The sequence below is a fragment of the Equus quagga genome, chromosome 12 (assembly GCF_021613505.1).
Source record: "Equus quagga isolate Etosha38 chromosome 12, UCLA_HA_Equagga_1.0, whole genome shotgun sequence".
NCBI lineage: Eukaryota > Metazoa > Chordata > Mammalia > Perissodactyla > Equidae > Equus > Equus quagga.
In genome coordinates this window covers 9,528,383-9,672,561 of record NC_060278.1, presented here as the reverse complement: position 1 = coordinate 9,672,561, position 144,179 = coordinate 9,528,383, and the positions used below count along the sequence as shown (strand labels likewise).

General features: G+C 38.1%; 1 protein-coding gene across 11 annotated transcripts; it reads right to left on the bottom strand.

Moving 5' to 3' along the window:
• Positions 1-38,429: 38,429 nt before the first annotated feature.
• ANKRD26 (ankyrin repeat domain containing 26) lies at positions 38,430-126,228 on the bottom strand. Of its 11 annotated transcripts, none has more exons than XM_046679357.1 (36): positions 125,860-126,228; positions 122,397-122,511; positions 122,061-122,234; positions 117,325-117,431; positions 115,886-116,023; positions 113,476-113,546; positions 105,413-105,446; positions 102,623-102,695; positions 100,238-100,298; positions 99,944-100,146; positions 97,354-97,483; positions 96,991-97,052; positions 94,553-94,646; positions 94,229-94,327; positions 93,587-93,615; positions 93,421-93,493; positions 91,438-91,584; positions 88,816-88,898; positions 84,774-84,928; positions 78,067-78,237; positions 76,018-76,051; positions 75,592-75,733; positions 71,868-71,991; positions 69,905-70,088; positions 69,224-69,361; positions 66,645-67,598; positions 64,874-65,026; positions 61,911-61,981; positions 61,474-61,567; positions 58,249-58,361; positions 56,838-56,967; positions 49,911-50,201; positions 49,115-49,332; positions 47,702-47,930; positions 42,313-42,358; positions 38,430-41,114 (listed from the first exon to the last, which is right to left on the bottom strand). In XM_046679357.1, the coding sequence occupies exons 1-36, from the start codon at positions 126,132-126,134 to the stop codon at positions 40,978-40,980; spliced, it is 5,352 nt and encodes a 1,783-aa protein (XP_046535313.1). In that variant the 5' UTR covers positions 126,135-126,228; the 3' UTR covers positions 38,430-40,977. The 11 variants fall into 11 exon arrangements, with proteins under 11 accessions (XP_046535313.1, XP_046535317.1, XP_046535311.1 ...); XM_046679355.1 differs by having other exon boundaries at positions 38,431-41,114; positions 71,868-72,081; XM_046679356.1 differs by having other exon boundaries at positions 38,431-41,114; positions 71,868-72,081; positions 78,067-78,234.
• Between the last annotated feature and the right edge of the window lie 17,951 nt (positions 126,229-144,179).

The window sequence follows — 144,179 nt, the reverse complement described above, 5'->3', positions numbered from 1 at the left end:
AAGTTGAGAAGAGAATAGATCTTAAATGTTATCACCACACACACAAAAATGGTAACTATGTGAGGTGATGGATGTATTAACTCACTTTATTGTGGTGATCATTTCACAATATATACGTATATCAAATCATCAGGTTGTGCACCTTAAATTTATCAATTTTATTTGTCAATTATACCTCAATAAACCTGGGGGGGTGAAAAGAATACACATTAACAACTGTTTCCAACTCAAAATGTTTGAGAAAAATTAGAAAAGATATATTTAAGGAAAGCAAAAGGAAGGAATGGTGAGGACAACAGAAATTAAGGAATATGAAAAATTTATACATTGTTTCATTGAAAACAGTCATTAAATAGATTATTAGCTACATAGCGAAGAAAAGAGGGACAAAGTTTAATCATACAAATTAAATGAAAACAAAAAGATAACTACAGATACAGGAGAAATTAAGAGAAATATGAGACTGTTCTGTCAATATTATATAAATACATTTGAAAAACTAGATGTAATACATGAATTTTTCTTGAAATTATAAATTAATATTGACAGCAGAAAAGATGAAAAATCTTAAAGGAATAATTACCATAAAATAATAAGTGACACTTGTCAAAAATCCACTCAATCTTGACACCTTCAAAACCCTGATAGTGTCTTGGGAAATCCTATGATATCATTAATAAACACATAAACTTGGGGCCTGCCCAGTGGTGTAGTGGTTAAGTTTGTGTGGACCTAGCACTGCTCTTTAAGCCACATTGCAGTGGCATCCCACATAAAATAGAGGAAGATTGGCACAGATGTTAGCTTAGCAACAATCTTCCTCAAGCAAAAGGTGGAAGATTGGCAGTAGATGTCAGCTCAGGGCCAATCTTCCTCACACACAAAAAAAGAAACACATAAACTTGAATGTATTTATAATTTTCCAAAACATAGAAAAAGATTTCCAAATTCTTTTCTTGTGGAGAGGTTAATATTTGTATATATTTGAGCAAAAAAAGAAAATTCATAATCATCCTCACATATGAATATTGATGTAAAATTCCTAAACAGAATTCAGCAGTCTACTAAAAAAATGCACAATGTGAGCAAGTGAGCGAGTAGGGTTTATTTCAGAAATGCAAGGATAGTTCAACATTAGGAAATCTTTCATGTTAAATCCAATGTATTAATGGATCAATATGATTATTTCCATATATTTCAAAAAGACATTAAACATGATTGACCATCCATTCACAATAAAAACTCTTAATAAAAAAGAAATGGGTATATATGTCTTTAGCATGAGTTTGTGCATGCACACACACACACATCTCCCAGGACCGTATATAATGATGAAAACATCTACATCATAGTCAACAATACAAAGAAATCTACTATCATCACTGTTATTTATCATTATTCTGGTGGTACATGCTAATGTAATTATAAAAGGAGAAAATAAAAGAGGAATAAAAATTGAAAAGAGGATTAAAAGTGTCACTATGTGAAGATTACATTATTGTGCACCTAAAAATTCCCAAAAAAGGTCAACTTTAAGATGTTATAGACAATAAGAGAAATAAGCAAAGTTACTTCTTTGATATATAGAAGTCGAGTCTTCAGTATGTAAAAAAACCCCAATTAGAATAAATTACTGATTAAAAAAACACATGGACAAGAGTGCCTGTAGCTCTTCCCTCCAAGTAATGATAATCAAAAATGTCTCTAGATGTTGATAAATAGCCCCTGGGGAAATCCCTCAGGATTGAGAACCACCAACTTAAATATCATTTAATAAGGATGTTAAGTAAATGATGGTATATATATATATATACACCATGAAATAATACAACTTAAAAAGAATGAAGCAGCCCTACATGCACTGATACGAAAAGCATTCCAAGATCTATCATTAAATAAGAAAGTTTCAGAACAGTATGGAGATTTTTGTTGTGACTTTTTGTTTTGTATGAACAAAGATTAGGAATATTTATCCACACATGCTAACTGGGTCTGCATATAATATTTCTGGAAGGATAGAGAAAAAATCCTCTGGAGAGGGTGACTTGGTTGGCAGAGGCCATGAGGAGGAGGATGATAGACTGCATTGCTCCAGGCTCATTATCTTAACAAAACCCCAAACACAGCTGGAGAAAGCAGATAAGGAAATGGAAAAGTTAGAGTCCCAGTGGATACATGGCAATCCACTTAGCTGTTGTCTAAGTGGAATAAAACACAAATTGTTTCTCATGGACCTGCTATTGGCCTTGTCATGATGATCTCGTCACAGCAGCAAAGAAACCCACCATAACCACCCCAGTGAAGCAATCATTTCCAGCCACTTGGAAATAAATATAATCTCATGAGCATCAGCTACATATCTGGTTATGGGAAGTTTCTACGTGAGTTCTTTTGGTGACTCTGAAAATCTGGTTTGTTTTGGGATGTTTTTGGTGAGGAAGTTTGCCCTTCAGCTAACATCTCTTGCCAGCCTTCTTCTTTTTGCTTGAGGAATATTGTTCCTGAGCTAATAGGTGTGCCAATCTTCCTCTATTTTGTGTGTGGGACGCTGCCACAGCATGGCTGGATGAGCAGTGTGTAGGTCCGCGCCCAAGATCCAGTCCCCCAGGCCATGGAAGCAGAGCATGGGAACTTCACTATGCCAGCGGGCCAGCCCCCTTGTTTTGTTTCTTTACACAAAGCCTGAGAGACAGGAGAATGTTTCCCTCTAGAGAAAATAACTGAAGAGACTCAAATGCAGTAGCAAAATAGGGGAAATAAACAGATTTTCCAGAAGAGCAATAGGCAGTTAGTAAATATTGTAGGGGGGGGGGTGGAAATACCTTTTTCCTCTACCCTCTTAAATTCTTGCCTAGGACCCCTGTAACAAAAGACAGATTAACAAGAGAAAAGCATACGCATCTATCTAGAATAAGTTTTATGTGATACAGGGAGCCTTTGTAAGGAAATGAAGACTCACAGAAATGATTAAACCTGAGCGTTTTCATGTGAGGTTTGATGAAGAGTTGAAAGTCACGGAAAGATAAGAGAGGAGGAAGGGTGTGAGGTTCGTGTAGTAAACGAGGGGAAACCTAGCGAGGCTGTACTGATTCCTGTCTTCAGAGGTCAGGATGTGCCTTTCCTCGGGTAGAGAGAGGGCACATCTCACATAAGAGGTTTAGGACCTGCTTCAGGGGAAGACCCCGCACGTCATTTCTCAGATTCCTTCAGCTTGAAATGTTCAATATGCCAAGGTGCCATATTCTGGGGTAGCGTGTCCTGAACCCTGCCAACGGGAACCCTCTATGTTTGCAAAGATCATTAGATTTCTAGACCCCTATGGAAAGAATGTTTATTTCTAATGGTGATTATTATTATTGATTTCTGCTGAGTGGTCTGAAAATATCAAAATGTGTTAATTGTGTGGTTAAAATCCATAGTTTGAAACTGTAAGCATATATTGTCAACACCAATACCTAATGCCTATTACCTATTAATTAGTTCGCTTTTGGTCTCTTGAATGCAAAATTCTTATTTAATGCACAACTGTATTTGCTTAAGGAATTTTGGTTTTCTCAAGCTTTATTTATATGCTATGTTTAATAACTTTCCTGATTTACTCTTAATAATTGATTAATAAAATATCCAAATTCAGGTTTTCAAAAGCCAGATTATTCTTTATGATACACGTTTACCTCTAAAGATGGTAAATGTCATAGCAAAAAGTGTACTTGAAACAAAAAAAGTGGTCATAATATTTATCAAGAAACATGCATTGTATGTTTTATTGTAATATTATGCCACTATTTGAGTCCTAAGTGATCTATAAATTGTGCCAAAGATAGAGATGGTCGTGTGATGTGATGCACTGGAACTCTAATTTATAGTCCAGCTCTCAAAAAAAAGTCTCTGATCGCATTTGATTTGTTTCTCCTGCAGGTAACTCAATGTCTCAAGTAGTAACTAACTGCTACTGCCACTTTTCTTCAGATTAGCAGCAGGAAAATAATCTGTCAAAACATCTGCCAAATGAGAAGAGGGTTCCAGTCACTGACGTTTTGCTTAGAGCTAGAAATGTTCACAGGAGAAAGAGAGAGCCATGAAGAGTCACCAGCGAGATCCTAGCCCACGGGCCCCACTGACCCCAATCTGCCAGCAGGAGTAACACCCACTCCTCTTTGTCAATTCCGAAAAACCAAGGTTGCTGCTAACATGTCTGGGCCACCGCACAGCTGACAGAAACAATACAGGGGGCTCCCAAGAAATAGCGATGCTGCCTTAGGACAAGTGACGTTTGTGCTCAGCTAGGAAAGGGGTCTGACTCGTGAAAGTCCAGATACGGAGGGAGTGACAGAGGCTAGTGTCTGGGCTGCATTATTCGGTTAAAGAGATGAACAAGCATACTTTCATAAGTGAAAAAGTTCATTTGCCATTTAAAAGCTCTTTTTAAAAATCAGTTTCCTGTTACTAGTAGTTGATTCCCCACCCCCACCCACAACACTCCCATTGACTAAACAGAACACAGACCTTAACATATTTTAACTATTTTACTATTTTGTAAAACTACTACTTCTAATATTAATAATAGCTGACACTATGTAGCCTTCACTACGTTCTAGGTACTGTTTTAAATGCTTTATACATATTGACTCAGTTTCTCCTTATAATGACCCCATGAGGTAGGTACTATAACCATCCCCTTTTACAAATAAAGAAACTAAGGCAAAGAGGTCAAAGCGAGATGCCCAGGGTGACACAACTAGTGAAGGAGGGACCAAAATGCCAAGTGAAAAGCTTTAAAGCTTATGGGAGAAATGTAGAATAACATAATTTTAATATTGGAGTAAAATAAGATTTACTAAATAAGAGAAAAAAAGCAAAAATCACAAAGTCAAGCTTGATAAATCAATCTATGTTACAATCTACAACTTCTGTTGGACAGTGATGCCTAAAGAAAGTTTAAAAGACAAACAGTGAACGGGAGACGTTCTAGGTTAACACCCTTCAAGATAAAGAGTAGGTTTCTGGTCTTTGTGAAGAACTTCTGCCTATCAGCAAGAAAAGGACGCCGCTCCTCCCCATGCCCCCCTCCAAAGAAGGGCAAAACGTTTGACAAGGCAATTCACAAAAGAGGAAATCAGAACGGCCAACACACTTGACCCCACAGGTAATTACAGAAATGCTAATTAAAAATAGGAGATATAATTTTGCATAGGGGGGTAATATGTTTTTCAGTGCTTGGTGGGACTGTAAATTTGGAGAGCCATTCAGCTGTTCCTGGTTAAGGGGAAGCTCTGCCTACCTTGCAACTGGCAGTGTCACTCAGGGACACCCGCCCTAGCGCTCCAGTGGCACGTGCACAGAGTGGTCGTGCAGCCTGTGTGCAAGCAAGCCTGTTTTTTCCTAGAGGAATGGGAAATTAACCTGGGCTACTGCATAACAATTAACATGAACGATGAGGACGCCCAGTCACCCAGAGGTATCAATCTAATGTTAATGATGAAAAGGCAAGTTGCAAGAAGGTATTAGAATGTGATATCATTAGTCACAGGTTAAAAGCAGAAACTTCATATTTTTCCTTATATTATTAACAGATATATGCATATGCAAAAATGTATAAAAACACATGTGAAAATGATAGTCTCTTCTAGAGGATAAGGATAACCTCTAAAGAGGAAGAAATCTGTGAACTTATTGGGATTTGAGTGTAATGTTTTATTTGTTTAAATGAGGGATGTGAAAAAAAATACAGCAAAATGTTTACATTTGTTTAATCTAGGTGGAGGAGATTCATGAGTGCCTGTCATATGTATCATCTGTATATTTTTAATATTTCATAATTTAAAATAGAAAATAAACAAAATATTTATTATATACCAATTTAAAATTCCAATATTCTTAATAATTTCATCAGTTAATTTAAATAAACAATTCCTTAAAGAATACTACAAGTTTTACCATAAGCTTAAATCTGGTAAGGAATTAAGTCCAACTGAATCAACCAAATGACATTTTACTGTCTGGGACTCTGGAGAATTTCCTCTCCCTATAGACATTACCTAAAACATCTGAAAGGCATAGGATTTTCTACTGTTTCTTATTGAAGTGTACATTTTTTCAGCGGCTGCCCCCAATTCCAAATGAATAAAAGACAGCCTCTCATACAATCCTATTCTCATACAATCCTACAGTCACTTCCTCTACGACTTAATTCTCTAAAATTTTTAATGTTCAGGAGTTCTAATGTCCCAGTTTTTCTGAGATACAAGCATCTACCTTTTCACGTAGTTTTCAACATGTTCGTGTCCTGGTCCATTCGCTCTGGATTAACCTGAAGGTTCGTGCGACCTGGTTCATCCACATATTTTCATTACATGAAGGGAAAATATTGCTGTTGTATGTCATCAAAATGATCATAGCTGTGCAATGAAAGCATCCAACTCTTGTCGCCTATCCATATTCGTATATGTATGTGTCTATTACACACACGTGACAATCCACTGGGCCCTCAGTTGAGGAGGGAGTCTTGTCTTCCCCATTAGAACATATAACCCTAGAGGTAAATGACCCCGGGAAGAAACTCTAATGTGGCTCATGGATGCTTAAAGTACTGACACAGGCTTATTTTAGGAAAACTAAGTTTGGTCCATTGGAGAATGAGAGGCAGGCCTTTTGGCCCTGATAGATCTGGGAGTGCTAATGTGTTGTTGACTCTCATTTTCCAAGTCAACCGTGGATCATTCTATAATATTGGAATTGCAGTCTTCTTACAAACTGTTCTTCTGCTCGGCCTGTTCTTCCGCTCTGAACAGGAGTAAGTAGATAAACAAGTTCTAGATGTCTAGATACATGGGGTCTGTTTTACCATCTCATGCTTCCTGACCTCCAAATCTTTAAACAAAGAGAAAAATGATGTCAATGTTTCAGAGATGCCAATGGGCTAGGAACAACAAGTTTGTGGGCAGATTATGGACATACCACATGGCCCCATGGAATGCCCAGTTCCTCCTTATGGAAATGCATTATCATTTTCTCTGAGGTTGCATGCCACTGGAATAGTAGGATTACCTCACAAGGGAGACTGACAGCTCATGCCAAACTGATTAGGTTATTGATCCCCAAGCCATAATTTATTTTCCGAGGGTAACCCATCCTTTGTACTGCACTAAAATTCTTATTCTCCAAGCTAGTGAAATCACCCTCAGCTCAAATCCTAGAGAATGTTTCTCTGTGCAATGAACAAACATTTAAACCAGGCTGTTTGCCCAATAACAGATGCAGACAACAGCGCAATGGACTCTGGAAGCACAGACACACAGCACAGAAGGTAATGTGAATCCGGCCTGTTTGCAAGGCCCAGATTGTGTCATTTGTGTTTAAATGAGTTTGTGTGAGTGTGTCTAGCAGTCAGCCAATATACCGTGCAGTGAATTCTGAAGAGAAATCAGACTTGTGTCTGTGGTAGAGCGTAGAATACTGCTGCTGTTGGACTGAAGGACTCTCAAGGAGGCTTATTGTCTGTGTGCTTCCATTGGAGTTTTTTAGGAAGCTTGAGGTTGAATAGCTATGACAACAAAAAAATCACTGTTAAGACTCCATTTTAAGCCGAGTCATTATTTCTGCCAATCATTCACTCCTTTCTGAGTAAAATAAACATCCAGACATGGAATCATGGAATCCGGAGTTGGAAAGGACTTTAAATGTCATCTAGTGTGATCTCTCACTAATTGAAGGGATCACTTTTATAAATTCCCTCATAGAAAGTCTGAAAACAGGACTATCTTTCACAATCTTTCTCCTAGCTCTATTTTCATTTTCCTGTCTCCTCAGTTTCTTTGTCTCTTTCTCTCTCTATCTCTCTGTCTCTGTCTGTCTGTCTGTCTGTCTCTCTCTCACACACACACACACATGTGCATTTCTCTGCCTCTCTGTAATGTTGTTCACTTACTGACTGCTTTCACCAGGTTAAACAACAAACAGAAACATTTTTTTCTCTCTTCCTTTCCCATGATAGTTCTTCAAATATCATGGCATTTGGGCTGACTTTCTTCTAGCTAAATAAACATTCCTTTATAGCTTGGTTTCATGCCTTCATCATCTCCTTCTTCTCTGGATACGTTCCAGTGAGAGAAGGAAAACTTTCATTAGTTGATACTATTTCAAGATATTTAGAGGTTTATAATAAAATTTGTATTGGTACCAAAAGAGACTACCAATTATGAATATTCTATTAAATATAGGCTTAGACTCTGCATGTATTTGGCCATGTTTTAGCTATAGTTCACTTCCTCCTCCTGTATTTCATGAAGCATTAAGGACTCACCTATTTGTGGCACCAGGTGTTCTAGATAGAGATAGACCTTCTTGGTCTTAAACTTAGGATTTGTGTATAATGCCCAGGCTACTTGTCCCTTATCACTACTAATGTTGAGAATATTAATAGTGTTAGCCATTTCCTTTGGGTGCCGCACAGGACAGAAGATGAATTAGACATAGTCTGGTTTCAAATAACCTCCATCTAGTCTGGGAGGAAGATAAAGAAGTAAACAGAGTGCATATTTATAATAAGGCAAAATCGAAACCTGCACTATGTGATTATCTTAAATGTTTTGCACTTTTTCAGAGTTTGTTTTTAAGTACATATGGTGGTCCATGTCTACCATTTATCTCTCATAAGCGTGAACAAAATGTTCTTTAAAACCATTTGTACCTAAAAATGAATTTCAAGTATATTATCAGCTTGGAGCTAGTCTATTGACACAATAAATACCTCGGTTGATTTTTGCATGGGTAGGAAAAGAGCTAATTGACAAAAAGCAAATTACCAGGCAATGGCATTTTACTCCTTTAAGCACAAGATTCTCAAAATTATACCATTTGAGGGAAATTCCTCCTAAAGCATTTCATACTCATCTGGCTTCTTTAATAGATGGACTGAGCATAATTTAACCTTTCATTGATGACTCATTGTCAACATTGTGAACATCAGTCCTTGTACTGGGTGATAACAGCCATGCTGTCAGGGACCATTGAGGAGGTAAGACTGTTTTTGTTATAACTGGGGCTTATGCTCCTCAAGGGTTCAGCTTTTGGCTTTCTAAGGTGACCTTGAGTTTATCGATTTAGTGCAGTTTAATGTACAACATTCTCAGCCCCCTCTTCTGAAATAAGGTTGCTCCATGCCTCTTCTCAGAGCAAGATTCATGGATGTTGATGTAGCCAAGAACTCTCCTTAATCAGAAGAGCAATAGTATGAATAGCCCTCAGCAAATCACCCCAAATTTTACATCACATTCAAACTAACATCAAGGGACTCTAGCCTCAGGGGAAAATATTGGGTAAGGAAAAAATGTTTTGAAAGGGCGGCATTGTCCTTCCCTCCCTTCTTGGCTCCCATGCATCAAAAAAGATGGGATTTAATGTTGTTTTTAAACGATGCATGGGAGTGGAGAAGAGAGGGAAGGACAATTTTGACAAAAAGCAACATCAGAAGCAAAGCCCAGTGGAACCTCTACACCACAGCTGGGATGAGGGTGTAAGGCTTTCATGGTGGGATTTAGCGACTGAGTGGCTGAGACTGAGTTGGGGTTAAATCAAATGCCATGGTGAGGAATTTCATGGGGAGGGGGGACACTACGTATTTTAAATTAGGAGAATGACAAGGTAACTTTTAGTTTTTTAATTTAAAAGAAGTGAAAACACTGTGGAAAATGGCCTGGAATTGAAGAAACTGGAAATGGAGTGGCCTGTTAAGAGTTTGTTGGAATAATTTACAGAAGGCATGTACAGAGCCTGGCATGCAGTGGTGTCAGGCATGCAGAGGTGGGAACATACTCCAGAGAGTGAAGTGGAATTGACTGGGTTTGGTTTGGAAGTGAAGAAGATGGATTCTAGGATAACCTCTAGTTTTCTGATTTGTGAGACTTATAGACTCTAACACAAGTCTGAGAGGAAAAATGTTGAGTTCATTGTTCTGGATAAAATGCCTTTGAGACGCCCATGGGGCACGTAGGTTGCCAGTTTTAATTGGCAGTTGGAAAGATGTGTGCTCTCCGGAGTGAGGCTGAGTGACTGGCCGCATGGGCCAGGTAGGATAGGGAGAGAGAACGATGGGATGGCAGGGAGACAGCCTGTGTCTGAACACAGCATAGCTCTAGTGTATATTTAGTGATTAGAGTTCCCCAAGCCCAAATGGGGATGCTTGTTCTGACAAGCATATATGTACGTCCAAGTAGTGTAGCACAAATCACTTCAAGTCAACTGTCCCAGAAAATATAGGTCATATGGTTGCTTGAACAAATGGTCAAAACAACCGGAGAAGCAGTGTGGCTGAAATTGCCCTGGGTTGGGAATGAGACTATTGAATTGCTCGCCACTGCCTTCACGCATAAATGCATGGGTGGTAATATTCCTAGATATTTATTTCTATAGCGTCTTCATTCACTTCATTTCATCTTTATAAGTTGGCACTTCCGCACAGGAAGGGAGCATGGCGGACACAGCTTGTCTTGCCTGTAGCGGCTGCAGCAGCTCCCTGTCTGAGTCCTGGCTGATTGTTTTGGCTCCTGTCATTGGATTGCCCAGTGAATTGGCCACTTTGAAAGACGATGACCTACTTTCCCTGGTACAGCCAGTTCTTTCACATTTTTAAATCTTCACAAAAAAGAAAAACCAACTCATCTCTATTTATTGAAAGAAAAAAGTTCTGCTTTTTTACCGTTCTTCCTTTGACTTGGGCTTTTAATTTTTTGAAGTCTGATCTTGCTTTTACTGGATAGAAAAACAAGTAAAATAAAGTCAGTCACCCCCTTTCTCAAAAAGGACCAGGGCTTTCAGGTACCCAGGCTGTTGGAGCAAAATATTCACAGAATCTGCTCTCCAGTGCTATCGGTTTTACTATGTCATCAATATCTTCAAAGGAGGATGGTCGGAAATATAAAAATCTGAGGCATAGCTTGATAAAGCCACAGAAATCGAGCCCACACCTGCAGATGCCTCCACCAGCCCTTTCTGAGCACACTGCCGCCACAACAAGCTTTAACAGATGAAAGAGAATTCACAACTGGGGAAAAGGCAAACAGAGTTTTTTGTTTACATATAAAGTATCTCTGCATTCATCAGGCTTTCTAAGGCAAGGTATTCTTTTTCACAAAATAATAATGTCAGAACCGTGATAGCCAAGTACAAGATGTTTGAGAGAACCAGCTACAAATTTAAGGAGGAAATTAGCATTCTAGTCACGGACTGCAAGCAGTTTATTCCGGAGTTCATTCTGAGGAGGTAATGACTAGGAAAATGACAAAGAAAACTGTTACTGACCATTAGTGAGCAATCACTCCGTCATATTACTGAGATAATTTAGATAAATGGGGGGTTTCCGCTGTCTCCCACGGAGCGGGGCTGCTGAAGTCTTTTGATAAGGGCAGCCCCCTTAAAGGTTGCTCTTGACAAGCGTACTTTTTCATCAGGCAGATGTAAAATAGTCATGTCCGTGCCTGCCTGTTGGACGTAGTAACAGCTCATTTTAGAAGTTTGTTAAAAGAAAACGTCAATTCCCTGTGTTTGGTGCCGAGGGACGCATGCAGAAGCCCCCGAAGGCTTCTCAGCCACTGTGGAAAGCAGTGTTTGGAAACATAAGGTATTTAATAAATGAATGCTGAGCATGCCATATTTTTGTTCAATTGACTTCTATTATTTTAGCAGCTGCTAATTATGCATTGTTGATATTTGGAGGCCCGTTAACAGATTTCTGTGTTCCATCTGGGCAATCAGGCTTTTCAGGAATGGAATTTTCCCCACCCAAATGTTAGTCGGATTTTGGCTGCTACCTTTTGAGGGCAATGATCAAATCAATTCAAAATGAGTAGGCAGAACGCAGTTTTCAAGGGAGAAGATGAAATCTACCTAGTGTTGTTTGCAAAATATTTCATTTTATCTTTGATGTCATAGTGCACTCTCTGTTGCCATCGATGTTACTTAGTGCCAAGAGGAAAATAGGAGCAACTATGCCATTTTCAGAGTGAATAATAGACATGTAAATTCTGAGAATATTTTATCTTAAAAAAATATTGAACAAAAATGGCTGCAGCATATATTCTATTTAGTAAACTGTTACAGGAACTGAATTGGGTGTGGGATTCAATCTTTATTTGTAGAGGAATGGAGTAGGGCGGGAGAGGGGCGCTGAATGTGGGGCTCAAAGGCGGCCACTGCAATGCACTAGCTGTGCAAACCGGAAAGTTTCTCAGATTTTCTAAAATTTGCTTTCCTCAAATGTAAAGAAGGGGAAAAACAGCCCCTCATTTTTAGGACTCTTGTGAGAATGACATAAGATAATGCTGTATAGCCATGGTGATAATAATGGTGATTATAATGATTTAAAAAATGCCAAACGCACCTTGAAATAATCAAAAGTGGTTTTATAAACTATGAGGCAATATTTTGGGGGATAACAGGCAGGCTCCCCTTTATTTGCCAGTCCTACATTATACTGGCCAACTAATACGTTTGTTAAATCACTCAGCTCACTGGCTGTCAACTTGCTACCTCACATTGGACACCTTTAAATAGCTCTAAGTGACAAAAAAGACCTGAAGTACATCGGGCAGGGTTAAAAAAGAGCTACCTGGGAAGGAGTGCAGTAGAACATGAAACAGATCTCTGGGCCAAAGGGCATTCTGATAATCTAAAATTAAACTCGTGACTATCTTAGATTTCTAGAAAATTTCCCAGGACTATTTCCAGGAAATATACAACTGATACAGAGTAAGTAGGTGTTTTTTTAGTCTTGAAATGGGCTTTAAAGTTATTCTGATTAAATTATTAAAATTTACTAAAAATGTTTACAAAGTCAATGGTTAAAAGCAAAGCTTTGTCCACTCCCAGGCACAAGAGAAGTGTGTTCATATGCTCACCAAGAGATCTGTACAACAACATTCACAGCAGGACCATCTGAGCCAAACCTAGACACAACCACACGTCTACCTAACGTGGAATAAACACACAGTATCGTGGTTTTCGTGGAATAGAACACTATGCAATGAGGATGAATGAACTACCACTCCATATAACACCACGGACAGAGCTCACAAACATCATGTTGACGAAACAAGTCGTACATACTACATGTATCACATTTACGTAAAATTCAAAAACCGCCCAAACTAACCTACAGTATTAGACAGGGCAGTGCTCACCCTCGGGGCGGGGAGAGACGGTGACTGGAAACAGGCACTAGGCAGGCCCTGGCATTCTGTTTCCTGAGCTGGGTGCTGACAACATAGATGTGTTCAAAGCCGTGTGCGAAAATTTATTGAGGTGTACATTTACGATGTGTGCATTTTTGTGTGACTGTTAAGCTTCAATAAAATTTACGTGTAAAAAACTATGTGGCAGGATTATCAAAAGAGTTTTTTAAAATATACAGAGATCCATATATTAAAAGAAGACCAAGATACATTTGGTCAAGGTAATGGCTAACTTTAAATTGGAGGAAAAAAGGAACACAGTAAACATCATCTACTATTCAAAATACACTTTCTCTCCCCAACCTCTGTGGTAAGAGAATTCCTTGAGTAATATGAAATCTATGGAGGAAAATAGGGTTGGGGGATCAAGGCAGCGAATGAAGGTACGAAAGCCCTTATGAATGTTTTCCTTTATGTTCAGGAATTTTGGGCAAAGAAATGACATTCCTATACAAGCTCTTTAAGACCTGGTGAAATTGATCACAGCTACTTCTAGTGGCATACTATTATGCTAAATGCTACTGAAATACTTTGCTCCACATAAACGTAGATTTCACAGCAATTATAACATTTATTCATATTATCACGGGAAACTGTGAGGATCCACCTTGTGATGTCCCCCTTGCCTAATGTTTGGGTGTCAACACATCTTCTCACATTTTGCACTCCAAATGGCCTCATCCGAAAAGAAATGTGATGTACTGAGTAATGAAGTACATACACCGCAGGGAGAGAGTAAGGACGCCTCGCTGACCACGGCCTTAGTGCAAGCTCAACGTAAGCAGGCTCCCTGACTGCAGCCCTCACACAGAACGAGAAGGGCCCTCTGCACTGACGCGTCTAGCTTTCAAATAGTCACTGCACCAGCCTCTTCCTCTACTGCTCACTTTTCACAATCCCAGCAGGGTTCAGAGCTACTTCAACTGCAAAGGAACAAAAGGACCGCTTGGTGTAAAAACTACCGTAATGACTCCCAACGCCGTATTCCCCAACAGCCAAGGCTGAAAACAAATGTTCCCTCATCAACAGAAAACAGAGTGTGCAAAGAGGAGGGGCAGAAACAACCTAAACAGCCTTTTCAGAGTTGGAAGAGTCCTCAGAAGTCATGGCTTTCAAGCCTCTTCTGCGGAAGAGTTTCTTCCAAAACCTTCCTCAAAGACGATGCCCAGCCTCTGCTCGAAGACGTTCATTAGCGACACGTCTTTAAGTTATAAGACCATCTGTTCAAAGGGTAAAACACTATTATTACGCTTTCCTTCCTGCTTGTCAGACAGGAGAAGAAAACACTCGTGTTGACTGGTCTCAATATAAATTCAGGATCCCAAACTTCCAGCAGGCCCAGCAGTCCTATTTTATTTCCCTAACGCATTCCTTCTTTCATTCCTGCACGATTTCATACCTCCTCCATAAATCACTCATCCCTCTTCTTTCCATACATTCTCTCAGCCCATGACCTTGATTCTGACTTCACTGTCAGTGAACTTCCACGACCCGCCCCACCACATATACCCCACCGAGCAGTTGATCTGCTTTATTTCCTGTTATAACACATGAATTGTCTGTGATGGCCTTTTCAACAAAATTCGAGAATTACTTGTAATCACCTATTCCATTTCATCTCCTTCCATCTCTTGTAAACCCATTGCAATTAGGATTTAAACCCCTGCTACTCCAATAAAACTGCTCTTATCAAGCACACCAGTGCCCTCCCCACTGCTAAACTGAAGGATCAATTCTCGCCCGGCCCATCAATACCATTCCACACAGCTGATGGCTCCTCATGACGGACGTGTTTTCTCCCAGGACAACACCCTCACCCGCCTCACTGGCAGCTCCTCCTCAGTCTCCCTTCCCGATGCCTCTTCCCTGTCCTCTGAACCTGAGGGCTCCACAGCTCAGGACTTGGACCTCTTCTCTCTTCTAGTGACACTCACCCTGTCGGTGACCTCAGGCAAACACATGGACTTAGTACAGCTGAGCGTAATCTCGACTACAGTTGTCACCTGTTAGACCCCTCCTGCAAACTCCAAAATGGTACACCCGCGTGCTTCCTCGACACCTTCATTTGGACGTCTCACAGTTGACATGCCCCAAACTGAATTCCTGCTAATCGTCCCCAAAACCTGCTCTGCCCACAGCCCTTCTCTTCTCAGTATACGACAGCTCCATCCTCTAATTTTTGAAACTAAAAATCTTGTGCTCATTCTTGCCACCTCTTTCTCTTATAGCCTACCCTCCAATGCCTCAGGAAACCCTGTTGTTTTACCTTCAATTTATACTTTAAAAGCCTAACCCCTTCTCACCAACTCCCCTGCTACCGAGTTGGTCTGAGCCCCCACCATCTGCTGCCTGGCCTATCATAACAGACTGTTTTCTACTTGTGTCCCCTCAAGATTATTATCAACACAGCAGCCAGTGTTCCCATTAAATTTTAGGTCAAACCATATCATTCAAAATCCTCAGTGACTCTCACTTTCTCAATGTAAAAGCCAAAGTCTTTGTTATTTACAATAAAAATCTCTGCCCTCATGAAGTTTTAATTCTAACAGGAACTGGACAATGATGTGGTATATAAGGAAATTATATAATAGAGTGTGTTAAAAAGTTATAAACTGTTATGGTGGAAGATAGACCAGGGTAAAGAGGTTTGAGAGTTTGGGAGAAAGGTCACAATTTTAAATGGAATGTTCAGGGTATGACTGACCGAGAAGAGACATTTGAGTGAAGATTTGAGGAAGACAGAGCAGACCACGCATGTATCTGAGCAAAGAACGTTTCTGCAGAGAAAGTGAGAGAGCAAAGGCCCTGAGGCGTTAATGTGCTGGGCTTGTTTGCCGAGCAGTGAAAAGGCCACTTTCATATGGAATGGAGTGCGCAAGGTGAGTGAGCAAACCCAGCAGGAGATGAGAGCAGGGAGGGACACAGGACTGGACTGCACCTTCATTCCAGGACTTAGGCATCACCACAAACAATTTCCAGGTGCAATAAGCACCATAGTCAAAGCCAACCAAATACACAAGGAAACAATGCATCCGCAGTGAGAACAAGCAGAAACAACACAAAACCAAAACAGACCTATTCGATTAAGATTTCTATCATTATATATAACAAGGAGAAGAGGAAAATAATTTTTACTTTTAATTGGAAGTACGTGGCCAGCCCCAGTGGCCTAACGGTTAAGCTTAGCATGCTCTGCTTTGGTGGCCTAGGTTTGGTTTCTGGGCGTGGGCTTACATCATTCTGTTAGCAGCCATACTGTGCTGGCAGCCCACATACTAAAAAATAGAGGAAGATTGGCACAGATGTTAGCTCAGGGCGAATCTTCCTCAGCGCACACACACACATGAAAAGTACAAAGATGTGTTAATGTGAATCATTACTTCCTTGAACATTGTCTAGAAATCCAGAAGACCTAGTTTTTATCGCTCACTCGGATTGAATGCATGTGAACTTAGGTATTTAATTTTTGAGGTTTTTTCTTTGTTGCTTCTGAAAAATAAGGTGGTTGGAATTTTATGATTCTATCAAATATATGGTGGCCTGCATATAGAGCCTCATTATATATGTATATATACAGGTGGGATCCTGGACAGCTTCAGGATGCGGACTTGTCATCAGAAAGACCAAGACCAAGGTTAAAAGCTTGGAACTTTCAACTCCACTCCCCGTTCTCCAGCTTGCTTTCGTACTCCCTTCAGTTCTTAACTTAAAAGTCATCTTTTCATGAGTCTTTTCCCTAGCCAACCTATTTCATATTTTGACAATCTTCCCTAAAAAATATTCCTTGTCCCCTTTCTCTGCTCTATTTTTTCCTCTTGGCACTTTCACTATCTAACACACTTTATAAATTTACTTATTTATCTATATATTGCTTATTATCTGTCTCTCTCAACCAATTCTCTGACACCAACTGCGTGTCCAACAATTCAATTCAATTCTGACACTAATTACCAAGAGTTAGTGTAGACCCCTCGGGTTAAGGGCTCAGTTCCACAAGACTGCTCCCATTTCAGATGACAGACACAAGTCCTGGCCACTCACAATTATATCTACCAGATAGATATAAATCAGAGTTTCACATAGCCTCCTCCTAAGTTTCAATAATTTGCTAGAACAGTTAACAGAACTAAGGGAAATACTTAAGGGAACATACTCAACATAATGAAGGCTATATATGACAAGCCCACAGCTAATACCATACTCAACAGTGAAAAGCCAAAAGTCTTTCCTCTAAGATCAGGAACAAGAAAAGGATGCTCACTCTTAAGGCTTATATTCAACACAGCATTGGAAGTCCTAACCAGAGCGATTAGGCAAGAAAAAGAAATCAAAGGCATTCCAATTGGACAGGAAGAAGTAAAACTGTCACTATGTGCAGATGACATGATCTATATAAATCCCTAAAGAAGCTATCTAAAAAACTGTTAGAACTAATAAAAGAATTCAGTAAAATTGCAGGATAAAAAAATCAATACACAACAATCGGTTGCATTTCTATATACTAATAACAAACTATTGGAAAGAGAAGTAAAGAAAACAATCCAATTTACAATTGCATCAAAAAGAATAAAATACCTAGGAATAAAGTTAACCAAGGAGGTAAAAGACTGGTGTATTGAAAACTACAAGACATTAATGAAAGAAATTGAAGAAGACACAAATAAATGGAAAGATGTTTCATGCTCATGGGTTAGAAGAAGTAATGGTGTTAAAATGTCCACATTACCCTGAACAATCTATAGATTCAATACAATCCCTACCAATGCCAATGGCATTTTTCACAGAAACAGAAAAAACAATCCTAAATTATATATGGAACCACAAAAGATCCAGATAGCCAAAGAAATCTTGAGAAAGAAGATCAAAGCTGGAGGCATCACACCTTCTGATTTCAAACCATATCACAAAGCTGTAGTTATCAGAACAGTTTGGTATTGACATAAAAACAGACACATAGATCAATGGAACAGAACAGAAAGCCCAGAAATAAACCCACACAAATATGGTCAATTAATTTATGACAAAGGAGCCAAGAATACTCAATGGGGAAAAGATAGTCTCTTCAATAAACGATATTGGAAAAACTGGACAGTCACAGTCAAACGATTGAAACTGGAGCCCTATCTTACACCATACAATAAAATTAACTCAAAATGGCTTAAAGACTTGAAGGTAACACCTGAAACTATACAACTTCTAGAAGAAAACATAGCGGGTAAGCTCCTTGACATTGGTCTTGACAATGATTTTTTGGATTTGACACCAAAAGCAAAGGCAACAAAAGCAAAAGCAAACAAGTAGGACTATATCATACTAAAAAGCTTCTACCCAGCAAAGGAAACCATCTTCAAAATGGAAAGGCAACCTATTGAATAGGAGAAAATATTTGCAAATCATCTATCTGATAAAGGGCTAATATCCAAAATATATAAAGAATTCATATAACTCAACAGCAAAACCCCAAAAAATCTGATTTAAAAATGGGCAGAAATGGGGCCAGCCTGGTGGCATAGTGGTTAAGTTTGTGCATTGTGCTTCAGCAGCCCAGGGTTCGTGGGTTCAGATCCCTGGCACAGACATGCATACCACTCATCAAGCCGTGCTGTGGCGGCATCCTACATACAAAAAAAAAAATAGAGGAAGATTGGCACAGATGTTAGCTTAGTGACAATCTTCCTCAAGCAAAAGAGGAGGATTGGCAATAGATGTTATCTCAGGGCCAATCTTCCTCATCAAAAAAATAAAAAATGAAAAGCGAATGGGCAGAAGATCTGAATAGACATTTTTCCAAAGAAGACATATAGATGGCCAACAGGTACATGATAAAATGCTCTACATCACTAATCATCAGGGAAATGCAAATTAAAACCACAATGAGATATCACTTCACACCTGTATGAATGGCTATTATCAAAAAAATAAGAAATAAGTGTTGGCAAGGATGCAGAGAAAAGGGAACTCTTGTGCACTGTTGGTACGAATGTAAATTGGTGCAGACACTATGGAAAACATATGGAGGTTCCTCAAAAAATTAAAAATAGAGCTACCATCTGATTTAGCAATTCTACTTTTGGGTATTTATCTGAATAAAACAAAACATTAACTCAAAAAGATATATGCACCCCCATGTTCATTGCAGCATTATTACAATAGACAAGATATGGGAACAATGTAAGTGTCCATTGATGAATGAATGAATAAAGCAATTGTGGTATATAGTCACAGTGGAACATTATTCAGCCTCAAAAAAGAATGAAATCTTGCTATTTGCAACAATATGGATGGACCTTGAGGGCATTGTGGTAAGTGAAATAAGTCAGAAAGAGAAAGACAAATACCATTTGATCTCTCTTACATGTGGAGTCTAAAAAACAAAAAAAACCCCAAGTTTATAGACACAGAGAACAAATTGGTGGTTGCCAGAGGCAGGGGGTGGGGAGTGGGAGAAATGGGTAAAGAGGGTCAACAGGTAAAAAGAAAAAAATAATAATTAATTAAATTAAATTTAAAAATAAATAAATAACGTCAAATCGTGCATTAAAGTTTAATCACCCCTTTAAAAAACAAAAAAGAAAGGAAACTGTCATATAGTAGGTGCTAAAATATATATTATGAAACAATTATTTTTGAAATACAGTAGTACTGAAAAACCTGAACTAATTTTTGTCCCTGCCAATGTGAACAACTGGTGGACTAAGTACAGAAGAGGGATGAACCACGACTAGAAAAACATTGCTCTGCCTCTTCATCTTCTGGGGAGTTACTTGGGCCCAGGAAAGCCTCTATAGAAGCTCAAGGACTGTCCTTGCTCAGATAAAGACAATAGGTGAAAATTTCCCAGACATGCCACTGGACCTTTCTTGGGTAACAAACCAGGATAATATTGCTGTCAGACCCTGTTGTTTGATTCCATCGACGGCATCTTCAAACCTGTCACAGAGATTAAAAGTGAGTCTAGCACAGATGTTTTCCAAAAACCCAAATGTTTTGGATGGTTCACAGGCCATCCTTGTGCAGCTTGGGATGTCTCAGCCTCTCCCCTGATTAGACGGCCCACCGCCCCAAGCTGTATAAGGGTGGACCAAAAATCTGCACCAACTTGGCCAGGTGACAAAACCAAGCTTTACAGCTGCCCAAGCCAGACTGAGGGCCTCCTATGTCAGACATTTTGTAACTTGTTCTGCTCTTACAAACTGAAAGGAGTACCTGGAAAATGGAGCTGTCTGGGTCCTCACATTACTAGTAGCAGAGGTCACTGAATGCCGCCGATCTGGGCAGTTACAGGTTCAACTCCGACCTTATCTTTAAATCACACTGAATTTTTATCTTCTGTGGTGACAAGCTATATAAAGGGTTCCCACCTAAACACTCAGGACAATGTGGACCTGGATATCTGGCTCATTCTGTCACCAAATACTCCACCTTCAGTGCCAAATTACAAACTTGGGCTTCTTTGTTGAGAAAGTTGTGCCGCATAAACACTCAGGCGAGAAGTGATGGAAAACCTGCTTGTGTATCACGACTCTAAGTTCTTTTCAGTGTTGAGGACCTTATTTCAAGCTTTGGAACTTAGAAACAGACAGAGCCATCTTAAATCTTGCTGTGGTTAGAGAACAAGAGTTCAACACCACTAAGCAAACTTTGGAAATACTCCAGTCCGAAGTTAACAGCTAAGCCCCTGTTGTGCTCCAAAATTGTCCTGCCCTAGATACACTGACAACCCAGCAAGGAGGAGCTGGTGCAGTCATTGGTGAAAAGTGTTGCTTCTGTGTAAATCAAACAGGACAAGTAGCATGTAACTTACATCTGTTAAAAAAGACGATTAGCACTTTCCATCAGATAAATGAAGCAGAGCCTTCTCATTGGACTGATCTATTCCAGGGTTGGGAGACTGTTTAATGGGCTGTGGGGAAATGTGCTTCAATTTGTTCTTTTCTGTTTGTTCATCCTCCTTCCAGTCCACGTTCTTGTCTCCCTTTACAGATCTCTTACCACTCAGCTACTAACCCCATCTTTCTCTCCAAAGCCACCAGCTCAGCTTTTAATATGCAAAACTGCCAGGGAAGTTTCAGAAAAGGAAGCTGCTGGGGCTCAGGGCAGGCTGCCCAAAAATGCCAAAGTGGCATATTGGTTATTTTGAATTAAACTTACTGAAGAAACAGCCAGTGTGAAAAGGATACTCTGACCCTCCTCTCTGTCCCCCTGAGAGCAGAAAACAAATTTCACATGTGAAAGGTCCCCTCCCTGCACCAGGAGGTAGACAGACATCCTTAGTGCCTGAGATACAGAATTCAGGGGGGAGGAGCCTATGTAAACAAACTGCTTAGTTTCTTCACTAATTAGCACCCAAGCCTAAGTTTCTGTGTCTTGTCAGTTCTTCACAAATTTGTTGTTTCTTTCTTTTAAATTTAGGGGCTTTTTCCTCCTGTAAACCTGTCTTGTATCAATTTAATTATTAGACCAGCCAAGGGAACTAAGAGGGATAGGGGTAATGTTTTCCCTCCCCGACAAGGGCCAGCAGACCTGCTAGAAACTGCCTGACTTCAGTCGGTCCCGCTGAAAACAGAGACTGAACTGACCTCAATTATTCAGACAGAACTCTGGGGAAGGTGGCACTAAACCTTCCCAGTCAGTGGGAGGCCGTGCTGGGGCCCTGTCCACTGTGCTGCCTGACTGTGTCCAGCTCGTGGTCCCTAGCAACTGGAATCTCTTTCCTGGGGAGTTAAGTGTGTCCTCTGGGAATCCTGTGTTGTGGGTGGGAAAGGCAGGCAGTAACTTGCTCTCTAGTGGAAACACTGTGGTTTACACCTAGGGGCGGTTATCAGAAACATTCAAACGCTGAAGGAAACACCCCTTTAGTGCACATAGCCCCCGCACATGTACGCTGTGGGGGTTTTACCTACATGGGAGATGTTCCCTTAGAAAGCTGTATGAAATTCATCCCTGACTCCTGCTGAAGTGAGCCATGACCTCACCTCAGCCTGAAAGGCATTCGGGGGAGTTTCAACTCACTGGCTGGCGCTGTATGGATAACAGAGTTTGCCGAGCCTTCCTTCCTTGCAGGCCGAGGCCAAGTCTGTGCAAATTGTTAGCATAGCCAGCTGTCCTTGGGTATGTGCCTTGGACCAGGTAGAAAACGTTAATACAGAAACATGAGGAGGAAACCACCTGGCTTTCCAAGAGAGACCCTAACGGTTTTGGGGACTCATTTAGATGCCAGAACCCGACATCCCGTGGTGTTTGGCTGAGACCAATGCTGTAGGCTCATCTCTTCCTGTTGCTCAGCGTCCTGCTGATCAAAGTTCTGATTAAATGTTGTCTAAGACAAGCCAAAAGGATTTGGTGACCACCAATGCCAACCTCAGTTTGACAGGTTAGAGTGGCTGAAGTTGTGGCAAACACTTACGAAAATTCCCCAGGGGCTAAAACTCTTTCAGGAACAAGGGGTGGAATTGTGAGGAAATAAAACGTCCTGAGATTCTATAAAAAGCCCTAACCCTCTATGACTGTTAGTGCAGTATGAGATTTAGATCTGCAGCCATTTGTCTAGTTAATTGCTCTGATCTACAAGGATTGATAATGTCTCTTATCTCCCTAGGAGGACCAAATACTTACAGCCCAGAGTAGGTCCCTTAAGGTGCACTGTCTCCCTAGGTATTTACATTTCAAGGAGGAATGAGGCCCAGGAAGGTGGAGAGGCCTCCAGCTCTGGCTCCTGGAGAGGTTTTATTTACATACCAAAGGGCTGGAGTAAGGAGGAGAGCCTTCCCAGGAGGCGGAGTTGGAGGGCAGCTGACCCTGCCCCTTCACAAGCAGCAGGGAAAGTCAGTCTTCCTATCCTTCACCTACTGGTGCAGGAGGAGCAACCAGATGTCACCACGTCACCCCAGGGGTAAGACTGAGAAGGGGAGTAATGCACTGTGAGATATTTCATAAGAACTCTGTCTCTATCAGAATGCCTCGTGTGCACAATCAGGATAGAGTTAAAGAATATGAAAAGCCCAGCCCAGCCAAAAGGGCAGAGTGTGTCAAGGAGGTCAGTTATATTAACGCCAAGAGGAATGAGAAATGAATTTAGACAAGAACTGGAAGAGTGTCACTTTGACTTAGCAATGTGGAAGTCTTCAGTGACTTTCGAGTAGTTTCCGGGGGAATGAGGGAAGGAGAAGACGCACTGGACATGGTGGGGATAGATTGTTGATGAGGAAACAGGCAGATCTTTCAAGAAGTTTGGGAAGTTTGTCATGGAAAATGACATTGTCTGGTACAACTGAGGGGGAAGAAATAGGACAAGAAGTTTATAGAGGGAAGAGATTTGAAATCATCATTGTGAAGGAGGGAGATGCAAATTAACCAAATACAAGTAGTAGGACCACTGGGCACTGTGTGATCGTCAGCAGCATTTAGATGTCTGGGTAAAGGTAAACGGGAAGAATGATCATTAATCTCTTGTGTAATTGGGATTTTGCTAAGTAAGTACACTTAAAGAGCAGAAAGAAAGAGGAATAAATGATGCAAGTAAAGATATTGAAATTTTAGCTCTCAGAATTGTTGGAAAAGGAAACATTTCCTGTACCCTCTTATGTTCAGTGTTTGGGGATGTGCAAATTAAATTGACAAGAGCAGATTAGCATGAGGAAAAAACCGCTTACTCATGTATTACTACATGTAGGAGTTCATGTAGTAGTGCGATTAAAAGGGGTGATTAGAATTGAGGGCTTATATACCATTTAATAGGTGAAGGGGAGAAAGACAAAGGCACTTTTTGGAAAACAAATGACTTCTCAGTGGGGGGAGAAAGGGCACTTAGGGGGAAAAAAAAATGAAAGGAAAGACAAATGAGACCTTATGAGTGCAGATAGGAGATATGGTAGTTTTGTGATGGTGTCAGCTTGAGTCTGTTGCTGACTTCTCCTCTCCAGGAGGATTAGACTTGCTCCCAGCTAGGGACTTTATGACAATAAGTTCTTTGGAGGTCTTTTGGAGTCTCTGCTTTTAAGTTGATGTGAGATTTCAGAAACTCAAATGCCTTCAGCGCAAAATAATTTTTTTGCCGCAGGGGCATTCTGGACGGCTTCAGAATCTAAGTAGGATGAAGATGAACATGAAGTTGGAAGAGAATAGAACACAGACACCTTCCCTGGACCCTGAATTATCTCTGACTTTGAGAAAATAAATTGCTTCCATTTGTTAGGGCTCTGGAGGAAATGGTGTCTTAAAGTTTAAATCTAATTTCAGATAAGACAAGAGGTGAAAGGAATGTTCAGAAAGTGATATGGTTAAAGACATATAGGATATTCAAAAAGTCTGGAAACATAGAAAAATATGTTACTTTTTTTAACAAAGTAATCAGTAGATTATTAACTTTAAATTAAGGCTTACTGTTTTCAACTGGGAGTCAAAAGAAAACAATATTTAAAAATAAAACTCCGTGTTGTTTACATATAAAAGTTTCACTATGTTTCTAGACTTTTAGGACATGACACATGTGGAGGTCTGCGTTTTCTTAACATAGGCTATGACCTTTATATCTATTTGTTGTATCTTTGTTTCTGCTAATCATACAAATATTTTGTTTTAAATACGGCTAGCAAATTTTTTTTAATTGCTTTTTCTCCCCAAATCCCCCCGTTACGTAGTTGTATATTTTAGTTGTGGGTCCTTCTAGTTGTGGCATGTGGGATGCCGCAAATCTTGACTGAAGCTGGAGAATGTGTGCCTCTAATTGACAGCCTCAGTGGTTGTGGTGGGTGTGAAAGACAAAAACCAAAGAAGTAAGGAGAGTGATTTTATTCAGGCTGTTGCGATAGGAAAAACACCCAGATCCAAGGACCAGAGTGTCTGGAAGGATGGATTTACCTCGTATTTTTATAGGGAGGAGTAAAGAAGTTATAGATAGGGCAGTTTACGGTTGGGATTGTTTCTACAATCAGGAGAAGTCTCTGTCAATCAGCTGAACAGCACATGTTTATCTCTGTCTAGCCAATATCAGGGAACAAACAGTTCAGCTTCCCATTCATGAGACAGAAAAACAGAGAGTTGGAGGGTCTGTATCTGGCCTCATCAACAGGTTCAGGCAAAAGGGGAAAGGTCTATGTTTGGCCTTGCCACAGGTAAACAAGGGGTCATCCACGCCTCTTATGGCATCACGAGGAACAGAATCTTATTGAAGTCTCTCACATACTAGTGAGTCTTATTTAAGTCGGGTTCATTGCTGTAAGCCATTTCCTGAAACACTAAAGGTGGAAAGGATTTCTTAACCATCACTGTTTGCCAGGAACACAGAGCTAAGGGAAAGTTCAACATTGTCATGAGGAAAGGGAAGAGAGGATATTTCCTAAGACAAGATTCATTTATTCACTCGGATACTAGATTCCAACCAGTAGAACAAAATATTTTGCAACAACACTTCAGGCTGAGAAAGTTCTCAAAGGCCAAAAATGAAATAACCCCAGGACATCCTTCTAGAGAAATGGTAAGCTAGATTATTAGGATCAATACTTCCTTGAATATAGTTTAAAATGCTGAGTAAAAATATATTTTGGGGGCCAGCCTGGTGGCATAGTGGTTAAGTCTGCATGCTCCACTTCAGCAACCTGGGGTTCACAGGTTTGGATTGGTGACCTAGCAACGTTGGTGGACCTAGCAACGCTTGTCAAGCCACCCTGTGGCAGCATCCCATATAAAATAGAGGAAGATTGGCACAGATGCTAGCTCAGCAGCAATCTTCCTCAAGCAAAAAGAGAAGCATTGGCAACAGATGCCAGCTCAGGGCCAGTTTTCCTCTCTCTTTCTCCCTCTCTCTCTCTCTCTCACACACACACCCACACACATTTTCCAATCACCATAAAGGCAACAAGAGCAGATAAGATAGTGGGGAGTTGCCAATCAAAATTCCAGAGGAAAGTCAAAACCCAGAGAGAGAATGGGATGCAAGCACATCAAAGCCACTTTGTTTCTGAAGGCGTTTGCTGAATCTAACAAACGTGACCTTTGGTTTTGCAGGCCTGTCTAAGGAGGAGAATCTAAGTGAAGGCCCAGGGCCCAGTCACTGTGTAAAGTCTTATGGAAAACTCCCCACATGAAACTAGAACATCAGAGGGCTACATTCTCAGACGTTAACCAAAGCAACCCTTCCCTCACCTATCCCCAGGGTACTACAGAGAAAGTAGCCTTGGTACTGAGTTGAACAGAAGGAAAGAGGAAAGAAGAAGAAAAAGATTAGTCCTCATTTTGATGGAGGCTGGGAGGGGGCAGACTGAGAAGCGGGGCTGGTTTCCAAAGAAACTCAAGCTTTGGATTTGGTTTAAGGGATTTGGCACAAGTAAATGCAAATCCTCTCTAAAGGGAGTCAGCTTCATTCCAGGACTTGGGCGTCACCAGAAACAATTTTCAAGAGCAATAATCATCGTGGTCAAAGCTAACCAAATACACAAGGAGACAATGTCCCGGTAGTGAGAACTAGCAGAACCAATACAAAACCAAAACAGAGCCAAACATAGTTCAGATATTGGAACCATTAGACACAGGCTTTGAAATAACTATATTTACTATTAAAATAAGCTTCAACAATAAGCTTGAAAAATCTCCAAGTTTTACTTGAGGCCTAAGTAAGAGCTTAGAAGGAAAGCCCTATGTTTTCAGAGCCCTGTGGCCACCATAGTCTAGAAGGACAGAGGTGGTTAGTCTGGGGCATCTGTGATTAACTGAGCGAAGACCACAATGAAGCCCCAGAACACACGTGGAAACCACAGAAGTTAACTACAGGACTTCGGGTACGAACTGAGAAACCCCTGGGCTAACGCTAGATGTAAGGCTCATAATGCCCTTTGTTTAGCAAGCAGATTTAATTTGCTGCAGATTACCAGGAAAGGTCTCCTTCCCACCAATCACTATGTCCACCTCTTTCAAGCTTCTCTTAGAATGATGGGGAATCCTTTCAATCCCTGGAAAAGTGATATTTATAGCCTGATTAATATATAAGAATAAGCATATGGATTTACCTAACCACAGAAAGGAGATTTTCAGGAGAAATTTAGCACAGCTGTAATCAAAAGAATTTATGTCACAGGGATACTTAATGTCTTACTCTCAAACATCATGACCCGTTACAGATCTTCAATGTTATATTACCCTTTGATCTACTGAACAAATGCTATGACTTTATTTTCAAATTCATATTTGACCTCTTTTAAGTATTTATTTCTTCTCAAATGTATATTATCAGTTTTCCCTTTTAAATAGCCTATTTTTTGCCTTAAAAAAACCAACAGGTTCATTTAGTTATAATTTATAACAAAAGAGTCACCCACTGTAGGAGAACAGTTCAGTGATTTTTAGTAAATTTATAGAACTTACAACTATCACCACAATCCAGTTTTAGTACATTTCTTCCACCCCAAAGTTTCCTTGTGCCAGTTGTTGGTAAATCGCTGATCCCACCCCCACTCCTCGGCAACCACTGATCTTCTTTATGTCTGTATAGGGTTGCCTTTTTTTGAAAATTTCATGAAGGTGGAATCCTACAATCTGTAGTCTTAAGTCTGGCCTCTTTCAGTTAACATAACGTTTGTGAAAGTCATCCATGGCGTAGCCTGTGTTCATAGCTCTCTCCTTATGCTGTGTGTATTCATGGTGGATGTGGATGGGCCACACTGTGTTTATCCATCACCAGGTGATGCATAGTTGGAGTGTTCCACTCTTTTGCTGTTATGAATAATGCTCCTGAAATACTCATGCACAAGTTTTTCCCAATATCCTTCATTCCCTGTGGGTCACGTAGCTATTCCTGGAAGAGAAGAGGGTGGAATCTTTCACTGCATTCACATACAAAGCAGAGCCTATAAAAATTCCCATGTTAAGAACTGAGGTGTTGACATCACCAAGATGGTGGCATAGGAGGCTTCTGAATTTCCCTCCTCCCAGAGACACACCAAATATACAGCTATACATAGATCAGTTCACTCTGACAGAAATCCATAAACTATTTGAGTGATGCCTACATGAAACGAGCTCAACACAAGGTTGACATAAGGGAAGGCATATTGTAGAAAGGAGACCATGTCGTAACTCTGAATGACCTCTGACTAACTAACCCGGCTGGATTTTCGCCCCCCAGGAGATCCACCTATTCTGTAGATTTTGTGACCCCTGCTTGTGCATATACCTCCCAGCTGCTGTAAGATGATAACTTGATTCTTTCGAGTTCCTTAGGAATGTGATGAACCTCCAAACAGAGAGTCTATCCTTATAGCCATCATCAGCGAAAACTGACAGAGCTGGTGTGGCAACTCCCAGTCTGTAACACCAGAGGGTCAACATTCCTAACCCCCTCCCCTATGACTCACTGGCCTATATAACTGCTTCAAGATTCTGTGCCCCACTTAAGATGGTTCTTTTGGACATTATGAGCCATCTTCCCTCTTGCTAGCAATCTGCAATAAAATGCCCTTTCTCTGCCACTGTCTTGCCTCTTGACAATTGGCTTTTGTCTCGCGGCGAGCAGATCGTGCCCTTTGTGCAGTAACATACACATTGGCGACTGAGAAAATACCACATTGAAATGGGTAGGAAAGGCTGAGACACTCTGCTGTAAATCCACAACCAGTGCAGCACCTTACAATCAGGAGGGAACCCCCAATTCCCAGCTTCACCCTGAAGAGGCAAAGTGTATGGGCCACACGTATAGCACCCCAACTTTTAAGGCTGTCACCCAAGGAATGGGCCCCAAATTATCTAGCTCTGAGAGTCAACGAGCTTGCATTCATGAGTCCCACAGGACTATAGCAAACAAAGAAGCAGTTTTTAAATGAGCACATGAGCACTCCTCACAGCTAACCTCTACAGGCTCAGTGCAGAGGGAGCAGGTGAAAACAGCCAGCTCCCAGTTTCTCCCAGGAAGTGATCTGACTGCATGTTTTCCCAGCTGCTGCCTGAGGGCCCACCTTCTCATTAGCCTGTATCAAGGTGCTGGCTAGGATCCTCCTGGGAGTCTGATGGAGCTAGTATGCCCCAGCTCACTCCAATAGTATGCCCCAACTCACTCCAAGTTTCCAGCTTCTCCCTGGAAGGAGCTTGTCCACACATCTATCACCCCAACTGTTATGGTTGCCACCTGAGGGACTAGCTCCCAAATCATCCAGCTCTGGGAGCTGAAAGGGCTTAGCATTCATGAGTCCCCCAGAAAAACACAAAGCAAAGAGGCAGCTCTATGTGTTTGCACAAGCACTCCCAGTGACTGTTCCCTCTGGCTCAGCACAGAGTGAGTAGACAAAAACACAAAGCTCCTGGAAGTCCTAGCCAAAGCAATGTGGCAAGAAAAATAAATAAAAAGCATCTAAATCAGAAAGGAAGAAGTAAAAATCTCTCTGTAGATGACACGATTTTATATAGAAAACCTAAAGATGCCATCAAAACACTGTTAGAACATATAAACAAATTCGGTAAAGTTGTAGGATACAAAAACAATATACAAAAATAAGTTGTGTTTCTGTACACTAACAACAAACTATCAGAAAGAGAAATGAAGAAAACAATCCCATTTATAATAGCATCCAAAAGAATAGAATACTCAGGAATAAATTTAACCAAGGAGATAAAACATCTGTATACTGAAAAGTATAAAACATGATGAAAGAAATTGAAGGAGATACAAATAAATGGAAGGATATTGGTATTCAGGGATTGGAGGAATTAATATTGCTAAAATGCCCATATTACCCAAAGTGATCTCACATATTCAGTGCAATCTCTATTAAAATTCCAATAGCATTTTTCACAGAAATAGAAAAACAATCCTAAAATTCATGTGGAACCATATAATTCAAATAGCCAAAGCAATCTTGAGAAAGAAGAACAAAGCTGGATGCATCACTCTTCCTGATTTAAAACTATATTACAAAGCTATAGTCACCAAAACAGTATGGTATTGTCATAAAAACAGACGCATAAATCAATGGGACAGAATAGAGAGCCATATAATAAAGCCATACACATAAGTCAACTAATTTTTGACAAAGGCACCAAGAATATACAATGGGAAAGCATAGTCTCTTCAATAAATGGTGCTGGGCAAATTGGACAGCCCCACGCAAGAGCATGAAACTGGATCCCTATGTTTCACCATACACAAAAGTCAATTCAAAATGGATTAAAGACTTGAAGCTGAGAGCTGAAACAATAAAACTCCTAGAAGAAAACACAGGCAGTGTGGGGGACATATCTCTTGAGCATGAGGAATATTTTGGGCTGGTTACTTTTAAAAAAGTGCAGACAAGAAAGAAACTCTGAAAAGCAGAATTTACTTACCCTTTGTTAAGAGACATTTACATTTGTAAGGGAAGTCTCCATCTGTAAAAGTGTCTCCCTCTCTGTACCAGGAAGAAGGGGAAATGACCTTATTTCTAGAAACTCTTATCAATGCCTCTTATCAACGCTGAAGGCAAGGACTTAAATCTGCTTAATAACCTTATTCTTGTTTACTGTACTTGTCTGGTAACCTCCCTAACTGACTCCCCCCACCCCCAACATCCTCCTTTGTCTTTAGCTGAAGATGATATTTAAGGTGGTGGCTTCGGCCATTTTGGCAAGTTGCTCAGGTTGCCTGATCCTGTCCCATGTATACATGTTATAAAGCTTTGTTTAATTTTCTCCTGTTACTCTGTCTCATGTGAATTTAATTCATTCTCCAGCCAGAAGAACCCAGAGCAGGTAGAGGAAATGTCTTCCTCCCCTACAGTGATAAGCTCCCTGACGTGAGTCTCAATGATGATTTTTTTTAGATTTGACACCAAAAGCAACAAAAGCAAAAATAAACAAGTTGGACTACAGCAAACTAAAAAGCTTCTGCACAGCAAAGGAAACCATCAACAAAATGAAAAGGAGACCTATTGAATGAAAGAAAATATTTCCAAACCACATCTGATAAGGGGTTAATATCTAAAATATATGAGGAATTCATACAACTCAATAGCAAAAAAAAAAAAAAAACCCCAATAACCCAGTTAAAATATGGGCAAAGAACTTGAATAGACATTTTTCCAAAGAAGACACACAAATGGCCAACAGGTACATTAAAAGGTGCTCAACGTCACTAATTATCAGGGAAACGGAAATCAAAACCACAATGAGATATTACCTCACATCTGTTAGAATGGCTACTATCAAAAAGACAGCAGACAAGTGCTGGCGACATGTGGAGAAAAGAGAACCCTTGTACACTGTTAGTGAGAATGTAAACTGCTACAGTCACTACTTAAAACAGTATGGGGACTCCTCAAGAAAGTAGAAATAGAACTACTGTATGATCCAGCAGTCCCACTTCTGTGTATATAAATCCAAAGGAAATGAAATCAATTATCTTGAAGAGATATCCATGCAGAGTACATCCATGTTCAGCATTATTCACAATAGCTAACATATGGAAAAAACCTAAGAGCCCATCAATGGGTAATGGACAAAGAAAATGTGGTGTATAAATCAATAGAATATCACTCCATCTTTAAAAAGAAGAAAATCCTACCAATTGCAACAATATGAATACACCTTGAAGGCATTACGCTAAGTGAAATAAGCCAGAGAAAGACAAATACTGCATGGTATCACTTCTACGTGGGATCTAAAATTTTTTTAATTCAAACCCATAGAAATCAAGAGTAGAATGGCAGTTGCTAAGGGCTGGGAAGTGGGAAAAATGGGGAGAGGTTGGTAGAAGCATATAAGCTTTCAGCTATAAGATGAATAAAGGCTGAGGATCTAATATATAACATGGTGACTATAGTTGTCATGCTGTATCATATAATTGAAATTTGCTAAGAAACTAAAACTTAAGTATTCGCACCAAAAAAAAAAGTAAATATGTGAGGAGATGGATGTGTTAATTAATCAGATTGTGGGAATCCTTTCACATGGTACAAGTATATCAACTCATCATATTGTACACTTTAAAGCTAAAAATAAAAAAAAAACCCTGAAGTGTAGCAGTTCCCATTTTCTGATTAGTGGTCCCTACTCTTATCCTTTATTTCTTGTTACAAGCAGGTCCTCAATAAATGACAAGATGTATATATATATATACACACACACACACACACACTCTTCAAAGAATAGAAAATGAAATATTATTTTAGTAGATTTTTTAAAGAGCCAAAGAAAACTTCTTTAAATAAAAAACACAACAACCAAAATTTAAAACTCTATGGATGTGTCAGATAGCAGATTGGAAACAGTAGAAGAGACAATTAATGAACTAGAAAATAAAAGAAGTAATTCAGAATATAGGAAAGAGCACAAAAAACAAACATGGCAAATGAGAGGTAAGAAATGTGGAGTCTAGATCAGGAAGGTCTAGATACGTTCATTAACCCACAGATTCAAGAAGCCAAATGAACCCTAATTACAAACCTTAATTATTTATCAAGATAAATAAGACATCTAAATCCAGACATATAATAGTATAACTGCAGTAAACCAAAACCAAAGAGTAAAATCTAAATAGTAACCAAAGATTGTCGGGGACAGGGGCAGGGTGGGAATAGATTATATTCAAAGGAAGGAAAGTTAGAAAGCCAATTTCTCAACAGCAATTATGGAAGCCAAGAGGCAGTGGAATGACATCTTCCATAAGATGGAAGACAATAACTGCCAATCTAGAATTCTCTATGCAGTGAAAACATGTGCCAAGAGTAAGAGGAAATAAAAACATTTTATTTTATTTTATTGAGGTCAAATAGTTTATAACATTGTGAAATTTCAGTTGTACGTTATAATTTGTCAGTCACTATATAAACGTGTCCCTTTACCTCTTATGCCCACTCCTCAACCCCCTTCCCTCTAGTAATCACTAATCTGTTCTCTTTGTCCATGTGTTAGTTTATCTTCCACATATGAGTGAAATCATACGGTGTTTGTCTTTCTCTGTCTGGCTTATTTCACTTAACAAAATACCCTCAAGGTCCATCCATGTTGTTGTTTTTGTGAATGGGATGATCTTTTTTTTTTATGGCTGAGTAGTATTCCATTGTATATATATATATACACACCTTGCTCAAGGCTTTGTAAACCTTTTTTTTCCCTCAGGTATGAGGGCCTTTTTGATAATTTCTCACAGGGAGGGTCTTGTGGCAATGAACTCCCTCAACTTTTGTTTACGTGGGGAAGTTTTTATTTCTCAATCATATCTAAAGGATATTTTCACTGGATAGAGTATTCTTGGCTTAAAATTTTTGTCTTTCATTATTTTGAATATATCACTCCACTCTCTCCTAGCCTGTAAGGTTTCTGCTGAGAAATATGCTGAAAGCTTGATAGGAGTTCCTTTGTAGGTTATTTTCTTCTGTCTTGCTGCTCTTAATATTTTTTCTTTGTCATTGACTTTTGCCAGTTTTACTACTATATGCCTTGGAGAAAGTCTTTTTACATTGACATAATTAGAAGTTCTATTAGCTTCTTTTACATGTAATTTTAGCTTTTTTCTTCAGGTTTAGGAAGTTCTCAGCTATCATTTCTTTGAACAAGCTCTCTGCTCCTTTCTCCCTTGCTATTCCCTCTGGAATACCTATAATCCTTATGTTGCATTTCCTAATTGAGTTGGATATTTCTTGGAGAACTTCCTCATTTCTTTTTAGTCTTACTTCTCTCTCCTCCTCCATTTGAAGCATTTCTATATTTCTGTCCTCCAAATTGCTAATTGTGTCCTCCATAATATCAGCTCTGTTATTCAAAAACTCCAGATTTTTCTTTATCTCCTTCATTATGTTTTTCATCTCCAACATTTCTGATTGTTTTTTCTTTACGGTTTCAATCTCTTTTGTGAAGACTTCTCCCATTCATTAATTTTATTCCTGATTTCATTGAACTTTCTGAGGTCTCTTGTAACTCATTGAGTTTTTTATGATAGCTATTTTGAATTCTTTGTCATTTAGATTGTAAATTTCTGTGGCTTTGGGATTGATTTCTCAGTGCTTGTCATTTTCCTTCTTGGTCTGGAGTATTAGTTTCCCTCCTCATCTTATATGATGCGGCAGATTTGTGCCTTCCCATACTGGTAGCATCTGGTTGCAGATTCCACCTGCTACCACTAGGGAGGGGAGCAGGACCTGTGTATTCTGAGCCTTCAGTGATCTCTGGCATCTCTGCCTGTCCTTTGGAATCTATACTGACAGGTCCCACCTGCAATTGCCTGCTCACAGCTGCCGCTTTACTATCATACGTGCAGGCACTATCATACATGCAGGGGTTTGTTTGCTCTGACAGATTAGCTGAGCTGGTGTGCCAGGCAGGGGGAGGGGTGCTTTCTTTCACATGTGTGATCTGGTGGGGGCCTTCTCACTCCACTCTATCTGCCCTCCTGGGGTGCTGGCTTGATGAAGACACCCCTGCAATAGCTTAGCCTCCTCTGTGTAGAGTTTACCCATGTTGGCAGGCAATTCAGAGAGTGAAGGTGTTCCCTCAGAGAGCCATGCTCAGTCCTGCACCCTAGGCCACTGCTGGGGAGGGAGAGGAGATCCCCTTACCTCCTTCCACTGCCTCCTGGAGGGTCCAGCACATCCACCTTCAGATGTATGGTTGCATGGGCCTCTCAGATGTCTGTTGTGTTGTGTGAATGTCCTCTGTTGGTTTATGAGTGTTCTTTTCATTGTTTCTTAGGGGGGAAAGTCTAAGGGAAGAGCTCAGTCTGCCATGATGCTGACGTCTGTCTTCAATAAAAACATTTTTTTTTTTTTTTTTTAAAGATTTTATTTTTTTCTTTTTCTCCCCAAAGCCCCCCAGTACATAGTTGCATATTCTTCGTTGTGGGTCCTTCTAGTTGTGGCATGTGGGACGCTGCCTCAGCGTGGCTTGATGAGCAGCGCCATGTCCGCGCCCAGGATTCGAACCAACGAAACACTGGGCCGCCTGCAGCAGAGCGCACGAACTTAACCACTCGGCCACGGGGCCAGCCCCTTCAATAAAAACATTTTTAAACAGAGATTCATTACCACACAGTTCCTGCTGATGAAAATTCTAAAGGATGTACACTACCAACAGAAGAAAAATGATCCCCAATGGAAGTTATGAGATGCAAAAAGAAAATACAAGAAAGAGTTAAATATGTAGATAAATTTAAATGAACATTGACAGGATCATATAAAAGTTATAAAAACATCTAGTGTTTTAAAAAGATACAAGGCAGAATTAAAATACAAAGCAACAATTCACATAAGTTTGGAGAGGTGTAAATGGAGTTAAAGTATTCAAAATTACTTGTATTAGCACTATACATGAACAGAGATGGAAAAGTCCTCACCAAATATTAGCACACCAAGAGCAGCAATGTATAAAACAAACAAATAACCATAGTTCAATCTACCTGAGAAATGCAAGGTTGGTTTAACATGAGTGAATAATATAATGTAATTCACCATATTAACAAATTTTTTAAAAATTATCTCTGGGGCCAGCCCTGTGGCATAGTGGTTAAGTCCAGAGAGCTCTGCTTTGGCAGCCCAGGTTTGTGGGTTCAGATCCCAGACATGGACCTACACCACTCATCAAGCCATGTTGTGGCAGCAACCCACAGACAAAATAGAGGAAGACTGGTACATATGTTAGCTCAGGGCTAATCTTCCTCAAGCAAAAAGAGGATGATGGCTATGGATGTTAGCTCAGAGCAAATCTTCCTCACCAAAAAAAAAAAAAATTATCTCAATAGATGCAAAATAAGCATCTAGTAATATTCAACATCCATTCAGGGTAAAACTCAGAAAATTAGTATTGTAAGGGAACTTCCTTAACAAAATTGTAGCAGAGAGACCCTAGGGTTACCCCATCATATCTGCCATTTGGTGTTCTCACCTTTTATAATCCCTTTCCCTTGAGTGTGGGCAGGATCTGTGACTTCAGAATATGCCAAATGTAAAGGAACTTTGCAGATATAATTAATTCAGTTAATTTTGAGTTAACAAAAGGGCAACTGTTCTGGGTTAGCCTGATTTAATCAGGTGAAACCCCTTAAAAGAGTACTGAGCCCTCCCGGAATTGAGAGATTCTCCTGGCTGGCCTTATGAAGTAAGGAACCACACTGAGGAAGCCAACGTGGCCAAGAACCATGAACAGCCTTGCTACAGACTGAACATTTGTGATGCCCCCGCCAAATTCATGTTAAATCCTAATGCCCAATGTCATGGTATTCGGAGGTGGAGCCTTTGGGAGTTGATTAGGTCATGAAGGTGGAGCTCTCATGAACGGGATTCATGCCATTATGAAAGAGGCCTGACAGAGATCCCTTGTCCCTCTGTCATGTGAGGACATGGCAAAAACACCAGTGTCTACAAACCAGAAAGCACTGAGTGTGCCATTGCCTCGATCTTGGACTTCCCAGCCTCCTGAACTGTGAGAAATAAATTTCTGCTGTTAATAAGTCTAAGGTATTTTTTTATGGCATCCTGGACAGACTGAGACAAGACTCTAGGAACCGTAGGCAACCACTAGGTCCTGAGGGCAGCCTCCAAGTGAGAGCCAGCAAATAGCTGGGAAGATAAATACAGAGTCATACAAGGAAATAAATTCTGCCAAGCAACTGAATGAGTGTGAAAGCAGATTCTTTTCCAGTCTAGCCTCCAAATGAAAATACAGCCCAGCTGACACTTTGATTGCAGACTTGTGAGACCCAGAGCAGAGGATTCACAAACCATCCCAGACTCCTGACCCATGAAAATGTGCAATGTGTTTGTTTTTAAGATGCCAAGTTAGTGATGATCTGTTATACAGCAATAGAAAACTAATACAGCAATAAATGATATCTACTTTTTAAAATCCACTATCTACATAGTTATGGAAAGATATTCTGTTTCTCCTTTGGAATTCTAACAAGGCACGGATACCGACTATGCCCAGTTTTATTCCACATCATTCCTGCAGTAGGAAAGAAAAAGAAATTAAAACTCTAGGAATTAGAAAGGAAAAAACAAAACTGTCACAATTCATATGTCTGTATGTGTAGAAAATACAAAAGAATCTGCAGGTAAAATATTCAAATAAGAAAAAATTAGAGAGTTTAGCAAGATAGCTGAATCCAAGCTCAATATGCAAAATATCAATTTTATTTCTATAACCTAGCAGCAAACAGAAAATGAAATTGATTTTTTAAAATAATATTTATAATAGGATCAAAAGTGTCAAGTAACCATGAATAAACCTAAAAAATATATTCAAGGCCTCTATGGGAAATTCTTAAACATTGAGAGTTAATCAGACTTTTAAAATATTAATAGTTTGGAAAACTCAGTATTATGTCTTTTCTCCACAAATTACCTACAGAGTCGATGCAATTCAATCAAAATCCTTGCTTTGTAGAGCTTGACAAGTCAATTACACAAGGTATAGCTCTTCCCAAATATTTCCGTTCAGAAGCATGGGGACAAAACCAGGGAGTGGTGGTGGCCCAGATGAGCTGTTGGGACCTGGATGGAATGAAGAAGGCATCAGTGAGGGAAGGCCACACTGTACAGTTCTGGAGCTCCAGTGAGAGCATCCCTGAAAGGTGGGCAATGTAGGACGAGGTATCAAGGACTGAACAGGGTCAGGAGGCATCCACACAGGGGCAGGACAGCCCAGAATGGGTTTTCAGCGCCCGAAGGAGGAAAACCATCTGCAGAAGAGGTGACCTTGCACAGGGTATCTGAGAAAGGATGGGGTGAAGAGGGCAGGCACTTGGGAGGAACAGGAGTGGACACAATCTGACGTGGGGTATTGGAATCCAAGTAGGAGTGAGGAGGACATGTACATAGTGGCAGGGCCAAGAGTCTGGTTACATAAGAGAGGACTGAACAAATAGCATACTGATGATGGGAGCCAGCTTACTGTCAGAAAAGGGAGTAATAAGAATTGAAAGGGAAAAACTAGAATGAACCATGTGGGATTGGATTGGAATTGGAAATATCAGTAAGAATTCATGGTTTCCAATATATTTTGAGATAGAACTATAGATTAATGTATGCAGGCATGTATGTGAACTTAAGTACACACACTTAATTCCCTGCTGTTCACCGATGGGGCCTATGAGCAATGACAATCCCTATAGCAATATGCACTCCTACCACAATTAGTGCCCAGATCTTGGTTTCTAAATATCACTCTCCCCTAAAAGGAATCATGGCTTCTATGAAAAGTGGCTGATTTCAGGGCTGGGGCAGAAAAAATACACAATGAGCTTGGAACACCTTGCTGTACCAGAGAGCAAGGAAGTGCTCAAAGAACAATGGGGACAGGTCAAAAAGACAAGAAGTCAGCCTGAAATGGCTACCACTGGCCAAATCTGGGCCAATTTAAGAACCAAAATCACAAGCTTTCCCTTCTCCTTTGTTTTTCATTTTATTTATGAATGTAGAAGCAATGACACATAAGAAAAACCATCATTGGCAAACATCATAATAATAATTGATTCAAGCGAGAAGCATCAATGGATGTGAAATCTAGTGGGTGGAATTTTGAGGAGTAACCAAATATTTCCAAAGTCTGATAGTATCTCGACACAAGATATTTATGAAATAAAAGGGTAAATAGTAATTTTACCATGGACAAACCTGGCAGACACTTCTTAACCAAATGATTGAAGTCAACATCACCAGTAATGGAACCAAGCACGTGCCTCCAGATTTGATGCACTGGGAAGAACTCAGCATCACTTATGTGACATTCCTGCCCAAAAGTCATAAACTGGATCTACTTAGGAAACATCACACAAACTCAACCTGAGAGAAAGTCTACAAAATAACTGACCTGTAGTCTTCAAAATGTAAATGTCATGAAAATCAAAGACTAAAGAACTGTCCTGGATTAAAGGAGACTGAAGAAAAGGAAAATTGGACACAATGCAGCATCTTGGATTTTCTTTGCCTATAAAGGATATTGCAGTCATGCGTCACTTAAAGAAGCAGATGTGTTCTGAGAAATGCATTGCCAGGCGATTTTGTTGTTGTGCAAACATCACAGAGCATCTTTACACAAACCTAGATGGTATGGCGCACTACGCACCTAGGCTACATGGTACTAATCCTATGGGATTTAGTACCCACTGTCATACATGCAGTCCGTCATTGACTGAAATGTCCTTATGCAGTGCATGACTCTATTGAGACAACTGGCAAAATGTGAATAAGGTCCACAGATTACATATTAATATCAAAGCAGTTTTAGCCAATTTCCTGGTTTTGATAACTACATTACAGTTATGTTAGATAATTCCTTTTCTCAGGAAATATACACTAAAGTATTTAGGAGTAGAGGCATGATGTCTGAAACTTACAAACAGTTCAGGAAAAAAAAATCTATACTATATACCAACATTTATATTTATCTGGAAAGAGAGGAGAAGGGAGAAAGGATAAAACAGCTAGAGTAAATGTTAACATTTTGGGAACGGTATCCAGAAATTCTGTTATTCTTACAACTTTTCAATAAGCCTGAAATTCTCAAAACAGAACGTCTAAAAGAATAATAAATTTTTAGAAATGATATTAACAAATTATAACTCATTGAATAAATCAAGAATCCATATTGATAATAGTAAATGAATACATCAAAAGTTTGATGAGGAACAGAGGTATTTACATAGTCTCAAAGTTTTTCCCCCTCAAAATACTAAATTATAAAGTGGAAAACTAGCATTACCCGGCAGATACTACCCTCAGTGGTCAGCATTCACACCAGCAGTACTGGGACAAATCAGAATTGTGGGTCACATGATCGGACGCGATGTGAAGAGTTCAGGACCACTTCTGTGATACTCTTGTGAAAAGGTGTGGTCGGAACCGGTCATGAGGAAACATCAGAACAATCCCCACTGAGGGATGGTCTACGTTACTGGAACAGACCCGTCAAAAGATTCAAGGCCATGAAAGTCAGAAAAGTCTGAGGAAGTGTTCCAGACTGAGGGAGACTAAGAGACATGGCAACTAAATGCAATCATGGATCTGAACAGGATCTTTTTGCTGTTGACGCCACAGACAAGTGGTAAAACTTGAAAAGATGAGGATTAAATGACAGAATACCTTAGTGTCAATTTTCTGATTGTGAAGGTTGTGCGGTAGTTACGTAGAATGTTATGGTTTGTAGGAAATAAATACTAAAGGAATCAGGGATGATGGCATAATGTCAGCAATTTATTCTCAAATGGTTCAGGAGAAAAAAGTTCTTTACTAAAACTTGGAACTTCTCTCTAATTTTAACAGTTTCCAAAAAGTAAATCAAAAATAAATAAATAGAAAAGGCAAACAGCCTTAGGCAAATTTTATTTCTCCACAAGCAAAGATCTATGAATCAGTATTTAAAATTAAAATTATATATAAAAAATTTTATGGACTGTAACAACTGTGACACATCCAGACAACGACAATAGCCACAGCAGCAGCATTTCAAATGATGTTTGTCTAAATCTTTAGGTCCATATATAGTGATAAAAATTGGAAAATACAAATAAGCTATCAATTAACACCATTAAAGTGTGAATGACAACTTGGTTGTTTGGGTGCTCTTTAAACAGCTGGTATGTGGGCAGTTTAAGTATGTAAAACTCAATAGTGCTGGTTTTCATTCACAAAATCTGCTTAAAAGTTAGTTCGATGCCAAGAAACAATTTAAAATACTATATAAATAATCATCATACATGTAAGATATAAAAATATTTTAAGATTTTCATATGTCGTATGTATAATGGGAAACAATTAAAATGTTATGTAAATGGCCCAGTATATAAATTTTTACTATTTGTTCTTCAGATCATGTAATTTTTCTTCAAAATCTGGACGTATTCTTGTGACGTTTTCAAAACTAGATCTTGATTTAGATTTGACTCATCAGCAGATCCCAGAGGAGAAGCTCTGCAGGGTCCAGATTCAAATTCAGCAGCAGCTGGAAAGAAGAAGAAAGAATTATAGTCTTTATTTAAAATACTTCATAGTTAACTAAGCATAAGTTAGTAAAAAATAGTTGAGGCCTTTGTAAGTGTTAAGAAAAATGGAAAATATCTATATACGGCTATAATACAAAATACAAGATGACTATGAAGTATAATTTGCCCAGTGCTGCACACTGAATTAATTGCTATTGTGGTTAAGTTTCAGAGCTTCTGGTTTTCTCATTCTCCACTTCTTTATTCAACAACCATGTGCTAAGGTACTGTAACAAGCACTGGAGCTACAAGACGAAGATGACACAGTCCATCCCTCAGCAGGCATGTGCTATCAACTGAAAACACAGACGAACAGGCAGTTTCCACACAGACTCATATATCCTGTGACAGGGATAAAACGGGGCACTAGTGGAGCACACAGCAGGGACTCTCAGTTTTGTGTCACTGTTTTCAGCTTTTTGGCGGAGGTGAAATGTAAGTTGATACCTGAAGGACAAGGAGAAAGGGTGTCAGACAGACAGAGGGAAGAAGCACATGCAGAGACTGGAGGGGAAGAACATTGTGGAGTGACAAATAGCCCAGTCTGGGGAGATGCCAGAGCAAAGAGGCAGAGGAGGGTAAGGAGCAAGAGATAAGGCTGAATAATTTGGCAAGAACCAAAGTGATTTGGGTGTTTTTATTCCATGCTGAGGAATTTGGAATTTTTCCTGTGGGCAAAAGGTAAGCAAAATGACATCATCAGTGATTGGAGATTTAAATGTCACCCATCAAGTGACAGTTGTATGAACTGTCATTGCTTGACTAAGTATGACTTAATGAGTCTGGTTTTTTGGCCTTATATCACTACCAGAAACATGGGAAGTAGATGAAGCCCATGTATTCTGAGAATAGTTTCAGGGTGCAGGTTGACAGTTCCATAGGGACGGCAGAAGTGAAGGGAGGGGATAGCCAGAAATACAAAGGATACATCGACTTTTGAGATTTTTAAAAAGCTAGGGAACAAGATGACTAAATGAGGAAAAAGTATATTCTTCATTATGAATGTTTATGTTTTCACATTTTTCATTAGTTATGTATAAGAAAAAACATTTAACACAGTATCTATTATCCAAACAATGGAAAGGGATGCCATTTACTATTTACAGTTTATTTCAGAAATCACTGATGTCTAAATTTAATTGATAAATGGCAACATACCTTCTTCTAGTTCTCTAGTTATATTTTTTTCCAACTCCTCCTGCATCTGAAATAAGTCAAATATTATTTATAATGTTTAAGTTAAACAAGAGATATTATTGTAGGAATGATGTATAGCTTATGAAATAACACTTTGAGAGACTAGACCTAATTTGGGGATTGCTTAGATAGAAAAATAATCACATTAACAAAATAAAATAAATTTCTATATATTTTAATTTTAAATAATAGAGAACATATATAAGTAATGCTATTTAGATGAATCTGATGACAAGTACGATTAGTATTGGTCCACTGAAAATACATAACTTTAAAAGGGTGATGTTTGATCTTATTGGTACAAAGAAGTTTAAACAATTCAAGTCACAGTTCACACTGAATTCACGACTTTTCAATTCTTAGAAAAACTGCACTTTATAAAAAAGTTTAATCAGTTTATTTTTTACTATGGATTTTTCCTTAAAATAAACTTTCCATTTTGCACTTTTAGAAAGTTAAAATCTTAAGGTCTGATCTATGTTACTAATTTTTCAGCAAAGAATCTTAAATACACAAAATGAAGAAAGTTGCACTATCATAACGTCATGTGAAAATTTTATTGGCAAAAAAATTAAGTAAAGATATTTTGCTGTCTGTACTATAACTGAAACATTTCTTTATTTATATAGACACAATGATTTCAGAAAATCTGCCTGAAGAAAGGAAAAAATAAAGACTAGAGCCAGTCTTTAAACTTAGTTTCTGATTCATGACTTTCTAGAATTAGAAACAAGGAAAACAATATATAACCCTTTAACGTAACATGTTTCCTTTCTAGAAATCAGGGCTGATTTTTTTAAACATTTGACTAGTTATAGTTATCTACTTAATTATGAAATGTGTGGGGCAATTTCAAACTATATTACAAGTGTCCCCACCTAGAGTGTTTTTATTTAAATCTTGCTTATAAAAGGTATCCTCTCACTAAATGCCCCAAACAGCGTCACGGTGATAATGATAATGTGACATCCAATATCTTTCCAAATTTTAGATGTAAAGAGAAATTTTTTGGCTAAATGCTTCCCAAAATTTCCATAAAACTTTTTGATCATAGCATTACAGATAGGCCTTATAAAATGAATAATGTGACAACATTATTACAGGCCTTGTAAAATTAATAACTCAGTACCAAATGAAGGGAGAAGACCTTATTGAAACAATTTATATCACCCTTAATAAACACTATGTAAACCACGGTTTTACACGAATTTAATTAGGAACTACTAATGTAATGTTACCATATTTCCCCTAGAAGCTCTTTTCATTTACTTCCATGACCTTTCTGTTTATTTCTAGGTGAGGACTGTGTTCCAGATGGTAGAAGTAGCCTGAAAGTCCAACATGAATAAAGAGGACACATCTGCAATTTTATTTATACTTTTCCATTTATCAAAAATATAAAAATGTGAGGAAATTATATGCAGGAAAACAACGTATCAGTGAATTTTAATTCAAAGGATTTTTAATTAGAAGGATTCTCTCCTAACTGGTAGTTTTCAAGCCCCGCCCCATGGAAGGTTCCACTGAGGACGCTGCAGGATTGAGGGATAAAGAAGTCAGCCTCCGAGTCTCCAGCCCTCCTCTAGCTCGTCAGCGCTACTGCTCTCAGTTTTATATGACACAGTTTGATGCAATGTTTTTTAAAAGAAAGGTTCTATTCTTTGAAAAAAAATTTTTTAAGGCATGAAAATCACTGATTTAGTCAAAATCCCTAATTTTACATAAGCGGGAAGAAAGACTTGGCGAAGGTGTAGCTTGCCCGAGGTCTGCAGGCCAGGAATGGGCAGTAGGTCTTCTTACTGAGCCTAGGGTTCCATCCCAGCTACTTCCTCATACTCAGGAAAAACAGAGTTTTAACTCTAACTCAGAGAAAATGAATATATAAAACTGTCATGTAGCTCAATAATGTTTAGACATGAGACATGAAATAGTAACTTTCTAACTAAATTATATGTTTCAAAGACATGAATAAAAATAAAGGAGCCAAAATTAATATAATTCCTATTAGTAGCAGTCAATATTCTCAATTTATAAAGCTCAAATTCTTTTTAACCACAGGAGGAAAGTTGAAGGAGAAAATCCTTAGCGAACCCAGCAAGCTGAAATTGAGGAAATTCTTCCTTAAAAGAACTACTCATTTCTTCCAAATAAAACTTAATTTACCAAAATCAACCAACAAATGAATTATCCATGTTGTGGGTTATTTAGAGCAAAATTTCAAACACAAAACAAGTTTCTCTTTACCGTCTAGCATACTTCTGTCCAATCATCATTAGCTGGTGTGTACAAAAGACACGAGCTTAAACAGAGTTATAATTTAAATCCAGTCAAAACTTTCAGGAGAACCTTCATTTCCCTGGCCTCAAGTTTCCATGTGAGGACTTGGACTCTCTCTACCTTCCTCTTGAGAGGGGGGTACCTAGTGGGTAAATTTGGGAGAAGGAACTAAGAAGTGCTTGCTTGGTTCCGAGTCTCTTTTTCACAAACTCTGTGGGCCCACAGTGAAGTGCACTCGGGTCTGCTCTCCTCTCTGCAGTGAGCAGCCTGCCCCTGGGGCAGTGGAGGGGGAGGGGGAGAGGTGGAGCATTTGGTTCCTCGTCTTACAACTGTGAGGGGAAGGATCTAATTGAGGATGAAGTGTTTGGAAGCCCCTTGTGGCTGCGCACTTCAACCACATCCTCCACTTCCTTAGCAGGTGTGAGTAACAGAGCCGCTAAGTTACTCTCCAGATGCCTGACTCCCATGTTCTGAACTCAGAAGGGGAGAGGAGGGTCATTTGCCACCTACCCCTCCACAGCTCCAGGAAGGATGATTGAAAACACTAATAGAAATGTTTTCTTCCTTGACCTTATAACTAATGTACATTCTTCAAAACAACCCCCACTTTAATGAGGGGGAAGGTTGAAAGGAACACTTTAGGGGGAGGAATACAGTGGAGCCAATAACAACAGCAAAGCACAGCAAATGCAAATATATGTTCATTCATTCAATGATACTTTGTTGATAGGCTATCATTAAATTATATTTGAGGTTACAGGTTGGAAAATAATGTTGCGTTCTCTTTTTTGAGACCAATTTGATAAACATGAACACACCACACACACACACATTTCCAAAGTTAATATATTTTCAGAAACTAATGATACTTCTAAATTAAAATTTGGTATCATTCTTTTTTAGGGAGTATTCAAATGTTATAAAAATAAATACGAGAAATATAAAAATGTAATAAAATCAAGTAAGTTTGCCCACTGAAACCACTGCAATTCACTTCCCAACTGTAAATAGCTTAATGTATGAAGGAAATTACACTTGTGAGTTTGTAAACATTAAATACATGTATTTTGCTGCAGAGAAAAGAACTGAGAGAGAATTTGTTGATCAAGGAGCTGAAGAATTAAGTACAGAGAAAAAAATGAATGAAAGAAAAAGAATTGGAAGAAGTTGAGAGATTACTGAATCTTTCAAAGGATAAAATGACTACTGGGCATTTGTCTAAGTGGGCAACACAAGGTAGAGACATGAGGGATTACAGAGAGCATATAACTGATAAAATAAACAAGTTTATTAAACTCTGTCTCTGCCTTATGAGAAACTAGTGTAACTACTGTGATAGCTTGATAAGAGTTGGAATTCAGAGCAGACAGGCACTGCCTTGGTGGTATACACAGGAGGCCAAGTTTTAGTTGGGAAGAAATGACTCATCTGTTGAGACAATGTTCTATCATGTAAAAGTTGAAGTCCTGGGAATATTAATTGTTTTAGCTTTGATGTATTTGTATAACCATAGAAAAAGAGTTGCTAAACTGAATGGCCATTTGAGAAATTTAAAAATTACTTAAATAAATTATTAGAAAATTTTTTAAAGTGTCAATAATGCACCAAAAATCCAAAATCAATCAACATAAAATTTCTAGAATCATAGCTAAAAATCTTTAGAAATCTGTTGTTTTGTAATGCCTCATCCAAACCCGCACTCCTCTCTGTCATTTTAGGCCGTGTGTCACCACCTCTCCTAGCAGTATTTTATGTTTTCCTAGTGGAAATTATTAAATTCCTAGCAAGTGAGAGGTGCTTCTTTGGGCAAGTGCGATGAGGGATTCTGCGGGCAGCAGCTGTGGGAGCAGCAGCTGTATGAGAACCCTGGCAGGGCTCCCTGCAGTGGTCAGGACGCCTGTCTTTGTCTCCATAGGGGAGGGCTTAGAGCTTTTCAACCTCTCGTATCAAGTCTGGCATGGTTTGGCAAACCAATGCTTCAGAGGGAACTATGTATACCTTGGAACCACAACATTAAGTTTAAAATAAAGTATTTTTCAATTCATCTAGAAATACTAAAAAATAAACACCTCTTTCTTCCAAAAAAATTAAAGAAAAGATATCCTCAAAAATCTTCTCTTCCATTGCTTCTGCAATTACACTTTCATCTTCATCTTGCAAAATGATATGTTATCTGATTTTTTCTGGTGAGAACTAACATGAACATCTTTCAGGGAGATGAGACAAATTTGAGGGCTCACTCTCATCTCCTGGCTGACATCACCCTAAATAAAAACCCTTTCCTTGCCATAAGCCTGGTATCCAGTTTTTATTTGGCCCCTCTTGTGTGGCAGGTAAAGAACCTATGTTTGTAGCTGGTAACAAAGGCAAGATATAGAGACATAAGTGAATTTCATTTTAAAAATTAAAATATTCGCTTGATCTAACTACTTAAAAAATGTTCTACAATTGCTCAGTCACAGACATTGTTTTATAAAAATGCTATAAATAAAGTAGTAATTAAGGATGTACTCTCATCTAAGAAAATGACAAAAATTTTAACTTAAAAACAGAAATTAATCTTTTTAGTGCTCCAAGCTTATTTGATGAATAAAAAGGATTTACCTTGCATTTCTTTAAATAATAAACATCCATATGTGGTTAACTGTTTGGATGCCAATCATTCACATATGCTTAGGGATGGGATGGAAAAAGTGGGGTGCGCCAAACTTTAAAATTCTTATGAACCACCGCCAAAGTGAAATCAAGAAGAAAGTCAGCCAAAGCATCTCAAAGCATAACTTTGGTCATTAGGCAATAATATTTCATTTCTAAAACTGAATTTAAATTCAAGCTTTTCAAGAAATTTAAATTGTGTTAGTTACATTTACTGAATAAAGGTAATGATAGGTATCTCCTGAAAATGAGGGATCCAGGGACTTAAAAAAACCTGTAAAATTTCTGTCTCCTAAAAATTATTATGACTTTTACTTAGAGTGCATTAGTCAATCAAACAACTCAGAATTTCACCAAATTCAAAACAAGAATTCTATCAGAATCTGAAACCCAAAGGAACAAAGATAGTATGACTCACCTTGGTCAAGTAAGTCTCCATGCTGTTATTTGAGGGCCGTGGCCGTGAGGTAGGAATCACTAAATCTTCTCTTGGAGTAAGATTTCTATTGAGCACTAAACTACTATTATGATTTCCAGCACAAGGCGGCTCCAGGACCGGCCTCGCAGTCAGAGCACTGAGTAAAGACCTGTTCTGCTCTTTCTTCAGCAGAAGTTCTGTGCTGGTTTCTGCCAGCCTCTCATTAGTCCTGGGAAGGTTGCAAAAGACCAATGCTTAGTATTTCATGTTCCCTAAAATGATTTCTGCATGACTTTTTTTTTTTTTGTTAAGTTGCCATAATAGTAAATGGAATTTTCCATTAAACAGTGTGTTAACACTGAAAATGTCTCAGAGCAGACCTACTACCTACAATTATAGGTTTAAAATCATTCTAAAGAAGTACATATGTTTCTAGGGGGTTCTCAACTAACAAATAATTCAAAGTAGGGAGGGGAGAGAAATGGCCATCAGTGCTGGAGATGCCTGAACAGCTGCCATCCGCAATGGCCCTCCTTCCAGGATCCTGGGGGATGCCATTTTATTTAGTAAACCAGTTCAGAGATTTAAAAATAAAATCCCTCAAAGACATCTTCAAGCATTTGCATTCACCACCCTTGTACCTTTCACTCATTACCTCAGAGAAATGAAGCATTTGGCACTGAGGAGTACTTTAGAGCAACAACCTCTAAAGGAGGAGACAGCCAAGCTGGGCAACTAGCTCCAACCTTGTCACCAAGGCACCAGAGGTGCCATCTGCCCTTTCTGTCCTCCACACCCGCCTCAGGAGACCGTGGAATTGTTTTCAGCCACTCTGTGACTTACAGTGCCCTTCATCCCTAGGACAATCTGTCCCTATTCACATGGATCCCTTTATAGAATAGAAAAACATGAAGAGAGTTTGTCTCAAGGGACCCTCTAGGAATGACACTGAAGAGCCCAATCAAGACAGTTAATTCACCAGGCATCAGAATGTGCCCAGAGTGGTGGTACTTGACTCTTTGGGTTTAAGTTGTAATCTTCCAAAAAACAGTTAAATTCATTAATATTTCCATTTAGGGGAATTCTGACAAGCAATTTTCTTACAATATTTCTGTCTAAATTATAAAGCTTCAAAAACATTGAGCTAAAAGACTAGTAGATCAGGTTAACTATATGAAAATATTAAGGGGAAAAAATAAAGTCATGTAAAACCAAAAAAAGGGGGAGAGATGCAAACTGTCCTGGACTAACATGTTAAAGCTAAGTTCATTTACTAACGTCATTATCCATAATTATACCATCTAGTTAGCTTTCACTTCCTGGTAACCTCATGACCCTGGCTTGATAAAAATTATGCTTTAGAGGAAATTACTGAGCTAAATTTACTTTCTATGATTCTATGTTTTGACTTACTTGTTTAGTTTATTTTCCAATGATTTTCTAACTTTTAATTCTTCTAGATAGAGTTGCTTATATTTTTCCAATTCTGTTTTATTAAAATCTTCTTGAGAAATTTTCATTTTGGAGAGTTCGGATTCCAGATCTCTAATTCTGAGTTCCATCTGACTTCTTATTGAAGCATTATTATTCTCTCTTAACTGCTCTAAGTTTTCTTGAGCTGCTGCTTGTGTCTAAAACAAATTAAAAGGATACATTTTTAAAATAATTATAACTTCAATAATTATAGTATATTTGTTTCCTTTAGTTTTGAGCCAATGATTCAGAGATCAATTTTAAATGTGAAAAAAGATGAAGTTTAAAACATTTATCATCAATGTCAACTGAATTAAATCTGAATTAGAAAATATAGTTGAATCAGTCATATTAGTATTCATGTAATTTGATAATTCAAAGAATAAGAAAGTCCACTTAAAATTTTAAAAATTGAACAATATAACTTAAGAATAATTTGAGAATATGGTACAATTTTAAAATCACAATTTTTTCCTTTCCTCTCAATAGTCTTGTTTTATACCAACTGGTCTTGAAAATAGAATGATTCTCAGTAGAGAATCATTCTGAAAGGCTAATTTAGTGATGATACTGATGGGAGCAAATATTTACAGGGAGAAACAAACGCCACCTTCCTCCTAGAAATCTACTAAATAAACTGCTGTAAGGGAAGTAGAGAAAACACATACAAGGTATACATCTAAAATGCATTTTGCAATAAAATGAATTAAAGCATATTACAGATCAATAAACTAACCTGTAAAAATAAATTGACTTCTTTTAATTTTTCTACTATATCCTGTCTTGCTCTTTCTTCAATCTCCCGTCTATACTGTTCTACTTGACCGTGTTCCACCATGTTCATTTCTATATGACTTCTGAGGTTTACGACTTCTTGTTCCAACTTCTTTTTATTCTTGTCTAGTTTTTCACATTTCTTTTGTAGCGCTTTCATAGATAATAACTTCTGTTGGAGAACTTGATTTTCTGCATCCAGATGTACACATTTTGAAGATGCAGTTTCCAATTTTGCTGTAAGGTCATCAATCTGCATGAATAAAATAATGTAGTTTGGTGTGAAGGAAGTGGACTGAGAATAGTCTAACTCAAAATTGGTATCAAACTGTGAAATAAATTCAGTTGCAATAAAATGTTATCTATATTGTAGTAGAGTCTTAGAACATGGAAACTTAAACTACTCACAAAATCAAGAAACAAGTTAAAACCACCAAGAGTGCACAAAAATATATCCTTTACTGTCATCATCTTTGCCATATAACAGTTGGACTTGATTTTGTACTCCTTTATTTTTCTATGATTGTTTCACATCTTTCTTCCATAAAGGGACTAGAAGTCACCTCTTAGTAGAAAGTCTTTCACCCTTTCCTCATCTTAACTCTGTCTTTTAAAGAAATTTCCGGGATATGATATTGAGTTATTTAGGCCTGAGTCACTAAATGCCTCCCAAAATAAGACTCTAATTAATGAATCTTGCAAATATGGATTCTAATGCCATAAGCCTTTTTCTGAACTATAAATGTTTTATGCTAAATTGAATTGTATTCGAAAGAGAAATGATTCTCAGGGTTAAGGAGAAATCACATCTCCCAGTATAAAAGCTTAGCGAGGGGCCAGCCCCATGGCGTAGTGGTTAATGTTTAGCACGCTCCACTTGGGTGGTCTGGGTTTGCAGGTTTGGATCCTGGGTGCGGACCTACACCATTTGTCAGCCACGCTGTGGCAGTGACCCATATATAAAGTGGAGGAAGACTGGAATAGATTTTAGCTCAGGTCTAATCTTCCTCAAGCAAAAAAAAGAAGATTGGCAACAGATATTAGCTCAGAGCTAATCTTCCTCAGAGGGAAAAAAAAATTGATGAGACGATCCATACTTTTTTTGAACAAAACATATCTTAATTTAATAGTGCTCTCTTGTAATCCTTTGTTACTTTCCACAAAATAAGAGAATACACTAAACAATAAAAACAACACAAAAACTTGCTGGAACTTCAGTGATACTGAGTTGGGAAGAACTACTTTTCCTTTAGATACAATGATTATTTGGTTAAGACAGGCGAGTGGCTCTGGTGGTTTTAAAACACGTATACACATTCTCTGATGCTTCTCCCATGAAATTCACTCCCCCTAAATACGTGCTGGTCTCAGTAACTGGTTTCTAGAGAATAGGATATGGTGGAACTGCTGTGACTTCCAAGGCTAGGTTAGAATACGTGATACAGCTTCCGCCTGACTCTCTCCCTCGGGAAGTTCACCCTTAGAACGCAGCCAACACGTGGTGAAGAAGCCCAGGCCCCATGATGAGTCGTCACACAGGTGTTCCAGCTGGGACTGCCCCAGCTAACATCCCAGCCAAAAGCCAGCTTCAACGGCCAGACGTGTGCATGAACTAGCCTTTAGATGATTCTAGTCCCCAGCTTCATGTCATCCCAGCCGATGTCAAGTGGAGAAGAAATGACCTGGCCTCACTGAGCCTTGCCTAAACTGCAGATTTGTGAATAAAATAAAAGTTATTTTTGGCTGGCCTGGTGGCACAGTGGTTAAGTTTGAGTGCTCCGCTTTGGCGGCCTGGGGTTCACAGGTTTGGATCCCAGGCGTGGACTCAGCACCGCTCATCAAGCCATGCTGTGGTGGCGTCCCACATAAAATAGAGGAAGATAGGCACAGATGTTAGCTCAGTGGCAATCTTCCTCACAAAAGAGAAAATAATAAAATAAATGCTACTTTGAGCCACTAGGTTTTGAGGTGGGTTACTATGCAGCAATAAACAACTGGCACAGATACCGATATTAAAAATGGGGTGCTGTCACTAAAAAAAAATCACTAAAACAGTAGAAGTGCCTTTGAACCAGGAGGCAGGTGGACTCTGAAAGGACGCAGAGAAGAGTAAGAATGAAACCAAAAGGGCCCCCAAGAGACTCTGAGTGGAAGCCTGCTACCTCTTGAAGAGGCCGACAGCAAGGGCTTCCAGGCAAGTGAAGAAAATGACACCGAACCCTGGAGGAAAGGGACTCTTGTTATGAAGCAGCTGAAAGCAAAATTCATGAGACAGCTGAGCTAAAGAAAGACTATTAAATATAAATGAACCAGGACTTACAGGTTCAAACATCTGTTCCCCATTTACGGCCTCCCCACATGCCCAATTGTCAAATAGTGCTAAAGTAGAGAAACGGCTTTGGGGCTGAGATCAAATCCAGGGTGCTGCCAGGAAAACAGGGTCTAAGGAGGAAGCCAGGCCTGTAAGACCCTTTGTTAAGACCTTGGAAAGATGGAAGGTGGTGCCTCAAATTCCTTTAAGGATCATAAGAGTGTAAGAATTTTACATTTTAAAGGCATTTCCCTATAACAGATGTACAGGAAGCCCAAGGTGAAACACTTATCTCAGAAAGATGCGTGAGTGTGGTTTTTCTAATGCATTAACTCCAATAAAATTCACAGGAAATGCAAAGTTTTTAAGAGAATTGTAGTAGCAGAAACACTGCTTGCGAGTTGTGACCAGACAAGACCAAGGGAGTACACGGTGAGACCTTTGTGTCTGAGAAGTTCTGCAGGGAGGAAGCAGGCTGAGAAAACCACTTAGCTGCAAACACAGGTGAATTCCTATGAAAAGGACAGAACAAAGAGCCCGGAGGGCACAGCAAAAGGCCCTGGAGAAGCCTTCCTGGGGCTAGGGCTAAGTCCGAATCAAAGAACTGGCAGCACGGATCAGGCTGTCCTTCAGAATTGCTGTGGCCAGTGTGCTCCCATTTTCCGTTTCTGAAGGGAAGAGTCTTCAGCAGTTTGGCAGAAAGCTGGGTGTGTGGGTGGCAGATAACTTGTCTCTTCAGTTCTCAAGTCTTCATATTGCGAGGAATTGTACTCAAGGGGCTATACTCCAGAAACCACAGCCCCGGCACCTCATCCCTATCTGTATCCGATTAAGACGGTAAGACCTTGGACTCGAGCCTGATGCCATATAATCGAGTCTCGTGGGGGATACTGGGTAGAGATGAGTGTATTATTCATATGAGAGGAATATAAAGAATTGTGGTCAGTGGGTAAATGCTCGCTTTTAAATGTGTCTGCAAGTTTTTAAATATTCCTTCTGTTAAAAAGGTAGAATATGGGCCAACCTTAATGAGTTGCTCCTACTGAGCAGAATACAGTGAAAGTGATGCTGTGTGAATTCCAGGGCTAGGTTAGCAAATGAAATACAACTTCTGCCTGCCTCTGTCTCTCAGGCTGCTTATCCTGGGAACCCAGCCCCCATGTTCTGAGGAAGCTCAGGCCACAAAGAGAGCCTAGCTGTTCCAGTGTAGGTGTTCTGGCTGCCTGCCTCAGCGAAAGCTCCAGCCGATGGCCAGCATCAACAAGCAGACACGTGAGTGAGCAAACCTTCAACTGATTCCAGCCCCCAGCCCTCCAGTTGCCCCAGCTGAAGCTGAGGCAAACAGACACAAGCTGTCCTGGCCACTCTTTCCCTAACTATAGATTTACGAACAAAATAAATTGTTGTTTATTTAAGCCACTAAACTTTGGGGAGTTTGTTAGCAGAAAAGAGATCAACAGAAAAGTGGATAAAAAAAGAAATTAAGAAACCTAACTTATACAGTAGAAATTAGTCTCCTGTGAAGTGGGATCTAATAAATGTTGAGATTAATTTATTAATGACAAACACTGCTAATGAGAAGAAGCAGACAACTAGAAGAAAGACCAAAGAACCATCAAGGAGGAGGTTTTTCTGGGTTCCCTCTTTAGAAAGAGGTATGCCTCTTTAGAACTTTCCCTTAAGTCTGGGGATGAGGAGGACTGGTAAGCAAGAAGACATACGATATGAAGCAGAATAGTTGAAAAACAACTGGAAATAGTTAAATAACCAAAATCAGATCTTTCACCTGTTTTTAAGTAACTGGAATTCTATAAGAGATAGGCAGCTTTGAGTATTTATTAATCAATCTAGTACTCAATCTTCATTTTCTTTTCCTCAGTGAGGAAATAAAGAAAACATGGAATCATTTTTAATCTTTTCAGTAGTAAAACAAATGTAGCGTCCTTTGGCACTATGTACTTTAAATACAATTTCTCCTTTACCTTCCTTCAAGCTTGTTTGTATGGGAAGGTAAGACTATCTCATCTTTATGTCGTACAATGCTTTTCCATATCATACAAACTGACTTTGACATTCAAATTACTAATCTGCCTATTATTTGTCTCTGATAAATCAACCGAATACTGCCTGATTTTCAATAGCTTGTACTCTTGAAAATTTTTCTTTGGATGGGATGAAATATTTACTCCATTAGTCATGCATCGAGCTATAAAGTACAGTCATGCATCTCTTTCTACATAAGTAAAAGAAGACAAATACAGGGAACTGGTTTCTGAGGATGTAGGATCTGTGCCAAGAACAGGTTCAGCACCAGTGCTATACACAAGGACCAGGTCAAAAGACGATCTATTGTGAATTGCAAGATGATGGATTAGCGAGATTTCCCAAGAGGAAAGCTGACAGCCCCAACTTAATTTTCTCCTTCCTAGATGGTGAAATTTATGGATGAGTCTATGAATTATAGTAAGTTAAACATAATGAAGTAGATAATAGACTGAGTCAGCAGATCTTGTGATCAAGAGATGACAGAAATGGGGATAAAGTGGGAGGCACTGGGTGAGAGACTGAAAGTTTGAATGCAGAAAATAAAAGGAATGGACTTTATTTTTGTAAGCCTACTTCCTATCATGTTATGGAGTCAATAACACATAAGCTGGCCACAGCCTCCTTCAAGAAGCAAAAAATCTCCACAGGAGTAGAGTTAAAGCCATTCTACTACTGACTTTTTAAAAATTTGATTTGATACTGGCATGAGAATAGACATTTAGACAATGAATTAAAACTGAGAATTCAAAAATAAACCCTCACATTTAGGCCAACTGGTTTTCAACAAGGGTGCCAAACAATTACATGGAACAAGAATAGTCTTTTTAACAAATGGAAGTGGCACAACTGGATATTCACATGCAAAAGAATAAAATTAGACCTCTACCTCATACCATGCATAAAAATTAACTCAAAGTATAACAGCTAAAACTCTAAGAGGAAAACATAGGTGTATTATCTTCATGACTGGATTTGGCAATTGTTTCTTAGATATGACACCAAAAGGCAAAAATAGATTAACTTGTACTTCATCAAAATTAAGAACTTCTGTGTCAAAGGACACCACCAAGAAAGTAAAAGGCAAGCTACTGAATAAAAGAAAATATATTTGAAAATCCTATATCCTATACAAATCCCAACAAAGGATTTGTGTCTAGGATATCTAAAGAATTTTTACAATCCAATTTAAAAATGGGCAAAGGAATTGAATAGACAGCTCTTCAAAGAATGGATAATAAGCACATGAAAAGACGTTCAACATCATTAGTTATCAGAAAAATGCAAATCAAAACCACAATGAGATGTCACTTCACACCCACTAGAATGGCTATAATCAAAAAGACAGGTAATGACAGGTAGTGACAAATGTTAGCAAGAATGTGCAGAAATTGGAACCCTTACACACTGTGGATGAAAATGTAAAATGGTACAGCCACTTTGGAAAACAGTCTGGCAGTTCCTCCAAAGGTTAAATTCAGAGTTACCATACCAGCCAGCAATTTCATTCATAAGTGTAATCCCAAGAGAAATGAAAACATATGTTCACACAAAAACTTGGACATTAATAGTAGCATTATTAACAATAGCCAAAAAGTTGATACAACCCAAAGGTCCAACAACTGATGAATGGATAAATAAAATATGGTATATCCATACAATGGAGTTTTTTTTCTTTTTCACTCTTATTTTTGCAAGATTCAACATGAGCCAACACTGGCTGCCAATCTTCCTCTTTTTATAGATGAGCCACCACCACAGCATGGCCACTGACAGACAAGCGGTGTAGGTCTTCCCCTGGGAACTAAACCCAGGCTGCCGAAGGGGAGACTGCAAACTTAACCACTAGGCCACTGGGGCTGGCCCACAGAATGGAATATTATTCAGCAATAAAAAGAAATGAAGTACTGATACATGTTATAAAATAGATGTCCTTCTAAAACATTATGCTAAATGAAAGAAGGCAGACATGAAGGATCAAATGTTGTGTGATTTCACTGATATGAAATATCCAGAATAGGCAAATCTACAGAGACAGAGAGTAGAGTGGTCGTTCCCTAGGGCTGAGTGGTGAAGGGGAAACTGGCACAGGTGATGGCTGAAGGGTACAGGGTCTCTTTTTAGGGTGATGACAGCGTTCTACACTGGATTGGGGTGACGACTGCATAACTCTTGAATATTCTAAAAACCACTAAATTGTACACTTTAAATGAGTGAACTGCATGATATGCTCATTATATTCAATAAAGCTGTTACCAAAAAAAACCCTGATTTGGTGCTAGTGCTTTCACGTTGTGTAATGGTGTGCTGCTTGGCTTTGGATGACTAGCCAGGTTCAAGATGCAGGGAGTCAACAGCATGCCCTTTTTATAGAAAAATGGTACAGAAAAAAATTGTTCATTGGTGTCAAGTCTATAAAATTAATAGAAAAATGTGTACTTCACTGTTCAAAGCATTGTGATATACTTCCCCAAATTAAGTGATTTTAAATTAATTCCCCAAATTAAGTAATCCCCAAGATTGATTAAAAATTACCTTATGTTTTAGCATATTCATCTGAATATCCATTTCAATTTGGTTGGTTTTTAAATCTCCCTGGAAACTAAGCTCTCCATTTTCATAGTCATTTAACTTCCTTCTTGTCACTTTTAAGAGTTTCTTAACTCTGCAGAAATGTACAGAATGAGTAAGTCAAGTTCCTTAAGAGTAAATATTTAATAATTATTTGAACAGATATTATGCTTTATCATATAAAATAAACAAATGTAAAAATTATGATCCTCTCACATTCATTCCAATCTAATATTGTTTAAAAGCATACTAAATGATAATCTTAGGTAAATAATATTAATAAAATTTTTATGACATATATGATAAAAGACTGATATTGTAACTATATAGAGTTTGCTAAATAAGTTATTTAACCAGTTTTAGTATGTTAATATTACTATTAACATATTACTAAATATTAGTTATAAACCAGAGATGAGTATTCAAGGTGAAGAAGAAAAGCATATTTATACATGAATGTTGTGAAGACTCAAAAATACATTTTGGTACCTACTGACCACAGTCTACAAGAAGAAAAGAAAGTACACACAAAAAAACATCAAGGAGATCATTCAAAACAGAAAAGGAAAAAAAAAATCTTTGAAGTCTGAGTTGAGGGAAAAAGGAAACAGGCAGAGCTTCCAGAAGAAAGGAAACTAGCAGAGAGAGAATGTGTCACAGTCTCCTCAAGATGTTTTAGGAAGAGATCTAGAGATCTTGGCTTGCACAATATTAACAAAATAAAAGGGGTGCAAACAATGTAGAGAAAGACAGAGGAACATTTTGATTAGAATCACAGAGCAAACATAGATACTCAGCAAATAAACAGAAAGGAAGCCATGTAGGGGCTTCACAGACATTGGAAAATATTTCACTTCTTATCTGAGTGATAAAAACATGGTTACTCTTTTTATTCTTCAAGTCATATACTTATTTTTGTATGTATGACATTTTATAACTAAAAAAAGCAGAAAGAAAATATAAGCGAAATCAAGATAATTTTTGCTGCTATTAAACAATGGTACAGATTTTTTGATATTAAAATATTTGAATGCTGTGGGAAGAACACTACTAAAAAAAGGAAAGATTATCAAAGAAAGCAATGATATCCTGCAGAAATAAAAATTCAAGGTAGACAATGAAGAGTGCGGCTGACATTACATGCAAAAGGTATTGACGTTCTTGTTTAGGAATCATTAAAGGGTAAGTACAATATTCTGGCATTCAAAAGTTTCAGATTGTGCTGCAAGTTTCTGAAGTAAATTTTTAAATAGACATTTGTTTAACTATGAAAATGTAGATATAAAATGAATTTGTATTTAGGTTTTAATAAAGTAAAATTACAGTTACATCAATTAATTAATGGTTGAAATGATCTGAAATATTAAAATCTTACCCAGTAATCTCTTTTTCTAATTCACTATTTTTCTTCATTTCTTGATCCAAACTATATTCCAGAGATTGTTTTAACTCCATAAATTTCTTTAGTTGTTCCTTTTCATCCTCAGACTTTGAAAAGAATTTTTAAAGAAAATTATTTTTAAAAATCTAGAGACTCATTCTTATTTCTTAAAAATATTTCTCATGATTTCATGAGTAATATGTGTTTAGATAGGTTTACCTGATGTCAATAAGGACAGATTTCAAAAATAATGACTTTTTTTTTTGAGGAAGATTAGACCTGAGCTAACTACTGCCAATCCTCCTCTTTTTGCTGAGGAAGACTGGCCCTGCGCTAATATCCGTGCCCATCTTCCTCTACCTTATATGTGGGACGCCTATCACAGCATGGAGTCCAAGCAGTGCTGTGTCCCCACCCGGGATCCGAACCAGCAAACCCTGGGCCGCCGAGAAGCAGAACGTGCGAACTTAACCGCTGTGCCACCGGGCCGGCCCCAATAATGACTTTTCCTAAAACAGCTTAAATCGATTTTACATTTTCATCAATTATTTTTTCTGAAATTTAAATTGCCATAATTTATTTGTTAAAAACAGAAGCTTTTATACATAAAATACTAAGTGTTAGTGAATTTTTTTTAAAGAGTGGCTATATTTACATTTTAGTTTCTAAAATGTCCTAGAAACATTTTCATCAATAGTTCAAGATATTCCAGGTTTCACTAAATCACATCTTACTAAGATAATCTTTGAAAAATTCCTATGCAGTCCCCATTACATTTTTGATGATCATGTGACATTCTCTGTAAGCATTCTTCCATAGGTTTCAATTTCTTTTTTTCTATTAACCACTTTTCTCTTTAAACAACGCTTAAGTCTTCTCTATATTAGATAAAAACGTTAACTGTTGCTTGAGTCTTGTATGTAGCTTTTTCTATCATCCTGTTTTTTTCCCTTCCAGGGGACTCTAACATTCTTTAATGCATGGTCTCATCCACAGGATTCATCTTTTCATCATTTATTCTCTTCTTTTACACTAAAATCTGACTTTCAATCCTATAATTCCACTAAAACTTTTTTGTGGATCATCAAGGACCTTTTCTTTAGTTCTCATCCTGCTTTACTTCTCAGCAGCAACTACTAACAATGACCACACCCTCCCTCTGCTCCTCTAGCCCCACTGCATTTCTAAGTGACAGCGCCCCCCAATGCTCCGACCTGGACCCTCTCTAGTCCTCTTTTCAAATCCTCTGAGTTCCTTAAATTTCAAGGCTTCAAATCAGATTCCCTAATCTACAGTTCCAGGCTTGACCCCTTTACTGAGGTCATCTGCACTTGTCTTTCTTCCTTCTATCCCTCATAGACAATATCCTCAGCCTCACACTCTTAAACCATTACTTGGTGTGGATTACCTTCATAGACAGCTAATCTTGTACATTTGATATTGATGCTTATCCGTGTTACTTTGAGTGTAGTGTTATTTCCTAATCTTGAGGGGGCACCCTTACCCTTAGGACGTTGACCAGCATACTTTGTCGTGTTTTTCTTTTATAATGCAAAAGTTCTTCACAAGGGTCAGATTATCGATTGTTTGCTTTGTTTTCTTTTGAATAATTTCCTATTCTATAGAGACTTGACTTCATGGAAGTCTCCTTCTAAGTTCGTTTCAGATGCACACTCAACTGTACTGTTTGGAGGCTGGAGTCAGCTAGTGCTGTCTCTCCTTCCCAATCCGGATTCTTCACCTCAAACTTGTGTTGATGAGATACCTTAACCCAGGTAGTCTCTGGCCTGGGGTTTCACGAGATGAGAACCTTCTAGAGAAGTTAGAGCTATTGATTGAGATGACTGAAAGCTGTCTCATTACATTTTTGATTCACAGGATAGACCTTAAAGTGGCTAATAATTCTACGTTGCAATCCTAACTCATTTCTATAGAAATCTACATAACATTCCTCATTATTTTTGAATAAGCTTAGTCAGTTTTGGGTATTCTTATAAATTTTTCAAGTTTTGATACCTTAATAAATTTCTGCATGACACTGTAAGGGGACAACTCCTGGCACTCTCATTCACGGAAGACTTTACCAATATATTGTCATGTCACTTATATGAAAAGTATGCTAATACACTGTGACTACTTTATATGAAGTCTAAAAAAAAATAATTTTCAATGTTTCTTCAGCACAAAGAAGACCAGTCAACAGAATGTTCGAGTTCCCTCGATAGGTATATCTGTATAATGAAATCTCAAGAATCTAGCTATTGTAACTGAGAGAAACTGAGGTAGGTGCAGCTACCTCATCGTTCCAACTTAGGGTCCACCATGCAATCTTCCGATCTTAAATCACAGGCAGCCTCTCCTGCAAAGGAGAGTAGGAATGGCAGGAGAATACGGTTCTGCTTGAGAAATAGCTATATAATTTTCACTATATTTCAAAAAATTGGAATCCTGCATTATACGTCAATCTTTTCTGAGACTGGATTTTCTCCAATCCAATCTTTGTCCAACCCAAGTAAATCTTTGATTAACTGAAGTGAGTGGGAAAAAACTAGTTTCTGAGCTTGCAATGCCAGAAGTACTATGTTACTATGCAAGGCCCTAATTGAGTAGCCATTTCTATTTTTTCATTGGTATCTCTTCTTTTTTAAAATCCAACAAAGAGAAAAATACATTCCTTTCAGAAAAATGCTTGCATAATGACCTAGTATTCATTCTTGATGAAGAGAACAAATTACAACATTAAAAGTAATTCATTCTCAAAATCTCACTGAAGGGTTTAGATTATGAGAGAAATTCAGAGTTCCAGAATTTCAAAATTTCTGGGAATTTTTAAACATATTAAAAAATCGCAGCCAGGACTCAGTTATTTGTACACCAATGTTCATACCAGCATTATTAACAATGGCCAAAAGGTGGAAAAACCCAAATATTCACCTACAGATGAATGGATAAACAAAATGTGGTATATACAGAATACTGCATTTAGACTATCACAATCTTTTCAATTAAAATCTTACTGAAAAATCACTAATTTTATGAATTCAGTCAACTTCCTCTATAAAGAGGAATTATACTACTAGTAGCAAGAAGTATCAATATAAATGCAATAAATATTTTTATCAATGATATTTTTCATATTGTCCAAAATATTCTTATATATTACTACCAGTGAAATAAAAATTCCTTTTCAGTATGATAGAAATTAAGAGATCGACTTACCGTACTTGTACCTAACAGGTTTTTCTGAAGCTGTTCAATTTTGCCCATTTGCTTTTTGATTGTAACTTTTAACTTGGCATTTTCAATTTCAAGCCTAAAACGTATATTTTTATATAATTATTCTCACACATAGATTTTAAAAAATACCACATAATTTCTGAACAAACATTATGAAGATACAATTACATAAATTCTTAAAGATTTGGAAAGTAGATGATTTGGCAATTGTGCCATTGTTCTAGTTGTGTTTGTGGATAATGTGCAAAATTTAGAGATAATGTGCAAACACTATGCATTTCAAAGTAGTTTGAAGCTGAAATTTTTATCCAGCTTAACACTGATGCATTTTATTATCCTAACAGGTATAACTCTCATACAACACTGCTTATCTGCTCTAGAAATACTCAAGTTATTTTCTGTGCTGCTTTCAGTTGTACTTTTGCACGTGATCTTGTGTCTTCTCAGCGCATCTTACAGCCTCTATATGTCGATCCTGTGCTTCTTGCAACTAAAATAAAGAAAAAAATAAAGAAAAAAACTACTGATAATCTAGTACAAATCTGCCATCACCTATGTGTATAAAGTTTTATTGGAACCCAGCAACCCCCTTTCATCTGCATGTTATTTATGGCTGCTTTTGTGCCATACAGGAGAGACCTTATGGCCACAAAGCCTAAAATATGTACTCTCTGGCCCTTTACAGAAAAGCTTACCGACCTCTCCTCTAGTACTAAAACACATTATTCATGATTTTAAATTATATTTTATCAGATAAATACACAAATTTATATGTTGGTCAAATGAGGAAAGAAGAAATTACCTTATGATAAACAGTTATATATGTATTCCAAGCACATCAACTATAATTTTAAATATTCACATATGTGAATGGGCATGGCTAGTCCTGTGACTGTAAAAGTTAACACGCTGCTTTCAGTGACAACCAGGTGTTTCCTGGAATAGTTTGAGGGGTAGTATTTATATAGGAGCCAGGATGCCTGGGTCTGAATCCCAGCTCCACCAGTTGTTAGCTGTGTGAACTTCAGCAAATTACTTACATTTTCTGTCTCAGTCTCTTCATCTGTAAAATGGAGATAATAATAATATCTACCTCACTGGGATGTTGGGAAGATTAAATTAGGGAATCTATGTACTTAGAAGAGTACGTAGCACATAGTCAGCTCTAAGTGTTCGCAATTAGCATTATTATTCTTGCTGCATTTTATGTTCTAATAAAACTTGACATTTTTGCAGATGGCAGGCCAATGGAAGTGGTCTTCTATTGAAGATACATGAAATCATTCTTCCCATCACTGAAAGTGGCAGCAAATGGGGAGCATGAGGCCCACAGCATACCCTCAGGACTTCCAAAAACTTTCACCAATTCCACTGGCCAACAGTACCTTTTCCGCTTATAATAACTTATAACTAACTTCCTCTTTGTGTCACCCAGTGGGCAGTGATGAGGGGCTCCAGGGCAGATAGCACCTCCTGGATTGAGTAGGACACAACGACACGACCGTCAGAGTCAGGGCACAGCCACTGACGTGGAAAGAACGGATTCTATTGCTAAATCAAAGTTTCCGAGTCAATTCACCCCCACCGACTGTTTATGCTGGGCTGCCTCAGCAAGTACGCTGACGAGCAGATCAAGGCTATGTGGTCTGGTGTATCAGAGAAGCTGTCCCCAGAGCTTTACAGTTGGCAAAGTGCTATAAGCGTGTAAATCCCAGGTCTGGCTGCATCATGAAGGAAGGCAAATCTAGACTTTTTTTCATAGCGAGGGGAAAAAAAATGATTGAACAATTCTCCTCTACTAGATTAAGTACTTTCAATTTTATATTAAACTGCTTAAAATTCATTTAGAATAAAAGCTTTATTTTATATCAATGTTTCTAAGAAGAAATTATTGGTATGGTATGAAATACTTAATTTTATCCTAACAACTATAAGCTAAAATATTTTCAATTTATACAAGGACAAGTGTCACGCATATCAAATCTTATTTCCCCTTAGAGAAATTTATACTTAGAAAGACAAGATTCTCTCTCATGAACAAAATAAAACAATGTAAAATTAAGGGCTAAATTGTTCTGCACAGACTAGAGGACAAGTGCTGAAGAGAGTAAGGTCAGCGAGAGTTAGAACAGTCAGAGAAGGCTTCACAGAGAATCAAAGACTGTGAGCCAGGTCTGAACATTGTACGATTAGACAAGAAGAATAGAAACTGCAAAGACAGAAAGGACAGCACAAGCAAAGGCTGAGAGACAGTGAAATCAGCCCAAGTAACTCAGAGGATAAAATCCAGTGTCAGGGAAATAAAACATATATCCACACAATAACTTGTAAACGAATGTTCACAGCAGCATTAACAGCCAAAAAGTAGAAACAACCCAAAGGGCCATCATCTAACGAATGGATAATAAGTTTAGCCACACAATGGAGTATTGTTTGACAACAAAAAGAAATGGAAGTACTGATTCATCATATAACACAAACTTTGAAAATGTTATGTTAAGTGAAAGAAGCTAGTCACAAAGGACCACATAGTGTGTGATTCCACTGATATGAAATATCCAGCAGAGGTAGATCTATAAAGACAGAGAGTAGTTGCGTGGGGCTGGGAGAGATGGGGAACTGAGGGTGACAGCTAAGGGATGTGGGGTTTCTTTTTGGAGTGATGAAAATGTTCTAAAATTAACTGCAGTAACAGTTGTACAACTCTCCGAATATACTAACAGATACTGAATTATACATTTTAAATGGGTGAATTATATACGAATTATATCTCAAAGTTTTAGAAAAAATCCAATGGCAGGATCTAGATAATTTTCTTAATTCTCTATTTTGAGTGTACATACTATACATGACTTGAATATTTTCATGCTTTTACAATATATCTAAAATGAAAAGAAAATGAAGGAAAAGCCTAACTTCAACTGGCTTGTTAATGACCTTTCTGCACAAGTTATCTGAAATCCATGAAATAAATACACACAGATTCATATTCATTCACAAAAGTGAAGATGAAAAATAAGGCAATTTTCTGGAACATTTCATTAAACATCTGATTTTATCTGGCTTGCCTCATCACGATGATAGATAACAGTAAAAAAATACTGTTTAGTAGGAAAAAAAAGTCTCTCAACTTCTATGAAGAATGATGCATAATTCTCACATTTTCCTAAGGTTAAATATTGTAATAAAAAATATATAATACAAATGGCAGAATGAAAGTCAGAGTTTAAGAAACAAGTGCATTATAAAGATAATAAAATTATAATAAATTAATTATAATGAAAATACAAAAGAAAGCTGCCCACGAAAATTAGTACCCTAAAACACTATGCTATTTAACCAGCTCTAGGTGAATTGCTGACATGTTAAATTTCATACATACTTGACTTCTTATTTGACCTAATTTCTTCTTTAAATCCTGTGTCTCATCTTCTAAACTAATACGATATCGTGATGTAACCTCCAGAGAAGCCTCCGACATAGACTGCTTTTTCAGGGTGTCAGCCAGTTCTTGTTGAAGTTGTCTCACAACTACCTAAGAAGACATTCCTGTTACTGATTTTATAAATCATCTTATTAGGAAATTATGTTATACCATATAACACTAACATATATACTCTGAAAAGTATCACATATGTCAACTCACCTTCTTTTCCTCATATGTACACTTCCTGTTCACTGAAATCAGTCAAAGACACAGAAGGTGTTATCCTCCTGCCTCATAAGCATTGTTACTTAGGCAATGGATTCAGCCCCACTATCCATTCCCCGGGGGCATTTGCAAAGATTTACTACCTACTGAAAATCTCAAAAAGACATGAAGATATAGTGGGACTAGGGGTGGTCAATTCTACACTGTGGAACAGTTTCCCTCTTCTTTATCAGAGGCCTACATGAACTTCAGAGTTCCTCACATACTCCATCCTCTGCGCAAACTCTTCCCACGATTCCCATCTCAGAATAAAAGGGAAGTCCTTCCGATGGGCTTCGAGGCTCTAGGTAACCTGGCCTCCCCCTCCCTCCCTGACCTCAGTGCCTACAACTCTCTCCCTACTCAACCCCACTCCCGCCACACGTGAATCCTGCCGCCCCTTGCCAGTCTGGAAATGGAGATCCAATGCCAGATTAATAAATGATGGAGAGCTGCAACTCTCTGTGTTGGACAAACTGAGGTCCAAATGATAGTAACTGAGCCGTGAAATGACAATTATGAGCCAATTATTTGTGAAAACGTTCAAAGTAAATTATAACTAGCAGTGGGAAGATTAAATCAAATATAGTTTTGCTAAAACTCACCACATTTGTCCCAAATTATGATTTAATTAAAAGCAGATGCCTTTAAAGAGTACAGAGGCCATAGGATATTTGATTTGAGACTGAAATATTTCCAAATTTAATTCAAATTGACATCAGTAAAAATAAAATTCTACTGGGGGCCAGCCCAGTGGCACAGCAGTTAAGTTTGCACATTCTGCTTTGATGGCCAGGGGCTTGCTGGTTTGGATCCCAGGTGTGGACATGGCACTGCTTGGCAAGCCATGCTGTGGCAGGCATCCCACATATAAAGTAGAGGAAGATGGGCACAGATGTTAGCTCAGGGCCAGTCTTCCTCAGCAAAAAGAGGAGGATTGGTGGCAGATGTTAGCTCAGGGCTAATCTTCCTCAAAAAATAATAAAATTCTACCAACTAAAAATGTATAAAAAGCTACTGAGCTACAGCACCTACACTTCAATTCACCTGGGAAATCTGGAATTAACTGTCAAGGTAATCCACTTAATGGAATCAATTTCGAAATACTCATTTTAGTTATGAGCATTTCATTCATCTGCTTCATCATGGTATTAAAATGTGGTGACAAAGATTAAAATTATTGTTTTAGCAGTATGAGACTAAATTATTAATATCAGTCTGTACCTATTAACAATTCATAATTTAACCTCTTAAAATTTCATAGGTGACACAATGTCTTTACTCAAAGTAAAGTAAGTCTCTAGTCTAATTTTTGTTTGCTGGATACAAGGTATGCTTTTAAGCTCATTTATAGTCTATATATTTTTAGATTCAACTAGATTCCACATTTAGCTATAATCAAATATTACTTCGAATTTTCTTTCAGAAACCTTGAAAAATATTGATCTTTCTGGATACTTACTTCTCTTTCTGCTTTCTCATTTTCATACTGATACATTCTTTCTTTTAAATGATTACATTCATCCATTAACTCCTTATTTCTTTCTTCCAGCATAAGACCTTGTTTTTCACTTTTGGCTTGAAGTTTTGTTACAATATCCTGAAACCGGTCTTGGATATTAATTACTGTCTTTTCTTTACTATCAGCTTTGTTGTGAGCATCATCCAGTTGCTGTCGAAGCAACATATTTTCACTCTGTAGTTGAGCCAATCTCTCCTCTAAGGATTCCTGCTTCCCGATGTATTTATTCACTCTACCTTGTTCACTCTGATACATGTGTTCAATTTCCTTCTTTTGACACTGTGTTTGGCTGAGGTCTCTTTGTACACCTTCTAAAACCAAAGTCTTCTCTCTGAGAACATCTCTTGTTTGATGGAGCTCAATTTCTAGGTTATTGACTTTACTTTCAGCTTTAGAAAGTTGTTGAGAAAGAATCTCATTACTATCTTTCAGATTAGATATATCAAAATTCATTTTGTCCTGTAAGCGAAACCACTCATCTCTTGCTCTCTGGAAAGCAATCTCTAGGTCTCTTTTTGATGTCTGACTTTGATCATGATCGTGGACAGCAGTAGCCAGTCTAGAACGGTATGATTCAACTTCTGTTTCCAGTCTTTCTTTGTTTTGTCTTTCATTCTCCAGTTTAGAGTTTAGCACTGTATTCTCAGCTGTTAGAACATTAAGCTGTCCATTATATTGAAATATTGTTTTCGCTAATGTTTCCTCATTCAGTTTTATTGTCTTTTGAAGATCATCATTCTTTTCTTTTACTCTTTCAATGTCCTCAAAATATTTCTTTTCCTTTTCCTTGTTCTGATTTTTTACTGTGTCTATTTCCAGTCTTAGAATGGCAATTTCATCCTGCAACATGTGGTTTTTATGTGACAGATCTTCTTTGTCATGACTATCAGAAACCTAAGTAAAACAAAGGAGACCTGTAGCTTAGTGTTCAATAAAATGACAAATCATGATTTCCTCTGAAATTAAAGAATCATCTATAAGTTTATACAATAAAAAGGTTGCCAGAAGTGGATATCCAACTGGAAAAAGATAAAGTTGGATCCAAACCTCAAACATTATACAAGCATAAATTCCCCAAAGTTCCAAAATTTAATTGAAGACAATGAGTCCACGAAAGTAAAAAAGAAACCATGAGAGAATTTTTAAGAATCTCAGAATGGGAAAGGCCTTTCTCTGAACTACAACAAACTCAGAGGCATAAATAAAAGACTGATAAATCTGACTACATTAAAACTTGAGTTTGCAGTCTGACATCTAACCTATCCACCTGCCCCAGAGTAGGAGCCTCAGCTCTGCATACATTTGGACAGATGAAATCTCCTAAAGTCCTTTTCCTTGAGAATATTCCACAGATAATCTACTTTTCTAACATTTTTATAGTCAGTCATAAAAATTCCATCTACTGACAAGTCATACATCTAGGTGTTATACTAAGCATCTCTATATCCATCACCGAACTTGTTGAGTTGTCACAGTTCTGGAATACGAGCAAGCTGATTTCCCCAGGGCTTCTGACTCTACTACTAGTGCTCTTGTGACAAACCACAGCTACTTCTTTACTGGAAACAGATACATACGAAAGAAGCCTTATATTTCAAAACAGTAACGGTAAATAAAGTCAAACTTATAGAGTTCTTCTCAGAAAATCATGAGACTATTTGCTGCTGCAATAACTTTTATTTCCTCTTCATAATGTTTAAAATAGCAATAACTGCAAAATAGGGGGAAAATACACTGAACTGTTTCACTAGGAATAAAATATTCATCCATAAATTATCACTAATTTAGCATATTATTGTTTTCAAAAGTTCCTTGTCCTGAAATAGGATACAATTTGGAGCAAATTGTTACTTTTCTCAAAAATAGAAGAATAACATCCAAAACATGGTCTCTAAACTGGCTACACTGTTTCTCTTTACCATCAGTGGAAGTGATAAACCTCTCTATTAATATATCAAGGCGGTGAAATCACTGCCCAAAACTGGAACATCTGTTAATAGCAATAGTTGTTAATACCAATAGTTTTGAGATTATGGAAAGCTCATTAATTCCTATGAAAAATATTAAAAGCCTCTCCTTTGGATGAGGCCATTGGAAATATCACTACTTGACTATTACAGACAAACGGATTTGAATTAAGAATATTACTTTTTCCAATGGACAAAAAATGCCACCCCCCCCCCCCCAAAATATATATAGTCATGCACCACATAACAACATTTGTTCAACAATGTACTGCTTATACAATGGTGGTTCCAGAAGATTAGTACCATATAGCCTAGGTGTGTAGCAGGCTACAGCATCTAGGTTTGTATACGTACACTCTATGATGTTTGCACAACAACGAAATTGCCTAACAATGCATTTCTCAGAACATACCCCCATCATTAAGTGATGCATGACTGTATCTATGCTTTAAAAGTCCTCTATACTTTCCATGATGTATAGCGTTGGTTTTTTAAATATATACACACAAAAAAGGATAAATACACATATGTGAAAACGACTAAAGAAAATACCTCAGTGTTCAATTTCTTATGAGCCATTTCTATCTCCTTTTGTTTGCAAAGGTGGTTGGTCAGAATTCCATCTTGTAATATTCTGGCATTCTGTTCTCGAGAAAGTTGCCTCTGAGTGTCATTTCGCTCTTCCACAACCTAGAGACACATTTCATTAGGCTTTTGGTTTCCTACTACTAAAAAGAATCAAAGGTTAAGAGTAGAAACTCAAAAAAAAAATGTTAAAAGGAAGTAGCTCTTTTAATATGAAAGGACTTTATCCCTCATGAATAACTCAAATTTTAATTTAAATGATAGCTCAATTCATCATAGAGCAAAATTACAGGTAGACATAGTATCGTGAAATAAAATTTCTTTACAAACATTTACTAGTTTCATCACAGTCTTAAGGCAATTTAGCCTGTATTTTAACATAAAAAAGCTAAAATTAACATTTATGTTAATGATTAGGCTCAATTTACCTTCCATTCCTTCATACAGAAAACACATACAGAGCATCTCTTAGGTGCCAAGAATTGCAATAAGTTAATAATGTTAGCTATAAATGTCACAGCTCATATTTAGGATGCGATAACATTTTTGGTTTGTTTTAAACCCATATATACATGAAACCAGAGCTATTACAAGTAATAGTAATGAAACAATGTTAGAAATATGCATTTCTTACCTAGATTAACTTACCTGATTCAGATTATTTCTCACAGTCCTCAATTCCATGTCTAGTGTTCTAAGAGTGAGTTCAAGCTGTTGTTTCATTTCAACTTCTTGACTATATTGTTCTTCTTTTCTTCTTAATTGCTCCCTAATTTTTTCATATAACTTATCAGCAGTTCTTCTCTTCTCTTCTTCTTGTTTTAAGGTAAATCTGCAGTTAAATATGCTTATCTTAAAATTCATTTTGTTTGGAAAAAGAAAAATTCATTTTATGATCGGGTTCTACATATGTTGGTTTATTATCCTAATGAAATTTCTATCTTCTCAAATTTTTTTCCTTTCTAAACCTCATGTTTTTAATTTCTTACTTAAATCTCTTTCAAAAGATATATATACTTGAAAGGTGGCAATGAAAAAACATTCTGCTGCTTAGTTTTAGTCAACAGTCACTCTGGTAAATATTGTAGGAAAGGAATTTTGAAATTATTCAGTAAAGTTAGAGTTGAAAATTACTTTTTTCCACAGTCATAATTAGCACTCTATTAGGACAGATTAGTTACTAATTGAAAAGAGAACTCATTGTTTATAAACAAGTTCATAAATTCACTAGAATGAAAATTCCAAGTTCACAAAATATCACAGTGAAGTAATACTGACTAAAAGTGACTTACAGTGTAAGACACAACAGCAGATGTCTAGACAACAACCATCTGCAGGATCCTGTCACCCAGGACTAGGCAAGGGAGGCTGCTATCTGGGGCCCCTCACTTTCTACGTTTCTTCTCTTGCAACACTTTCAACTTATCTTGTAGATTATTATCTACTTTATAAATCATTTTAAAATCCCTTTTGGAACAAGACAGGCTCCATATTAAGTAAACAATTAAGAGTAATATGTGCTTTCACCACAGACCTCTGAATTAATTTTATCTACGTATGAGAGAGATTTTGAATAAACTAATTGGTAATCACCTTCCATCTTACTTTTTATTCCATGCATATGTGAAGAATAAAACTGCATACATTTTGTAATTTTTTAGTCTTGAGAAAAATGCTCATTTCATACTCTGGTGGGAATGAAAATTATTATAAACTTTCTTGAGACTGATGTAAGAAATATGGATCAAAGACCTATTTAAAAGTTCTTATGCTTTAACCAAATAATACTATATTGAAGAATTTATTAAAAGTAAATAGTAAAGGGGCTGGCCCCATGGCCGAGTGGTTAAGTTCGCACGCTCTGCTGCAGGCGGCCCAGTGTTTCATTGGTTCGAATCCTGGGCGCGGACATGGCACTGCTCATCAAACCACAGTGAGGCAGTGTCCCACATGCCACAACTAGAAGGACCCACAACGAAGAATATACAACTATGTACCGGTGGGCTTTGGGGAGAAAAAGGAAAAAAAAATAAAATCAAAAAGTAAATAGTAAGAAACGTAGAAATAGATTTATATAAAAGATTTATATTCCTGGGGCCGGCCCCATGGCCTAGTGGTTAAGTTCACGCGCTCCACTTCGGTGGCCCAGGGTTTTGCCAGTTCGGATCCTGGGAGAGGACACGGCACCGCTCATCAGGCCATGTTGAGGCGGTGTCCCACATAGCACAGCCAGAGGCACTCACGACTAGAATCTACAACTATGTACTGGAGGATTTTAGGGAGAAGAAGAAGAAAAAAAGAAGATTGGCTTTGAAAAAAAGAAAAAAAGACATTCCTTGCAGCATTAATTGTAATACAGAAAAATGAAAAACTGAAAATTAATTTCCTAAATAAATAATGAGGTTTCCATATAGTGGTCTCCCATTTGGTCTTAAAGTATCACTGTTAAGAACTTCCTATATCATTTCTAAGAATTTCATACTCCACAATACTAAAGACATTTGTTCCCCTGTAAAATCCCAGGTCAGTTAGCAATTACAAAACTTCTACATTTACTGTAGTATAAAAGTAAATAGTTCAAATATTTCTTTAAAATGAAGATGTTCAATACCTCAAACTGCAGACTTCTCGTTCCCATTCCACTTTTTGATGCTCTAACTGTGACTTCATTTCTTTCGTTTCTGATAGCTCCTTTTGTAGTCCACTAACCTTATTTTCCATTTTTTTAATTTTTCCTGTAAGTAATTCACAGTGATTTTTTTTAAGTTCTATTAATCTTTCATATGAAAGAACTGCATTCTGGATTTTCAATAGGCTAACAGAATCTGCATCAGGGAGAAAACAAAAATAGAAATAAAATATGGGTATTTTTTTTGTGCATAAAGGACTGTGCAGTTTCACGTTTTCTTATTCATATGTCGAACAAATGTATATTGAGCACCTGCAACATGGAAGACATTACTCTAAGCTCTGCAGATCAAACAGACAAGACCCCTGGCTCTTGTTTAGCTTAAAGTCTAGCAGAGGAGAAAGACAAATGTTAATTATAAATTCAGGTAGATATTATAAGAAAACAGAGTTCTATGATCACATAACAGAAGTTGATCTAGACTGGGCCCAGGGAAGACCTCCCTGAGGAAGAGAGGGCTACACTGAGAAATGAAGGATGAGCAGGAAGCAATGAATCAAAGGAGGAAGAAGCGCATTCTAGACGGTCTACAGCACGCGCCGAAGGCTACTGCAATCTGCTTCTAGCCAACATGGAGTAACAGGTAGTGATTTACCTTCCTACCCGAAACAAGCAAAAGCCAAACAGACAAAATACATAAAAATGATTTTCAAGACAAAGGACTTCAGGCAATGAAGGGCAGTGATCCCCCAAAACAACTGAAGTTAGCCTAACAAATGCCCACCTCACTGCCTTGAGAGAATGTCCAGGCCACAATACAGGGAGAAGGAACTGAGGTAGAGCCCACCAGACTCCCTGAGTGGAGGTGGTGAAGCTGAGAGTCTGGTGAAACCAAGGCAGGTGGAGATCACAGGTCAGAACACTGGAGAGTATATAGTGGAACAGAGGAAGAACCCTGGAGATGTGCAGAGGGGCCCCTGGGTGTTCAGCAGAGTAGTGCACAGTACACACAGGTGAGGAAACCCCTGGGACCAGGGGAACAATCCACCTGAAAAGGCATGAAACAGTGCCTGGTGCTCACACGGCACCAGGAATAGTGTCTATTCACATTAGCCAGGCTGGAAAAACTCATAATTCACACGCCAATGACTTGAATAGTCAGAAACCTCGTGCTTCAGTAGTGGGGAATAATCAGGTACAGGCTGAGCGCTGCTCTGGATGAACCTAACACATCATAACAGCAACATCAGAAAGGATCAAACTGTTTATAAGTAACTTAACTGTATCCCCAAACAAAGCTCAAAGAGCTATGTAGAGGCATGGAAGCCTCTTTTAAAAACCAAACAGCACTTACAGAGATGCAGATTATGATGTCAATGATGAAAAATACACTGGAGGGGAATAAATACATATTAGTTATTACAAAATAAAAGGTTAGTAAGTTTGACATCCATGAACTGTGAGAAAACTTCAAATGGCTAATATACAATTCCCCAAAAAGCTGGGGGAAAGGGACAGAAAAAAATATTTGAAGAAAAAGTGGCCCAAAACTTCTAAACTTAATGAAAACTATAATCCCATAGATCCAGGAAGGATCTGGTTAGAAGAGAAGAAATGAAAGTAAACTACTGCAATTTTCTTATACTACATATGATGTGGTAGAGTATTACTTGAAGGTGAACTGTGAGAACTTAAAGTCATAAACACTAAAGTAATCACTAAAATAGCAAAACAGAAGACACATAGCCAATAAGCCAAAAAAAGAGTTAAGTCATACAAAGTATGTTCCCTGACCTCAAAGCAACCAAATTGGAAATCAAGAATAAAAATATCTCTGGAAAATACTCAAATATTTGGAAACTAAATAACACAAATCTAAATAAATCCTGGGTCAAAGAGGCAGTGAAAAGAGAAATTAAAAAGTATTTTGAACTGAATGAAAATGAAAACAAAGATATCAGAATTTGTGGAATGCTGCTACAGTAGTGCTGACATAGACATTTATAGCACTGAATGTCTGCATTAGAAAAGAAGAAAGGTTTTCACCTTAAGAAACTAGAAAAAGAAGAGTACATTAAACCAAAGTAAGGAGAAAAAGAAAGTAATAAACATCAAAAGCAAAATCAACGACACAAAAAACTGAAAATAGAGAAAAGTCAATGAAACCAAATGCTTTCAGGAGATCAATAAAAGTGACAAATCTCTAGCCAGCCTGATAAGGAAAAAAAGAGAGAAGGCAGAGATTAACAATATCAGACATGAGGAATGCGACATTACTACACATTCTACAGACATTAAAAGAGTAACAGAGTACCATTAGGAATTTTATGTAAATAAATTTGACAACTCAGATGAAGTGGGTAAATTCCCTGAAAGACAGAAATTACCAAAGGTCACTCAAGAAAGAACAGAGAAGCTAAGTAGCCCTATATCTATAACAGAAACTAACGTTCTGGTTAAAGACCTTCCCATAAAGAAAATTCCAGGCCCAAATGGCTACACTAGTGAATTCTACCAAACATTTTAGAAAGAAATAACACCAGTTCTATACAAACTCTCCCAAAAAAGTGAAGAGGAGAAATACATCCCAACTCATTCTATAAGGCTGGCATTACCCTGAAACTAAAACCAGACAAAGATATTACAAGAACGAAAACTACATCATGAGCATGGAGGTAAAAATTCTAAATAAAACATTAGCAAATCAATTCCAACGATACATTAAAAGGATAATTTGTCATGACCAAATGGTGTTTATCCCAGGAAAGCAGGGTTAATTTAACGTTCAAAAATCAAGTAATGTTATTCACTATATTAACAAACTAAAAAAGAAAGCAGAGAAGAAAATCTTTGTGACCTTGTGGTAGGCAACGATTTCTTAGATATGAACACCAAAAGCAAAATCCATAGAAGAACAAATGGATAAATTAAACTTCATCAAAAGGGAAAACTTCCGCTCTTCAAAAGACACTGTTAAGAGAATGAAAAGACAAGCAACAGACTAGGAAAAAAATTTTTGCAAAAAAATATAGCTGAAAAAGGAATTGTATCTAGAATATATAAAGAATTCTCAAAACTCAACAAATAAGAACACAAACAACCTAACGTTTTAAAAGGCAAAAGATTTAAACAGTTAGTTCAAAGAAGATAAACAGATGGCAAATAAGCATGTGAAAAGATGCTCATTATTAGGGAAATGCATATTGAAACCATAATGACATATATACTACACACTCATCACAATGGTCTAAGATTTAAGAAGCTGACAATACTAAGTGTGAAAATATGGAAGAATTGAAACTCTCATCTGTTGCTGATGGGAATGGAAAATGGGTACAATGACTTAGAAAACAATTTGGCAGTTTTCAATAAGGGAATATAAAGGGGCATGAGGAGACTTTTAGGGATGATGGACATGTTAACCTTCTGAATTGTGGTGATGGTGTCATATGTGTATACATATGTCAAAACTATTAAATCATACACTTGATACATGTGCAGTTATTGCTGTTCATCTCTTACTATGCGTAATTTATAAAGCAAATTTTATCATAGGTATGTATGTGTAGGAAAAATCATAGCATATCTAGGGGTCAGTACTATCCGTGGTTTCAGGCATCTAATGGGGGTCTTGAAATGTATCCCTCACAGATAAAGGGGAGACTACTGGACATAAAAAGGCTTTATTTTCATACAATGGTCCTACCTTTACAATCCACGCCAAGTTGTTCAATTAGCAACATGGAATTCATATAATTGGAGTATGGCAACTCGCAATCCTCTGAGGCTGTTTCAGATGACTGAGTTAAGTCAGCAAGGTCATCCAGAGAATTAATTTGCTTTTTGACCTACAAATAAATAATACTATTTCAAAATGTCCCAAAAATATTTATAAAATATACTAAGTGTACAGAGGTGATAAATATCTTTTTATAAAAGCAAATACAGATTCTTCTTAAAACAACTGATTTTTATCAAAGACACCTTTTATCAATAATTCATGTCTCTAAATTACCTTTTCAAAGTAAATGTATTACAACAAAGGAAGATTTTCTATTTTTTCCACTATACCTTTTATAATGTATTTTTTTACTACAGAATAATATTTTTGATAATTTATTTGTTACAATACCTTGTTCTTTTCATTAGATGTTTTCTTCGCAGGCCTAAGAAAACAAACAATTCTTCTCAGGCAAATATTAAATACTTAAAATACAAAGAATATCTAAACCTGTTTTTTTAAATATAAAATCTCCGCAATTGTAACTAACTTTCCATAGTGGGATTACATAATAAATAGAAAGAGTAACATTAAGGGACAAAGAAAATATACTAATAATATTAACAAAGTATTAAATTTAGATTAAGCTGACGGTCAAAGCAAAAATATAATGTTACTTGTATTATTTGATAGGAAAAAAAAATATACCAGGGTCTTTGGTTGTCACTTTCAATAAAAGCAAGCTTTTACTGGCACTAAAACCTATTTGGAAAGTATTATCTAAGTCCCTATATGAAGGAAATCCTTTTTTAATAATCCTGAAAGGCTAGGTAACTTGCCCAGCCCTCATACAGCTGGTCAATAGGAGACCCACAATTCAAACTCAGGAAATCCGGCTTCAAAACATGTGTTTCACAATATGCTGGGAAAGTAATATTTATTTTTTGGTGTTTCTAAGTATATAATAGCAAATGAATCTATATTATTACTCCATTTTTAGCTATAATTATAAATCATAATTTCTGAATCTTACACATATTTTTGAAATAAAAAGACTTTACACCTAGGCAATATTGGAAACCTACTTACAATAAACTAAAGATTTGTTTTTTCTAAAGAAATTCATCAACAGGCATTCATTCATCCATTTAACTGCTTACTCAAGCATTCAACACATGCTTACTGAGCACACAATATGTATCCATAACACTGTTGGTACAGGAAGCACAGCTTTTGTAATTTAGAACTATATAATCCAAAAGTAATCATCTGTGATAGATTAACAGTTTATTTTTCTAGTGTACACAAACATTTCGAAATCTTCCCCTTTTCCCCAGAACGTAACGACTATTAAGTTCATAAACCTGATACTTTAGAGTACCTTACAAAACCCAGCTATTCATGATGATACCGTCAAAGGCATTATAATACCTAGAAACATCAAGGAATGATTAAATTCTATTCAATGTGGCCTAAGTGTTTACATTACTTATGACTATATAATTTTTAAAAATCTATGTATAATAGTATAACTTTTAAGTAATCATGTGCATATTCAATTACAGGCACACCTCGAAGATATTGCAGGTTTGGTTCCAGACCACCGCAATAAAGCGAACATCACAATAAAGCAAGTCACACAAATTTTTTGGTTTCCTAGTGCATATGAAAGCTGTGTTTACATTATACTGTAGTCTAGTAAGTGTACAATAGCACTGTATCTAAAAAAACAATGACTATACCTTAATTAAAAAATACTTTATTGCTAAAATATGCTATCATCTGAGCCTTCAGAGAATCATAATCTTTTTGCTGGTGGAGGGTCTTGTGAAAAATGCAATGTTTGTGAAGCACAATAAAGTGAAGCCCAATAAAACGGGGTGTGCCTGTATATGAGAATATTCCACGTCAGAACGAATTCTGAACGGACAAGTTCTTACCGTAAAGCTATACGTGAATAGAAGTACTATGGACAATTAGTTTACTATCATCTTTCAAAGATAATGTAATACAATCAATAAGCTTTCTAATATTGGAAATGCAGGCAAAATTAAATTAATAAACATGTCATTCTCCACTGGATCATTTCCAACGGCATACAAACATACTCTAAAAGCTCCCATCTTCACAGAAAGAAAGAAAGAAAGAAAGAAAACTTGATTGAACTCCACATTCTTCTTCAGTTATCACCCATGTCCCCTATTGTCTTTCACAGTAAATATTCTCTAAGGAGTTGTTTACACTTATTCACTATAGTCTGGCTTCAAGGGCAACTGTTTATTGAAACTGCTCCTTGTCAAACTCGCTTGTCCTCATCTTAACCTTTCAGCAGTGTTTGTTAGATGTAGTTGAGAATTCTCTTACCTTGGCCTGTACACTGCACTAAGCTATTTTGTTTCCAGAAAAAGTAATCAGTGGTAATATGCTTTCTGCTAGAAATAAAGAGTTTATAGATTTTACCTCCCATCATCCTGATCTGTTTCACTTAAACTGCTGTCATCATTCACTTGTAGTAGACCTCCAGGTAGCGAGTCGGCCTTCTCAAACATTGGGGTAATCACAGATTCTTTTGGTGTCCATTTTTCATCCTTAGTTTTCTTTACTTCCTTCATATGCAAGCCAGGAGCACTACTTGAAAAAATCCATAAAAAAGCCAATGTTTTCTAATAATTCTACTGATAAACAATAAAAAACAATTTTCATAAATTCTAATTCTCATCATCTTAATTTATTCATTAATTCAGAAAACAATCATGAAGTACATAGGGAAGGAAATACACATTCCTGCTTCAAAGTTGGATGTACAATTATGATACAGTTATTAATAGTTGACATGTGAAAAATTGTAAGTGAGCACAAGGAAAGCTTTACAAAAGAGATAAAACACACGAGGTCGCCAGGAAAAGAAATGGGAAAAAAATCATTCTTCTCAGAGATTAGAACGTGAGCACAAAGATTAGGTACATGTACGGCATCTAGGTGTTTCCTAGGACTTTGAAAGGAAAAGTATAAAATACATGGAAGCAAGTAGTGAGAGATGAGTCAGGAAAGAAATTCTGAAGAACCCTGAATGCTACACTAAAAATCAAGTCTACTGTCTAAAAGCAAGGACTCAAACGTGGGAGTAAATCATTAGATTTGTGCTATAGTTTTGGTCTTGCTTTTAAATATAATAATGCTTAATTGAAATGATTTTTAAAATAGCATGAAGCACACACAACATGAAAGAAGAAATCAGGGAAATATCTTGGGGGGGATTTTACTTTTAAAATATCCATATGTCAGAGCGACGTCAGCATCATGCTGAATAAGATGTACCTCATCGTGCCCCCCAATCACCACCACTAATCTGGCATTCATCCATGGACAAAGGTGCCTGTGTGGGGGCTGTGGGATCTAGCACCATAGGCCAAGTGACCTGGGAGGTATCTCACCCAACCACGCATCAGGTAACAATTGTACAGACCCAGGCCCCAACTGTGGACCCTCTATGGCCCACGAATTGGTTCCAGCCACTCTCAGCAGCATCCAGGAGCCCCTGGAAAGCAGTCTTGGATAATCATTGTCAGATGAGAGAGCCTTTGTGGAAACCCAGGGTTCCAGCAGAGAAGTTCCATCCAGCACTCCACTGGAGCAAAACAATACAAGTCTGGATGCATTGGAGAGGGCAGTTATTAAAGACTGAAAGAGGTAACTGCTACTTCAAATGCAAAGACTGCAATGCAAAACCTCAAGGAACATGAAAAATCAAGGAAACGACACTACCGAAGGACCACAATACTCTTCCAGTAACCAATCCCAAAGATGTGGAAATTTGCAATTTACCCAACACAGAATTCAAAACAGCAGTTTTAAGGAAACTCAATGAGCTACAAGAAAACACAGAAAGACTATTCAACAAAACCAGGAAAACAATACACAAACAAATGAGAAGTTTACAAAGAGATACAAACAATAAAACAGAACCAAACAGAAATTCTGGAGCTAAAGAATACAATGAATGAAATAAAGAATGCAATAGAGGGGGCCGGCCTGGTGGCCTAGAGGTTAAGTTCGCATACCCCGCTTCAGCAGCCCAGGTTGGCAGGTTCCGATCCCAGGTATGGACCTAGCACCACTTGTCAAGCCATGCTAGGGTGACATCCCACATAAAATAGAGAAAGATTGGCATAGATGCTAGCTCAGTGACAATCTCCCTCAAGCAAAAAGAGAAAAATTGGCAAGAGATGTTAGCTCAGGGCCAGTCTTCTTCACACACACATAAAAATGCAATAGAGAATACTGACAGCAAAATAGATCAAGCAGAAGAAAGAATCTGCAAATTAAAAAATAAGAACTTTGAAATTATCCAATCAGAGGAGAACAAAGAAAAAAAAATGAAGAAGAGGGAAGAAAGCCTATGTGAATTACTGGATACCATCAAAGGAAACAATTTGCAAATTATCACAGTTGCAGAAGAAGAGAGAGAGAAAGAGGCAGGAGGCTTATTTAGAGACATAACGGCTGAGAACTTGCCAAACCAGTGGAAGGCTTTGGATATCCAAGTTCCTGAAGCTCGTAGGTCACCAAACAAACTCAACTGAAAGAGAGCCACTCCAACACGCATTACAATAAAATTGTCAAAAATCAAAGACAAAGAGAGAATCTAAAAAGCAGCAAGAGAAAAAAAAGAGGCTTGTAACTCATAACAGAACCTCCATAAGTCTATCAGTGGATTTCTAGCAGAGACCTTGCAGGCCAGGAGAGAGGAGGATGACATATTCAAAGTGCTGAAAGGAAAAATGGCCAACCAAGAATATTCATACAGCAAAGTTAAACTTCAGAAGAGAAAGGGAAAGAGAGCTTCCCAGGCAAACCGAAGTCTGATTATAAGTCTGTAATTATAGAATATGACATGGTTTTCATTTTGAACATAGTTAATAGAAAGCAACTTTTTTTTTTTAAAGATTGGCCCCAAACTAACATCTGTTGCCAATCTTCGTTTGTTTTTTTTTCTCCCCAAAGCCCCCCAGTACATAGCTGTATATCCTAGTTGTAGGTCCTTCTAGTTCTGCTGTGTGGGATGCTGCCTCAGCATGGCTTGATGAGCAGTGCTAGGCCCAGGCCCAAGATCCAAACCAGGGAAACTCTGGGCCCTGGAAGCACAGTGTGCAAACCTAACCACTCCGCCATGGGGGCTAGCCCCTGGATGGCAACTTTTAACCAGAAAATATCTTGTTCAAGTGGCCTCAAACTTAGGAAAAGACTAACATGTGGCCATGGTAACAAGACGCTACCAGAACCAGCTGTAAATGTGTTTGATCAATCAATGACCACTGGCCTCACTCACCAGCCAGTCAACATCAGCCCCTTCCTTCTGAAAGAAAGCCAATCAGAGACAAACTCACTCCACGAAACACGGCTTGGAGTGCCCACCAATCAAGAGCAGTCTCACCCAAGAGCCACGCTGCTTCAGATGCCATCAAACCACTTGGCCTCTGAAAGTCCACCAGTCCTTAAACTCCACTCTTCCCAAAACTCAAAGAAGAACAGCGAGCTGCTCTGCTTGTTAGAAAAGTCTGTGCCTGACCAGCAGAGCGCTGTCTTACTATAGAGAGCAGTAAATCCCAACTTCATCTTTTTACTTCAGATATTCAAGGCTGATTTTCCTTTGGCAAGAATTTTTTAAAGTCCTATAATAATTTAACACCATTATATTTTATTTTTCTTAATAAAATAGCAAGGAAGTTTGCTATTCCTTTGATCCATTTTACCATAATTAAAATGATCATAAATACCACACAAAGAATAAAGAGTGAGTTAACTACAATATTGGACTTTCCTCCCTAAATGGAAAAACTTTCATAGAGAGAAGATAGCTTATTAGAAAGAGCCAGAAAGAATGAAAAAAATGCAGATAGTTGACAGGTAAAATTGTTAGAATGGGCCCACACCAAGACTACTTTTTTGTTTAAGGGAGAACCATGACAATGTTTAGAACCATACACAGGTTAAACTCCGTTCACTGAGTAGTACTGTGTGATAGGTAGGCCCTTTTCTAGGCACTGAGGATGCAGCAGTGAACACACAAATACCCTACTCATGAGAGTGAAGTAAACACACAGTAACACCAAACCAGATAGGCAAAATTTGCAGCATAGCAGAGAAATGAAATTTTGATGTGTTGTAGAGGGAAGGTTGGTTGAAATATCAGTCAGGATGGCCAAGAAAGATCTTGATGAGAAAGTGGGTTTTAAGTAACCAAGGAATGTTAGGAGCAGGCCCTGAGGATATCTGGGGGAAAAGCATTCCAGACAGAATCAGAAGCAAGTGCAGAGGTATGCCTGGAGTGTTTCAGGAATAGTGAGAAATTCAGTGTGGCTGGAACAGAGGGAAGGGGATAGAAAACAGAACCTCAAGTCAGAGACAGAGACAGAGATCTGAGATGAACAGATTATGTAAGGCCTTGCAGGTATTAGGAAGAACTCTGCCATGTTCTCTGAGTGAAATGGGAGGCAATTAGAAGGTTTTGAGCAGAGGAATGACATAATCTGACATGTTTTAATAGTTCCCTTGTGTTTAGAATTGATGGAGTTAATGAAAAAAAAGAAAGAAAAGATCAATTAGCTGACTATTACACTATTCTAGATGGCAGATGATAGTGGTTTGGGCATGGAAAGTGTGACTGGCTTCTGAATATATTTTGAAGGTAGCCTGACAAGATTTGCTGACAGATTAGATATGAGGTATAAGAGAAAGAGGAAGACAGCAGTCAAAGATGACATCAAATTTTTTTGGCAGAGCAACTGGAAGAGTTGTCATTAACTCAAACAGGAAAGACTACACGAGGGGCAGGCAGGAGAAAGAATATCAGGAGCTCAATTTTGGACATGTTAAGGTTACCCAACAGCTCTCCAAATGACATATCAAGTAGGCCGTTTGATATATAGGTCTGGAATTAAGGAGAGAGATCTGGGCTGGAGATACAAATTGGGGAATCATTAGCATATACAGGGTAGTAAAAATCATGAGAAAGATGATCAGAGATTGAATTCTGTGACACTTCAAGGTGTCAAATGTGGGGATGAGGAGAAACAAGCAAAACAGACTGAGATGGACGGATTAGAAAGGTGGGGAGAAACCAGGTGAGTGAGTTATATCCTGAAGGCCAAATGAAGAAAGGACCTTGCAGGAGAGAATTTCCATTTCTATCAAATATTTCTGACGGGTTAAGTCAAATGAAGTCTAAGAAATTATAACTAGATTTATTAAAGTGGAAATCAGTGGGAACCTTGAAAAAACAATTTTGGAGGAGTGGTGGGAGTGAAAAATGCTAGATAAAGCTCAAGAGTGAATGGAAGGGAAATGAGAATCAGGGAGTAAAGACAGTCTTTTTAAGGACCTCTTAGCTTAGTGGCATGACCGTGGATGATCTAATTTTCTTCTTGTTTAGCAGGAGTTTTCAAATCTTACATTATGATATGTAGTATTTTTGTAATACTTTAAAGTTTTAAAAATTTCATACATGTGTCGCACTAAATGGTTTAAAAAATGCCAGACCAAAGCATTAAATAATAAATTCACAAAATTCTACAACTAAAAGACCCCTTGAAAATTTCCTTGATATATAATGATACTGTATAACCTGAGCACCATTTTCCTCACGCTTATAAAGACTACAGAAAGACTAACAGTTTCAAGGCAGTATTTCTTGCTTGATGAAAGTCATCTAACTCTAGAACATTTTATACTACTCAAATATGCAAAGTAGTCGTATTAAAATTCTGACAGAAATAAAGCAGAGAAAAGATTCTTGTTTATAAACTGAATTTCTGTAAATTGTATAATGTGAAATCACTGTTGAGACATCTGGTGTGGGGCATACTTCCACAGTCTCTTTAGAAAGGAAGGGTCATGGCAGGCAGGCAGGGCCCCCATAGAAAGAAGATGCACTGCATCAGTAGCACCTTGGTTTACAGCGCAGGGGCCAGCAAGCTACCACCCACAGGCCAAAGCCAGCCCATCACCTGTTTTTGTAAGCAAAGGTTTACTGGAACACAGTCACACCCATTCATTTACCTATTGTCTAGGAGAGATTTCAGACTACAGTTAAAGAGACCTTAGGGTTTTCAAAGCCTAAAATACTTACTAGCTGGCCTTTTACAGAAAAGGTCTGCCAACCCCTGATTTGGTAGATGGATCTGTTGCTGTGTTTTATTTTAACAGGTTGTACTCAATATACTGAAATGTTTATATAGGCTAGGGAACAAATTGCCACGTGAAATCCCACGGCAATATCCAGATTAATTTGAGGGTCCAATATCTGAGCACTCATACATTGGGAACAAAACACAAAAATCTAGTAACGCAATTTTGTTGGTAACAAGGTGGAATGCCAGTGTAGCATGAAACTTTGTTTTACCACTCAGCAGACATTAGAAGTACTCTAACAAAATTTGCTTAAGATACATCAAAACAAATGCTTCAAATATACTTTAATTTTAAAACAATCAGTACACTGTAGATTAACTTCATTTTTTTAAATGGTTGCATACTACATTATTTTATGAGTATGACTTAATTTCCTTGTTGATGGGTATTTAGACCATCTCCAACCTTTTGATATGACAATGTATAATAAACATCCTTAACATATATGTATATATGGAACATAGTTACATGAATATCCTTGACATATTTATGGTTTTACATACCCTTAACATATGTCATATTTATATATATAATAGTCTATAAGAAACATACTTCGAATGTGTATGGGTACGTGTAAATGTGTTGGGAGTGTCTGTGTGTGTTTACATAAGTCATGGTTCCTGTAGGATCTAGTCCTGGAAGTGAAGCTGTTGGGATAAAGGGATGACACATTCAAAATTTTGAAACATGCTGCTAAATAACCCTTCAAACAAGATTTATCAATTTCATTTACCAATAGGGTAGGAGAATGCCTTTTTCCTCCCATTTGCCAACATTGGTTATTTTTTTAATAAAATATTTATCATTATGACTGCACAAAATATCTCATTGTTAAGATGCATTTTCCTGATTGCCAAGCAAGGGTGAATATCCCTAGTAAAAACATAAAATGTATTAATCACGAATATTAGCTCAAATTAGGATCTGCTTTATTGAAAAATAGCATTACCTACTTTGTAATCTTGCTGAAGGCTTACCTGACAGAATCCTCATTCTCCATAACAGGAAAGCGCTGCTTATCAGCTCTTCCACTCGTTTGTTGAATTAATCCATTCTCAGCAGCAGCAGCAGCATCTATGTTTTCTGATATTTCCATTTCACTGCTTTTGTGCTTCTTCTTTTCTTCTTCAACCTTTAATGAAAGTTGGATACTAAGGATAATTGTTATTACTTTATTCATTAAAAAGAACTTTTTTGTCTTCATTAATTTTATCATTACAGGTCATTGACATTTTTGTAAATTCGGCTTCATTTCTGTTTGAGGAAATGAAGCAGAATTTTCCAAAATTTCAAAGTGCTGTCTTAATTTTGTGCTCTTATTCACAACTGCTCTTCGCTACCTAACACTTTCACCCCGTCTGACTGGCAGACAGAGAGAAAGAAGACTACATAGACACAAAATTTGCCTTCTTCTCTTTACCTTAATCTGGATTTTGCATTAAACCACCAGATTTGGAAGATGTGACATTGTGGTGCTTCAGTGACAAACAGGAAGCCTTCCTCTCTCTGCACTGAGCTAGTCCTTCCTCCACTGCCTCTTACAATTCTTTTTCATTTGGATCCTGGGGATATCCAAAAAGTGATGGTGTTCACTAAAATAAATGACTCAAAACTCACTACCAGACAAGGAGCAGAGTGAAACCGATGAATTGTTAGTGTAGAATTCTAGAAAATGAGGAATGTTCTGAAGTTTCACATTCACTAACCATAAAATCTTACAGCTGGAGGGTATAGAAGCAATTGACTACTTTAGCCCCATTCTTTACCAATAATGGGAGTAAAACCAAGAAAGAATAAATCACTTGTCCAAAGCTCCTAAAGTGCCGTTACCTACCACTTTATCAGAGCAAAAGAGATGATATAATTCTATAATGCTCAGATAAATTACCAGATAAATTCATCAAATTAATCAGATAAATTAAAAGTGTGACAGTAATTAAATGCCTTAGTTGGGGGTCGGCTTCATCTACTTTTTCTTTAATATCTCTAGATTTTTATCTATCTTTAAAACTCAATGTACCTCTTATACAAAATGCAAACAAACAAGTTAAAAAATCTATTATTGGGGGGAAAAAAACCTCAATATACCTCAGAACTCAAGTTTCTCCTTCAGAGTTAAATACTGAATTTTTTGCTGAGGGTTTACGCACCTATATGATAATATCATACACATCAAAACGTAACATACTTTATTAAGCAACATAATATAAAGGTCTGACTCAACTGAAAAATCTGAGACTGGTGATAAAAAATATGTGGGAGTGTATGTATTTATTATTAAAAATATCTCAAAGTGGTCATTTGGAATTCTAATTCCAAGGGTTTGAGTAAAGCAGATAAGATTGGACACACTAAAGCATAATAAATAGATTAGTTTAGCTGGGAATATTTTCTTATATCCTAATTTATCTTTAAGCCAATAGAATAAAAAAAGTCCTAGAGCTTGTTATATTTTTAAAGCAGTTTCCTTTATGCTTATTTTAGTTCAGAAGGTCACATGGTACTCAACTGAACTAGTTTCCCAGTTCAGAAGGAAGATGGACAAGAGAGACTCACGTTGATTAAGGAACAAAAATTGTGAGAATGTCTTCCTGAACGCCTATTATTTAGATGGCAGAAATAATCTATTTCTAGACACAATCACACCTTTAGACAACGTCATGCTATACATGAGCTTCGTTCATAGGCGGAAAGTCAGAATGGGCCCGAGAGCTGAGAAAGAGAGAAGACACAGAGCAGCAGCACATGAACCTCTACCTCTTTGTGAAGTTGCACTTTCTCTTTTTCCAAAGCCAGGAATTCTACTTGTAATATGCCTATCTCATTCTTAAACCTTTGCATATCTTGCTGTAATTCTTCATTTAGACATACTCTGGATGTTCTGTCCCTATATGGTGAAGAGCTCACATTTTCTAATTTGGGTTCCTCGCTGTTATAGTTATTAGCACTGCAATGATCTGCATATAGTGGCTTCTGGAACAATTCTTGGGTTGGTTTTATTTTCTTATCAGTATTTGTAAGAGAAGAAACATTGTGCCTTTTTATTTGAATCATGTGTTTCATCCCAGTGGAGCGGGCAAGCCACAAATCAAGAAGGCTCTGTGGATCACTACACTGAGGTGTATGGCCGACGTCTAAATTCCAATTAGTGGTATTTTGGGTCACACTTTTTGTCATTTGCACATCAAACTCTTGGTCTTCTTTCACTTCAAATGTAACTACTGGGTTCCTTACTTTTTTATTTTCTGGATCATTATAAAAACTCTCCTCATTTTTGTTAAAAACATGTTCAGTGTCTGATTTATCATTTTCACAGTCTAATGTATTTTCATTTAAATAAAGCTTTGAAGATGACTGGCAAGCGTATTCCGGGGACCCAGAGTCTGAATGAGATGGAAAGACATTTTTGAGACTGGGTTCTTTTTGTCCAGGAAATGCCTGGAATAGTACAGAGACAGACACTCCAAGTGCATCTTTTTCCTCACAATCAAGTGTATAATTTGTCAAATTAGAAGAAACTTCCTTTAAGTTTGCTCCTTCTTTTGAGTTATCATGTAGTGGCTCTTCCTCAGGATAAGCAGTAATTTTGTATTTTTCACAAATTTCACCAAATTTCTGCTTTAACTCATTTGTGACGAGTTTTAAATTATTTTTCCACTCTAATTTGCCTTGTTTGATCCACATTTCCTTATACTTTTGCACACAAGGAAGTCCTGAATATACAGGTATATCCTCTCTATCACATTCCTTATTCATTACTGGTTCTTGAGGCATTTTTGGCAGACGCAAAAGTGGAAGATTAATTTGCTTGCTTTGATTTTCAGATGTCTTTTCTGTTAGGGTGTATGTTTGTAAAATAGCTTTATCCTTAAGTAAGCAAGTAATGACAAAGAAAAATTAGAAAATAATTAAAATTTAACTGTTAAACTTATTAATCTATGTTTACTTCCAAATCATTGCACTGTAACTAAGAAGTGAAAAATAAGTTGACTTAGCCTGAAATAGGAGAAAAACATGAACCTGCAAGCCTAATTTTCTCACTGTTTGAACTAAACAATTCATTATATGTTATATCTACCAAAAACAAATTAGGAAATGATCTGTAATGCTACAAAGGCTTCCTCACTTAAAGATATTTGACCTCACCATACCTTAAACAGCGAGCCCCAACAGTGCATTTAAGGATCTTATTTTATAGATTAATACTGGGGAACAGGTAAACATTAACTTACTAGAAACCAAAATCAATTAACATCAATCAGAAAGAAAAGCAAATTCCTAAATTTTAATTCCAATTATATACTATGATGGTATCATACATCAATATAGATTATCCGCTTGTATCTAGTTCTAAGATAGTCTAATATCCACTAGTGAAAGTGGATAAAAATTTTTTTAAAAACATTTACTGATTTTCTACACTGAAATGAAATACATTAGAAAGTTATTATTTGTACCCTAATAACAAAGCTCCTATCCTGGAAGGTGTGATTCCCTTAATAGGCAGCTGTCTTAATCTTACGACTCCATTCTCTCCTAAATGTAGACTCTGAAGTCCATTCCACAGAGATAGATCACAAGGCAGAATAAATCTTTCATCTTGGCATTAGTGACTGGCAGTATCAAAGTGCAAATTTTGACCCACTGGGAATGATTACACTTTTTATAGGACTTCAACTCAGTGGCCATCATTGTTATATTGTTCATAATTTTAACTGCCTACTCATAAGATTCAATATTTGATGTTACTTTCTTCATCATCTAGGGAAGTTATACAAACAGAAGTAAACAATATTCAGGAAATTTTTTGCCTCAATTCCAGCAATAAATTTTAGCTATAAGTTCCTATAGATTCTGACTATTTTAAGTGTTGTAACTAGTTAAATTGTTATAAAATCTAATATTAAATGATCTATTAATTCTAAAAGGCTAGTTTGAAAGGTAATTTCATTTAGACTATGTTACTAAAGCATAGAAAACAAGATTAAATCAGAAATTTAAATTTATATTTTTACGTACCTGCAGGTGGTTATTTTCACTTCCGTCAAGCCTTTCTTGCTCTTCCTCTGATGTGATTTCCAAGTCTACTTCTGCTGACAAAGCTATATATATAGTTAAAATGAGCTACTTATAAAAATGGTTAGATAAAAAGTATAATCTTTCTAAAAATAGATTAAAAATAACATTTTATCAACTGAGAGTTTAAATTAAACTTAATCTTTACCTGAATATTTACTTCTTTAAGAAATAGTGTATCTAAAACTTCAAGAAACCATTTGGAAAATACTAGATGTCACCAGCTTCAAGGCACACAAACATCTCAAGGATTCATTCACGAATTCATCCACCCAATATCAATGAACACAACAATCAGAAACAAAACAAAATTTAGCAATACAGTACACACATATCGAGTCACACAATATCCTCTATCTTATAATAATACCTTTTTAACACACTAAGCTTCAACTACAACAATATTCGTGGTTTCCAACATTACTGTTACTTTTTATGCCTTTCTCAGTGTACCTCCTTCTATATATCTGAAATGTTTTCCTCTACCATTCTGACAAATGTCTTTTCATCTTTTAAGACTCAGCTTACTTTGTGAAGTCTCCTTGATTACAGCTATCTTTCTCCAGCTAAACAGGTGTCTCCTCCCTTGGCGCTACCTTAGTACTTTATAGATTTTTCTGGTGTATCTTCACTACCTGAACTGTGAATTATTTCTTTACACATATATCCTCTTTGCTCCTAGGTTGTAGGGGACAATCCCTTCAATCATCTTTGCAAAAACAGTCTTTATTTATTTTACTCAACAATTATTTGAGTTCCTGCTAAGTAGTAGGCACTGAGATTTAAAGAAGAACGTAGGTTAAAGGTGTCAGGGATGGCTTTTGTAGAGTTCATGCCTGAGCTGAGACAAACAGTGGGGTTAGCCAGATTCAAGGGGGTAGAAGGCAGGAAAGGGGGAGAGCAGGCAGGGCTGTAGCAAGACAGGAGAGAAGCACACAGTAGGGGAACTGTTGTCTAAAGTACAGAGATTGTGAGGAAGGCACCATCAGCAGTTCAGTAATGCCAGGGGAAAGGGCAGGCAGGAGAAAGGGCCAAGGATGGAGAGAGAGGCACAAGTCAGATTATGAAAGCCTTACATGTAATTTTAAGATGCCTGGACGTGAATGTGTCTTACAGAGTGGTTCAGGGTCATATTTGCGTTTGAGAGAGATCACTCTAAATGCTGTGGGAGGGATTAATTACAGAGGCACATGAATAAACGGAGGGAGACGAACTGGAAGGCAGTAAGTCAAAATAAAGATGATGCAGGCCTGAACTGAGGGAACGTTTCCAGAAATACTTAGGCTATAAAATGACCAGGACCCAGGTTAGAATAAATCTTTAGGAAATGAATAAATGCACAAATCCTGGGTCCCTGGAGAACTAGACTCTGCTCATTACTTTACAAAAGACATCAACTGAGAAGAGAAATGACCTGCGTGAACTGTCTGAAGTTGCTTGTAGTTATTCGGTAGTGTTTCTGTTTCACATCTCCCTGTGTGGAGGGAGCTTGTGTAGGTGTTTTAAAGTCCTGCTTCTTGGTTCTACCAAGCTCATAAAGAAATACGAGCAAACAAGTCACTTGCACAGGTAAACAGCTTTGGACCAATAGCTTGTAGACACTACTCTGGGAGATAATTGAAAATCTTTTGTAAATACAATGTTAAACTCCAGAGGTAAGGAAAAAAAAGAAGATAAAACTATAGGGGGGAATACTGTATGATTTATTACTACAGATCTTATCATAAGACTGATTAAGGGCACTGAATTAACTGGTACATAAAGTGGAACACGTATTAGTTAATCAACAGAATGGGTACCCTAGTAGAATTAAAATTGACTTTTCAGGTATTATTTCTAAATGAAACAGCACTCCTTAAAACCAATATTCTTTGTGAACTATTTATTCATTAAAAAAAATAATAAACAAGGTGATAGACTTTGTGGACACAGCTGAGAAGGAGGTACCATGTAGCAAATTCTCAATGATTCCCATTACTGTTAGGAAAGCCAATTCCAAAATATATAAGAGGACAGAAATACAAGAAATATTTTAATATTTGGTTTTGGAAAGTGTTTTTTTACTTATAGTGAATATAGTTCTAAACAATACTTGTGAATTCAGAGCTATAAAACAGAGCAAGAAACCACGTTACGTTTGAGAAGGTAATCTTCAGGGAAAAACTAAAGTTCTAAATATAATCCCAAAATTCTAAAGATAATCCTTCTCCCCACTCTCAAGTGTATGCTAAATATTAGTCTAAACAAAATTACTCTTTCTCTTAATTCTCTTTGTTATTTATATGTTGCTTTGGTTACAGAAGAATGCAAATATCTTGCTAAAACATCTTTTGTTTGGTTGTAGGTTACATAAACAGAGTAAACATAAAGTAAATTTTGCCAAAAACTGATTTTTGAAGTCAGAACTATGGCGAGGCCGTGCAGATGGGATCTAGGGTCGAACTCTCTATGCTTCTTTATTACCTTCTTTTCTCTCTCTGCTTTCTGGTAGCTGTGATTCACACAGGTCATGGAGTGTATAATTCCCTACTAGAAACACAGCTCCAATATTCATCTCTTCTTTACCTACTAATGCCATCTGTCCAAATTCTGTGGATGCTGTCTGATTTTTGGTCATTGACTGGGATACAAATGGATATTTATCACCAACTTTCAAATTCCCGGATCTCTGACAAGTCTGGTTATTGAGGGTCAGACTAGTAGAATCCCAATCTGAAAATAAAGTTTTCATTCATTAGAATGTAAACAGTACAAATTTGACTAACTTGTACAAATTCTTCAGAGAAGCAGTCCCATGTCCTCCTCTCTCCCCTAGAACACGCTATTCCTTATGGTATACTTTATTTTACACGTCCTATACTTGTCATTCACATAGATAAGTTCAATTAACTACTGTCTCTCATTTTTGTACCTTTTTATTTTCTAGTATTACTTTCTTTGATTCACTCAGAAGTTTCTATTACATATTCTGTTTTCCATAAGAGCTTTGTTTATTAATAATTTTAAGATTCTTCAGGGTATGAATTTTTTTGTTATTAACAAAATTTATGTCTAGTCATTATTTTACGTTTAAATATGCATGGCAGTATTGTGTATGTTCTAGAAATACGGGTTTTAAAAAAACTTTTAATGAATAGTACTACTTGAAATAAAAAACTACTTTAACTACAATGAGATATTCTTTCCTTAATGTACCAATATCTTCAGAATTCACTTTTTAAGCCTTAGATAAACATCATAAATTTATATGAGAAATGATAGCCTTGAGTGACTTCACTGTTTCCATGGAAAAAGAGGGTAAGCCTTGGCCCACACTAGATCCAGAGTGCCATCAGACAGGAAATGAACATACAACAAAAATATTTTCTTTTTTATTAACAAATATGTCAGATTAAACTATTCAAGACAAGTCAGAGAAAAAAGCAACAAACATAGAAGTGAAACGTTAAAGCGCATTTCATCAAAACAGTCCCTCTTCACATCCATGAACCCTGTACGATCATGCGTCACTTAACGACGGGGATACATTCTGAGAAACGCGTCATTAGGGGATTTCGTCATTGTGCCAACATCAGAGCACAGTACAGGGTTTAAAATGGCGGTTCTCAAGTGTCAACTGAGACTTCCTGGAGTCCCAAGATCCTTCCATTCAGGGAGTCCAAGAGGTCAAAACTATTTTTACAATAATACTCAATGTTTTTGCCATTTTCACTCTCATTCTTTTATAAGTGTACAGTGGAGTTTTCCACAGACATAACATGTGACAACATCATCTCTCTAATGGCTAATGGGTCATGGCTCTAATGGCTAACAGAATATATGATTGTGTATGCTTGTATTTTAAATTTCTCACTTTTACTTTCTAATATTGTATCAATAGATACAACTCAAACAAAAGTTCTTTGGAATTCTCAATAATTTTTAACAGGATAAAAGGATATGAAGGCCAAAAAGTTTTAGAATTACTGTTTTAAAAGACTGTGTTTACTAAATGTTAAGGTATGATTAATTACTTCCTCCATTTTTAACAATCAAAGACACCACACACACACACACAGACACACACACACACGCAAACACGGTCTGAATCAGAACATCTGGTTGGCTTAAGATCATCAATCTAACAACATTAAGATGAAATAATTAAAGTTAAAACACAACTGACATGTTAGCAAGTGAAGCTTTACTCTGGGTAAAGGTCAGAATTCAAACAAGCATTTTAAAACACTGGAAAAAATCTTAGAGTCTAATAATTAACCTCTGGGAATCCCTAATAAGTGCATGGATTCCAAAGTGGGATCTTTAGGGTATCAAAACATAAAAGAAGAAACATCTGAGCTAAAGCTTACGTTTTAAAAATCTCTTTTTCTTATGTTTATAAATATCTTTTTTTCAAAGATGGATACCAACAATGACATTGCATTATTTATGTCAAATTATTTCTATTAAATTTGCAAAAAAAAAAGAATTAGGAATAAGAAGACTGTGAGCACTTCAAATATTTTAGTGTACTTCTTGCCAGAGCTAACTTTGTAGTGCAAAATTTACCTGATCTGGATGTTTGTACATCCTTCCTTCCTCCTGCTTTCTTGGGAACAGAATCTTGCACTTCAATGGTAGGCTGAATGGGTTTTGAAACAAGATGATTAATAAATAATATACATTTCATACAATCTGTAGTTAATAACTCAAGTAAAAATATAAAAGTTATTACCTTTAAGTGAGGACATTTTTCAGGAGAATCTAAAAAGCAAAAGGGACATATAATCAATTATATGTAAACATGAAAGTCCACTATACATTCATGCAGAATTAATGTTGAGCTGAATCCTCATGCTTGGCTTTGGAAATGACTACATTAAGTTTTGGAGTTTTGCTTTTTAGGGGGAATTAGGACAGCAACAAGACAGAATACAAATCCATTATAAACACTGAAGAAAAAATAGGAATATAGGCTTACCCAAACATGCAGTTAAGATTTCAAAGTAAGATCATGTTTCAGATGACTAGAACTAAAATAGAAAAGTGCACATACACCAATGTGAACATGCTGAATGATGGGGAGAAGAGTGACCTTCAATCAGAGGAACAAATCATGACACTAAGAGGATAAATGCAAAAGCTGATGGTAGAATGCAGCAGCATATCTTCAATGAATGCATTAGAATCATTTATACCATTATACTACAAGTATGTATCATATTCTTCAATTGTTCTGTAATTTAGTGCACAGTTGTGATGACAGTTCAATTGAATGCATAATTCATTTCCCAACAGAGAAAGTTTTATGAATTGATCAGCTTGGATATACACTTGTAGAATAATAGTTAATAAAAATATTCATTTTTTTCCATACCCATGTGAGCTACTGGTATGCCTACATTTCTTTTATCCTCTAGTTTAGCCATCTTAAAGTTTCTTGATCCACTCATGCAAGAAGGTACATAAAACACATCTAAGAAATAATGCATAATAAACATTCAGTATTGAAATATGATTATCAAAAAGGAAAACAATAAGTGTAATTGCCATAGAATATTAGATGTTAATGTCCTTTTCATGTCTCTTTTGTCTTACTATGCATTTAACAGGTGATTTTCTTTGGCTATTAGAATATATCAGTATTCATGTTTTAAATCAAGATTCTGTCAAATAACTTTTTATAAAATATAGTTCTTACCTTCTACTTGTTCATTTAACATATCTTTTCCTTTTTGGTCTGCAGCTCCAGATAAATGATCAACATACTTCTGTGGAAGACTCTCAGAAATACTCTGTTAAAATTAATAACAATAATGATGTGTATAAAGATTTCCTAATCCCGTTCTAAGAAAATACCTGAATGTCCTATTTTAAAAGCAACTGGAGTTAAAAATAAGAGAAGCATGTATGTAAACCAAAACATGTACATAGAAACCTTCATACATGCTCTCTAGATCACGTCTATCTTGTATCTTCATTTGGCTCTTGACTCTGTAAACTGAGCGTGGAAGGGCAGAGTAAATATTTTCATAGACAAACACTGACTTAAATGCACATTTCAACAAGGAACTAATTTCAAAACACCTAACTCTACTCGGCATTCCCCACCAAAGCAAGAAGACATTTTTAAAAATACACATTTAAACAAATTCTTCAATAAGCATACTTGCTATAAATTTACAATATTTCTAATGACCAATGTTTTTTAGGATTAAAATAAGAAAACATGACGTGATAAGAAACTTTGGAGTATGTCATGCTGAATATAAACAGAACACTGTAGAAGCTGCTTCATTTAGCTAAACAAGGGCTTGAAACAATCTACTATTTGATAAAATTTGTATTGATAGGAAAAATGGTTGAATAAAAAAGCAAAGTAGTAAGAAAAGCTTTTCTTTAAATTATGTTTAAATAATAGAATGAAATTTTAGGCATAGTATGCAACTCTTCAAAAAAGTATTGTGAGTTTTAATAAGAGAAGAATAAGACCATTTATTTACTAACCATCTAAATGTGCCAGATGCTTACCATCTGCATTTTCTTTTCTACACACAACAACAATAATAAAAATGATATGATGACAGTTACCCCACTCCTGCTCCCTGGTCATCCACGATGGCAGAGTAAAATGAACGGATGTGATCCACTGTTCCCTCTGTCCAGAATGTCTTTCTCCTAGACCTTCACACGACTGGCTCCTTCTCAACCTCCACTTGGCAGCTTTTGTCATACTCAGAGAGATCTTTTCTGAGCATCTAGATTCCACTCCTACTCCCATCCCCATCCTAACCACAAACTCCCCCAATATTCTCTAACCTAACATTCTCCATTTTCTTTATATGAAGTACTTAGCGTGACTTATAACAGACAGTTGACAACTCGTTGTTCTGCTCCTCCCACTCCAGCCTAATCCTTCAACTTGTACATTCAGTGTCTAACTGCCCAGCACATAGTTGGTATTCAACGAGAGAAATTCACTTAAGGTCACAGCATTTAAAATCTCATTGAGGAGGCCTCAAGTACCAAAGCAACATACCTACAGGATATCTTCACTAGTAGCCTAGTGAAACTTAACATACTCCAGATTAGAAATCCACAAGCCCATTCTAACTTTCCCATTCTTTTCTTGATACTATTGTCATTTTACTGCCCTTCAGATTGAAAAAAGTGTCCTCATTCTTTAGTCAGTCACTAAATACCACTGTGTCTTACATTTCTACAGCATCCTTTACAGTTCACAAAGTGTTTTCACATTTGTTACCATATTTGTTCATTACATACACCTGAGAGGCAGGTATCACTATCATTTTTATGAATGAGGTCACTGACATTTTGAACAGGTTAAACAAGCTTTTCCAAGATCCCATAGCTAGTAAGTGACGGAACTAGGATGCGAGCATGTCTTTCGACTTCCAATATGGTGCTCATCCCACTGTGCAGCAGCTGCCTATATCTAAGAGGCCAGGCCCTTATCGCTTTCCAGAGTTGTCACCTTAGAATAGGTCATCATTACTTTACACTTATGTTACTACAAGTTTGGCTGCCATAAAGATACTCAATGCATGCTATTTAAACTATCCAAAATAGTTTTTACTTATTAAAACATCACTAAATCAAATTGCTACTGTTATAATCCCACATATTTATCGCTATTCCCCATGCTTTCCCTTCTCCTGAAATGTTCCTTGCAGGTCTACCTGACAAAGTGTAATACTTTGAAGTCCCAGGCATTATCTTTTCAAATTCCAAGCTGAAAAACCTATGATCCTAACTGTATCTCTCCCAATCTCTCCAGGAGTTTTATGTATCCATATACACCATAGAATCACACACGTGGCCATTGGTTGACCTAGAATAACTCCTTAGTTTCTATAGAAACTTACTTCAGAACCCAAAGTGATGCCCTATGACTTCTAAGCCTTAGTTTTTTGCACTATATACATTGGTTTCAGTAAGTGAATCTTGCAAATTAGCAGAATTGTACTATGCAGTAGTATTACATTAGGCATATAATTATTTTATTAATTTTGATAGGCAAATGCAGAGGTGAGGAAGTCAAGTCAAAGCCTCTCTTTTTATGTTTTAACACCATTTAATGCTTATATTTAAAAGAATAATAATAATAGAAGACAGTACCTCAGAATCCCAAGGTGATTCTACACCGTCCTCTTCTCCTAATCCTAATGCTGACATCAGATCTATGAAATATAGTCACAGATACATTAATGAGAAGATTTATTACAATGAATTTTAAATATATATACAAGTCTATGTCCATTCATGAACAGTTCAATAAAATAAAAGCAATAGCAGAAAACAATTTCAGAGGGTTGAAGCATTTTCAGCAAGAAAAAGTTGGTAGTAGTTGGGATATTTATGAAGAAAGATAGCAAAAAAAATACTTAAAAGAAATAGATATCAAATTTGGATCTACACGCTTCACATTTTTTTATTCTAGCATTTAAGCATAAAAAAATTCACATATATTCACTAACTTACCACTTCTATTATCTTTGTGTGCTCCCTCAACAGAAATCAAATTGTCATTATTTGTTTGCTCTTGTGGAGTACTTCGAATAATATCAATACCATTTTCTTTTTTCCCAATTGCTGACTTTGTTGTTTCTTCCTATAAAAGCAAAACAAAACAAAATCCAACTTCAGAAAACATCACAGTCGTTCACTTGCTCACTTGGTCAGTCAGTAAGACAACCAACATTTACTGGATCTATCAAATCAGAGGCATTATCCTGGGAGAAGCTGGAAATATAAGTAAAAGAGATTCTAATAGAGTAGAGCTACATGAAAACACAAGGAACAGAGAAGCAGCAGCCACTAGTTCTAGAACCAACAAGAATCAAGTACAGTAGCACAGGGGAGAGAAAAGTCAGGTGCTATCTGGGAAGCTCAGGAGAGGCTGCAGACATAGGGCTGGATCTCGAAAGACAGATACAGCACAGTGGGAGTGTGTGAAGGGTATTCTAGAAAGGGGAGCGTGAGCAGAAGGTATGAAACAACATAATACGTGAGGGGAATACAGTAATGTGGTAAAACTAGAACCACTTATTGAGAATAGGATGGAGATAAAACTGGAGAATCAGAACCAAACACAAAGGCAAGTATCGTGTGAGCAGGTGAACTTTATCCTTCACGCAAACGGGGACCCACCACATGAGCACAGGAGTTACATCATCACAAATATATTTTAGAAAGGTCACTCTGGCAGCAATGTAAAGAGGAACATAAGGGGAGCAAAACTAGAAAAGAGTATTTCAAGATTAGAGGTGAGAAAGTTAGTTATAGCAATAAATTTTAATTTTGGGAATATTATAGTAATAAGCATTTTTAAGTTGAATGAAAATATTTAATATTTAACAGTAAAACATCAATACAAGACTCCTTTTTTTTGTGTGAGGAAGATTGGCCCTGAGCTAACATCTGTTGCCAATCTTCCTCTTTTTGCTTGACCAAGACACTTGCTGAGCTAACATCTAGGCCAATCTTCCTCTTTTTATATGCGGGACACTGTCACAGCATGGCTTGATGAGTGGTGCATAGGTCCATGCTCAGAATCCAAACATGCAAATCCTGGGCCACCAAAGTGGAGTGCACAAACTTAACTGCTACCCCACTGGGCTGGCCCCCACAAGACTCCTTTTTAAAACTTAATTTTAAAAAGACAAGTTTTAAGTTGTAGAAGAGAAATACTTATGTGATTACAGAATTATGATGTATTTTTAAGTACTAATATGATGTAAGAAAGAAATATAAAACTCTATTTTAAAATTCACATGGTTTTCCCATTCCCCTGTGAACTGCATACTAATAGCTCTAATTTCCTATCTACACCATATAGGATGGTAATTAAAGATCAGAGAAAGGATCTAGTATTTTAAAATTAGTAAAACTAAGCTTATCTAAGTTGAAGATGTCAAAGTCTTCAAATACAGCTCTGATGAACAGGCAGGACCCAATATTCCTGGGGAAGAAATGGACTAGTAGAAACAAGTAGTTTCTACTAGGAAAAAAATCCTAAATTGCGATTTCATTCATTTAATATATACGTATATGTCCATTACATGCAGATTAATACTAGGAAAAGATAAATCAGAATAAATATATCAGAAAAATAATTTTTTTTTCTTTAAGAGTACTACAGCTTACAATTTAATGGACAGATTAAGAACCTCATTTTCATAAGCAGAAATTTTAATTTTAATAAAACATTAAACAAAATGCTTATTTCCTCTCTCTTTACTCTCAAAAAGATCTAAAACACCTACCAAGATGATACCAAAGAGTAAGATTAGTTAAGTAAGTTAAGTACATACCAAACAGTAAGTTAGAAACCATAAGAAACAGAAGGGCCAAAAATTCACAATTCATAATAAACTTGGTAAGGCCTAAAACAATTTCTTTGCATTATCAATGGACAAAGATTTTGCTTGATTAAACATAAGATATCACTTTATTAAACTTAGAAGTGAGAATTAAAGAAAAAAAATAAATTCAAATTAAAACTTTGATGACCAAAAAAAGGATAAAGATTAAATTTTCTTTCACTTCTTCATAAAAATTAGCTAGAAATCATTCAAAAGAGTCTGAGTACTTTTTCATTACCAGGTTTTCTTTTCTTAATTTGCATTTAAAATAATTTCTATCATATTTTATAATACAGAGGAATTCCTTCTCTCAATTAACTCTACTATTTCTGTTGTGTTTTATAATAATCTGTCTCATCTTGACTCTCTTATTCAATCTTTATATTCATCTTGCCCTTCTGAAATAGATTCTTCCCCTTTCTCCCCCACCCATCTTCATATTCATCCAGCTGTTCTTTCTAGTTGCTTTTTAATCCTTTTCTTCCAAAACGGCATACCTAGGAACTGTTTATTCCCACCAACCTTTATAAATCTCAATCCTGTACTTACATCCCTCTTGTTATTATACCTGTTTTCTATCATGATCTTGAGGACTTCCATTTCTTTCTTAAGATCATTTTCATCATTATAAGGATCAGGGGGATGGTATGTGAAAAAACATGGGGAAAAAAGTTTTTTTAAAAAAACAACAAAACAAAAGAACTTACCTTTGTAAGATCAAGGTCTGCAAAAGACCTCACAGTAGGTTTTAGAAGAGGTTCAGGTGACGGAAAGGCAGGAGGAGAAAAGCCCTGGACTTTGATTGATGGTTTGGGAAGAGTTTCAACCACATCTTCATTTTCACTATCAGAATTATCGTCCTCAAATAGCATTGTATTTTCCGGTCTCACAGTACCACGTTCTGCTTCTACTACAGCAAAAACAATGTAAAGAGTACATGAAAATATCTGTAATTTCAAATCAATGAATACACAAAAATGAACAGTCTTCAAATAGCTTACTGTTTTTCTTGGATTGCTGAAAAGCAGTCATTAGCTTTGTTAAGCTTGGTTTTGGGACATTCTAGAAAAAAAATAACAACTTTAAGAACAACAAGTATCAAATTGGATAAAACAATTATAATATTGCCCATCACTATATGATCTAACACAAAGAGCACAGGCTTTGGAGTCATTCAGATGCAGGTTCAAATCTCAGTCCAGCCATTTACTAACCTACATCTTCTCACAGGGTGAAGATTACGAGAGATGACATAGGAAGCCCTAATATGTTACTTCCTTTACCCATAATTGATTATTATACAAATACTATAATGTCCATGACATTATTTTCTTTACTAAAATAACCTAAAACAAAAATTTATCCTGAGGTAGGTTAAATTATTATTGAAAATATTAACATTAAGAAACTTAAACTATTTGCTATATTTTGAAATGTGTTTGCACCAATATTTGCATGAATTATCTCTTTTGGGGGGAAATATGATAGTTTAGTTTTTAGTAGTATCTTGTTTAGATGGGTTGGAATCACACACAGTATAACTTGTTTCTATTCTGTTTGTCAAAAAGTTAAAGACAAATGATTGTTTAATCTAGCACCTTCTAAGAAAGAGGAAAAGAAAGAAAAAAGAATAAACCTGTGGGGCAATGATTCACGAATGAAAGCCACACACATACTAAATAGAAAGCCATATATGTCGACAAAGGTGACAGAGAGAGAAACACTGAAAGAACAGACAGTGAAGAAATGTTTTCCACAAGGAAAAAATTAGCCAAGGGTAAATCATAAAAATAAATGGTGGAGGAGAAGAAAGGAAAAAAATGAGTCATGATCAGTCAATCAAGTACGAGCTTAAGACAAGGAAAACGTTAAGTAAAATAAGGTATGTGAAGAAACATACATATGTATTTCAGTATATGTAACTATATATATATCAGTAATATGTCAGTATTATTAGGACTGTACTAGGATCTGTCCATAGGACAGCCCTAATAATACTGATTTATATTACTCTATAATTACTTGTTTATAAATACTACTGCAATAAAGAGTTTAATTTTGTCACTACAAAATAAGTCATTCAATTAGTTGAACATGGTCATCTTCACTACCTGAAAACTGTAAATTATTACTAGACAGAAAGAAAAATAGAGACAGAAATGTTCCTAACACATCTTTCCACCTGAAGAAAGACTTGGTAATCAGAATTCTAAGGAGAAACATAGCTTGAAAAGATAGACAGTTAGCCCTCTGTATCCACATGTTCCAAATCCAGAGATTCAACCAACCTCGGATCATGTACAGTACTATGTTTATGATCCATGGTAGGTTGAATCTTGGATGCAGACTACCGGATACGACTAAGGGACTTGAGCATCCATGGATTTTGATATCCGCAGGGGTCCTGGAATCAATCCCACGAGATATCAAAAGATATTACAATGCTTCATACATGCAAGACCTACTCTAGGTGCTCCAGGATATGCACAATTATGCTTCCTAACCCCCAGCAGCTGACAGTGATGCAAGGGCTTTACAATGAATATTTAAATAACTATAATACAAAACACCTGAAATTTTAGAATGTGACAGAAGGACTTCGAGTAGGTATTTTTAAAAACTATAATAAAAAATTCCTGAAGTTTGAAGTGTTACCATATAGTTATTAAGAGTCTCTGTTTCCCGAATTGGTTGTTTTAGGCAAAACATGTATTTTCAATCAGATGAAGAGTTTTAAATATACTACTCTTAATGGAATGATTTAGAAAACACAGTGTAATCCCTCTATAATATACATTTTGAGAAAGAATTTAACTTGCTAGATTTCTACAATTTTTAATATTATTTCAGTCCAAATGCAGAACCAAGGATAGAAACAGAGAAAAAACCTCTTTCCTAACAACTACATGATACCAAAATAAAAAGTGTCCAAGAAGAAAAAGCTATACGATACATACTATATAGTTTTGGAACTGAAAGGCATCAGGGAAATTCCCTGATTATTAGAATACGTAATTGGACCCATTAAAGATTTCATTTAGGCCTGAGTATTATAAACGTCCTGTTAGTATGATTTAAAAGTCACAGTAAAAATCCTTATCCCTGACCACATTTCCTATTTCCTCCATTGTGGGAAAGCTTCTCCCAATATAATCTTCCTGTCTCTAGATATGTTCCAGCTCATTCTCTTCTTCAGCCGCCTTCAGTATTTATCAGAGTAAAAAAAACAGACAACTAGTCCTATTTCTATCAAACGGTTTGCTCTGACCAACTTTCCATAACAAACAAAAAACGATGATAGGTGGACCCTGCTAATCTTTAAGAGTAAATACCACACAAAACTCAATTCTGAGCAGGAAAATTAATTTCATGAGACAGTACTTTACCTTGGTATCAAAGTCTAAGTCTTCATCATCCGATGTAGGCCATGAATCATCAATGCCAGCTTTGTCGGAAAGCCTTTAGAGCAAGAATATACAACAAAAACAGGTGAGTTCACTGCTGTAAAAATACAAGAACAACAAAAACTCAAGTGAAAGGTTGGCTATCTATATATTAAATGAGGTTTCTTGATATAACTAAAATGTGCCTTCTGCTTTAAAAAAACTTTCAATTATCTATTTCTGCCTCCACATCTGCCCACCTATGAAACACCCAATGAAGACCACTCTAAGTTCCCATAACAAAGAGTGACAGCCAATACACAGGCAGAGCTTGAGAATAATTGGTTTTCACCAAAAGTCCTGCAGGCTGAATTGAAAATCTAATTAATGGCTGACATATTTTGCTACCTGAACTGGAACAAACCTGATGACCTAAACAAGGCAGAATGGTACACTGTCCCTTCTCCACTACCTGTCCCTGGTTCAAAGACTAATCTATGTCAGTCAAAAATGCCAGTCTTGGTTCTTCAGGATGGAAAGCACTTATTAAGGTGACCCCATTCCTTACTTTTGCCCTAAAACAGTTCAGGGCATTCCCTGAAATGTTTGAGTTAAATGTACAAAAGTCAAAGAACAAATTTACACGTTGTTAGTTGGAATACTATTCCCACAGAGATTAAAACATTAAAAATTATAAAGTCCAAATATTTTTGCCATATGGGTCCTCCTCATGTCGGTCCACATAAACCAGCAAGCCCTTAGACACCTTCATAGGCCCCCAGAAACCACGGAGGGAGACTGCTATAAAAGCAGAGTTCCGGTAGTGGTGCCTCTATGGCCCTTGTGCTGTCTAAATAGCTTCCTTCTTATGGATTCCCACTCTCAGCTTGCTCCTCTGCAGGGCTCCCTGACAGTCTCCAACCTTCAAATCTTCAGACTCCTGAAACAAGTGACCAAGAGTAGGAGCTGTCTATTTCCCTGCTCCTGGAAAACAAGCTAAATGGAGTCAGTTGTCCACTCCCAACATAGGCATGTCGCCAACTACCCAACTGAAGCCCCATGACTGATTCGACAGCCAGTCCTACCCCTGCCCAACCCTACATGAACATGGAAAGGACAACAGTGAACTGGGAAAAGAAGTGGAGAGGAGAAGACACCTGCCTTGGGCCATAGACTTATGTAGCGCAGCAATCTCCAGTCCCCTAGGACTTGAGGGGATCAAAGCCACCTTCTGGAAGTTGGGGTGGAGGTAGCTGATACCACATTCTTATTTGCTATAAAAAGAATCTTCCCAGTGGCTCAAATTATTTCAATACGTTTTGATAGAAACTTTGAAGTTTGCCAGTTCCTCCAATTAAACAAACAATCAAAAAAGCAACCTGTCCAGGACTCCCTTGAACCCTCTATTTTAACCACGCCTTTCTAGACAACTCCCAACATCCTGTGTCCTTCATTCCTGTAATTTCTCTTTATCTAACTTGTCATAAACCCCAATATTCTCATCTCTTTTCTCCTGTCTGATCTCTGATCTTTTTTCTAAAACCCTTATTCCTAGCCTAACCCAGTGTTCCTCTTAAAACTTGGCTCCCCGTGCTAACGTCATTCTTACCTCCTTCCACTGCAATCACCAGAACCACTCCCCATGTTCCTACTATTAAAACACTCACCTACAGTATGATAAAGAAGGAAGAGTACTGGGTTTAGAAACCTGAATTTAAGTCTCATTTCTCCCACTTACTTTATTCAAATAAGTCACTTTAATCTCTTTGAGTTTCAAATTCTCCACGTGAACAACCACTTGGCCAGGATATTAAATATAGGATGAAGTACTAGAGGGTGTTTTGATTAATTAATCTCTAAGATTCCTTAAAGTCCTGAAATTCTATGTGCTTTTGATTCTGTCTATAGAAAAATGGAGAATACTTAACTGGCAGAAGTGGAAAAAATAATAGAACAAGAAAAACAGCAAAAAAAGCAGAGAAGAAAGTAAAAAATCAAGAGAAGATTATGGAAAAGTCATAGAAGAAGAAAAAAAGACTCTAGGAAAAAAGAAAAACTTCACAAAACTAGGCAAGGGTATTAGCCTCAAGGGAAAACCAGACCGGAAAGCAGTAAGTAGAGAAATCATTTAGAAATATTCTCTAAATAGATGCTGAATTTAATGAACGTAATATGGTCTATATGTAGATATTCTTCCCTTACAGAAAAATAATTCATCTCAAGAAGAGTAGATCTCATTATACCTAAGACTTGCCTGATTAGGTCTTGCTTATGTGAAACCTATGGTGCTGTGGCCATAGCTTACCTCTCATGGTGAAAACAAGGTACTAGTCACTACTTCAAATACATTAGGACAAATACTTGGACAAACCGAGTTTCTTAGGGAAGGTCTAGATCAGAGTTAATGTTAACACGTAACGAAATCTGACTTTCTGAGTTGATCTGATTGGGATCTATCTCTTGATCCCAGTGCTGCACAGGTACCTGCCAAGCTACGCTGAGGGACAAGAGGATGGACTGCAGAGCCAGGCAGGCTAACGGGTCAGTCACTTGTTAACTATGGAATCACGGGCTGATTATTCAACCTCCCTGAACCACAGGTGCCTAATTAATAAAAAGTAGACTAAAACAGCACAGCTACATTGCAAAGCTATTGTGAAGACTCCATGAGATAACCAATGTCAAGCAAAGATATAGTGTCTAGCCCAGAGTAAAAGACTCAATAAATGCTAGTTGCTTTTCTCTGTATTCCCCTAGTTAACAAATAATTTTTAAAAATCCATAAAATCCTACCTGCTTAAAGAGTATTCTTCAGAACTCTCATCCACTATTCAAGAAAAAAGTAAAACACATTTTAAATCAACAAGAGAAAAATACAGAATCGTAAAAGTATAAGACTGATGCTTTGTTAGAAAGCATTCCTTTGGGACCGCACCTGGAGACTACACTAGAGTGAATATTAATTACACCATTGGTAGGCAATCAATGCATTAGGAACTCTTACTTCCCCTCCTTTATATATATCAAATTCAAGAAAAGAAGAATCAGATTTATCAAAATTTGATACTGCAAGTAAACTGCTATTTACAATGACCATAATCCTAACTAAACCCTACTGGACTCTCAGAAAATTGTTTTAGGGAATCATTATCACAAATTGACAATGTCAAACTTAAACAGCATGATTTTTCTGGACTTCCGGCACTAGGAGCAGTTAGAAGGGAGTAAACTTATTTTGCTGTGACACAACACAATCTCTCTAGCTATTTGGTTGAGACTATCCAGTTTAGGATGAAACATCCTGTCACAAGCAAGCTCAGTCTACAGGCTCTGTACTTTGCAGCATGGCAAAACACAGGAAACATTCTCTCTGCCCTTTACTTCCAGTTGCAAGATAAGTATGAAGGACTTTGTGATTCCAGTTTTATAAAGTATAACCTCTTGAGATTGTCTCCTTCCATTGCTAGGGAGTCTATCCAGACCTACCTCTTAGAGCAGGATGGTCCAAACAGTTAATGGTATGTTAATGTCATTTTTCTCAATCGTCCCCATAATGTGGCAAATGTCTATAAATACCATGCTTTTTCAGCTTGAAAGGCACATGTCACCAGATCCCATGCTGATGATCAACAACAAAAAACCCAACAAAGGACAAAGAACATCTTGAATGACTACATTCAATTATCTTGGAATTTTAATTTTTTAAACATTCAAAAAGATAGCCACTGTGTGATTTCAACTATACAACATTCAGGAAAAGGCAAAACTATGCAGACAGTAAAAACATCAATGACTGTCAAGGGTTAAGGAGAAGGGAGGGACGAAGAGGCAGAGCACAGAGGATTTTTAGGACAGTGACATTATTCTGTATAATACTACAATGGTGGATACATGTCACCATACATTTGTCAAAACCCATAAAATGTACAACACCAAGACTGAACCCTAATGTAAACTATGGACTTTGGGTGACAATGATGAGTCAACGTAGGTTCATCAGTTGTAATAAATGTACCACTGTGGTGCAGGATGTTGACAATGGGGGATGCTGTGCGTGTATGGGAACATGGGTATATAGGAACTCTCTGTACTTTCCACTCAGTTTTGCTGTGAACTTAAAACTACTCTAAAAATAAGGCTTACTAATTTAAAAGGGAAAAAGGTATCACTGAACCTGCTATTCTCATATATTAATATATAAATGCTATTTTCAAGACACAGTCACCTTGAAAATCAAGATAAAGATCAAAGTAACAGAATACGGGTATTATTCCCCCAACTGAAGTATGAAACACATAAAGCAAATCATTTTAATTGTCTACTCAGGTAAGAAAATAATTGATGAATATGACTGAATATCTTGTTGTATAATTATCAATAGAGGTTTAGCACAATATGAAGCAAAACTGGATCATCCATATAATTAAGACAATTTTATTCTAATTTTAAATCAGAAATTATTATGCTTATTTTATCTAAGAATTATACTAAAAGATTAATCAGATAAAAAGGACAGATTATAATTACCTAATATTGCCACAGTAATTTATGTACAAATATCTGTTAAATATTCACCAAGTCAAAAAAGTAACCAGCACTGCAATTTAATATGGATGATGCAACCGAAACCAGTACCATGTTATATCACCATATTACTTGGTATTAAAATAAAATTTTAAGACACACCAAAAACTAAATCAAGGCTATAACTGCTGTGCAGAAAAGATTTCATTAGGAAGACTGAGACTGCTGTCCTTACAAAGTCCATCTTGAATGGCTGGCCCCTGGTTGGTGTCTGGGAACCTGGATTTGGGGAGTGTTCCCACCATTCCCTAACTGGTAAGAGTGGTACATTGTGCCTAAACTGTTCGTACAAACAATGCTGTTTATGCTGAACAGCTGCCGTCCTTTGGGAAATCTGGAATTCTGGTACATGCTAGGGAGAGGATGCCTAGGTGACTAGCATGCAATAAAAACCTCGAGTACTGAGTCTCTAATGAGACTTTGGTCCCACAGACAACAGTTCCTGTGTGTTGTCACATCTGATGCTGGAGGCATTCAGCACATCCTGGTAACTCCAGAGGGAGAGGACTCCTAGAAGCTTGTGCCTGGTTTCCTCCAGACTCTGCTCCATATATCTTTTCTTTTTACTGATTTTGCTTTCACTGTAATAAATCACAGGCATGAGTACAACTGGATGCTGAGTCCTGTGAGTTATTCTAGTGAATAATCAAAGCTGGGCGTGGTTTGGGGAACCTCTGACACAACTGCATTATGTGAAATTTTTATTATTTGGGTTAATGTGTTATACACGATTACAGTCAGAAGGTTATTTCACAGAATATCTTTCCTTCAATCTGTTTTTCTTGATATTTGCCTTGGAGATTCCTGTATTTCTATATCCATTTAAATAAAGGCATAAAAGGGATAAATGAAATGATGTCAGAAAATAACGTCAAACAAGCAACAACCCTATTTTAATCTGAATAGAAAACACAGAATCCTGATGACTGACAATATACTCTATAGTATGAAAGTTCCTATAAAGAAAATGAAAAGATCAAACAATTTTCTCCAACTAAGCAAGGTTTAACTTCTTTTTATAATAGTTATGAATCAAGCAGGTACCTGGAATAATTATAGAAAAATATACACCTATCATATATAGTATAATAAGACACTACTGATTGTAGATTTCTTTTTATTTATCTCTAATTTTTTTCTTAATTTCTCAAAAAACTAAAAATATAGCTCACTATTCAATGCAGTTGTTGACAGAACAAGTCAAAAAGTAAAAAAAATTGCATCCAAAATGTAGGACGAGTTATCCACTCCAACATGAAAACAGTGGATTTGATCATTAAGGATCAAGAGAACTTTTAACTAATTTGGGGGGGGGGAGTAAGTTATCTTATACATAGAAAGTTAAAAAGTGTGGTAAATCTTAACTGACCACATATTCTAATTTAGCCACAGATTATCAATTTCTAAAAAAATATATAACACCATAAAAGCATTTCAGCCAGCCCTGGTGGTCTAAGAGGTTAAGATTCGGTGTTCTCATTGCCTCTGCCTGGGCTCATTTCCAGTGAGGGAACCACACCACTTGTTCATCAGCCATCACATTGTGATGGCTGCGTGTTGCTGTGACGCTGAAAGCTCTGCCACCGGTATTTCAAATACCAGTAAGGTCATCCACGGTGGACAGGTTTCAGTGGAGCTTCTAGACTAAGACAGACTAGGAAGAAGGACCTGGCCACCCACTTCTGAAATAATTGGCCATTAAAACCCTAGGAACAGGAGCAGAGCACTGTCTGGTATAGCACTGGAAAGTGAGAGGACGGCATAAAAAGACCGGGCAGGGTTCTGCCTGCTGTACACAGGGTCGCTGGAATCAATGGCACTAACAACAACAAAAAAAATGCACTTCAAATTAAAACTATGCCAGACAAAACTTAATTTATATTTGACAGTATAATATCAGAGACACTTTTAAATCTTGGCAGACTATCATCAGTTAACAGTGTCACTGTGGTACAGATATAAAGAAGTTTAGCATAAGAAACTAACAGAGGGGCCCACCTGGTGGCACAGCAGTAAGTTCGCACATTCTGCTTTGGCAGCCTGGGATTTGGCAGTTCAGATCCTGGGTGCAGACCTATGCACTGGTTGTCGAGCCATGCTGTGGCAGGCATTCCATGTATAAAGTTGAGGAAGATGGGCATGGATGTTAGCTCAGGGCCAATCTTCCTCAGCAAAAAGAGGAGGATTGGTGGCAGATGTTAGCTCAAGGGCTAATCATCTTCTTCTTCAAAAAAAAATCCACTAACACAATATGAGATAAACTTTAGGTTAAGTACCCAGTTACCTTAAAGGAGACATACAGATCTTTCAAACATACACATGTTAGAAATACATTCTAACAACTGTCAATTCCAAGACAATTTTCCTTAGAGATGAAATTCAGAAGGCAGCAGTAAAAGCAGAGATATTAGAAGGCGGCAAATAAAGAGAATCAAGAGAGGCAGCACTAACAAAAATAGTCAGGTACTGACTTTTTTACTGACATCATTAGAACTCCCAAACTATTGAGAACTAGTATATTCAGCATATCACCTTATATTTTCACCTTGGTATTATATTAGTCTTCTGCAATAAAATATTTAAAAGATGTAGTTTTTCCAAACTGCTGGTCTGTAAACTATTTCTGATCAAAATTTAAAACTCTGTCAAAACATGTCTATGACATGATTCCATATCAGAGCTAGGATCTAACAGTGGTTTCCAGTTGTTGCTGCCAGATTTTTGTTTCAGTATTCACCCAGGGAGCTGATGAAGGACTTGAGAAAAACTCAAGTATTTCCACAAGAAGCAGGTAAGAAAGACAATCCTTTTCCTCACACTTGACTCCTACTTTTGACAATTCTGGAAAAATGTTGGCAAGTGCACTCACCAGTCTATGCCAACTTTCCCTGACCCTGTGTGGGTAGGTGGTGCCATTACAAAAAAATAGGTAGGACTTTGGAGATGTGATGTGTTTTCCATATTTGAACATCAGAAGTATCAATCATGTAAACAGTAGACCTCATAACTCTAAAATTGTTCTTTTGAAAAAGTTAACAGCAAAAAGCTTTTAAAAGTTAAATCCAACCTTCTTTTCAGTAATTTTACTTGATACAATTGATACTCCCTCTTGAAGTTCTCATTTGCTTTATTTTTGCAGCATCACTTCCTCTAATTCCTCTCCTACTTTTCTCTAGCCACGTCCCAGTCTTCTTTACTAACTCCTCCTCCTCTCTCCACTCCTTAAACACTGGTATTCCCAGGGTTTTGTCACTGGCCTTCTTCTTACTCTACATGTTCTCCCTCAGGGACAAGCTCCTTCAGATCTATGACTTTGTCCAATAATTATAATCAGATAATTTCAAATTTGCATCTCCCACCTCAGAGCTCTATCTCTAGCTAGAAACTCCTATGAGCCACTTATCCAATTACTGAAAATATCCTACATGGCTATTCCATCAAACTCAACATGAACTGAAATAAAGTTGGTCTTCCCTGTTGACCTGCTGCTCTTCTCTGTGCAAGTGACAAAGTCCTACTCATTCTTCACGTTCAATGCAAATGCTAGCGCACAACCTGGAAACCTATGAATCACCTTGTATTTCTTTCTCTCCCCTAATTTTCCACATGCAATATTCACTAAATCATATGAACTGCACCTCTTTTCTGTCTTCACTTTTTACTTCCACTGCTACAGCCATAATGAAACATGGGCTCTTAACTGATGGCTTTCACAGGAAAAACAAACAAAAACCTAAGTATTATTATAATTTCTTAAATGAATAAAAAAATTTTGAGAAAGACATAATGCCTAGAAAAAGACAATATTTTAAATTGAATAAATTGAGCTTCTTGACTTTTACTCCACCATGGATGGGTGAAAACTTCATAATGGACTGATACTAGTTCAAGGAAGAAAAGCCTCCTTTGTCTCCCAGTCTCGTACATGGCTTCCTTCTATCCATCCTCTACACAAGGGGTCAGCAAATGATGGCCCACAGGCCAAATCCAACCTGCCATCTGGTTTTGTAAATCGTGTTATTGGGGCACAGGCAGGCCTATGTGCTTACGAATTGTCTAGGACTGCTTTCATACTACAGTGGCAGGGTTAAGTAGAAAGGAGAGAGACCACATAGCCTAAAATACTTCCTATCTGGTCTTTTCCAGAAAAAGCCTGCTGATCTCTGCTTCATCCCATAAGCAGTGTCCTAATATCAAATCTAATCTCATTACTCTTCTGCTCAAAATTCTCCAATGACTCCCTGCTGCAAATCTGGCTGGCTCTCTACCCAACAGCCATTCCTTATTCTTCATTCGTGCTGGAGAACCACAACTTTTATTTGTATATTTATTGTCCCAATACACAAAGAAAGAGGCCTCTGCCCAGCTGCAAAAAGAGATGATTAATCTAAGCTAACAACAGTAATTACATTTCCTATACTAGTTACTGGTTTAGAATGAGCAAGTGATGCAGTCCAGCCAATAAAATGCTGGGGAAGTCTACTGCAAGCTTCTGAGTTTTCTTCCTATTTAAAAGAATCACGTAAAGCAGCTCTCCCAGTCTTTGGATATTATCATATGAAAATACGGTGCTCGGGGCTGTTGCTAATTAGCAGATGAGGAAAGAAAATACAAACAAAAGAATGCCAAAGCTGAGAGAGGGACAAAAACTGGGATTCTGATGACACCACTGAACCACCAAAGCAACCCTGGTTCCTATTATGTTAGCCACTGTTAGTTAGGTCACCTATTATTCGTAGCTAAAAGCATTCTAACTGATAAATTTCCCAAGGTCTACAGGATAAGATCCACTCCACTCCTTTCTACAGTACTAAAAAGGCTTTCATAAGCTTGCACCTCATTCCCAACCACTCCTATAGCACACTTTTTGCACCAGCAAAATTGAACTGCTCATTAATCCTGCAAAGTTCACTCACCTCTCTTAGCCTTTTCATTGCTGTTCCTTCTGCTAAACATGTAATCTGGATAGGTTCCTCCTGCTAAACATCGCCCTGCTGCCTCTTCCTGGCAATTAAATCCTACTCACTTTTTAGAAACTCTAATTCCTCAGCATGGAATTAAAGTGTCTGGCACATATTAATCACCAAGAAAAAAATAATAAATAATGACAACTATAAGATCCTAGTGGGCTCTGGCACATAGTAAGCATTGAATAAAGTAAATAATAAAAGTGACAAGAACTATGATAAGCTTCTAGAGGAGAATTTAGACAGAAATTAAGCAGGGACAATTCTATTCTAGAATGAGCGCCTTAAAGACCAAACTGTATTGCATCTATTCCATCTTTGTGTCCCGTAACTTGCAAAACCAAGTTCTACAGAAGGTCTTGGATAAAGGCCTACAAAGTTCAAGGTGTCCTCATACAGTTCAGTGTGCCAGGCACTAGGTGCCACATCCAGGGAGCACACAGCATTTCTGTTATTGTGAAACATTTTTGTACTTTTATTATAATTTGTTGAGTCCAGAGTTGGGCTATTTGAATATTTATTACAATAATCTTTTGACCACAGCAATAGAACATCTTATTCTAACAAAATAATAGTGTCATGACAATTATCCAACAAACGGAAGAAAACATCTTGTTCTAATAAAGTCAACACATTTCATTCTGTTTTGACTTATGAAGAATGAAGTTGATAACAGAGAGACCTTGTTGGTATAACACTATGTAAAATAACCTCTCCTCCTCAACAAGGCATTGCTTTTCTGTCCTATGAGTAGGTATCTTTAAAAGAAATTCTCTTATTGGTATTGCTGCACACTGGCTAAGTTTTGTGGTTCTTATTGTTTGCCATTTATTGATAGTACCAAGAAGGTATGGTTGAGTTCCCGGTTTTAAAGATAGCTATTTTTTTAGTGAGATAAATCACCATATAATTAATAATCATTTACTAAATGTAATCTATTTGTCATAAAAATTTAAGATCAATTTTTATAACCAGTTCAATTTGCTATTATGTGATAATAGAGAAAACACACATCATACTAGAAATTTTTTTATTTAGACAAAGTTATCATATAAGATTTTAGGAGCCATAATTAAATAAATGAATTTCTTTTCAGACAACACTGTCTCAGATTTTAAATTACCTACAATTAACTTCTTAAATAATTCTGAATACTAGACTATTAAGAAAGAAATCAAGAAAAAATACACATGCAATTTACACACTGGATTTTTCCATTGCTCTTTCAGTATCAAAACTTCTTTACTCTTCCTTTCTTTACCTATGGTAGAACCACCAAGAGTAATTCACTATCAGAAATCTTACCTGGATTGCTATTTTGTGAACAAGTTTTAGGTCTCTTTTCTTCTTTATGTTCAGAAATTAGTTGGCGATTGCTATGTGTAAAAAAATGTGATAAATAATATTACTATTTTAATACTGATAAGAAAAACATTCACCAAATATATTAAAATCTTAGAGTATCTCAGAAAATATCAGAGCTAATATCAAAATTTAATTATCCCATATAGTTCAAATTTGTAAGTTCTATAAACTTTTTATTTAGCACATAATTAAAGAGGAAAAAAAAAGTAAAGTGAAGCAGTCATGAATTGAGGGAAGTATAGCTTAGTAAAGTAACTAGAGTTAGCCTGACATAAGGGAAACTGTCTTGAATGCAGAAGAAATTCTAGCCCCATAACCAACAGCTATTTGTTCCCGGACAAATTTTCTTTCTTTTCCTGTTCCTGTTGCTTTTCTTTGGCTCAAAGTCTTCTCTACAAAGCAGGGCTCTTATTGCCTTATTTCACAAGGTCATTAGGAGCATTTGAGGAGATACTATACTTCCCTCCAAAAAATGCTCACAGCAATAGTGAACCAATGGGTTCTTGAAATTTATTGTTGGAACTATGTTGGAATTCCAAATAAAACCCAATGTGTGTTTTTTCATATGTTCTAACATTCAAATGCTGCAGTTTTCAGAAGATGTTATTAATTGGTTATTAGCTATTCTTTCTCTGTGGTTTGTAATTCAGGGCATCTCAGCTATTATATAACTTGTAACTAAATTTACTTATAAATATATGACCTCGTGAAATTACATAACATAATTGTCCTATGCTTCTACAGTTCATCACACCAAGGGCAGAAAACTCATGGAAGTCAAGACCTGGCTTGGACTACAACTACTCCTCCTCTCTCTACTCAAACTCTGAAGCGGCAGATCTTTGTTAGAATGATGCTTAATCTCCATGTTCATCTCCAACTGACTTGGAAGACATAACCCGACTTTTATCTTTTTTTTTCTTCTTCTTCTTTCCCGCCACCCAGTACATATTCTGTAGGTCCTACTGGTTGTGCTATGTGGGACGCTGCCTCAGCATGGCCTGATGAGCAGTGCCATGTCCGCGTATAGGATCTGAACCGGCAAAACCCTGGGCCACCAAAGCAGAGCATGCTAAGTTAACCACTCGGCCACGGGGCAAGCCCCTATAACTGTACTTTTACACATGGATACTGATGAGTCATGGATGGGTCTTAGCTCTCCCAATGCCAACTAACCTACTTTAGATTCTGAGATTTCTGTTGACTGGCTTCCTTGTGAGGCAGAATCTGAAAATATTTTCAAACTTGAGGTAGATATAAGTCACTTGGGAGAGTTTCATTATTATGGAAAACAGATCACTTGATGGGCCAATCTTAATTATGGGATCTCAGGCAAGTTGGTACCCGCTACTCTGGGAAGGATGATAGGGGACCTTCCACAACCTAAGAAAAGGTGCTCCTCAGGAGATAAAGCAGCCTTGGCGTTCAGATCTGGTAACAAAGGAGAAAGGAAAGTCTGATCTCTTCCTGCAGCATCATTTGAACTTCTCTGACAGCTTAGAATGGGCCCAACTAACAACTGCTAGCAGAAAAGTCAAACAAGAGCCTCCAAGGGTAACTCATCCTGAAGTTCTGGCCTAAGATGTGGGCTGGACATAGGGTTTTTGAGTGTGGTGGGAAGGATAAGTGTAGCTAAAGCAAGGAGGCCCAGCTGCCAGGACGGGGTGTGGGGGTGTGGAACAGTGCCTGAGCATACAAGAATATGCCCTTTAACTTAAAAAAAAGTCTAAATCTGGATCACCATGAATACAGGGGGATCTCCATCAGCAAAGGCACCCTAGGAGCAAAGGTCAATCATGACCAGACTACAGGACCAGTTTCAATAGCAAGCCGGCAGCAATAGAATCAATGGAAACAGGAGAATGATTAGAATGTCCTCTTTTCCCTCCATCTGACTTATGACAGAGGATTGTCCTTCTCAGACTTAAGGAACCCTTTAGGTTCCTGGAAAATTCAAGGAAGAGTACAGGAGATAGCCCCTGGGAAAAAGTACAGGATTTTCTACAAAACTGAATATTTTAAGACCCAAATAACAAGTTAGAAAAATCACAGACACGACACAATTGTACTTCATGCATGGGGGTTATACTTGGAATGAAATGAATTAACATTAGGATCCCTAAGGATTGAAGTCTGCAAAGTCCTGAGAGATAAAGAATCCTGCGCCCATTGCTACTTCTAACTAGTCTAGCCTTTTGCTTGGTTTCTGGCTGATAACGTGGACTAATTCACTGCCATTCCAACAATGCCTGAACCAAACTATGAAATCATACCTGCTACATAAGAAGTAACAGTTAAATTATCTTAACCCCAGTTTAGTGATAACTAGCATTTGAATGTAAACACTTACATAGCAAAACCACTAACAAGAGCATATTCTTCTGCAGTCCATCCATAGATATCTTGAGAAAAGACATCAATACCTTGCTGAAGAAGAAGCCTGACTATATTTGTTGATTCATAATTTACAGCAAGCATGAGGGCTGTTCTAAAATAACAGAGAGATAACTTCACCCTTAGGAATTTTAATTAAGTTATTTAAGCAGCTAATTTGATAGACTACCAAGTTAATATCTTGCCTGTCTGTGCAGAATTGACCATTTACATGCTCAAGTGTTCATCTTTGTAAATTACCTACAAGGCTAAAATGAAGAGACAAAAAGGAAGCCTCTTATTCCACTTGGATATTACGTAATAGAAGCTGCTAATTTAAAGTCCTTTGATGGACAAGAAACTATGCAGAGGTCACTTATCTGAAACAGGTGATGATTTAAATGAATAATTCCCCATTTCTTCCTTAGTGTGACATATATATTATACCTCAAAGTCAGCTACAGGTCAGGTAAGTAAAAGCTATTTGCAGGCTTAAAGCAATAATACTAATGGTAATAATAATAGTCATGGTTGCAGTTAACGATGCTGGTAAGCATGTGCTAGGCACTAAATTAAATGCTGTATATATCATCTTACACACAATCACTCTTGAAAGATAGACTATTATCCTCCTTTTCATATCAGGAAGCATTTGGTGATGATGAATAGAGTTCCCAAGGTCCCTACTTACATCTAGCAAGTAGGAAAGCTAGGAATTAAACCCAGTCTTAGGTGAATCTCAAGCCCATCTCTTTTCTCTTTATCACCCACCTGTGACTTGTCTTCATTAGAGGAAAAGTTTATTCAGTTAAAGCTATCTTTCTTCCTCCTACCCATACCAACTAAAAATAAAAATATCAAAATATACTAGAAATGAAAAAGGATAAAAACTGATGAGCCCATAGTATCTGGTAATGGCAATTAATAGTCACTTAGGAATAACCTAACAACATCAACAGTCTTCAAAGAAAGAAATTTAAAGCAAAGAGTCATCCAAAAGACAAAATCAATTTCTACTTATGTTTAACATGCATCTTTTAAGGAAAAATATATATGAAGTAGAGGTTAAAAAATACTATAAAAGGGTTAAGAACTTCAATATTGCGTCATAAAGTAAACTAAAAGTTAGTCTATATTTTATAAAACAAATATGAAACCCCTTTAGGTAATAAAAAATCATACGACCAAAAAATCAGATTGCAAACGACATCAGCCAGTATTATAAAGGAACATGAATCCTGCTAAATACTGTTCATGTTACCCAGTCAGAATAATTGCTTTTCTACACAACTGATGATGTGTTGATATTTTTCACTACATAAGTTAATCCTCTTATGAATTCAACCTTTCTGACTTGAGTGATTGTTACCACTTTAGAACAATACTAAGGTTTAAAAAAAAAAAGAACTACTGTACCTTTTCATCTTATCGACTGCATGTATATTTGCTTCTTGCTTTACTAAAAATTCCACCATTTGCTGTTTATTTTCACTTACTGCAAGTAAAAGTGGTGTGAGGTCATCCTGTAAAACAGCAGAAACAATTTATAATTTACAAAATTATGTATTTCTAAAGTGCATTTGAAAACTGATAAAAGGTCCTCTGGACTTAAACATCTATCGAAGAAAGCAAATACAAAGCAGTCCCTGCCCCTCCCCCGCTGTGCTCCCCTGCGGCTCCTTCTCTTTAAGATGCCCTCCTCCGCCTCTTCCCCAGACTGACTGCAAAGTCATTCTCCCAAACCCACTGCCAACATTTGCTGGTTCCAAGAGTCTTCGCTTCCATCACAGTGTTTATCACGCACACTGTAGTTATTTCATTGCTCACCATCTAAACCAAGAGGTTCCTGAGCGCAGGGGCTATTCTTTCCCTATCTACAAACTCTAAAACAGCAGTAAATGCTTTAAGGAATTTTTGTCAATTAATAACCTAAATGATGGTCTCTGGAGTAGTGTTTCCTAAATTATATTCACAGAATATGTACTTCCCAGAAGTACTGTGCCCGAACAGAAAGATTCTATGATCATCTATGTTGGAGAAATATTACAAAGCTGCATTATATGTCTAGTACTAAAGAAATCTCTCTAAATTTGCTTAATCCCCATGTGACAATACTTTTTTGAGGCAAACACTAACATCTGAGAAACTAGTCTCAGGGATACAGCTCTGAGAGCTTTCCAGTAAAGGTGAAGGATTTCTCCAGGTGGTACAGACTTGCTTGATTCTCTCCTATCAATGGTATCAGGATCCCAGATGCCAACAGCAGGCACTCCTGCTCCACATGCGTCCCTAAGGAAATGAGCGCTGAACTAAAAGAGACGGGCTTATGACCTTTGACTGCTTATACTAAACAGTCCATGGGTTTTCTCTTATTATAAGATGAGAGGTATTTATCTTAACTGTTAGAAAGTTTAATATGAAATTTTATTCTCAATTATAATGATAATCCTGGGGCCCTAATGTATATCTGCTTTTTTAAATCTGTTTTTATTCTGGTTTCCATTTTAATCGTTACCCAAAATTATTTTATATTTTTGGCAAAATATAAATCAGAAATAAAAATGGCTTATCAATAAAAATTCTAATAACTGATCTATACGGATTATTTTTAGCATAATGAAAGCTACTAAGTCACTTGCATTTTTCAGGAACAATGCTGAGAAGACATAATATTGTCTGCAATACACATAACCTATGCAGCTCTAACCATGATTAACCTCACAAGGCTTACAGACATTCCAATGGGAATACAATTATTTATAGTCCATATAAAGATAAAGCTTTGTAAAAAACCATCATAAATTCTAATTTGGAAAATGAATCCCATTCTTAAGAGATTAACATAAAATAAGGGAAAAAAACCCTATAATTTTAACTGCCTCAAAAATCTTGAAATCTTTATTAAAAAAACACAGGACATGGAAACTCAAATGCTTACAGAGGCAGAGCAGGTGACCCAGTCCATAAAGAGCCTAAGCAGGGACGGCAGCAAACTGGAGACCAAGTGCGTCAGATGAGAGGGGGAGCCACTGCACGGCACCCCAAACAGTAGTGTGGGCTCACAGGGCACCAGATGCGGTTCTTGAAGAGAAGCTTGAAATCCAGATTTCCGCATGAGTCTCCTCAATTGTAAATGTTGACTCAATTTATGCAGGCAAACTAAACATATCCAAGGCCACATTTACTCTACAGCCCACTTGTGTTTTTATATTTGCTGTTTCCAAATGGTTGTGTATAAAGTAAATATTTCTAGGTAAACATCTTGGATTCTTTAATTTGTTTTACAAAAAAATTGGGCCCCAACATGTAATAAAAATTGCTATTAAGACTCATAACATCCCCTTTGAGAATTTTTCCAAGACTTATTACAACTATGATCTATTTGTATTTAATTCTCTCAGATTGTTAATCAAATGGATAATTAGTTATAGGACTGCTAAAACTAAATTATGAAAAAAATTCCCATCTGGACTGTTATCACTTCATGGTTTGTGATGTTTAAAACTGCCACCCTGATTACGGCAGGGCTCCATGAATGTGAGAGACATACCAAGACAGTCTGTCACGCAGCTTCAGCTGAAAAGAAGGCGCATGATTTACTATTTCTGCGATCAGGAAAACCCTGCTCGTAATAAACATCTGTTGACCTCATGATCTGACTGATAACAAAAGATGCAAAATACTTAAAGGGTAGAACTCTACTTATTAAGATGACTCATAAACAAATTTCCAAAGACTCTCCAAGTGCCGGTGAGTGACTGACGGGATGGAAGGAAAAAGGGCTTATTCTCGAAGCCAAGAGATGTCACCAATAATACTCCTTTTAACTTCTCAATCACAGAGGTAGAAACAAATGAAAGTCAGGCTAATATTGTTGGAAAGGAGAGAACTGAAGGAAACAGCACCCATCAAACTCCAACTCTTCTAGAGATTTCCTAAATTTTTGAGATCTGTGAATTTACACATTATACTTAGCCATTCAGTAGTTCTTAACCAAGAGCTGTATCAGACTCTCACGAGAATACTTCTAAATATAAGTGTTCAGGCCTTGTTAGATTTACTCAATCAGAAAACCAGGGGAGAGCCTCGCCTGTAAATGTTCTTGAACTTCCCCAGGTGGGTGTGATTCACCAGCACAATTCTAGCTGAGAACTTGTGAACAAGACAATCACCAGTCTCATCTCTCACCTAGGTGCCCAATTCCCTCTATCATTTGAGAATTTGGCCAAAACAAGAAAAGCGTTAAGAGAGAAGAATCACTTACCCAAACTGTGTTTAACCTTCCTGAGTAGGGCTGGAACAGGGACTAGTAAACTCAAAATGCAACTTGATTTCACCATTTATAAACTCCTTACTTCCCAGCAAGACATTCTAGATTTGAGAGCAGAGTTTAGACTCTTATCTCAGTGGCTGTTTCTGCCAGAATCGGGTAAGAGGTCAGTTAATTATCTGCTCCTCCCTCATGTTTCCCACTTCCTCACCCGCATCCATTGCCAACCTGGTTTCCTCGGAGTCCTCCTAAAACTGATCTCAAGGCAAGGTTCCAGCGCCCCTCTTTCTTTCCCAAACTAAGAATTATTATCCCCGAAAATTGAAGAGCACTTTGCCTAAACACATGAACTGAAGAAAACTAACAAAAACAAAAAACCTCTTATTGTTGTTTCCCCCATTTGCCAGATCTCCGAATTGGCCTGCAGGTTTCTGACGGCTCTCCCTTTCCCCTCTTCCCTTCTCAGGCCTTGGTCAGAGATGAATGACTTCTATAGAAATCACTTTTTTTTGATAGAACTTGTCAACAGCAGCAAGATTTCTATTATATTGAAAAATGTATTTGTTTCGTTTGAGTTTAAAAGCCTATTTTCCTGTTTTTTTTGATTGCCTCAAGTTAGAATTTTTTTTTTAAAGAGCGGCACCTGAGCTAACATCAGTTGCCAATCTTCTTTTTTTTTTTTCCTCCTTCTCCCCAAAGCCCCCCAGGACACAGTTGTATATTCTAGTTGTAGGCCCTTCTGGTTGTGCTGTGTGGGATGCCGCCTCAGCATGGCTTGATGAGCAGTGCCATGCTGGCACCCAGGATTAGAACCCGTGAAACCCTGGGCCGCTGAAGTGGTGCATGTGGACTTAACCACTAGACCATGGGGCCGGCACCCACAAAAGCCTATTTTTAAGGCAAATTTTGCTTTCCTGTGTTGTTTTACACTAATTACGGAAACAATTGTGTGGGGAAATATATTCTGAAAAAAAATTTTGCCTTTAACAAATTCAGTGTTTTCACAAATATTTGCCATAATTGCATAAAGGAAAGCCGTACCCTTTAATGATTCTTTAGAAGTATCATTTTTTAAAGTGAAATCTTAGACAACTAAGTTATTTCAAAGTATTTTCATTCATGGAATGCTTGTGCTTCCAAATATGTAAAACTGACCCTACCTATGTCAACCGAGAGTGTTCCTGTTGGGGCTGCAGTGGTGGCAGGTAATGTACGCCCAGAAGAAAAAGCGGGCAGACCAGCTTTGCCATCACCTGCTCCCCATGTACTGCTACAACCCCACTACGGAGCTACATGAGGCTGAACAGGAGCTACTCTCTGACCTGGGAGGCACCAAGGTGGCACATGGCTGGCAGGGCGGCTACCAGCACAAGCAGATGCTCTTACTGGATGTCAAGACAAGACCTGACCCTGATCTTTAGAACCTTGGGGTCCTGGAGTGCCCAGGGCCTGTGTCCTGCTGCTGCCACCTCCCACTTGCACTCACCCAGCTCCCACTGCTGGCTGCTGGGTCTCCATTCCTCCTTTCACTCATCCCCAGCAGGAGCCATTTCCTAAGCCCCTGCATAGCAGCCAGCCTCCAGCATCACGTCACTCCCCTAGGCCTTCCTTCACTCCCTTGTGAGCTCTCAGCCTACCACCACTCCCAGGCACTAACGGGAAGTTGTTCCTTCTGCAGCGGAAGGGTGGCTGGGAGACAAAGCTTTGCCCTTTCCGTGGGCACCACCTTTCTCTGGCCCTCCAGCTTTGGAGTTGTTTCCACTGTGACAGGGCCTAATGTATAGTACTCAGGATATATATTGTAAATAAAATGTTTTGTGGCTAAAAAAGAAAAAAACTGTGTATTTCAAATGTTTTATAAATAAAGTTGGTTGATCTCTACCTTGTTTCTTGCTTCGATATTTGCGTTGTATGAAAGCAGCTTTGCTGCTATTGACAGATTCTCACCACGAGCAGCATAGTGGAGGGCAGTATTGCCACCGACGTCTGTAACATCTGGATCGGCACCATGTTCTAGCAGAATAGTTGCACATTCCTCTTGCTGGCATTGTATAGCCTGTTGGTATTATGCCAAGAAATAAACTGTAAATTCTAGGAATTCCGAATAAACATTCCACAGGTTTAACCAATTAGTTCTATTTAAATGAGATAAATTCATTTTTACTCTAAGTAATTAAATCAACTCTGTCGCATCCTGACATAGTTGGCTACTACATACCTTCATCAGAGCTGTTCTGTTTTCGCTGTCACAGAGGTTAAGCTGGCATTTTCTCTCTACTAGGAGAGTTACCACTTCTGGATGGCCATTGGCACAGGCCAAATGCAGAGCAGTCCTATGAAAGTGAGAGGACTTTTCAGGCGCACTATCTCAAAACATACAAGTAGTCACGTAATTGTAAACATTAAATAGCCTGTTATTCAAAGCCTTTAAAACAAATATTTAGTTTTCTTCTGGAGAAAGTACAATACAGTCGGCCCTGTGTGCATGAGTTCCATCCACATCTGTGGATTCAATCAACTGCAGATGGAAAGGCCTACGATGGTTGTGTCTGTACAGAACACGCAGACTTTTTTTCTTGGCATTATTTCCTAAAGAATACAGTATAACAACTATTTACATAGCACTTACATTATATTAGGTATTATAAGTAATCTAGAGATGGTTTAAATTATATGGGAGGATGTGCATAGGTTATATGCAAATAACTACAGCATTTTACATTAGGGACTTGACCATGTGTGGATTTTGGTATCTGCAGGGGTCCTGGAACCAATCCCTCTGTGGATACCAAGAGATGACTATATTTATTAGGTCTTATTACTCACCACATTAATGGCAGAGCAGCCTATCTGAATAGAAAGAGCATGACCTTTGGATTCAGCTCACCTTGGGTTTGAATCCTACTTTAACTGTGTCACTTATTAGCTATCGCTTAGCCTTCCTATGCCTCAATTTCCTCATCAATAAAATGGGGAGAAAAATAGCACTTATCTCACAGGACACTGTTGTGATGCTTAAATGAGAATCTATGCAAAGTGTTTAGAACAGTTCCTAACACAATAACAGCTCAACAACTGTTAGATACTATTATTGTAATTATTACTATTACTACTACTCTACAAAGACAATTTCAATTAAGTAAAATGATACAATCATATGTACTTTGCAGATATGTTTTAAGGATTAGAGAGAACACTGTATCTCAATGATTCTAAGATGCTCATTTTCTCACATTTTAACATCTCTGACACTGGAATGCAACTTATTATTCATAATGTCATACAACTACAATGGACAGCCTTTTAAAAAATTTCTCATGGGTACATAAAATAGTAGGGTATCATACAATCCACAGCATCTTATGTTAGTGAAATACGGTCTATACAACATGTCTACTGCAGTTCTAGTCATATGGTTGGCATTTAAATAAATTTTAGTTGTTAAAAGTATTATGGGGAAAAAAGACTAACATAAAACAAAAAAAGAATTTTTAAAAAAGTAATTCTTAATTCTCAAGAAACTTTAAGTCAAAGGAAATTCAGGATTCAAGTGACTATGGATGGCTCGTTTTATTCAATATTTAGATTTATGGATTGTATGAAACTCAGATATTTCCAATGATTAATATTAATATTCAATACTATTATAAACTTTCAAAAAGGCAAGTAAAGGTTATCTTTTACAATTTCCTTCCTTCGGAGATGCTTTTGTTTGAAAGAAGAGAGGGAAAGCATCAACTGAGATTAGGTCCTAATACTTCCATTTTAAATTTCTCTATTTGCTCAGAATGGGCAGCATTAAGTTTTTAAGGATGAAAGGGTCCTGAGAGCAGAGAATATGCCCACTATATAACAGGTATTCAGGGTATGTATGATTGTATGATGAATAAATGGATTGAAGAATGGACAAACACAGTTGGAGGACTTAATTTTTTGTGTGTGTGTGAGGAAGATTGGCCTTGAGCTAACGTATGTTGCCAATCTTCCTCTTTTTGCTTGAGGAAGATTGTCACTGAGCTAACATCTGTGCCAGCCTTTCCTCTATTTTATGTGGGATGCTGCCACAGCATGGCCTGACAAGGGATGCTAGGTCTGTGCCCAGGATCCAAACCTGTGAACCCTGGGCCGCCGAAGCAGAGTGCGTGAACTTAACACACTGTATGTTATATACCTCAATTTCCTAAAGATAGTTCAGTATAAACAGAATTGATGGATAAAGGGAATACATATTTTTAAAATGTGGTACTTATTATCACATTGCCTATTAAAAAGTCAAAAGCAATTTAAAGTTTAACTTAAACTCATCCTGACAAATTTGTGGATGGAAAACAATATTTCATTCTTCTTTTAACTTAAATTCCTTTTCTTTCCAGGGACACTAAATATTTTTTCCTCATGCCCACCAGTCACTTGTAGATATGCAGAAAAGGACTTTGCCCAATTTCAAATTAAAGTTTTTTTCCCTTCATTTCAAAGAATTCTCTGTTAATGAAGATATATTTTTTATCTGATATAAATATGCTGTAAATATTTTGCAAGTACATTGTCTTTTAATAGTATTATTTTGATATACAGAGGGTTTTAATTCTTTATGCTGCTAAGTCAAACTTAAGAACTCTTGCTTTTGAAGTCATTCTCAGAAGGTCTTTGACAACATAAAAATGTATAAATAGGCATTTGTGTTTTCTTCTAGTATTTTTCTCACTTTGTATATTTAAAATTTTTAATCTGTGTTCTATCTGGAACTTATTTTTGTGAGATAAAAATCTAGCTAATCTTCTCCAAAGAGTTAGCAGGTATTTCTCCACCATTTGTGAATAACTCATCCTTTCGTACGAATACAAAACATCACCAGTATCAAATTCTAAAGTCTTACAAATACGTATTTGGGTTTTTGGGCATGTTCTATTTATTTATCTTTCTTTTCAGCTGTTATTAAATAATTTGTGGCATATTTGGATATCTAGAAGGGTAAATCTCATCTACTATACCAAAATTTTCTTACTTTCATCACAATAAAAGGTAGCATGTGTAACTCAAAACTTATAAAACCATGATATTTTTATTTCGTCTATGTAAAATTGATAAATATCAGAGAAGCAGAGATTTTGAGGAAATGAGGCCTCCTACTCAGGAACACAGGCATCTTTCCACTTCAAAGTTTCCTTCTAAGGTCCTTCAGTAAAGAACATATATACAGAGGTGTACACTGAAATAAAATGAACATTGGACTTTACCAGAAGAATTTTTAGCCCAGAAGTTGCTCTATTACAGGAATTACTGGATCCCACATGTTACATAACATTCTGGTTTAACATTTTGGTATAAAAATGTGTACGTTAAAAATAAAGTGCTGTATATACTTAATTGTCTATTATTATTGACTTTTAGTTAAATCACTTTGCAATTGTCAGTGAAGTGCTCTATAAGGGGAATTGTGAGTGGGTCCGAAACCGGCTCAAGTGTGTGTTCCCGCTGCTCATAAAGTCGGCCTGGGCGCTAGACCCCGGGAACGTTTCCAGGCCCAGGTGCTGCGGGGCCTCGGGAGGGAAGAAGCCGAGCGACCCCGGCGACAGGCGGGCTGGGCTCCCCCAGGCTGCGCCCGGGAAGGTGCGCGCTTCTCCCAGGTCCGCGCGCCTCCTCCAGGCCGGCCCCGGCCACCGCCTCCCAGTCCCTATTACCTGTTCAACTTGTCTCTGTCATTCAAGCCACTTTTGCCAAGCAACAGAATCTGCTGCACTTTCGCTACGTTGCCCACGCTGGCAGCTTTGTGGATCTTTCCGAGATCTTCGTCTCGGATGTGGTACCCGGGCCGTGAGTTGACTCCATCGCTACTCTCACGACCGAAGCCCGCGCTGTCCCTCCTCCGGCCGGAGGAGGCCCGGGGGGACTCGCCCTTTTTACTCCGAAAGCCAAAAATCTTCTTCATCGCGGACCCTACGGGCTTCAGAGCCATCTCGCCTCCCCCTCCGCTTTTCGCTGCATCCTGAGCCCAACACCAGTTCTATAGATAAGCTGGCCGGGTCCCGCCACAACATCCCAGCCACCAAACTCTGCGGTTTAGAATCTCTCAGCATAGGCCAACTGTAGCCCAGCAACTGCCGCTAAACACAAGCGCGCATGTGCGCCTCCGAAGATGCCGTCACTGCGCGTGCGCACAGAGACCCAGTTGGGGGGGCCAAGGGTGCCCAGAGCGCATGTGCATGGCCCAGGCGGCTCAAATCTCGGCGATCCCTTGTTGGCCGCGCCGTTCGCTTGCAGTCTTCGGTGTGCGTCGGCTCAGTGTTTCCGGACGTCTGCAAAAGTTAGATGTTCCCAGTGGAAAAGCAATCTTTGCATATAACTGGGACTAGAGTAGCTTGGAAAGTCAGGATGCCGAAGGACTCGTCCGGCAGAAAACTCCCATAAAAATACTCTCTCTGAATCTCCTTACCCCTCAGTTTGTTCCCCTTCCACATCTCTCTGGGCCCCAGCCAGTTCCATGGAGTTTGGCACATGCAACAACAGAAAGCTGCTTTCATGGTTTCAGAGACTGTGGCCATGTGTGTCAAGTGCAGACTGAAGGGGAGAAACCAGTGCGCATTCTCCGGATGAAATGAAACGCGTTTCCATATGCCTCTCAACCCTCCCCTTTGGCCCACCCTTACCTTTACGTCTTCTTTACTTTTGTTTTGGGGTTTTTTTGGCCTTCATTTCCCCCCAATTAAATCTTTAATCAATCCGAGATTTCTTCTGGAGCATGGTGTGATGTTGAAGAGCTTTCTAACAAAATGACTAATGTCCCAATCCATCTTTTCTCACCTAGTTTAAAATACCGCTTTACCTTACATTAAATCCTCAGGTATGTTTTTTCTCTTCTGGGTTTTCCATTCTGTTCCATTGAATGGTCTGCTTTTTCTTGCATCCCTAATCTATCATTTTAACTTCTTTTTATGTCTCTTATTAGCTTTTGGCAGTTCTTTTCATTTACGTAAAGCCTACACACATAGTTTGTAGTGATTATTGCTTTGATATCTGTGTATTCATTTGACAACCAGAGTGAAGGATTTTTTTAAACTGTAATGTTGTAACAGGAGAAAAAGTTGACAGTTTCTGGCAGATACTGGTGTAAAGCAGATGGTAAGCATTGTACCAGAAAGATGTAATACTGAAGAATGATGTGATGCAGGTGAATAAGTTAAGTAAAATGCACACAGATGGGCTATTTTTATTGAAGGGTAAGATAGATGATTGCTAAAATTTAAAAAAAACTATAATATGGCTATTTTTCTTCAAATCCTATTAGCTAAATTTTTCAGTAAGTAGCTACTAACAGGGACATCTAACTTTTTTGTTTTCTCTGAATATTTTCTCTGTTCCTTTCCTGTATCTATTCAAATCTACTTCCCACTCTTATCAGACTGACCTTGTGTAATCTTATCACCTTCATTGTCATGAAGCCTCTGCACCCTACACTTGTCCCATATTCCTTAAGATCTTTCAGACTTAAAATCTAAATAATCATTTCCTCTTGTTTCCATCTTCCTCTGTATGCAACTAGTGTGTTTCCATTCCACCATTTCTTAGGAAGACAAAATATGTTGACTCCACACTCCATACAAACTGGTATACATAGGTGAGTGTATATGGAAACTCCTTTTAATGTAATACTTGATCCAGTAATTCCAGCTGGACTATACCTGGTATTGTGGGTGAAGCAGACAGGAGCAGCAGGCACAAAACACAGCTAATACAAAATCAGCTAACCCAAAACTCACCAGGTTCCTATCACATTTGTTAATGATTTCAAGAATTAACCAAAATAAAAAGTAACAGAAATCACTGTTGCATAAGTTGCACCAGCAAAATTTCAAAGTTTGGCAGCCATATTTTACTGCAAGACAAATCCATAGACATTAAGTACTTATTCCTCAGAGGCCATTAACGCCATTTTGTTCTTTGTAGATTGAATGGTTTGATAAATTATTTGGAAATAACACCTCAGAAGCCGAGTGTCTGGACTTTCAGCAGAAATTGCTGCTGGAATGCATCTGCAGAGCTCTGGCGAACACTGGGGGCCCTGTGAGGAGGTGGCTGGTTCCAGGATGGGCGTCTTCATCGGGGGAAGAGCAATGAACAACAACAACAACAACACCATTCTTCAGGCCTCTCCAGCTGGGCTGGGCCAAATGGTTTGGGTGTGAATGTTTCAACTATGATCACCAAGCATTTACCCCTTACAGTCGCCCAGCTAGAAAATTATCTTTCATCTCCTGTTTGTCTCCTCAGTATTCCCCGGGGTGACTTATAAGAACGATAAAGGATGTAGCGACATTTGGAGAGAAGACTCTGACATTCCCTGATGCAACCGGGAATGAGGGTCAAAGCCATTACCAGGCTGTGGGGAGGCAGGAACCGCACCAGGACTCCAGGTACGTTGTAGTGCTTTGGTTGACGCTAGTGTTTTTGTGTGGACCAGAGGTACTCAAGGAGGACACGTTAGGCCAGCTCTGAACTTCTGTGCTCCTTGGTCAGGTGCTGTCTGGATCCCCAAAGAGTTTCTTACAAGCAATTGAACCCTAAGATTTCCCATTCCCAGACTTCCGTGGAACCTAATTTCAGATCCAAAGCACAAGCCTTCTAGAAAGTTGTTGCTTAGAATGTCCATGCCTTTCTAAGGCCCCAGTAATGCCCTGGTCAGCTCTTCTGCTCCCTCATGTAATGGTTATGCTAATGAAGTTAATAATGTATGAGAGTAATATTTGTTGTATGATGAAAAACAACTAAGATATGGATGCCTCAGCAAATCCCTTAGCTAAGGTTCTCCAGTCCCAGTTCAAGGCTGTCGTAAATGTTCTCTCCTTTTAAGAGTTACCACGAAACTCGTCAAACACTTTTCCATAGCTGGTTCATTTCTGTTTGGGATGTGTCTTCCCATGCATTCCACTGTGTCTGCTGAGGAAAGTTAAGACTCTGTTGTAATCAAACCGTGAGGAGACTATGAGGGTCCACGTGTGTTAAGGCTGATCTGCCAGTGTCTACCTGACCTGGGAAAACGGCATCAAGGGGGCCACAAAGTTAAAATAGAAAATGTACTGAAAACCTTATTGTGGCATCTGGGAGTCAGCGAGGAAAAACAGACATGACATTCCATGTTCAGGGAGGGAGGCAGGTTTTATATTTATGCCACATTAAGGTGAGCACAGAGGGCCTGTCGAATCAGGTAGAGGAGCACGGCAAGTCAGGGAAAGATGCACAGGAAGAAGTGATACCAAAGCCGAAACTGAAGGAATGAATAGGAGTTAGCCAGTGAGAGGGGAGGAGATGGAAAGAAGCACATTCCAGAAAGAAGGGATAATGTATCAGTGAGGGTCCAATCAGGAGAGAAAGCACTCAGCAATTTGAACAGCGAGAGTTTAATATCAAGAATTACTAACTCTAACAGTAGATCAACTATAGAGGTGAAAAGAGAAATCACGAGAATACCCTCCAGTGGGACAATAGCCAAGGAAGGAGCAACTTAAATGGGTGGCCCCCAAGGCTGGGATTAGAGCTCAGTGGAGAAGGTGTGGGTGCAGTTCACTGAGTTGCCTCCAACAGGCCAGAGCTGGTTCCCAGTCACGGAGCAAGCAGGAAATGCCCTGCGGGAGTGCAGGGAGCCCACTTAGCAGCAGAGCAGCCCAAGGCCTGGGCTGGCGTATCCATGTCCAGAAGGAGGCAGCACACACCTTCGGGATACAGCAGAGTCAAGGCTGAGGGCTGGGCACACAGAGGGAGGAGGTGCCAGGAGCTGCCTCCCAGGGGCATGGTGTCCATGTTAGGAGGGCCACTGGCTGGGGTTGGTCTGCATGCTCTGGGAGAGCACAGCTAGAGCAGAGCACTTCGGGTGTTGGTGCAGAAGGAACAAGCAGCAGCAAAAAGCAGCACACCAGAACCTGGGCCAGGGCCACTCCTCAGTCTCCAGGAAGGCACAAGCAACCCACTGGGACACACATGAGTTGAGGTGGGCAGTCTGAGGAAGTCCGACATTCAGGAGTCAAACTTCTCTGCCATCCATTGGGCTCAACCACACCTCCTTCAACAAGGTTTGAACCCCCCTCCCGAGTTTGCCCTTTTGTAGGTACTCCCCTTCAGCCCTAGGGCACCCTTCAGAGTTCTCTTTCCATCTTAACAATTGTTCTCCTATCATAGCTTAATAATCCTTTATATTAAACTTCCACTGTTTAAATTACCATGTGCTACCTGTCTTCTGATTGGACCCACGCGGATACAGAAGCCGCAGAGGTGCACTGTTCAGATCTGTCATCAAGAGAACATAACGTGGAAGCACAGCTGAACTGTAGCCACCAGCTGCTCCATTTTTTGTCCACCGCAAGGCTCCCACTGAGGCCTTGTGTCTGCCGTGCTGTGTCGAGCCAATGACTCAGCACAGAAGGGATACCAAGGCCAAGTCATTTCTGTCCGCATAGGACTCCTCTACAGGCAACCTCTGGAGGGAGGCTCACCATCACAACCCCAAGGGCCTACGCTGTGATTTCCCTGCTGGGGCTTGCCCTGAGAGCCACGCTACAACTTTTCCCCACCACTGATGCCACTAACCCCATGGGGTCTACCAGACTCTGTGACCAAAGCAGGAGGGCTGCTTGAAGCACAGCCTGGACCGACTGCAGAACTCGTCTGCTCTCGGCCCACTTCAGTCTTGCATACTTTACTGTCACCAAGGTGTAAAGACAAAAGGAGTACTCCTAAGTGTGGGACAGCGTTTCTCAACCTTGTTCTGTTGACATATTGGTCAGGTAATTCTTTGTTGGGGGTCAGGAGCTGTCCTGTGTATGGTAAGACATTTAGCAGCATTCCTCATGTCTGCCACTAGATGTTAGTAGTAGCATCCTCAGTTGTGACAATAAAAATGTCTCCAGGCATTGCAAAATGTCCCCAGGGGAGCAAAATTGCTCCTCCATCCCCACGCGTTGAGAATCGCTGATGTTAATATCCTGCCTCCAGAACCCAGAGGCCAACAAATCTGTTTCCTTCTTTGTGGAAAGGTATCAGGAGGCAATTTGTCTTTAACTTCTGAGGGAATATCCTGACATGCCCCTGACCCTGGATCGCTAAGAACATCACAGAAGTGGCAATTCATGTCTTACCAAGGCCTCCAGGACTACAGCCACTTACTGCTCATCCTGTCAAGTCAGCATGATGTCATCAATAAAACAGACCAGTGTGATGCTCTTGGGATGTTCAGGTGTCCGAATCTTTTCAGAGTATAACACGACACAGTGAAAGAGTTAATATAACCCTGGGCCAAAGGTAAATGAATGATTCGTCCATACCATGTAAATGTGAACTGTTTCTGATCCTCTTTTGTAATTGGAATAGGAAAGAATGCATTTGCCAAATCAATGGTCACATACCGTGAACCTGAGGCCTTATTGCTCTGTTCTGGAAGGAATACCAGGTCCAGAATAGCAACTATGATTGGGGCTACTATTTGGTTGAGTTTACAGTAGTCTACAGACATTCTGCAAGATCCATCTAGTTTCGGAAGGGCCAGACTAGTGAATCAAGCAGAAATATAGTGGAGCTTACCACCCTTGCGTTCTGGGATGCAGTAATGTTTTAGGTTTACTCTTTTAACTGAGGGGCTGGCAACAGTTTCAGAGGTTTCCTCTTGGGCTTTTGTAATATGATAGCTTATGAGCTAAGTACCTACAGGCTAAGTACCTAATATGGGGGTTACTCCTACCGCTATGTATGTTAATTCCAACCATATACTCAGAGACTCGAGAAATGACCACTGGTAAGTGCACAGACCCTGTGAGCTAGACTTTACATTTCTTACCTGACCCCCATAAGCCCCTACTCTTACAGTCTAGCTCTCATGATATTTTGGGGCCCCAGATATCAAGGTCAACTGAGACCCTTGGTCTAATAGTGCTTAAAACATCTAGGAATTCCCCTCTCCCCAGTGTTGAGTCATCCAAGTGAATGGCATTAAGTCCCTTTGGAGACAGACTGGCGGAAATAATGTAGGATATCTCTGCCATGGTATTGCAGGGTCCTTCCTCCTGGGCACCCATCTACCTCTTCAGTCAGTTGGGTCTAAATCTGAAAATTGTCACAGGATCATGAGTTTTTAGTGGGGCAATTGCCCTCATCCTCCTGCTCCTCCATTCTTGCCTTTGTCTGGTTGTAGATATTAAGCAGCACCCTTGTTACTCACCTGTCGATTTTTCCTCCAGGGGCACCATGCTCTTTTAACCATCTCCATGACTCCTGTTGGTTAAGTCCCCTTGGCTGCACCTCCAGTCTTGCTGTGCATTGCTCTTGCTCTTGATGTGTTCTCTGGGCCCTTCAATGTAATAGAATCCTCTGTTGTCCCTCTGGCCTCACATAAAATATCCATTCCAGCACACACACATCCCTTGGCCTCTTTATTCACCTCTCCAGGTATGGTATAATAAAAAATATGTTGGGTCTTTGTCCCCAGTTCCTGGCACAGAGCTCCTAAAGCCCTTAGAATTTCCTGAGAGACAGGAATGTCGAATTGTTTTCATTAGGAGCCCTTTGACCATACCTGAGTTTACGCCTTGTAGGGGGAGGCCCTAGATAGCTTCAGGAAGGGGGCTAGTAACCAGAGGAGCCAACCAGGTGATTGGAAGGTTGGAACTTTTGGCCCTACCTCCCTTGCCCCCCACAACCTCCAGGGAGGGGAGAGAGACTGGAGATGGGGTTCAGTCACATGGCCAGTGATTTATTCAGTCATGCTCGCATGATGAAACCCCATACAAAAACTCTGAGATGAGGCTCAGAGAGCTTCCTGGTCAGTGAGCACATCAATGTACTGAGAGGGTGGCATGCTTGGAGAGGACATGGAAACCTTGCCCCGACCTTCACAGACCTTGCTACCCTATGTATCTCTTCATCTGGTCATTCTTTGTATCCTCTACAACAAACCAGGAATCTTAAGTATAGCACTTTCCTGAGTCATTCTAGCAAATTATCAAACCTCAAGGGGGGTCATGGGAACCCCCAAATTTGTAGTCAAGTTGGGCAGAAGTGTGAGTAGCCTGAGGACCTGGGAGTTGTGTCTGGTGTCTGAAGTGGGGACAGTCCTGTGGGACAGAGCCCCTTAACCTGTGGGCTCTCTGCTAAGTTTGGGTAATTAGTGAATCAAATTGAGTTGTAGGATGGTTGTTGCAACTGTCTGCAGCTGAGGCGTTTCCACTGCACTCAGTATTGGCCATCGCTTTCTCCTGAGTTCTAAAGAGAAGCTAACAGAAAGTTTCCTCCATCGCCTTGGGCTCTTGCTTGAGTGTTAAATACTGTGTCCCCCAGAAATACTCCCACATCAATGAATTCTTTCTCTTCCAGTCTTAACATTCTATCCCACTTGATCAAGCCTCTTAAAATCTACTCCCAGGCGTACTCACCCTGGCTTGTGCCTGTACGTACTACCTAGTTCTCGCAGCTCCTTTGGTGTATAATCTCTTCTTCCCTTATGAAGCCCAGCACATCCCAGCCTGGTTATGTTGGGATTTATCCCAAACTATTAGCCTGGCAGCCAAGAGAGCAGGTGGGCGTAGCTCCTGAGCGGACACCTGTTGCCTTGTCAGGGAGAAGCCTCAGCAAGGTCTTCCAGCGTGGGGGAAGGACTAGTACTTACTAAGGAAGGCTGGGCCTAGAGAACCAAATCCATGAGGATTTAGTGGGATGTGCAGAACCAACATCCCCATGGGCATACATCTTGATGTCTCCATCCCATTTTAGATCCCAGATTTTCTCAGTGGCCCTGAACTTGACATAGTGTACTTGCCTTGTCTAAGCATTTAAACATCCCTGGAGCTCTGCAACTGTATCAGATCTTCGGCTTGCTCTTTCAGTTTCTGCTCTGCCACTGAAGGAGATTAGGGCCTCCACGTGAACTTCCAAAGAGGGCCTAATGCTCTCACAATTAACCTCTACTACTTGTTAATCTCCCTGAGTTTCTCATTATCCTAATGCAAGATGAAGATACAACCTTGCAGTATCTAGATATCTTTTTAAAAGAGCTTTATTGAGATATAATCCACATACAATTCACCCATTTAAAGTGTACAGTTCATTGGTTTTAGATTGTTCAGAGAATTGTGCAACTGTCACCACAATCAATTTTGTTTTGTTTTTTGGTAAGGAAGATTGGGCCTGAGCTAACATCTGTGCCAGTCTTCCTTTATTTTCTATATGGGGCGCCACCACAGCATGGCAGTATGTTGGTCTGCACCCAGGATCCAAACCAACAAACCCTCAGCTGCCAAAGTGGAACATGTGAACCCAACCACTATGCCACTGGGCCAGCACCCACAATCAATTTTAAGATATTTTCATCATCCCAAAAAGAAACCCCATACCCATTAGCAGTTACTCATTCCCTTCCAACCCCTAGGCAACCACTAACCTACTTTCTGTCTCAATAGATTTGCCTACTCTGGACACTCATATAAATGGAATCATACACTGTGATTGTCTTTCGTGACTAGCTTCTTTCACTTAACATGATGTTTTCAAGTTTCATCCATTATATTAGTTTCCTAGGGCTGCTGCAACAAATTCCCAAAAATACCACAAACTTGGTAGCTTAACGAACAGAAATTTCATTCTCACAGTTCTGGAGGCCAAAATTCTGAAATCATGGTGTCTGCAAGTCCATACTTCCTCCAAAGGTTCAGGAGAGAATCCGTTCTTGCCTCTTCCAGCTTCTGGTGGCCTCTGGCATGCCCTGGCTTGTGGCAGCATCACTCCAACCCTGCCTGTCTTCATTTGGCTTTCCTTTCCCTGTGTCTCTCCTCTGTCTCTCTCCTAAGAACACACGTCACTGGATTTAGAGCCCAACCAGCTAATCCAGAATGATCTCATCTCAAGATCCTTATGGACACCTGCAAAGATTCTTTTTCCCAAATAAGGTCACATTCACAGGTCCCAGGGATGATGACATGGACGCATCTTTTGGAGAGACACCTTTCAAATCACTATATCCATGTTGCAGAATTTATCAGTACTTCGTTCTTTTTGGTGGCCAAATAATATTCTGCTTTATGGATATGCCACGTTTGGTTTGTCCATTTCTCAGTTGATGGGCATTTACACTTTCCGTTTTTTTGCTGTGAACAATGCTACTGGGAACATTTGTGTGGATGTATGTTTTCACTTCTCTTGAGTATATACTTAGGAGTGGATCTACCATCTTTAGAGCATGTTCTCTCCATATCTTTCAAAGTCCATTTACCAGGAACTTTTCCAGTGTCACCACCACTTTGTGCCAAGGAATCCTCATGCCCCATCCGCCACTCACAATGGTGTTCTTTGTTTTCAGCTATGAGTAAGGCAGTCTCAAAACCTGTTTTCTTACCATTCCTGGCACCACTTGTGTTAGTCGAGTCCTCAGATAAGCAGATGCTTAGGTAGGACTACATGTGCAACAGAGGATGATATGTTTTGAAGATTTCATACCTATTCTTGAAATTTGATTCTTTTTAATCCTAAATAAATACATGTTCTTCTGGTTTAAATTCAATGGGCTAAAGGGCTTTACCTTCAAAACATCTAACATAGAATTGTTCAATCCTGGTAGTTCATTAGAATCACCTGGAAAGTTTGTTCCTTTGGTTTCTGTGTTTTCAAAAAATATTGATTCCTAGGCTTTTTCTCAGGTCACTTAAACCAGAATTTCTGGGGGTGAGTACCAGCTTTCGTAGGCTCTTAAAGCTCTCCAGGGTCTTCTGATTCACTCCCAGGGTTGAGAACGACAGATATGATTTCCAACTTTATCTCGATTGTATTAGGGCCAGAACCTAATTTTTATGAAAAAAATGAAATCAAAATGTAATAAAGTAAGTAATTACAGAAGCATTCTGGACAGATAGCAATGCTGCTGAAACTGAGCTATTGACCTGCATGGTAATCACCTGAAATGTTCCTCTCTCAGCTGATGTGTGAAAGTCCTTAATTCAATATAGAAAGGGTTCCACAGCCCACAATGGCTCCCATCTCACTCAGAGTGAAAGCCAAGGAACCTACAGTGGCCTAGGAGAGCTACACCCTCTTGGCTTTACTTCTCTGACATCATCTCTCCTACTCTCTGCCTTTCTGTCTCTGCTCCAGCCAGCTTACCTCCTTACTCTCTCTACCTCGAGGCCTTTGTGTTAACCATTCCCTCCTCCAGAAATGCCCTGCCCCTGATACCCATATGGCAGAGAGAAATCCTCGTGTCCTTCTAGTCTTTTATTCAGGTGTCACTTTGGTAATGAGAGCTCCTCTGACAACCCCATATAAAACATGAAACCCACACCCCGCACATGTCCGTGGTACCCCTGAAGCCAATTGCTCCACTTTAGTTTTTCCCATAGCATTTCTCAGCTGCCAACACCCCACTGTCGCATTTACTCAGTTATTGCATTTGTCGTTTATTGCTCTTCTCCTACCACTAGAATCTATGCTCCACAAAGACAAGGATCTCTATGTATTCCACTGATGTGTCCGAACTGTCTGGAAGAGCACCTGGTACATAGCAACCACTCAGTACATCATTGTCAAGTGAGTAAATGAAATGCCTGCCTGGGCCTCTGACACTCAAGTATTGCCCACTTCCCCAGACAGGACCCATGGCCAGCCCTGTAATTATTTTAGTCTTCCAACCTTCTGACCTCCAGCCCAGCACCTGCCTACTATCTAAGCCTAGAAGGGAAGGATGAAGGATAAATCCTAGCCCACAGGCACTCTAATTCTGTTTCTGGTATTCCATTGCCAACAGGCAGACAAAGAAAACTAAATCAAACTACCCCCAATAGAAGGAAAAGTATTAATTCCACAATTTTTGAAGACGTTCCATGATATCCTAGTGGCTTGATTACAGTCTGTTTTATAACTTGGATCTTGCTCTTTGAAGGAGAAGAAACTTTCCTCAAACAGAAATCTTTTAACTATTAGTAGGGGAGTAGAACTAATGACTGGGTATTGCCTATGCTTACCATTTACAGCTCTTAACTCAACACTATTCAATGGGCAAAATTCCCATCAAAAGATTTATTACTTAGCCTGATTTTAACTCTAGTGAAAATGTTATGGAGATAGATAAATCTAAGCATTAACCTAATTTCCTATCGTTTTAAATTTATAACTTTTGTCTTACCTCCTGCTTCTGACTCACATTCCTCTCAAGAATTTCCTCCACAGAAACCCCTGGTTCAAAGCAGGAAAATCTCTCAGGAAACCAAAAACAAGTCTGAATTGGGTGTCTTCTTTATTTTTTCCTTTTCCCATCATCAGCATGAGAATACAGTGATGTCAGAAACTCTAATTGGATCTTATTGAGGTTTTCCAATTTCAGTATGTGGTTTTAGGAGGAAAAAGCTGTCATATAAACTCATCTTTAGCGATATAAGTAATAGAGGGAAAAACGGCAGTCAAAGGTAAATGGCTTTGAGCACACATATTCTTTTTGCTCCCCCAGTTTTGACATATTCTAGAGTAACCTTTTAGTGACATTACAAAGCTTTCGTCCTGCCCTCTCTTACTTCTTGGTGGATGGCTGGTGAAAGAAGAAAATTATGTGTACCCGCAAAGTATTGACTTTTTAGTCCTTGGATTTTTTTCCTTTCATATAGCTGTTTTTACCCATATCTTTCATATTTTTGATCCTTCACTTGATTTGTTGGAAGTGGCCATTCAGGGCATGGTGGGGAAGGGTGAAGAGGAGAAAACTCTTATTATTAAGGCTGAAAATTGAAACTGAAAAATGAAGATGACCTAGAGTTTTCTGTACTGTAGCCCCTGGAAGGTTCTGGTTCTTGATGAGCGCAGAGCAGCCAAGTGGGCAGGAATAGTACAGAAACAGAGGTCATAGCACGTGCGTCTCTCAAACTCTGGCATCCAAGTGAACAACGAGGGCCTTCAGCTGTTGCCTTGGTATCTCAGCGTGTGGAGGGAGGAGGGAACCAACTATTCAGATTGCCAAGTGAACCTGAAATGTGTACATCAGTATGTGCAGTTGGTAGGGGAGCTATTTCTGTGAAAGAAGGTAATTGAGGCCAGCTCTTCCTGTTCAGCCAATGGCATCTAAAAGTCTTTACATTTCTAGGGGGACTGTGAAATATGGGCAGGTCTAGGTTTGGGAGCTTTCTCCTTTCGCCTTTCGAGAGCCCCCAGTCCCTTCAATGACTGCTCTGCTTATGCCAGAGTGTGACCTTTATTGTGTTGGAATTGGACGCTACTTAAAACATAGGTCCTAAAGATCTCACATGCCTCCCTCACCCCCGCCATCCTCAGGGCATTCCTGATAACCGAATCTGTTTTCAAGACCCAGTCTCTCCTGGTATGACTACAGGGCGGAGGGAGGGATGTTTTAGGTGAAGAGGCTTTTATAGTGCCGCTTGAGTCACTGCAGGTAAGCAGTCGCCTCTTTGTCCTACAACTGGAGCCATAAACAGACGTTCAGGTGAGTCTATCACCAGACAAAGTTTCCCGCCATTCTTCAAAGCTCTACCAGTGCTTTCCGCTTCCAATTTCTACCTCAGTTTCTGATCCGATCACATTGACCCAACAGCAAATACAACCATTGCAAAAGTTGTTAATTCAAAGTGATGGGAAAGTTAGGTCCTGGGTGGCCTCATCTCAGGCTGGCTCCAGTGTCTCTGGAGAATGACAAGCTATAAAAAAAAGAGATAATTAAGTCACATAATATTTACTGTAGGAAGCAAACAATGAACAGCTAATCTGATTTTATTGATTCAGAGTTGAGAAAATGAGGCCTGGAGAGATGCAATAATTTTCCCAGCCACCCGGGTAGTGTGTACTGGAGTCAGGTAAGCACCCAGTTTCCCCACGCCCTTTGTTCTGTTTTCTTTCCACTGCATCATCAGATCCCTCTTTTAGCTCATAATATCCTTTTAGAGAATCAACTTTGTCATCATGCATGGGGGTGCTCTCAGCTTTAGCCTGAGTTGTGTTCACTGCTGAGATACACACCCACCTGACCATGTCTGAAGGCCTAGTAGCATGAGCCAGCCAGAGATTTCTTCACACAAAGAACCAAGAATTTTGAAAAATAACTCATTCTAAAAAGGAGTGAATTAGGTCCCATCATAGGACTAGTAAGAATGTCTTATGTTCTAAAGAAAAGGGTGATTTTTCTGTCAGTCAATGAACATCTTTCAATTTAATCCCTATTGATTAATGCCTGAGTTCTAGAGAGGGAACTGTATTCTCAAAGGAATTTACTTAAGAGCAAAAATAAGGGAACTGATCTCTCCCCACCTTAACCCAAGGTGTCACTGGCATGTTATGAGTCAAGGACGATGAGTAGGAGGCAGCACTATCCATTCTGTGCTTCTTAGTCTATATGAAGTCACCACCTGGAGTTGTGCAGTGCGCATCCTGTGCAACCAAATACAAAAGTCCCTGTCTACCATATTAAATTCTACTCACTGGTAGACTAGGAGAAAGAGTGACGGAGAGGAAAGGCTCAAAACCAAGATATCTGGTTTTGAAACTTAATTTAGTCACCAATAACTGAGAAAACTTAAGAAAGTTATTTCAACTTTCTGGACCTCAGATTCCCCATCTGTAAAATGGATGGATTAGCAGTAAATTTCCTGGGGTTAAAATTATACGACTGGCTGTACCTTTTTACGTCTTTTGCCATTGTAGAGTGAGAAATAGCTGAGTCCAAAGAACCAATTTTGGGGCAGCATTTTGGCCTATTTGAGAACTTTTTTGCACGATCTGTGGATCATTTCTCAGGAAGAACCCTCCTGGGACAGGCATCATTCTTCATGTAAGCCAGAGTTGCCAGAGTGATGGCTCATCCACAGCCTCACAATGGACCTCTGATTAGCACCGAGGAGTCATGAGCAGGAGTTGAGTCAGCCCCAACTCCTTCCAAATACGGATCTAGCCGTGCCTGAGCCCTGGCAGGATCCCCTCCCTTTGACTTCAGAGAAGTGACTGCAGCAGGCGATGTGACCAGGCAGCTGGGGCGTTGATCACAGCTGCATCCCCGAGCCAGGAGACCGGCAGCACAGGGAACCACTTGTCTGGTTTTCAGGCCTCTGCCCTCTTGTCAGACGGTGTGTTCAATTTCGTGTTCCATCAGCATGACTACCAGAAAGAGAACACTGCATGACCCTTCCAATGCACCTGCCTGTCCCCTTTGGAATATGAACTGTGTTCCTAGAAATGTTGCTTAGGATATTAAGATGAAGAAAGAAGACTATGTGGATCCCTTCATGCATTCAACAAAACAGTAAGTACTTCTGCTGCCTTTTAAAAGGCTCCGGGGGGCCTACCCAGTGGCACAGCAGTTAAGTTCGCACGTTCTGCTTCGGTGGCCTGGGGTTCACCAGGCTGGATCCTGGGTGTGGACCTACACACTGCGTGTCAAGCCATGCTGTGGCAGGCGTCCCACATACAAACTAGAGGAAGATAGGCATGGATGTTAGCTCAAGGCCAATCTTCCTCAGCAAAAATAGGAGGATTGGCGGCAGATGTTAGCTCAGGGCTAATCTTCCTCAAAAATAGAAAAAATAAAAAATAAAAGGCTCCAGAACAGAATGATGGAAAGCTTCCAAATTCTTTTTTATGGAACCAGAATAACAGTTATACCAAAATCAGACAAAGGTAGCACAAAAAGGAAAACTAACAATAATTCTCACTTATGAATTAATATTGTGCTGTAGGACCCAGAGAGCTCAGCACAGAGACCGAGGCCTGCCTTTGGACCCAGATTATCTGTGTGGGAATACCGGCCAGCTCTGCCGTTTGATAGCTGTAGGGTCTCGGACAATTTTCTAATCCTGTCTGTGCCTCCACTTCCTTATCTGTAGAATGGGGATAATTATAGTACCTACCTGATGGGTTGTTGCATAGTTTAAATTAGTTACTATATATGAAGTGCTTAGAGTAGGGCCTAGCACACAGCAAGCTAGCTTTTATTTTTGTCACTGTTTTTCCAGGAATACAAGGTATGAGGCAGGGGTCAAACTTTTTCTCCCAAAGAAAACGACCATTTGTTCCAGTTCAACTTATTAAATAATGTTTTTTTCTTGCTTATTGGAAACAGTGGACTTTACCGTATTCTAAATATTAGGATCTATTCCTGGACTTTCTATTCCATCATGTTCATTTGAAAGTCTACTCTTGAACCAATAGTATACAGTTTATATTTTCAAAATAGGCCTTAATTACTTGTATAATCGCTCCTTCAGTACTGCCTTACTTGTTCTAAATTGTTTGGATCATTTACCCTTGTTATTTTTCCTGATAGTACAAAAAGGAAAACTAAGAACCAATTTCACTTATGAACATCAGTGCAAACAGTTTAAATAAGATAACAGCAAATACCTAGGAGACATTGTTAGAATTTCTTTAAACTTAAAAATTATTTTAATATTTGATATGTTTACTGTATTCCAGCAAAGTGATGTACATCCCAACTGCTCACAGTTGTCTTTTAGTTATCTCAGTATGTCTTAAATGTTCTGATGGTAATTCTTCTCCCTTGCTTATTGTTTGTTTTGTCTTTATAGGGAGTTGGCACTTTCTCCCTGTTACATGTTCTGATTCTTGTCCACATATAGGGAAGTTGTTAACCAATGTTATGTGTTTTTTTTTTTATATATATGATTCTCTATTTTCTTAGTTCTAGCATATTTTCCCCCTTTAATTTATTTTCTTGCGCTTTCTACATAATCAGATCCTCCACAAATAATGAAAATTTGGTGTCTGAATTCTAGCTTATATATTCTTCTCATTTGTAACTACTCAATGCTGTGCTAGGAAAACGTTAAATAATGGTAATGCGCCCAGACATCTTTTTCCCCCTGAATTAAAGGGGTGTGTGCCTATATTAAGTTTGTGTTGAGATATGTGTGATAAACTACATGGTATAAATATTCTTCAAAATTTAGCTTAATGAAAAAGTTTAAAAATTAAGTATGGAGAATAAGTTTCCAAATGCCTTTTCAATGTCTGATAACTTTCTCCTTTTGTCTATTTATGAAATGTAATGTATTCCCTTACATTAAATGATTCTGGCATTCTGAGAAGAAATAGGTTATGATATCCTTTTGTTTTATTATATCGATGAATGAGATGCATTAATGTTTAACTTGGCAGTTTTTGCATTTATGATAATATGTATGATTCAACTTTAAATATGTTTGTGCTGGCTGTATCAGATTTATAATTCACTGTTAAATAGAATCATGAATGAATTATTTTAAGATCCCTCTATCTCTCTCTCTTTCCATGTTCTTGATTATTTTGTACAGCAAAATAGTTATTTGTTCTTGGCAATCTCTTAATAATGCACTGGTAAAATCATATGGAACCAGAGCCTTTTTGGAGATAACTTTTTGACAATATTTTGAATTTTCTCCCTTACCATTGGTCTTTAAGGCTAGCTATTTCTTGAGCTAATGTTGCACTTTATGTTTTTCAGAAAATTGTCAACACTGATATTTTCAATTTATTCTATAAAATGACTTTCCATTTAATATTTTGTTATAATTATAATTGCCATTCCATCTGATATTACATTATTTTGGTGCCACATTTGCTATATTTCTTTTTCTCTTTCTTGAATGTCACAGACATGTCTGTTGCCCCCACTCCAACTAAAAAAAATGTTTGATTTATTTATAAGTTCTGTTTGTCTGTTTAATAATTTCTGTTTATTTCTCTACTTTTAGCTCAGTTTTTTCTAGTTTCTGCTTTTATTTCAATTTTTATAGTTTCTTTATAATTCTATTGGTATTACTTTTCTAGCCTTTTCATTTAAATGCTCCATTTTTAAAAAATTATTTGTTATTTAATAGTGTAAACCATTTAGCACTAAGAATTTGTCTCTGAGTATAGCATTAGCCTCATGATGTGGGTTTGATTTGTATTATCCTTGTTCTTTTCTTTTTTCTTCTTTTTTTTATGAGGGAGATTGGCCTGAGCTAACATCTATGCCAATCTTCCTCTATTTTGTATGTGGGATGCTGCCACAGCATGGCTTGATGAGCAGTATGCAGGTCTGTGCCCAGTATCCAAACCCATGAACCCCAGGCAGCCAAAGCAGAGCACGAGAGCTTAACTACCATGCCACCAAGCTGGCCCCTCTTGTTTTTTTTTTTTTTTTTTAGACTCTGGAGTTATGCAGGAAAAAATTTGTCTTGTTTTATTTCTAGAGGTCAAATTATATTGAAAACTATTACTGAAACATGACAGAGTTGAAGCCAGGGTATTCATTTTGTCCATTTGTAAGCTGGTGAGTGGAGAAAGCAGTTCTGCTGAAAGACTTAAGGAATAGGATGAGAAATCTGTGTTGAAGAATAATCTCCTAGTGTCTCTGATGTAATGGAACGGGTGACTGCTATTTAAGAACCATTCCACTAAACCACAGTACCTCTTAGCTAGAGCAAAACAACAGATGAAACTCTCCCTTTCACCTCTCCACCACTACATCTCTCTACACCTTCAAACCACACTAAAAATTAAACAATCCACCATGTTAATAAAATTGCAATGACAAACATTTATTAAATGCTCGACTTTTTGGAGGTTAAGTAACTTGTACAATGACACAAAGCAAGTAGATGGTAGAGGCAGGATTAAAAACTAGATTGAACTGACTCTCATTAATACTTTCACCCAGTGTACTTGGACGCCACCCTCAGACATGGATTTTGACTCCAGTGCGTGCTCTCTGGAGAGCGATGTCTAGTTGATGACGTATCTAGCCATATAAACATAAATGCTAGCTACGTTGAACTAAATGGTTTGGGATTAGCTGTTCAAACTTCTGTGACACCCACAGGATCTAGGGAAGAGCAACTACCAGATCAGCTATTTGCAGATGACAGACAGAGCAGAGTAGGGAAAAATTTTTCATCTTCATAAAAATGGATGCATGCAAAAGACTTCAAAAAAATTTCTGACTCATCAGCTCTTTCAAAATCCTCTATATATCTAGTTGCATTTCAGTATAAATTGACAGTAATTT

Coding starts and splice junctions, on each gene's coding strand:
- ANKRD26 (XM_046679355.1), bottom strand. CDS start 126,134: ATGGCTCTGAAGCCCGTAGGGTCCGCGATGAAGAAGATTTTTGGCTTT. Junction 93,494..93,586: donor AAAAATGTCCTCACTTAAAG/GTAATAACTTTT, acceptor AAACCCATTCAG/CCTACCATTGAAGTGCAAGA. Junction 50,202..56,837: donor TGAATATGCTAAAACATAAG/GTAATTTTTAAT, acceptor TTATTCATGCAG/ATTGATGACCTTACAGCAAA.